A 144,179-nucleotide genomic window follows, 5' to 3' on the forward strand; every position below is an offset into this window, starting at 1 on the left:
CCCCTTTCCTTCTTTTCTTCCTTCCATTTTTCCTTCCTTTACTTTTTCAAAAAAATAAAGTTAAATTTAAAAAATTTTTTAAAAGAGAGAGAATAAGATTTCAGCTTACTTTGAGGTCAATTATTACAGGAGGTAGAATTTGAGTTCTTTCAGTTTCAAGAACTATAAAAGGCCAAAAGTTTAGCTGGTGTATGGATCAGGAATAATTTGTGGAGAGTTGAGCTCATAAAATGTACGGGCAAAGTTTAAAGGGAAGTCAAGGGATTTTTCTTCTAGGCCTGAAGGCGGGGTGGGGGCTGGGGATCAGGGTGCAGGAGGCATGTTTACAAGCAGTTCCCTAGAGACTAGATGTAGCTATAACAAAGTGTCAGTTACAGAAGTTGCAGCCATAAAGAGTGGAAATTAAACCCAGTAATCTGGGAGATGCAGAGACTTTCTTTCTCTGCCCAGAGACACCTGAATGGATGGGAGGAGCCAGCAAGGAGGATGTAGGCACAAGTAGCCCGGTCCAGAAAGTCTCCTTGTCCTCATGACCTGTTAGTAGAGGGATCCTTCCTTATTCCCTGACCTCCCTCTGAGAAAAGCCAGGTTGCTTGGCCTGTGAAAACCTCTTTCAGTCCAGCAGGGACCAGGGGCAGCCCAAGCCACATCAGATAAACAAGGAAAACCAAAATAACGCCTCCAAGGCTCTGAAAATTAAACTACCATGAGAACCACAGCCTGCAAAAATAGACCAAGACCTATATGCTAAACCTAAACAGTGTGATTAACTGCTAAAATGAAAGATTTAAGTAGGGTCCAGTATCTCCTAATATAGACAAAATATCCAGAGTATGATTTTAAAAAAACAGCCAACATACCAAGAATGAAGAAAAATCACAAGTTGAAGGACAAAAGACAATTAGTTGACAGTAATCCTGAGATGAGTCAGATACTGGAATTATCTGAGAAATATTTTAAAAACATCAACTATAACAATGTTTCAACAATGAATTGCAAATTCTCTTGAAACAAATTAAAAACCAGAAAATCACTGCAAAGAAATAGATTATATAAGAAGAAAATCAGTGGAATTATAGAACTGAAAAATACAATAACAGAAATAAAAAAGTCAATAGATGGGTTCAACAGTAGAGTGAAGATGATGAAGGAGAAAATCAGTGAACTTAAGCAGAGAACAATACAATTCACCCAATCTGAACAACAGACAGAAAAAAGATTGTAAAAAAAAAAAAAAAAAAAAAAAAGAACAGAGCCTCAGGGACCTGTGAGACAATAACAAAAGAGCCATCCTTCATGTCGTTACTATCGCAGAAGGAAAGGAGAAAAAGGCGAGGCTGAAAAATTGTTTAAAGAAGTATTGGCTGAAGATGCCATAAATTTGGTTAAAGACAGAAATCTACAGTTCCAAGAAGCTGAGTAGATGCCAAACAGGATAAACACAAAGAAATCCATGCCAAAGCTCTACCCAATTAAAAAATTTGAAAACTAAAAATTAAAAATTATTGAAAGCAGCTGTAAGGAGATGACATTTTACCTACAGTGGAATGAATACCAATGCAAATGACAATGGATTTCTTCTGTGAGGTTATGGAAGCCAGAAATGGCACAATATTCTTCAGGCAAAAAACTGTCAACCACAAATTCTATATCCTATGAATTTATCCTTCAGGAATGAAAGAGAAATAAAAACATTCTCAGAGGAAGAAAAGCTAGAAGAATTTGTTACTAGCAGACATAGTCTTTCTAAAAATTTAGTAATATATTCTGTTTAACTCAATATATCAAAACGCTATCATTTCAACTTGCAATAAATATATATTAAAAATAAAAATATTAAAGAGAAATAAACTCTCTTACTTTTAAAGATTGGCTAAGGAAAATTCTTCAAACAGAAAATAATTGATAAAAGAAGGAATGATGGAGCGTCAGGAAGAAAGAAGAAGTAAAGCAAAGAGCAGAAATATGGACTCATACAACGGACTGTTCTTTTCCTTATGAGTTTTAAAACCATATTTGATGACTGGAACAAAAATTGTAGTGCCTTCTGATTCCCAAGACAATAATATTTTCAAACGGGGAAGACAAAGAGACAAATGAGAGTGAGGTTTCCACGCTTCACTAAAAGTGTTAAAACGCTTTATATTAGACTGTATAATTTGTAGATTGATAGATATATAGATAAGTAGATATAGTAACACTCAGAACAAGCACTACCAAAAATATACAAAGAGGTATATTTAAAAGCACTATGAATAAATCCAGATGGAATCCTAAAATATGTTCAGAATTGTGCAGGAAGGTAAGAAAAGAGAACCAGAAACATGAGACTGGAGGAAACAAATAGAAAACAAATAATAAATGACAACCTTAAATGTTAACATATCAATAATTACCTTAAATGTAATTGATCTAAATATACCAGTAAAAAGTAGATTAAAAAATGTGACCCAGCCATATAATGATTATAAGAAACCCACTTCAAATTCAGGGACATATGTCTATTGGAAGTAAAAGAATGAAAACAAGGAAGATTTCCCTCACCAATGGGCAGGCATCATCCAGTTCATTTAAGGTCCAAATAGAACAAAAAGATGGAGGAAGGATGAATTCTCTCTCTCTCTGTTCTTGAGCTGGGACATCTATATTCTCCTGCTCTTGGACACTGGAGCTCCTGGTTCCAGGGCCTTTAGATTCAGATTTTGGGACTTACACCATTGTCCCTCCCCAGTTCTTAGGCCTTTGGCCTTGGACTGGGAGCTACCCCATGGCTTCCCTGGTTCTCAGGCCTTTGGATGTGGACAGAACTGTACTGCCATCTTTCCTGGTTCTCAAGCTTGCACATGGCATATCTCAGATTCTATAATTGTGTGAGCCAATTCCCATAATAATAAATCTCCTCTTATATATCTCTATGTATCTAATAAATCTCCTCATATATCTCTATGTATCCTATTAGTTCTGTTTCTCTGGAGAAGCTTGACTAATACCTTTTTAAGGATAAAGACAACTTTATCTCTAAATTACTGTGCCTAGGAGATGCTCAACAGTTTTTTATGAAAGATAGTAAGAAGAAAAGAAGGGAAGAATGGTGATGAAATTTTATATGAATGGGGACCCTGAACTTATGGGTCATTTGAAGATGTTACCTTCGTTTGGTCTAGACTAGAATCCAGGAGTAAGGGTGTTGTGCCACCTGGATGGTTAATAGAGTAGATAGCTGGAGTTGAGAGAAAATCCTGTGAGCTAATTTGTAATTCTGAAGTCAGTGAAGATAAGAGGTTCACTTACAGATGAGGAGAAGAGTAGGTGTCTGACCCTGACAGTTTTAGGTTACCTAACATAAAGATGAAAATCCCCACCGGTAGAGTGAAGCCTCAGTCATCCACTGGGGCATGTTATTGAGTGTTAGAGTTGAGAATGTGGACCTGGAATTTATTGAAAGGAGCAGTTAAAGGAGGAGAGGGTTCAAGAACCAAAGGGCAAAATAAAGCATGTCTGGGAAGGCATTCAGAGTGCCCAGAGTAATTGTGCTCCAGTTTCTATTCCATCTCTGCTGTGAAAATTTTATCCTATTGTTGATTCCTCTCTCTCTCTTTATTGTCTAGCTTGAATAACTAGTAGCTGGAACCTTAGGTCTCATCTCCATGATGAACTCCTCTCCTTAAAATTGTCTCTGTGTTGAATACAGTTACCTTTTTCTCTAATTGATAAAATCTTTCGTTTTCTTCAGGGGCGCATTTTATTAACATCACCTGTAATTTCTAATGTAGAATCCATCATTCCTTCCTGTATATATATATTACAGGTTATATGAAATAGTATAAAAATTACCATATATTATATATCCAGCTGAATAGTTATGTTTCCCCTGGTAGCCAGTAAATTCTTTAGTCTCATATTTATCTTTGTATGCATCTATGTGTATATGTATGTATATCTATCCAGGCTCTGGGTTTATCTCTAGTATCTAGCATTCAATAAATGTTGAATGAAAAAAACTTCTGTAGTTTTATCCCTTGTGCCTTTCCTTTTTCCAGAAGTGGTCATAACTTTTAAAATTCCTTCCGCAGGGGTGGGGTGTGGGCAGTGGTGGTGGAGGGGGCTGGAGGTTGGGGAGAGAAGGAGAGAGGGAGAAAGGGAAAGAGAGAGGGAGAGAGAGGGGTGGGGGAGAGGGCAAGAGGAGAGGGGGGGAAGAAGATTCCTTATCTCTGCACAAAAATATAATTTATCTTAAACTTCCTTTGTCTTTACCCAGGTCATTTATTACTAGACAGTTGTCATACAGAGTGGTTAGCTATTCAGGCTCTGAAACTAGCCCTGGTTTGCATTCCTGGCCGTGTTAATTACAAGTTCTGTGTCATATAAAAGCCCTTATAACCCTTCTAAGCCTGAGTATTTTCATCTATAAAATGAGAATTATCATTGCTTCATGAGTTGTGAATGCTGAGTTCATGCATGATAAATACTTAGCACAAGGCTGGGCTTAACAGTCTGCTCAATAAATGGTAGCTATTTCCAACATTTGAAAAACCATTTTAAAGTGAATTATATTTATTAAAGAAGCAGAAATAAAAATTTTAAAGAAGCAGGTATTGATAAATATTAGCATACCAATAAATTTAATTTCAGCATTATCTTCCATATAGCAACTTCTAAAAATATGGAGATATATCTAGTAAACTTCGGATTTTGCTAAGAGGAGTGCTTTTTACATTTTGTCAGTTTGTAAGGGTCTCTGGCAAGCTTACTAATATTTATTTTACAAAATTAACTTAATCCAAAGGAAGCAAAAATATTTCCAGTTTTGAACTTTGAACCTGAATGAATAAGCTTTAATATAAGGCTCATTTTAAAAAGTTCTTATTACACAAAGTTGCCAACCTAATTTACGAAAGAAAAAAACCAAAGCTTACCTTGGTTAACAAGTTGTATTTACTATTTTCTTTAGTATCTAAAAAGTAAAATATATTGTAATATTTGCTAAAAATAATTCTTTACATAGTTTTTGGAAGGTTAGTGGCAAACATGATTTACAATTAAAAGATATCATTTTTGAACTAAAATCAGTTCATAGTCTTTATGGAATTTACAGAAGCAAGCTTAGATTCAGTTTAAATATTTGAAGCAGTTTTCACATTAAAGCATTTCCAAGAAATAGAAAATTGAGAAGCTTAAATAAAGCACCAGCTGTCACCATGTCACCAAATTAACACTGATTCCTCACTGGTCCCCATCACATGATGGAGAACAGGAGGAGAGAGGGAAGGAACACTTACAGTAAGAAACAACCCTGAAATTACATTTGCTTAGGGGATCCCCCAAAGGCATCTTGGTCAGGTTAATACATTTCTGAGGAGCAGAAATAGATTATAATAGTTAAGGCTCAATCAAGATCATGCATTCATAATAAAATACGATTACTGATATTTAAGTGATATTGAATGTCATACAACATATTTAAAGCTTGTCATTAAGTCATCAGTATACATATTTTCTTTCTGAATCCTTTAGGACTTTGTAGGCACACTGAAATCAATCTTCATACAAATAGAATAAATATCTGAATCTCAAATTACAGGGATGCAAGAGACTGCATTTTATGATTACATCAAAACAACTATCTGTGCCTATCTTTTAAAAATAATTTTACTAGTGAAAATTAATGCTTAGGATTTTAAAGTTTTTCAAACATAAAACATTTTAGATAGTAATTATGTATGTGATGAAATAAACATGAAACAAAACAGAAAACTTGGAAAGATAAATGAGAAAGTGGAAACTAACTTGCATACACTAATGTTATAAAACACCATGAGCAACAAACTCACACTTTGATCTCCTAGTTCAGAGTCCACACAGTTTTAGTGGTCATTTTCTTTCTCAAAGTTATAAAAATCCATGAAGTGCAGTGGAAAGTACTACAAAGTGGCCACTGTTTCCCAATGAGAAATGAGAAAAATTAGAAAATGTAGGCTGTAACTGTAGTTCCCTTTATGCTGATTGTTCTAGGAACCCATTCTCTTAAAGAGAGAATGGTCTTAGCTGGAACTAGCCAGAAAGATGAGAAACCAGGAATCCAAGAACAATGAAACATTAATTCACAAACCAAAAATAAATAAAACCAAAACAATCAAAAACAAAACCTAGGCTCTAATCAATCTTTTTCAAAAGTGGTTTGAATCAGCCCAAGAGTCTCTTTGATTAATCTCAAAGACACTTTCTAAGAACTACCTTTCCTCTTCCCCTGATTGGCATCGATCTAGGCAAGTTTATCATTTAATGGCCTGTAGCATTGTACTATTTTTTAAAATACCATCCCACTTTAAGAAAGTACTTGTTTATTTGTAATTAAGTCCCATTAGTAGTGACTTGAATCCCATCAAGTTAAAGTAGACATAAAATGTATAAGTAAGCTCCTTTGGCTACTAATTTCTGCTACTACCTCCCCCAACCCTCCAGAAGAAGCACACACCATATAAGCCATATAGAGAAAACAAGTATTGGATTATTAAACAACAGTTTTAACCCAATTTAACTCTGCAGTAATATCAAGGGGTTGTCTTGGTCAGACTGAATATACAGGGGTAAAAGTGAATTGGACATGGGATCTTGTGAGCACAAGCTTATCTTCCATGGGTTGTAAACAATTCATTTTTAAGTGAAATCTTTAGTTTCTCTGATCTTTGCTTTTATTTCTGATCTAAACTTTTAACATTTGGGGAATATGTAAAGAAGGTGAAAAGGTAGTAAGTGGGATTAGATCTGGCTTTAAATAGTTGACTTTCCCTCAGTTTTGTCAAAATATGAATCTTCTTTGATAGCCTGAACTTCCACGTCCCCATCTATCATACGAATATCTGATGTTTTTTTGTCATTTTGCCTTAAACGGTAACTTTTATAAGCACGCTGAATGATGGTTGCTGAGACTACCTCTTGTTTTCGTTTCAGAGTAGTTGTAATTGGCTCATATGTGATCTTAAAAGGGTTGGCTAACGTAAATCCAGATTCCATCTCTGAAAGAACTTTCTCCATGCTCACATCTTTACTCATAACTCTCTTTGTTAAAGCGAGTAAGATGTCAAGGCAATGAATTCTGTCCCCAACAGCCATGGGAAGATCCATAGCAACGATCTGGCCCTTGTTTGGTTTTGCCATTAGAAGAGGAGGATCAAGAGCAGCTGCGAAGTCTGAAAGCTTGCTAGAGTCTATATACTGGGTTCTATCAGGATCAAACCTCTTCCATACCTGAAAAAATTTCCTAAAATCATCTTTACTCAATGTCTTGGCTTTTTTTTTAGAAGCAATATTTAAAAACTCCATGACAACAACAATGTACATGTTTACAATGATCAGCCATGATATGAGGATGTAACTGACAAAATAAACAATCCCAACAAAGGGGTTACCACAGTCTCCTCTAACCTGAGTCCCAGGGTTAATTTTATCAGGATCACAGTCAGACCATTTACTGTTGAAAATTGCATTGAGCATCTCGTCCCAACCAGCAAAGACTGTAACTTGGAAAAGACAGAGCATACTGCTGCCAAAGGTTTCAAAGTTGGACATGTCATTAATTCCAGCTTCCTTTTTAACATAGGCAAAATTGTACATTCCAAAGATGGCGTAGACAAACATGATCAGGAAGATAAGGAGACTGATGTTCAACAATGCGGGGAGGGACAGCATCAAAGGAAGCAGCAGATCATGGAACACCTTTGGTCCTTTCTCAGGACGCAGGATGTGGATGATCCGTGAGAGAAGTATCAGTTGCACAAGGGAAGGAGGTACAAGGTAATATCCCACCATCAGAGGCAGAAATAGTCCTTGGTGTAGAAAAAGATAAATCAGGCAATACAATTATTTAGAGGAATATAAATTATTTTACACTTCTTTGGTTTTCTTCTTTATGTTAAGGTAATTAATCCTTCCCGTATAACATTTAGCACATACTGAAAGTCTGGGTTAGCCAAATACTAATTGTGGCAATGCTCAGAGTGTCTAACAAAATTTGGAAGAGAATTATTTCTACCATCATTTTCAGAGTATTACAGATCAAGCACTTTTGGAGTCACAGATGGCATGAATTCATAATATACGACAGTAGTCATATTTTTTTTTCCTGATTGCAGTTAGATCAATAAATTTAATTCAACCCAACCTTTATTGGATACCTAATAAAGGTGTCAAGAAAATATGTGAAGATGAGTGACATGACTCCTATCCTCAAAGACCATATAACCTAGGGAGTAGAGGTAGACATTTAAACTAACTATAATGCAAGGCAGAAAGACCTACTGGATAAACATAGTTTAAAAAAGATTTCATATTCAGTGATCACAGATTATAATTTGATTTATTGACTTCATAAATAGTATCTGGGACCTTAGGAGCTTTAAATGTGAATTGAATAAATGAGTCTTCGCTAAGAACTTTTCTTTCTGGCAATGGTGGGAGGATGAGGGCACTATGAGAGGGAGATATATAACTATAAAGCAAGGTGAAATTATAATTACCATAAAAAACATAAGGGATGCTCTCTGAAAGTACTGGAGAGGGTGTGGTTCATTCTGAGTTGAGAAGGTGGAGAAGGGGAAAATCCCATGAAACTTCTAAATGAGATGGTATGTTTGCTGAATCTGGAAGGATCATGTCTCACATTTCTGTTAATTTGGTCACTGTCAATGATGGCATTCTCCCTGACGTTCTATCTTACATATACCCTCATTTCCACAGTGCTTTAGTGAACTTTCTACTCTGACTCAAATGTTCATTTCTCCTCAATCTCTCAAACCCTTCCATTATGCAGGAGGTTTTCCTACTTAACTATAAACACATTTTTACTTCTTCATCACTAAATTTTCTTCACTTCCTTTCTTATCTAAAATCTGACTCTATCTTGAGGACACTATTTCCCTTGCAACACTCTCAAGCACAGATAACTCACTCTTTCCCATTCCACATTTCACAGGGTAGAAAGATGGAACAAGCAAGCATCTTTCCCTCTTTCCAATGTGATTTCCAGATACTTTTCCTTCACATTAATTTTATAAACAAAAAAGAAATTTTTCACAGTTTGTGGACCATGACATTCAACTATACCATCTCCTACCATTCCTTGGTTCTATGATTTATTCATTCCCCCTCGTTCATATTCATTGGAGACTTTGGTACATGGCTCACTGTCACCCTTTCCACCCCAGCACCTACCATCAACAACCCATTGAAAGGCTAGCCCTCCAGTATTTGGCTTTCTTAAATTTTAATAATCTCCATCATTTTACTGTAGACACACCCATCTATGGCCACATTCTGCACCCAGGATACCTGACCTTCTGAGATCTCAAATTCGAACATCTGTATCTCGGACTGCAATCTCCTCTCCTTCTAGATGTCTGATTCAGTAACTCTCATTTCAGTCTCATGGGGCTCTTTAATTCTGTTTTCCTCTGTTTTCTTCCTATCAGCCCTTTCCTGACTTTACATACTTTTCTAGCAAGCTTCTTGTACTTGTCTATCAATATTAGCTGCACTGCCTCTACTACCAGCTGATGAATGAAATTTCTGGGAGCACAACTGAGCAGTTTATCTACATTTTTCACTACTGACTGCATAGAATAGTACTTGACAATAACATTAAATATTGTTTCTACTCTTATGGAGATAACATTCTAGTATGTGTCTTATGGGAGGCAGACAATAAACAAACTTTTCTCTGCCTAAAACACTTTTATCCTAGATTCTTGGCTACCTCCTTATCCAATAGGTCTCTATTTAGATTTTTGCTTCTTCCATGAAGTTTTCTCTGATCTCTACTTACTGATTAGGTGCTCCTCGCTCTGTTGTGCTGCTGTGGCACCCCATGCTTCTTCCCTTATCATAACCTTAATAGCACAACATTAAAATGTACTGTTTAATTGTCTGCATCCCTTGATAGATTATAAACTATGTATATACAGGAATTATGCCTACTTTGTTTGTAACTGAATTCTTTGCACACAGCATAATACATATTCACAAAGAGGGTAATCAAGTATATTTGTTAAATATAGGACTGGGATCTCCAGAGTAAGAGAAAACTTGTAACAAATTCATTAAACCCTAAAACTCTAGTGTTGTGAAAGTAGCAAACAGTTTTAGAGATTAGAGGAAAGGGAACAATAATGAGTTTGAAAGGTTATATCATGCTAAGACATAAAGGTCCGTCTAGTGTCATCTTAGAAAAATAATGTATGTGATATACTGAAGGGGTAATTAAGCATTTATCTGGTGGTCTGTGAAGTCAAGTCTATGTATTAATTCAGAAAGTATTTTAAATATCTTATATCTGTCAGGCATGTGTACATGTATGAATGTAAAAATGTAAGGCATTCCTGCTGGAAATAAAAAGGATCCCTACCTGTTTTGCTTATTAAGAGACTATATCTCAGGAGATGTTTACTCTAAGAGCTTGCCTGAATTAGTATTATTACAAATGAAAATCTGACTAAACAAAATCTTACCTGTAATAGAGAAAACAACCACCATAAAATCAAAAAGGTTCCATCCATTGGTGAAATAGTTGTAATGGAAAACGACGAGCTTTAGTACACATTCTCCAGTGTACAGTATAACAAAAACTGAGTTAATCCAGTAGAGAGCAATGTCAATTTTTGGGTTCTGTTCATCACTTTGTATCATAATGGTTATTGCTTGGAAAAATATAAGAACCATGATGATGACATCGAAAACTTGATTTGTTACCAAGTCAAAGACAAATCCTTGGAACTTGTTCTGTGTGTAAAGAAAAAAGGTGTAATATTTTTATTAATAAGATATTTATACAGACGTATTGTCTTTAGATTTACAGCTTCCCTCCCAGCATAAATAGGAGAATAACTGAAGACTAAGTTTTTACCAAGCTATGACTATAGCACAGAGTAAAAGCAAACAAACAGAAAGACCATCAAAAGCTCTTTCAAAGACTATATTTTAAAAATTTTGTCAAAAGCATTTGTTGTTAAGAATTTTAAAAACACATCTTCATTTGTAAGAGAGACTATATAAAGGAAACTTTTTCAGAACTTAAAACAAAAATCTAGATATTTCCTTACTTCTGGGCGAGGTACTGGTTTTTGAGAGACTTCGCACATCAGCTTCTTCAGTGCATGGTATTGTTTCTTCTGTTTTACTGTTATAAAGATATTTGAGCCTCCCAGGTAAAGAAATGAAAGAAAAAGATGTTAAAATCATATTTAATCCAAATTTCATCTTACATTAATATGTGTTTTCGAAAGCTTGGCAATTATTGATTTAATACTTTAAAAAAGGCTTAACTGCAATGAACTAAATCATGTTTAAACATGTCTGACCTTCTGCACAAAAATTCATACAAAACACAGAGTATACACTGGAACTGATTGATAATCAATTATCTTTTGATGAACTTTCCGATGGGTAGTCAACCTTATTTTAACTTTTTAGTTACTGAGGCCTACCTCTTGTTAGAGACAAAGGAGAAACAGCAGAGGATATCTGGAAAGGTTACTAAGAAAAGTTGAACTAAAAAGCTAAAGGTAAAGCTGGTTTGTACCTTTTAATAATCAGGAAAAAAATAATTGGTCATATATGTGTTTTTATATGTTCATACATTACTTAATTTTCCAAATACTATTAGAATATACTTTTCAGTATTATTCAAAAAGCACCAGTGCTTACCTCTTCATAGAAAATTGTAGGGATTATTCGTCTTTGTGTTTCTAGTGTTAATTTCAGTATCTTATACAGAATATGCAAAGTGAATAAGAGGTGAACATTTAATGTGTTAATCTAGGAATTAGGAATTGTTACTGCCCATGTCAGGACTTGCTCACTTAAAATTGACAGGGGTCATCAGTCTGAAGTCCAGAAGCAAATCCTAGGATATTATCCCATTAGGTTGAAATCGTTAGGAAGATGAAGCATCCAATTCAATGAATATTTCATTTGACCACTGATCTCTCTAATCCCATCTAATTAGTGCAGACTCAGAGTGGTTTGTTTACCAGATTCTACATGTGGTTAAACTTTGATGACATGGCCAAAGATGGAATTTCAAGATTAAACTCTTCTTTTCTTTGATTTACCATAAGTCATTCCTACACCTAATAGGAAGTACGGCCCTGAGGTTAAAATAAGTGAACTTATATGACTTTTGAGGCATTTGTATTAACAGAAGCCCTGAAGGGAGTCTTTGTGTGGAGATGGCACCAAACATGGGTTGTTAAATTCTGCCTCTGAATTCTCTCTTATGTGTTTCAAGCGCTCCTATTTAGGTCATGTAATTAGGATTTATGACTCCCTCTACTTCTAGCAGAAAAAGCTATTTCAACCAGCAAATATGTCTCTGCTGGTTATGACTCTGAAAGCTTTGAGTATATCAGAGAGTAAAAAAGTGTGGCTTATTTTTCTTGAACATCTTCAGATATTTGTGCAGATGCGTAACAATGTTATTTTTCAGCATGTCATTATTTACAAACCTATATACAGAAACATTTGTAATTTTTAACGTTTAAACTTGTCTGTGCTTATTTGAATATAGAAAACAATGTAAAGATGAACATTTCAGCAATATCCATCAATCTGCAGGAACATCAATCATTTTTTTAAAGATAAGTACCAAATAAAAACAATATTAAGCTGAATCCAAAACCAATTATTTGAAGCAGGACATATTTTTTCCCTCGGGCATTGATGAACAAAGAATATTTATACTTATCTTTACTTTATGTTTGTTGAAATTAGCAATAATAGCACCAATCAACATACTCAGAGGAAGAAATAATCCAATGATAATAAAGTCAATAAAGTAACAACACATGTAGATATTGTCTTCAAAATTAGGCTGCATATCTACCTAAAAGTTAAATTAAAAAATAAGCAAAATAAGGCAGAGCACAGAGGATTTTTAGGGCAGTGAAAATACCCTGTATGATATTATAATGAAGGGTATATGTTATTATACATTTGTCCAAACCCATAGAATGTACAACACTGAGTGAACCCTATGAACTATGAACATTGGGTGATTATGATGTGTCAATGTAGGTTCGTCTTTGGTAAAAAATGTAGCACTGTGGTGAGGAATGTCAATAATGGGGAGGTGTGCATGTGTGAGGGCAGAGGTATATGGGAAATCTCTGTACCTCCCTCTCAATTTTGCTGTAGATCTAAAATTTCTCTGAAAAAATTGTTTTTAAAAATAAAATAAAAAGTGAGAAAATAAGCAAAATATTTATACTGACCTTTTAAGACTTAGAAAATAATTTATGACAAAAAAAATACAACAGTGATACTTGAGGCAATATTTCCTCCTTGTTCTTTGGTGAAGAGATAGGATGGCTTTTATTTGAATTTTAAAGTTTATTGCATTGGTTTAATCATTTTTATGATAATCCTTCAAATGGGTCTATTTGGCCTCAACCATTGTATATAATCCTGGAAGGAGTTCATTGTTCATGAAATATTCAATCTGAAATGTATTTAATTTCTATCTAGCATAAGCATTTGCTTTTACCATGTTAATTACTCAATTATTGCTTGTGTCCTGTCCTTGAATTGCAAAAATGACTTTGTGTGAACCTTAACAGTGGCTCTAGGATTATATTGTACTTACACCAACAGAATCAACTGCTGAATTCATAATAGTGATCCATCCATTAAATGTGGCCTGTAAAAATGGCATGTATTTAATTTTTATGGAAATCTTATGTTTTGTGGCAAGTAAAAATTAAAACTCAATCTGTTATTATTATAGTAAAGCATTTGATTAGTAAGGCTGACCACACTTCAATATACTGTGTAATTGAGATCTTTACCACTTTCAGTTTTACATTTGTATTGTCTATTAACAACTATTTAAAACTACTTAGCTTAATTGTAGTTAATAACTTAAAATATTTTAAGATAGTATTAATAAAAAGAGAGAGAGAGAGCACTGGTTAGATAGATAGATAAATGGTAAGTAAATACACGCTGCCCAAGTGTCATAGTTAGTTGTAACTGCTGTATATGTTCTTTACTATGACGGAGGTAAGACAGGAATTATTCACCACCTTATATCTGCTAGATATTGGGGGACCAAGTAGCCATTCCTCAAAGCACTAAGTAGAAACAAAATAGCAGTAATCTGAGTTAGATCAAAAATTGTGAACCTATTATCTCATCAGTGGTGGAGGAAATAGCTTTGGCCAGTACCTGTCATTTCCTCCGTTAGTCCTACCTTTATTTCCACTTCCTTCTCCCAACAGAGCAAGGACTATATTTCACTTTTGTCTTTCTAAATGAGCTTACTATAGTATGTCCCATAACATGTATCTGCTAACTAATAATTGCTAAAATAATTTAAAACCAACTTTATTAAGCATCCACATTTTGTCCTTTATGTTCACATACAATATGAATGAACATGTAATTCACAAATTCAAACATGTACTTACTACTTGAAGCAGTGAAAGAAAACTGATTCCAACATTATCAAAGTTCAGTTTTGCATTCTCCCATGGCATGGATTCATTAAACACAAGGCTTTCACATTGACTTCTATTCATGACTTCAGATACAGGAAACCTTTCTCCACTTGTTGGGTCAATGCATTCATAGAATGTGCCAGCAAATAAGTGTACTCCTATGATGCTAAAAGCCAGCCAGATCATAAGGCAGACCAGAAACACATTCAATGTGGGTAAAGTTGTTTTTACCAAAGCTCTCACTACCACCTGGCATATAAAAAACAAACATGTAAACTTTAGGTAAGAAATGTGAAAGTGTTTTAATTAAATTGGAAATATTTATTAATGTAAGGTCATATTGAAATAACAACAAAAAGGCCATCTTGAAAGATTTAATAGATCACATCTGGTATTTGAATAACCTAAAAAACAAATTTCAGTTAAAAATATATATTAAAGGCCATGAGCCTGTGCTCTAGTGTCAGACTCAGTGCACCCCGTTACCTCACCACCCACACCTGCCCGGACGGTCCCGTTGCCTCCTGCCTGAGCAACTTCAGTGCTGGCTAATCAGACGGGACCAGCCCCAGGTTGCTGATCTTTCTGGAAAGTTTTAACTGTGGAGGAGAAAGGAAATGTCTTAGCTTTAGAAGATAGGCCTGCCTTGAGGGAGTGGCAGACAGGTTGAGGGGGCTGGATTTCTAATAAGTAGAGAGAGGGTGGAAGAACATAATAGGTCCTGAGGGCTTCTGAACCCCAACCAGGTCAGCCCAGCACAGCTTCACCCAACATGACCCTTGGAAGGGAAGAAGCGAGGCCCTGGTTTATTAAATGTGAGGAATAAAATGCCTGCAGTAGAACTAAAACAATCAGAGTGGTTGATGAAAGAAAGAGAGAGAGAGAAGAGAAGAGAAGAGAAGAAATGAAACGAAAAGAAAAGAAAAGAAGGATTGAGATGTTCGAGTTTTAACAAGCTGCCACACGATGCCCATGTGCTGGTCTTAAGATCACATTTTGGATACTGCGTGGCTGACAGGGTCTTGGTGCTCCGGCCAGGTATCAGGCCTGAGCCTTGGAGGTGGGAGAGCCGAGCTCAGGACATTGGGCCACCAGAGACCTCCTGACCCATGTAATATCAAACGGTGAGAGCTCTCCCAGAGATCTCCATCTCAACGCTAAGACCCAGCTCCACTCAACAACCAGCAAGCTCCAGTCCTGGACACTACATGCCAAACAACTAGCAAGACAGGAACACAACCCCACCCATTAGCAGAGAGGCTGCCTAAAATCATAATAAGTTCACAGACACCCCAAAACAAAACAACAGACGTGTTTCTGCCCACCAGAAAGACAAGATCCAGCCTCATCCACCAAAACACGGGCACCAGTCCCCTCCACCAGGAAGCCTACACAACCCACTGAACCAACCTCACCCACTGGGGGCAGACATCAAAAACAACAGGACCTATGAACCTGCAGCCTGTAAAAAGGAGACCCCAAACACAGTAAGTTAAGCAAAATGAGAAGACAGAGAAATACTCAGCAGACAAAGGAGCAAAGTAAAAACCCACCAGACAAAACAAATGCAGAGGAAATAGGCAGTCTACCTGAAAAAGAATTCAGAGTAATGATAGTAAAGATTATCCAAAATCTTGGAAATAGAATGGAGAAAATACAAGAAACATTTCACAAGGACCTAGAAGAACTAAAGAGCAAAGAAACAATGATAAACAACACAATAAATGAAATTAAAAATTCTCTAGAAGGAATCAATAGCAGAATCACTGAGGCAGAAGAATGGATAAGTAACCTGGAATATAAAATACTGGAAATAGTTACAGAGCAGAATAAAGAAAAAAGAATGAAAAGAATTGAGGACAGTCACAGAGACTTCTGGGACAAAATTAAATGCACCAACATTTGAATTATATGGGCCCTAGAGGAAGAACAGAAAAAGAAAGGGACTGAGAAAATATTTGAAGAGATTATAGTTGAAAACTTCCCTAATACAGGGGAGGAAATAGTCATTCAAGTCCAGGAAGTGCAGAGAGTACCATACAGGATAAATCCAAGGAGAAACAGGCCAAGACACATATTAATCAAACTATCAAAAATTAAATACAAAGAAAAATATATTAAAAACAGCAATGGAAAAGCAACAAATAACATACAAGGGAATCCCCATAAGGTTAACAGCTGATCTTTCAGCAGAAACTCTGCAAGCCAGAAGGAAGTGGCAGGACATATTTCAAGTGATGAAAGGGAAAAACCTACAACCAAGATTACTCTACCGAGAAAGGATCTCATTCAGATTCAACAGAGAAGTTAAAACCTTTACAGATAAGCAAAAGCTAAGAGAATTCAGCATCACCAAACCAGCTTTACAACAAATGCTAAAGGAACTTCCCTAGGCAGGAAACACAGGAGAAGGAAAAGACCTACAAAAACAAACCTAAAACAATTAAGAAAATGGGAATAGGAACATACATATCAATAATTACCTTAAATGTAAATGGATTAACTGCTCCAACTAGAAGACATAGGCTGACTGAATGGATACAAACACAAGACTTGTACATATGCTGTCTACAAGAGACCCACTTCAGACCTAGGGACACATACAGACTGAAAGTGAGGGGTTGGAAAAAGATATTCCATTCAAATGGAAATCAAAAGAAAGCTGGAGTAGTAATTCTCATATCAGACAAAATAGACTTTAAAATAAAGACTATTATAAGAGACAAAGAAGGACACTACATAACGATCAAGGGATCAATCCAAGAAGAAGATATAACAATTGTAAATATTTATGCACCCAACATAGGAGCACCTCAATACGCAAGGCAAATGTTAACAGCCATAAAAGGGGAAATCGACAGTAACACAATCATAGTAGGGGACTTTAACACCCCACTTTCACCAATGGACAGATCATCCAAAATGAAGATAAATAAGGAAACACAAGCTTTAAATGACACATTAAACAACATGGACTTAATTGATATTTATAGGACATTCCATCCAAAAACAATAGAATACACTTTCTTCTCAAGTGCTCATGGAACATTCTCCAGGATAGATCATATCTTGGGTCACAAATCAAGCCTTGGTACATTTAAGAAAATTGAAATCATATCAAGTATCTTTTCCAACCACAATGCTATGAGACTAGATATCAATTACAGGGAAAAAAATTGTAAAAAATACAAAAACATGGAGGCTAAACAATAGACTACTAAATAACCAAGAGATCAGTGAAGAAATTAAGAGGAAATAAAAAAATACCTAGAAACAAATTACAATGAAAACACAACAGCCCAAAACCTATGGGATGCAGCAAAAGCAGTTCTAAGAGGGAAGTTTATAGCAATATAATCCTATCTCAAGAAACAAGAAAAATGTCAAATAAACAACTTAACCTTACACCTAAAGCAATTAGAGAAAGAAGAACAAAAAGAATCCAAAGTTAGCAGAAGGAAAGAAATCATAAAGATCAGATCAGAAATAAATGAAAAAGAAATGAAGGAAATGATAGCAAAGATCAATAAAACTAAAAACTGGTTCTTTGAGAAGATAAACAAAATTGATAAACCATTAGCCAGACTCATCAAGAAAAAAGGGAAAAGACTCAAATCAACAGAATTAGAAATGAAAAAGGACAAGTAACAACAGAAATACAAAGGATCATGAGAGATTACTACAAGCAACTATATGTCAATAAAATGAACCACCTGGAAGAAATGGACAAATTCTTTGAAAAGCACAACCTTCCGAGACTCAACCAGGGAGAAATAGAAAATATAAACAGACCAATCACAAGCACTGAAATTGAAACTGTGATTAAAAATCTTCCAATAACCAAAGCCCAGGACCAGATGGTTTCACAGGCAACTTCCATCAAACATTTAGAGAAGAGCAACACCTATCCTTCTGAAACTATTCCAAAATACAGCAGAGGGAGGAACACTCCCAAACTCATTCTACAAGCCCACCATCACCCTGATACCAAAACCAGACAAAGAAGTCACAAAAAAAGAAAACTATAGGCCAGTATCACTGATGAATATAGATGCAAAAATCCTCAACAAAATATCAGCAAACAGAATCCAACAGCACATTAAAAGGATCATACACCATGATCCAGTTGGGTTTATCCCAAGAATGCAAGGATTCTTCAATCTATGCAAATCAATCAATGTGATACACCATATTAACAAATTGAAGGAGAAAAACCATATGATAATCTCAGTGGATGCAGAAAAAATTTTTGACAAAATTCAACACCCATTTATGATGAAAACCCTCCAGAAAGCAGGCATAGAGGGAACTTACCTCAACATAATAAAGGCCATTATATGACCAACCCACAGCAAACATTGTTCACAATGGTGAAAAACTGGAACCATTTCCTCTAAGTTCAGGAACAAGACAAGGTTGCCCACTCTCACCACTATTATTCAACGTAGTTTTGGAAGTTTTAGCCACAGCAATCAGAGAAGGAAAAGAAGTAAAAGGAATCCAAATCGGAAAAGAAGAAGTAAAGCTGTCACTGTTTGCAGATGACAAGATACTATACATAGAGAATCCTAAAGATGCTACCGGAAAACTACTAGAGCTAATCAATGAATTTGGTAAAGTAGCAGGATACCAAATTAATGCACAGAAATCTCTTTCATTCCTATACACTAATGATGAAAAATATGAAAGAGAAATTAAGGAAACACTCCCATTTACCATTGCAAGAAAAATATAAAATACCTAGGAATAAACCTACTTAAAGAGATAAAAGACCTGTATGCAGAAAACTATAGACGCCAATGAAAGAAATTAAAGATGGTACAAACAGATGGAGAGACATACCATGTTCTTGAATTGGAAGAATCAACATTGTGAAAATGACTATACTACCCAAAGCAATCTACAGATTCAATGCAAACACTATCAAACTACCAATGGCATTTTTCACAGAATGATAACAAAAAAACTTCACAATTTGTATGGAAACACAAAAGACCCCGAATAGCCAAAGCAATCTTGAGAAAGAAAAATGGAGCTGGAGGAATCAGGCTCCCAGACTTCAGACTATACTACAAAGCTACTGTAATCAAGAAAGTATTGTACTGACTCAAAAACAGAAATATAGATCAATGGAACAGGGTAGAAAGCCCAGAGATAAACCCACGCACATAGGGTCACCTTATCTTTGATAAAGGAGTCAAGAATATACGATGGAGAAAAGACAGCCTCTTCAATAAGTGGTGCTGAGAAAACTGGATAGCTACATGTAAAATAATGAAATTAGAACACTCCCTAACACCATACACAAAAATAAACTCAAAATGGATTAAAGACCTAAATGTAAGGCCGGACACTAAAACTCTTAGAGGAAAACATAGGCAGAACACTCTATGACATAAATCACAGCAAGATCCTTTTTGACCCACCTCCTAGAGAAACGGAAATAAAAACAAAAATAAACAAATGGGACCTAATGAAACAAAAGATTTTGCACAGCAAAGGAAACCATAAACAAGACAAAAAGCAACCCTCAGAATGGGAGAAAATATTTGCAAACGAAGCAACTGACAAAGGATTAATCTCCAAAATATACAAGCAGCTTATGCAGCTCAGTATCAAAAAAACAAACAACCCAATCCAAAAATGGGCAGAAGGTCTAAATAGACATTTCTGCAAAGAAGATCCACAGATTGCCAACAAACACATGAAAGGATGCTCAACATCACTAATCATTAGAGAAATGCAAATCAAAACTACAATGAGGTATCACCTCACACCAATCAGAATGGCCATCATCAAAAATCTACAAACAATAAAGGCTGGAGAGGGTGTGGAGAAAAGGGCAACCTCTTGCATTATTGGTGGGAATGTAAATTGATACAGCCACTATGGAGAACAGTATGGAGGTTCCTTAAAAAACTACAAATAGAACTACCATAGGACCCAGCAATCCCACTACTGGGCATATACCCTGAGTAAACCACAATTCAAAAAAGAGTCATGTACCACAATGTTCATTGCAGCATTATTTACAACAGCCAGGACATGGAAGCAACCTAAGTGTCCATCGACAGATGAATGGATAAAGAAGATGTGGCACATATATACAATGGAATATTACTCAGTCATAAAAAGAAACAAAATTGAGTTATTTGTAGTGAGCTGGATGGACCTAGAGTCTGTCATACAGAGTGATGTAAGTCAGAAGGAGAAAAACTACTCCAGAGTGGGAAGTTTGGGAAATGAATCTACCACCTAAAATTAAATAATAGCAATAATCTATGATCACTGTCTCCATTTCCTCAGTTCCCTTCATTCTTTAAATATTATTGATACATTCAGAATTTTATTCTTATCACTCCACTAAAGCTGTTATGGTGAATGTAAACCAGCGGCTATACCCAATAAAATATTTTCAATCTTTGCTACCTCTTTATCTTTCCTTTATCATTTATACTTTGACTCCTTTTCCCCAACCTCACTTCTTTCTCTCTCTCTCTCTTTTTTTCCCTGAGGGACCCTTCTCTTTTCTACCATTCTAACCTTTCCTTCCCTCAGCCATTACTGGATACGTAGCCTTTTGCCTATACTTTCTTTCTTATATTCCTTAGATTTCTGTCCTTGAATTAATATTTTGATTTTTAATTATGCTTTTAATTACATTTAGTTTTATTTCTAAAACTAAGTCACAGATTCTTTGTTGACCTTTAGATATTTTGAAAGGCCCACTGATGCTTCTGATGAAAAAAATGCTATGTCTATTAGAAAATACACACAAATGTAAGAATAAAAGCAATAGATATGGTTGAAACAAATATTTAAATAGTAAGAGCACCTGAAGACCTGAAGCTTATTAAATACATAAAACATTAATTTTGTAATCACTTCGCTTCCTTATATACTCAGTTAATTCAGCTACAGAACTTCCAGAGGATGAGATGAAGATTAAGATCTGAATCTGACCTTGACCTAAACATAATTATTTACCTGACGTCGAATTGTCCATGGCTACTGTCTCATTGCCGTTCTAATTAATGAATGGCATCAAATAGTACAGCACTTGATTTCTGACAGAGGCAGCTTCCCTAGCAAATCGCTTCCTACTTTTCTGTGAATCAAGGGCAGAAAATTTGCTGATTTTGACACTTTTTTTTCGTCTTTGTATCTAAATTTATTAGGAAAAAGAAACCCTGATATTATGCCAGAATGTTTTTTAAAATAAGGAAAAGTAGTCTAGTTACATTTATTATCTAATTTTTGTGTGTTAGTGTATATCTGTACATGTGTTTTGCTTTATTTAGGTATAATTTACAAAAATTGTGTAAATTTAAGATGTACAAGGTGATGTCCTGATATATGTATAAATTGTGAAATGATTCCCACAATCAAGCTAATTAACACATCCATCACTTCACATAATTATCTTTTTGGGTATGTGGTGAGAAACATTTAAGATCTACTCTCTTAGAAAATTTCGAGTATACAGTGCAGTATTACTAACTGTAGTCACCATACTGTACACTAGATCCCCAGAACTTATTCATCTTATAAATGAAAGTTTGGACCCTTTGATCAACATTTCTCCATTTCCCTTACCCACAGCCCCTATGTTTTAATAGGCCATGTGTAGTTTATAACTCTAGAATATACTATGAAATTATCTTATCACTAAACTGAATTTATGCTAGAAATTTGGCTGTATTGTCATTCCTGAATCTTACAGATCTTTTCAATCATTTTCTCCTTTTCAGCTTATTTTCCTCCTTATTTTGGTTTAAAAGCACTGGGGAATATCACCACCTGTGGACTTCCATCATGTTGTTAATAAAGTGTTTTGTAAGTCATAATGTAAATTACAATTAATATTCAAAATTTGTGTTTCCTAGGTGTATGATAACTGGAATTTTTCTGTATTTGCTACATGATCAAATGTTTCTTTCCCAACACCAGCACATCAAATGTATTTGGAGAATAGGTTGACCAGTCACAGATTCGTATTAATTACAAAAATATTGTCAATCATGCATTTGCATATATATTAAAATATAATTAACATACTTAAAACATATACACATATATACACACAACTGTGTATCACATAATCATATTCTATTGAATCATATAAAGATGGTACTATTAAAATTTTGGCAGTATGTTTTTGGTAAAATACATTTTTAAAATTACTTATATTTCTGTTTGGATTTATAATAATTACTCAAATTTTGAAATAAAAATATCTATTTTTTAACCAAGTGGAAAGAATTTAAGTATTGAGTTTCTTAATGAATGGCAGTTTAAATGTAACATACAATGTATCAACTATAAAAACAATACAGCTTAAACATAAATAAATTTCTTATTGTTTCCACCTACATTGAATATATGACATTCCATAGTATTAGTCAAATAGGCAGGCTAATGTTAAATAATCCATGTAAATGACAAATGGAAGGAAATATAAATGTATGATTACAAAATAAAAGGTAAAATACGACTCTCCCATTTCTGCATATAATTGATCACTGTATAGCTACATAATTATACTACTTGTGGTGGTCATAGACTCTGTTTTTTCTTCTAGGTTGAGTCACATGGGACTTCCATTATAGGCCCAAAGATTGAACATTGGCCATTTTATATGGTGCAACCTATTAGTTTCCCTTACATTGTTCAGAAGAAGCTTTAACATGGGAGTGAGAGAGAGAAGACTGGCAAGAATTCATAATTTGTGACATGTGACTTAAAAGCGAATTTATTTTAAAATTCAAACTGTTATTTCATTTGGTAAATTAATAAGTGTGTATAATGTCCTTATAATTTAAATAAGTTAGCTAACTGATCAACATTTCATTTTCTATCAGTTATATTTTTAACATGGACATAATTTCATTAATACTTCTATGTATCAGTGGGTTAGAATGGTATTACTTTTTTCTCTCTCAACTATTAGATTTTTTTGCTTATCTTTATTACTTTTCATATCTTATGAGCAATAAAGGCCCAAAATGTTAATAAGCATAACTAATAAACCTTTCTTCTATATTTTTAATTAGTAATATGTAAGACTTTTGTATTAATATTGTTAAAGATACAAATGTGAAGACAACAATGATTGTTAATTTATGGAGCTTTATTAATCCTAAATAAAAGCCTATAGATTAGAAACTTTTGTCTTACCTTCATTCTTTCAAATTGAGATAGAACTCTGAGTGCTCGAAGGAATTTAATGGAAATAAGCGGTTTTAGTTCTTCCCGAGATTTGCCTATTAAGCTAGTACAAAACACCTGGGTATATCAAAAAAAAGTGAATAGAATTTAATTTTAACTTTAATCAAAACAATGTGTAAAAAATCTTTTATTATGGAAAAGATACACAAAGCCTACTAAGAAATTTATGAAAAATTTTAATATACATTTCAATATATCTTAATGATGACCTACAGAAAGATACAAGAAAATCATTCTGTGTTAAAATCACTTAAAGAAAGATAAAACAAAACTATTTTCTGGTAACAGGAATATATGCTATCGAGATAAACAAAAGTTTGTATACTTGAGATTCTTTATGGTCAAGGCTTAATATTTATATCCATTTTTTATTTTTAAATTAAATTAAGAATCAGTTACATGATTATTTGCAATATAGTAATAGTACACAATGTATTCATTAAAACAAAATTCGGAATATATTTACATATGAATCTAAATATGAAGACGGTTAAGATGATATAAAATATAGGATTTCAGAGAAGAGGCATAAAGAAGGAAATGAATACTGTTAAGACCAAGTACTAATTACCAAAAAAGATAGCAAGATTCTAAGGCGATTTTTTAAACTAAACATATATGTATAAATATGATTCAAATTTTAAAACATTAATGGAGATTGAGCAAGGTGGCATAGTTATGATTAACTTTTGTTGTATCTTCATATTTTCTGTATTTTCAAGGCAATATAAATGAAAAAAATTACTCTCTTTTACCCTACTCTAAAGAGATTATCTTGAAGTGGACTTTGAAGTAAGGGTATCATTTATATAAGCATGGAGGGATGTGGACTCAAAAGAACAATAATCAGAAAACAGGAAGGTGGGTTGCAGGTGTAGTATGGTTTGGTTGAAGTAGAAGGTTAATTACAAGAATTAATTTAGAAGACAAAGGTCAGATATTGGAAGTCATTATTTAAAGACTGAGAAGCTTCAATCATTGTTTATAGAATAGGGAGACATTTGTGCATTCGACAAAAATTATTGAGCACCTAATATGTGACATGAATTGCTCTAGGCATATAGGATAAGGAGAGAACCAAACTGAGAAAATATTTTGCCTTAATGGAGCTTATCTTTCAGTAAGCAAAATCAATGAGTAAATTATATTGGGCTGGCTAAAAGGTTTGTTTGGTTTTTTTCTGTAAGATGGCTCTAGTAGCACTTAGTTGTCTTTAACTTCATTTGAAACAATTTTGTTAGATTGTATTGTGACAGCTGTCATATCTGTGTGCATTTTTAAAAAACTTATCAAAATTGGTGAATTTTTGTGTAACCATTTTAATATTGAAGATGGAAGAAAAAAGCAACATTTTCAGCATATTATGCTTTATTATTTCAAGAAAGGTAAAAACGCAACTGAAATGCAAAAAAAGATTTAGTAGTTTTTGAAGAAGGTGCTGTGACTGGTCAAACGTGTCAAAAGTGGTTTACGAAGTTTTGTGCTGGAGATTTCTTGCTGGATGATGCTCTATGGTTGGGTAGACCAGTTGAAGTTGATAGCGATCAAATCGAGACATTAATTGAGAACAATCACCGTTATACCATGTGGGAGATAGCTGGCATACTCAAAATATCCAAATCAAACGCTGAAAATCATTTGCACCAGCTTGGTTATGTGAATCACTTTGATGTTTGGGTTCCACATAAGTTAAGCGAAAAAAACCTTCTTGACCGTATTTCTGCATGCGATTCTCTACTTAAGTGTAATGAAGATGTTCTGTTTTTAAAGAAATTTGTGACGGGCGATGAAAAGTGGCTACTGTACAATAATGTGGAATGGAGGAGATGGTGGGGCAAGCGAAATGAACCACCACCAACCACACCAAAGGCCAGTCTTCATCCAAAGAAGGTGATGTTGTGTATATGGTGGGATTGGAAAGAGAGTCCTCTATTATGAGCTCCTTCTGGGAAACCAAACTATTAATTCCAACAAGTACTCCTCCCAATTAGACCAACTGAAAGCAGCACTCAACGAAAAGCATCCGGAATTAGTCAACAAAAAACGCATAATCTTCCATGAGTTTAATGCAAGACCACATGTTTCTTTGATGACCAGACAAAAACTATTATGGTTTGGCTGGGAAGTTCTGACTCACCCGCTATATTCACCAGACATTGCACCTTTGGATTTCCATTTATTTTGGTCTTTACAAATTTCTCTTAATGGAAAATAATTCAATTCCCTGGAAGACTGTAAAAGGCACCTAGAACAGTTCTTTGCTCAAAAAGATAAAAAGTTTTGGGAAGATGGAATTATGAAGTTGCCTGAAAAATGGCAGAAAGCAGTGGAACAGAAGGGTGAATATGTTGTTCAATAAAGTTCTTGGTGAAAATGAAAAATGTGTCTTTTATTTTTACTTAAAAACCGAAGGAACTTTTTGGCCAATCCAATATAATATTAATAGGAAATGAAGAAAGCAGAGAAAGCACAAAGGAGTATTGTAGTGGTTGCAGTTTTAAATATGGTAGTGCAGAAAGACCTAACTTCAAGTTTCTTTTCAGCAGACATAAATGAGGTGAGCCAGCAAAAGTTTCAGGTGGAAGGAAGAATAAGTGCAAAGGCACTAAGATAGAAGTAATTTTGGCATGGTTTTTGAACTTCAAGAATTCCGGTGCTGGTGGAGCAGTATATAGACCAGGATGGGGGAAAGGGAGAGTAGCAGGAAATAAGACTGGATCATGTAGACACTTGTAGGCCTTTGATTGCAAAGACTGTAGCTTTTACTACGTGTGAGGGGTGTTTATTGGAGGATTTTAAGAAAAGTGACTTGAACTGAGTTTCATTTTACAACAGTACAACATACGTGGTTGCTATGTGGAGAGGAGGACAAAGGTGTGCAGTGGTGGAAGCAAGGATCTCAGCTTGGAATCTACTGCAGTGATACAAATGGGCAGTCCTGGTAGCTTGGATCAGTGTGTACTGGTGAAGGTAATGATAAGTAGTCTAATTTTAAATGTATGATTTAAAGGTAGAGCCAATCTAAATATTTTAGAATGCTGATATTTTCAAGATATTCTGCAGTAAGCCTATTCTAATTAGCAGCAGGTTTATAGGCAATGATTAGAAGAATCCAGGAGTTAAGTAATGAACTGTTCAAATTTTAGAATGAAAATAAAAGGATGGATGTGAAGCATTACATATGAAGAAATATGGGATGTTGGTGACTGAAAATGTATAGAGAGAGGGAAAAGAAAGATATAAGTAAATGGAAGAGTAAGTCAGAGTAAAGAAGGAAGAGTAAATCAAATAGCCTTTAAATTTTTTCTTTAAAATACGTACAATAACAACCATGAAGTCTAGTTGATACCAGCCATTAGTGAAATAGGCTTTAAAACCATATGCCATCCACTTTAGAAGCATTTCCAGAATAAAGATGTAAGTGAAGATCATGTCAGCATATTCTAATAAGATTTTAATAGTCTTCCTCTGATCAATATATATATCTTCAAAAGCCTGTGGGTAAAAAATTTAAGGATTAGTGTACATGTAATTTCTACAAGCTCTTTTGGCATAGAGGGGAATGAAATCCCATCTCTAGATGGTGAGCATTGTCATAGGTTGTAGTCTCAAGGGCTTGTTCACTTGGTTTGGATTTATTCACACAATCCACATCCGTTTTCTGATCCCATGCCTGTAGCAGACATCATTCATTGATTCCAGAACCTCCAAATTGTGTTCTAATTAGTGATCTGAAAAGCCTCTCTCAAATCAGTTAATCAAACTTAAGAGGTGGAATCTTTAGTCACATCTGACCTGGTTCTTGTCTCTAATTCCACATAGCCATCTCATAGATATATGCTATTGAGAATAAAGGAGCAGAGATAAACAAACAAAGAAACAAAACCCCCCAAACCTGTGTTTTCAGAAATCCATGCTGCTATTACATGAAAAAGTCACAAAGCTTGTCAGATAAACCATTGGAAACACATGAATATGAAATAAAACTATATTGTTTTTCTAAAGTTTCTCAGTTTTAATAGATCAACCTCAATTTTACCGTGAAGGAAGCAAATTCTGATAATGTCATTCAAAGCAATTTCACAGTATTTTTTTAGCACTGAAAAAAAGGCAATAAAGTATCAATAACCTCAGGCAGACTTGTTTCAAAGTGCATTTGAGGTCAAAGATTAAACAAGGATGAAAATAATCTTCGGTAAAGAATGGTGTGATTCTTAAAAATAAAAGTAAATATAAAATAAGAGAATTGCCGACTTGAACGAATTATGGAGTAAAAGTGTTTATAAAAGCAGATTATAAATATCATCCAAAGTTATTTTAAAGGACTTTATTCATTACATGTATTTACTTACTGAATAGGTATATAATGTGAAATAATATAAAAAGATGTACAGAAGCCTCTATTTCAATTAAAACATTAAAAAATAGGCAAAACCAATCTGTGACAGTTGAAGTCCACATACTGGCTATCCACATGGAATGAAGAAATAACTGTTAGGGGTCAGAGTATGGTTCTGGAGCCCTGGGAGCATTCTATTTCTCAAGCCAGGTGATGGTTACATAGGTACATTCACTTGGTGAAAATCTTTTATGCTATACACTTATGATTTGCATGCTTTTCAGTATGTGTGCTAAATGTCAGTATAAAGTTTACTTTAAAAATATTTGCAGGGCTTCCCTGGTGGTGCAGTGGTTGAGAGTCTGCCTGTCAATGCAGGGGACACGGGTTCGAGGCCTGGTCTGGGAAGATCCCACATGCCGCGGAGCAACTGAGCCCGTGAGCCACAATTACTGAGCCTGCGCGTCTGGAGCCTGTGCTCCTTAGCAAGAGAGGCCGCGATAGTGAGAGGTCCGCGCACCGCGATGAAGAGTGGCCCCCGCTCGCCGCAACTAGAGAAAGCCCTGGCACAGAAACGAAGACCGAACACAGCCAAAAAATATATATATATATATATTTGCAGTACAAAGTCTGGTTCCCAACCATGACTCCATCTTCTCTGTTTTGTGCATCTCATGATTAACTATTTCTTGTGTATCATTCTTTGATCTTCTTCAATCAAACACAAGCAAATATCAATATACATTCTATTTTTCTCCCTTTCTTACATAAAATGTAGCATGCTGTGCACTTTATTCTTTCTTTTTTTCACTTATTACCATATCCTGGGGAATTGCAATATCAGCATGCAGACAGCTCTTGTATTTTCTAGGTAACTGCACAGTATCCCATTGGATGACTGTACCATAGCATATTTAAACAGTCACCTAATATGGTTTCTTTTTGTTTTTCAATCTTTTGCTATTACAAAAAATTCTTCAGTGCATAGCCTTGTAAATGCATTTAATACGTGTGAAGATTTTAAGATAATTTTCCTGAATTAAGCTTCTTGGGTCAATGGGTAAATATATTTGTAGTTCAGAGGTTCTTAAAAGTATGTGCAGGGACTTTCCTGGTGGCACAGTGGTTAAGAATCCGCCTGCCGATGCAGGGGACACGGGTTTGGGCCCTGGTCCAGAAAGATCCCACATGCTGCGGAGCGACTAAGCCCGTCCGTCACAACTACTGAGCCTGTGCTCTAGAGCCCTCGAGACACAACTCCTGAGCCCATGCGCCTAGAGCCCACAACAAAGAGAAGCCACTGCAATCAGAAGCCCGCGCTCTGCAATGAAGAGTAGCCCCTGCTTGCCTCAACTAGAGGGAAAGCCCGCGTGCAGCAACGAAGACCCAAAGCAGCCAAAAATTGGTTAATTAATTAATTAATTATTTTAAAAAGTAAATGCAATATTTCTCTTTCCAATGGAACAGGTAACAAAGTACTAGTCCAATACGTGTATTTTATTAAACTTTATTAAAATAAGAAAAATTGGGTATTTATTAACATTCTTTTTTCCTGCTATCATTCATATATTTTGAAATTATATTATTTATTTAATATTGAATGAGGCATATACAGACTCTCTAAGAAACTGTAATGTATGTCTTCCAAAACTAAAATCCTAGAATATGAAATTTGGTGCTATAATAAGTATTCTGGGGAAAAATGATTTGGCATGGTGACTTCATGAATGTAGACTCATGATGCATTTTTTTTCCATAAAAATATGAACTCTCACTTACCAGAGCACCTGTGCTGAGCAGAGTGACAAGGCCAATGAAACACTTAAAACAACTGTTTTCTACTATTTTGCAGCAAGTTTTCCTTATGTTCTGCCACATCTTTCCTTTCTTGGAGTCTCTGCTGATTTGAGCAGATGAAGATCTTCGTCCATAACCTGTCAAGAATGAAACTATTAAGAACAGAAATCTAGAAAACTCATGAAAAAGTAAACATTCCAAATATCTTAGCAAGTATTTATTTACAGAGTCTAATATAGGTGGTTTCTGACATAAATATTTGATTTTTACCTCTATTGTAGTGACCACTGCAATCACTGAGGAAAAAAAGAAAAACTTAACTTGTGAGTTTGGTAACAGTAGGAGGAAATAAATTGTGAAAGGAAGAGATGATGTAGAACATCCTCTTACCCTGCTGGGTAGAGTCTGAGAATAGAACTCACCTCCACTCCTACAAAACACACACACACATACACACAAGACACACACACACCATCTTCTGATTACTACATTTTTGTATAATGCCTGAAAAGTCATTCTCTGAAGACTCACATGGCATAACAAGCATTTCCATTTAAATATACAAATATTTATGACATAGTAAGAGGTATAATATCAGTTAAATAAATTAAATTGATCCCAGCTCTTAGGTGGCATGGGAATGGAAATTTTGCTTGAGACTATTTAAGGAGCTAAGCTTGGATTATGGAGTAATTTGTGGGTGGGTTACTGGTGTATGAGGTTGAATTCTACCTTCTCGTCAAGAGAGTTAGCATAAGGAAAACGTGAGGCTTGAGAAGGGTATGATTAACAGGTAAGAGAATGAAGAATGGAGGTGGGTGGAGTTTAAAGTCAACACATTTTAGAATTTTATAGAATTTTACCTAGAGTCAATTTATACATCTTTGGTCAGAAAAATATAGAAAATGTTTCCTCCCTGGTCTTGTATGATACAAGTGCTATATCTCAAGCTACCGAGAGCGGATTCTTATTTTTGAATATAGGAATTTGAACATTTAGCAATTACCATTTTGATGATTTCCAGTGATATCAAATGTTCAGAACCTACAGTTATTTGTTAATCTTGTTAGGAAACTAATTTGAATTATAAGTCATTGAGGGGTGCATGCTACATATCTAGTGAGTCAGTCAACTGACAGAAGCCCTGCACATTTCTTAATATTCATGTGGAATATATAAATACATGACCATTACGTGATTTGTTTTCCTATGAGTATTTTAAATAATGACCCCACTCCACGAGTTATAAAAACACACACATGTACACTAATTTAATCTTTTTAATAATCCCATGAAGTCTTATTATTATTCTCATTTCACATGTTAGGAAATGAGCCAGAGAGAGGGTAAGTAAAAGCTAGTAAATGGTGGGCTGGCATATGAACTCAGGCTGTCTGATTTCAGAACCAACACTCTTAACTACTTCATTAGACTCCCTAGGAAGTAGGCCCTTTCTCTCTTTTCCAAATACTGACTTTTTCTTTGATATTCATTGTAAGTTTCTATCAGGATTCATATGGGCATGTGCACATGTGCATGCACACAAACATGTTCATGTGTGTGTATTCCTTAGTCAAATTAATAAACTCTTTAAAATTAAAAGTGTATTCAATAGCATTATTTAGGTTAAGAGAAATTTAGTCTAATTTCAATACAATTTTCAAAGGAATTAATTTTTTTCTTACCGTTTTTAAGACGCTTTGGCTTTCCACGTTCATAGACCATTTCTTCTTCTTCAGAGATAGCAATATCAACCGTACTGCATTCAGATGAGCTAAATTGCTTTACCTTCTGAAAAGTAAAATCCCACCAAGAAAGCTGTGATTAAAGTTTCATTTACTCACTGTAGTTAAAGTTTATTTTATTTTCAGAAAAAAGAAAAATTATGTACAGAAAGACTACTGTCAGGCGTAAAAGACTTCAGGCCAATTTCATAATTGATATTAAAATGCATACATATCTCTGGGACTTGAAGTTTTTGTTTGTTTTTTTTTTTTTTAAAGAGTAACTTTTTTTTTTTTTTTTTTAATTTTATAGCTACTTTATTTATTTATTTATTTATTTTTGGCTGTGTTGGGTCTTCGGTTCGTGCGAGGGCTTTCTCTAGTTGCGGCAAGTGGGGGCCACTCTTCATCGCGGTGTGGGGACCGCTCTTCATCGCGGTGCGCGGGCCTTTCACTATTGCGGCCCCTCCCGTTGCGGGGCACAGGCTCCAGACGCGCAGGCTCAGTAGTTGTGGCTCACGGGCCCAGCTGCTCCGTGGCATGTGGGATCTTCCCAGACCAGGGCTCGAACCCGTGTCCCCTGCATTAGCAGGCAGATTCTCAACCACTGCGCCACCAGGGAAGCCCGGGACTTGAAGTTTTAAAAAAATATTTAAAAAATTAATTTAAGATAAAATAATTTTTAGATTAAAATTAACATATAGTTAATAACACTGTTCTCCTAAAAGATGTGCAGGCTATCTCAAATTTCTGAAAGGAAAGATCTAGGTAGAATATATAAAAAAGAAAATTATAAATATTTTGTTCTACCTCTTTGTCTTTTGCACAGTAAGTGTCAAGGACATAAAATTAGAAGTTTTGTTTGCTTTAAACCATATACAGTCAATTGTAAGACATCATGGTGCTCAATTAAAAAAATAAAATATCCAGCAGGATATTACTCTTAAATAAGCAAATCTTTTGAAAAATTATTTCATTTCCCTTTGTATTCTCTTTATTATTGATAAAATAAGGGTATAGCAACACACTGATTTGTGAGTAGACAATAAATAAATTAATATTATATAATGTTTGAGCATTCAATAATTGAAAATTATACATTTTATATTTAAATGCTTTATTAGAGTTTTTAAAACCCTTGCACATAAATTATTTGATGACATTTTCCCAAAACTGTGTGAGTACTTATTATTCTAAATTTATAAATAAATCAATTAAGATTCAAAATTATAAATCATTTTAGTAAAAGATTATTTAATGGCCAATATATATTGCTACATTATGAAAAAAACAAGTTTCAAAATCTGATTTAAATTTTGTTATTTTTATGAAATTTATATAGTTATATATTTGTAATAAAATATGAAAGTTTAAATACCAAAGAAAGAAGAGTACGAATCTCTGAATTATCAGATCACATGTAATTTTTATATTTCATCTTTGGCTTTTGGTAGATCAACATCCTAAGTACTCTTGGGCTACATAATCTGGAAAGCGTTATAAATATATAACGAAATACATAAATGAATAAATCTTCTTTGAGTAGTTAACCAATCACCAAGACCAAATAATTATGCAGCTTAAATGACAACTTCTGAAACTTCAACATTTACAGTTATATTAATTTCCATCTTTCCTATGTATTTTCATATCTCCAACTTTCTAATGAGATTGGCAAGAAGTTTCCCATTTCCACATGATGTGCTGTGATAAATAGTAATTTTACTGAGAAATGGATGGTAGTACATGCCTTATAGTGTTGTTATAATTTAAATAAAATCAGCTAGCACTCTATAAATATTCATAAATATTTAAGTGAAGATATAGAAGTGTGCTGGAGAAGAATACTTTTCATTTTCTAATAATGGTATTAATTAAAGGAAAATGAACCCGAGAATATGGGGTGTAATAAGAAGTGAAAATGATTCTCGGAAACAAAGATGCCTGCACTAGAAACTAGAAGGACTTTGAATAATTGAAACTTAATTCCTTTTAGAAGGCCAATTTGATAATTTATTGTAGAGAGCAGCTGCCAAGCCAGAAGAGGTCTGGGAGATAAGATGGTGGCAGAGACTTTGGGGACCTGGAAAAAGATATTCTCTGCCCTTCTCCATGCCAGTGAATGAACTAAAACGATTCTCCAGTGAAGTCCAATGCAAGTGGCTCACAGTGCAGATGTGATCTCTATAGATGTAGCTTTGTATTAAATGATAGCTCCTACTAACACATTATGCTGCTTGCAAATGAAGACAGACTGTATCCCGTAGGTTATACATTTTAAAAGCTAAGTGAATAGCAGTATCTGCCCTTCTTTGAATATGACCCTTCTCCCCCACCACCCCGCGTTTATAAAGTTGCAAAATGTTCACAATTCAAACTGGTGGTTTTTTCCTTTGTTCTTTTAGTCCAACTCAATTATATATGTTATAATATGTTGCAGAAATGAACTGACAAGAATCTTAAAATTTTAGCAAGCAAGAAAGTAACTTTTAGCACTCTTCTAGTCCCATCTTATATTTTAAACATGATAAAGCCCAGGAGAGTTTGGTGATTTCTCCAATAATACACATAGATTTTAAAAATGTAGGTTTCTTCAATATGCTTTTCATCACCCCATGCTGCTTGCTTATTAACAGACAGACTATTATAATTATATTATCTGATGTTTACTAAGTGCTTACTATATATGGGCATTATTCTATGCACTATTGAACTATTTTTCTTAATCTTTCTATCTCCTCTAAGAAATAGATACAAGTTTATCCTCATTTACAGACGAGGAAACTGAAGCTTAGAAAGTTTAAGAAACTTGATCAGCAGCAGAAAATCAGGAATCATTGAATTGAATGGGTAATCTAACTCTGGAACTTCAGCACTGCTTCACTTCCTTATCAACAATGCCATCAATCAAAAATAAGAAATCATGATATTAAAACAACTTACCTCTTTGCTGCTTCCATCACCTGACTTGCTCTGAATCTCCTTATTGTCCAGATTTTCTATATCAGATTCTTCTGACGCAATCGGTACAGTTTCTGAGACACTGGGACTGGGGATAAGTGACTGACTCCCATTTTCGGTCATTGTGTTTTTCTCTGTGCCACTGCTTTTATCCTTATCCTTGAGGAAATCTTGGGTGTTGCTCAATTCAGAGAGAGTATGGTCAGAAATATTCTCTTTAACATAAACATATATATCACTTACATTGTCCATTGTTTCCTCTAGAACATTTTGGTTTTTGCATAATATTTTAGAAAGCACATAATTTATTCCTTTTTTAATCCTTGCCATTGCACGCTGGAGATTTTTTGCTTCATCATTCTCTTCAGTTGTTGTAGCCTTGTATGAACTAAATGAGCTGACCAATGCCAGAAACAGGTAAAGTATCTGAATGAGGAAGTAAATGAGGTTAAATGCATCTCATTTTTTTGTTTCCTTTCAAACAACAGCAACAAAATAATCTTTTAAAAAAGCTGACCTGAGATTTGAAAACAGCATACACACTACCATGCTATTTAGGCTATTCAGTTTTTGTTCATCTACAGTAGGCCAGGTGCTGTGTTAGTGGTTTGTATAGCCAGAACTCATCTCAAGGTCACAATATTCTATGAATTATCATTTGTTTCTCTTTTACAGGTGAAAACCACAAAGCTTACAGATGCTAAGTATCAAAGATCACACAGGTTGAACATAAGTCTGTCTTATTCCAAAGTTTGTTTTTTTTCACTAAGCCAGGTTAACTTTCCCAAGGTGAGAAAATGAATTGCTACTCCAGGTGGCTGACTTCACTTTAGCCCTAGCCCAGGAAGATGTGTAATGACATCGTCACGGGTTCTGCAAACCCATGAGGAATCTCATGGGGAGAGAGCTATCCCTGGTTCTGAAGCCCACATCTAACTTTCCTTGTGATGTGCAAGCACAGGGATTGGGTAGGTTAATTGATTCTCTGTGATAATAAATTTGGTCAAATAAGAAAGAGATGAGTGATGGAAGAATCATTCCTAATATTTGCAAGTTATTTTGAATTCGAGGATAGTGTGTATTTCGACTTTTACTATCACTGAGAAATAAGATCAAGGCATGTACATTTTCCAGAGAATCAGATTTTTATTTTGTTTGTTGTTGTAGGGTATAGATTATAATTTTAGATTCTAGTGTTGGAGATTTATATTGATTATTCTCTTAGACTTAAAGTAGTAATTTGAGCATTTTGTCTATTCTGGCAGTTTTCTCTCTTCTCTTCAGATATTTGAGCTTTTGAAGATTTAATTTACTTTATGCTTTACATATTATTTTTAAAGGGAAAGGTTCAAATGTTATACATTATGTGTAATAACATGTATTTAACTTACATAACATTTTCCTGCTTGTATTTCTGATTTCTTCATATATTAAGATCTACTCTTAAAAATAATACTTATACTGACAATTTATGTGTACATAAAATAAAATAGCTAAGTATATGAAGATCTGCAGCATTCATTTGTTAAAATATCTTTCAGAATTTTGGATCTATGTGAAGAGGTGAATACTCAAGCACTCTGATAATTACTGTTTCTCATGCACATATACACCTAAAATATTATGAATTACCCACCAAATCGTGTTCATGTCTAATGAATTACTTTTACTTCTCAATACCCAGATCTTTTTAACACTTAGGAATAGAGAAAGCTCAAATGAGACTCACTCATGGAAAAATCAAAATATTTTTGCAGATAATAAAGTCATCAAATAAATCATCATAATCGTAATCATAGTTTTGGTGTAGCAATAAAACAGAGGGTATAAGATGGCTCAGCATTGGAAATTTCTTGCAGGTAAGATCATCTGAACAACTAACATATATTTTCTATAACCTACAATGACAGAATCTCAATGGAAAAAAAAAAAAAACTAAAAAGACAGTAATTGAATGCCAATACCCCCAGAATAGTTTGATTGTTCTCCCACTAGTGTCCCATTTTGACATTAAGGCTTATTTACAGATAATCTGGGCAGGGGCTCCATGGCCCTTGTAGGAACTAGACTATTAGCATCTCTATCATTCTCAAAGGACAAAGGAAAAGACCAAGTATAATTTAAGGTAGTTGGTTGTTTCTTTTTCCTTTGTTTGGTTAAGTATTGTCCACGGTGAGAAAAATGAAAAGGGTGTATAGTAAGAATTTCATGACTATAAGCTTCATATGAGTAGAAACCATGTTTTCTCTTAAATAGACAACCAGCACAATGCTAGGCACAAAGTACATGATAAAAAAATATTTTTTGAAAAATTAGTTAATTATGGAATGAATGAAAGAATAGATTTTTGTGCCAGGATTTGAAGAAGGAAAAATTATGCTACAGCAACTGTATATTTAAGAGCTTACAATGTAAGATTTCTTATATCTTAGACACACACACTTCCCCCCTATATATATATATATATGCATATATATATATATGCATATATACATATACAATAAGAGCGTTAAAAGGCTGAAAATTAAGTTCAAAATGCTCTGGAACCGTGAATAAAGAAAGAACTTTATAACACTGTAAAATGCTACTGCTTTCTTTAAGTGCGCTCTGAATTAAAAATAGCCTAGTCTCTTAAAAGATTAATAGGAGGACTCATGATCCTTTCCTTCATGGAGCTTACAGTTTAATAAGGAAGATAGACAAGTACATGAACAATTAAACATAATGCCAATGTGTGCATATGACAGGAGTATGCCCAGGGTAAATAGAAGCAATGAGGAAATGTGCTGATACAATGGAGTCTAACCTGTGATTTTTTTTCCCCACCTTTTGGGAGATGTGCTTGACCTCTATGACTTAGGAATAAAAAGTAAATATTGAGTCTCTTTTTTTTCCTGTTTTTTTTCCCAAAAGAACAATTTTGTCTTATAAGCCATTTTTTTCTTAGAAGAAGTAAAAGGTAATATCACTCCAATTACTGGAAATTTAAAAGTGAAAGCATTTCCTTTTAGTGAATGCATAACAGTTTTATAGATCAGGGGTTTTCCAACTTTGCTGCACAATTTAATCAAATGAGGATTTAAAAAGAAAAATCCTGATGACCAGGCTATGTCCACATACCAGTAAAATCAGAATCTCTGGGAATGAATCCAAGACATTAGTTTATTTTTATTAGTTCCCCAGGTAATTCCAATGTGCAGTCAAATTTGACAACCAGTGCTACATTTAAGTGCTTCTTAAAATTTAATGTGCATACAGATCACTTGGGGATATTGTTAAAATATAGATTCTGATTCCACAGGTCTGGGATGGGATCTGAGAGTCGTCATTAATAACTATCTCCCATAAAGCCAAAGCTACTTTGAGTAGCAGGTTATAAGCAGTGCTATCCAATGGAGAGATGATGCATATCACATTTGCAATTTTCCAGTAGGCACACTAAAAGTGTAAACAAAAACAGGTGAAATTAATTTTACTAATATATTTTATTCAACTAAATGTATCAAAAATATTATAATTAAAATGCATTCGATATAAAAATTATTAATGAAATCATTTACGTTCTTTTTTGGGAGGTAAGACTTCAAATTCAGTGGGTATTTTACACTTATGACACACCTCAAAGTGGACCACTCATATTTTAACTGATCAATGGCCACATGTGGCTAGAGGCCACCATATCAGACAGCACAGTTATAGACCACTGGCTTCCATAAGTCCACATTGTGAAAATGCCAGACTACAATACATCAGTTTTTCAAGGAAAATTTTAAAGCATGGATTACTTACCAATAAGTTTCCAACTAAAATCACCATCATGTAAAAAGGAATACAACTGAATTGGCCTGCTACCTTAAAGCAATCCCATAAAGTCTCTATCCACTCTCCACAGAGAATCCGGAATACATTCAGGAAGGAGTGGAGGAAATCATGCATGTGCCAGCGTGGAAGTTGACAGTCTTCATCTATGTTGCAGACGTATATTTTGTAATTTGAACCAAACAGCTTCAGGCCAAGCACAGCAGAAAAGAATATGAATGTGAACAACAGCAGGACCAAGTCTTTCAGGGCCATCATTGAGTTACCAAGAGTCAGCATCAAAATCTTGAAAGTTGGCCAATATCTCCCCAATTTGAAAATTCGCAACTGATAGAGCAATGTAAAAACCAGAATAAGAAAAAACCAACAAAAAATCTGGTCACTATTCATTACAATGTACATTAAAAATTTTTATCAGCATTATACACATATACATATATAGTCTTTAATGTAATATTCAGTTTTGAGAATTATTAATACTAAGCACTGAAAATTCAGTTTATATACAATTGTTAATACATCTTACATATTCTATAGTTTTTTACTGTAAATCCATGTATATTTTCTTCTATTGATCTGTCAATTCCCATTCAATATTACACTATTATAATTATTCTAGTTTTATGTTTTAATATCTGGTAAAGCAAGTATCCATTCTTTGTTTTGTTTTTCACAGTGTATTGAATATTTTCCCACATTTTGACATACAGATGATGCTGGAAAAGTCTTCAGTTTCCACTGAATTCCATTGACAGTTCTATTGTGTATTTACCTTTAAAAATAACATGGAAGACCAAACATAACATTCTAGGTTTAGTCCGAATATTTCACTTTTCACCAGGTTAAAAAATTTTTATTTATATGGCACAAAATCACCTTAATATTTGGGTCATCTAAAATCCATATATTATTTTTATATGTGCTATACCTTCCTCAACTTTTTCTGGTATATAGTTGGCTTTCTGGACTCAGGTGTAGGACTTAACATTTATCCATGTAAAACTTAATCATCTTAGATTCAGTCCGTTACTAGTCTTTCAGATATTTTGATACTACCTTTTATTACATTGTCTGTATTTCCCAGTCTTGTTTCATCCATAGATTTGAAAAATACAGCTTTTATATTTTTCTCTTACTCATTAGACAAGCCTATGGATAAAGATTTAAGATAGGATTCTGAAGAATTATTTGGATAAGATCAAATCTACTTAATTGTTCTTGATATCTGCTACATTCCTTCAACTTGTTACCAAGAATGAGACAATATATTATTTATCAAATGCCCAACATTTCTATAAATATCATTCTAATAACATTATTTCTTTGCCTAGTTTTCTGATGCTTTTACCACCACCTACATTGCAGGCATATAGTGATTCTGACTTGATAATTTTCTAATAACATTTTATTGGCCTGACCATTCTTCTTTTACAAAGTTTTCTACCCTACATTTAGAAATACTCACCTGATTCTTTAGTTACACACTGGCTTACATTCAGCTCTGGGACTCCTTATTATCCTGCTTCTCAAAACTGACCCAGTATCCCTGACTCTGCTTTCTAAAACAGTATCTCAAATTTGCTGTATATATGGCATATTTCCTTTAATGCCTGGGCCAAACAACAGCATTGGAGACTACTTACTCTTTTCTGGGTTACTTTCTAAGCTTGTTACATATGAATTAATTCATTTATTACCTCCAATATACCAAAAGGATAGGTATTACTATTCTTCCCACTTCATGTCTGAGGAAACTGAGATGAATTTTTATAAAATAAAATTTAGGTCTTGGATTCTACTTACCACCCTGAATGATCGAAAAACAGCCAGTCCATGAAAATGTGTTACATAAAGTTCTACTAAACCATGGAACACAATTAGGCTATCATAAATGTTCCAGCCTACTTGGAAATACCCATACGGATGCATGGCAATTATTTTAAAAATCATTTCTGCTGTGAAAATTCCAATAAACACCTAAATAAAACAAAACATAGAGATGAGAATATGATTCCAGTAGCTCTATCAGAACCCTCACACGCAGAAACTGTAAATTTTCACTGCCACCTTCTTCACATATCCTCTGTCAAGATCTGATTAGTTTCAGAGTCTGTATTACAAGTACAGGCTCATAGGTTTTGTTTGACAATCTAATGTCAAACATTGTGTAATCTTCAATTACTTTAATAAGAGTCATCCTAGAAGAAAACAAAAGAATATTTGAGAGTGAAAATCTTTTCATTTTGAATAGTTCCTTTTGGGATAAAGAGTACACATTAAGATATTTAATTTTTAAAACTGTAAAAGAAATTTTTCAAAAGTATATATGATCCAGAAAAAAAGCAAACCTATGGAAATTGTCCTTTGAAAACTACACTGGCAGAAATAACTAAATTACTGTTTTGGTATCAAGTAAATGTACAGTTCAAAATTGGTAGCAGTTGGCTGTTTGTATCAGTATCAAGCAACTAAACAACAATAAAAGCAAACGAAATTAAACAATGTATATTTGCTTGAATGTGACTTGTTTTTAAACTCATAGAAATCTTTGTCTTTTGTATCGTACGTGGAAAAAAAAGATGGGTGAATCTCAAAAATACCTTGCCAAAAGGATAAGCTCCAGTCTAAGATTAGGTGCAGTTGTAACAGAATTCAAAATTCAGGTGTCAGTGAAGCACTTGTGTCTGTTATTTCACCTCTGCCCTACCTTGATCTAGGGGTTACCATACCAAAAGATGGGATATTTGAGAAGGGAGAGGAAATAAATAATTTCTACTTAACCTGACTGCCATGCAGTTAGCTAGAAGTATTAAATTTAAATGGACTCTAGCTATAAATCTATTCAATGATAAGAATATTTACAAAGCAGGGCTGGGGGAGGTGATGTGAGAAAGCATGAACACAGTACTTCATTTAATACTCATATAAAGCATTTGCAACATTTTGGAGTTATAAAATAAAATAACGGGGATAATGATGACTAAAGAAAAGTTGAAATTGCAAAAGAAAATAATGTACAATGAGATTCTTACCTGATTTTCAATGTTGAGAATGTTGTTGGTTTCTAAACTCATTGGGTAGTGTTCTAAGGCCAAAAAATGTATGTTTAGAATTATGCATATGGTAAGGAAAAGATCGGTAAATGGGTCCATTATAATCATATGGACAAACTCTTTCAACTTTAACCAACAGGGAGAACAATTCCAGATCAAGAAAGTTTTAGCAAATCTATACCAACAAAATGGGCATCTCTTCCTGGATTTTCTAAGTTCTGAAATGAAAGAATAGAAAAGTTATGCATTAGCTAATTGTTTATTTAAGCTCTAACTAGTAGAAATTTTTGACTTTTGCATGCAAAGGGAGGTTTGAAACTAGACTTCTGATTTTGAATTAGCATATAGAAATATTTTGTATTAATAAAAATCAGAGTAAAGTAAATTTCTTCTATTTTGTTCATGCTTGCGAGTTAGACAAATGAAAATGAGACAAATTATGTATTAGAATCAAAACATAGGAGTACCTCTCAAGAAAAACAAATATGGAATATAACTGAGAGGATATTTATAATTTTAGATTTACATGCTTTACAAAATAATGTCTTTCAATATTGTCTATTGTCTATGATTATATTATAGTATGTAATATATAATAGTATTAATATAATAATACTATATAATATAATAATATTATATATTATAGTATGTAATATATAATAGTATATATTATAGTATCATATTATAATATGATTATATGTCATATTGTCTATGATTACTAGTTATATATATTTAAAAAGCAGAGACAAGTATAAAAAGGACCTTAATAGGTTAATGTTATATACACCAAACTGTATTTTTAGTTACAAGGTAATACTTCATGTTGTTTTCAGTGTTAAACAAAGAAAATTCCTTGGCACTCTTTGGTTCCTTTTCCAGTGTTTAAAACACTATGCTTATGAAATTTTTTTTTTTTAATGAAATTTTAAAGTATTGTTTATCCTAATAGTCTCATGCTATTCCTTAAATTTTAGTTATCATCATCTAAAATTCTGAAGAAATTGGAGGATTTCCTTAAAAGTGAAAGATATGGGGACTTCCCTGGTGGCGCAGTGGTTAAGAATCCACCTACCAATGCAGGGACACGGGTTTGAGCCCTGGTCTGGGAAGATCCCACATGCCGCGGAGCAACTAAGCCCGTGTGCCAAAACTACTGAAGCCTGCGCACCTAGAGCCCATGAGCCACAACTACTGAGCCCGTGTGCCACAACTACTGAGCCCGCGTGCCACAACTACTGAAGCCCACGCACCTAGGGCCCATGCTCCACAACAAAGAGAAGCCACCACAATGAGAAGCTCACACACCACAACGAAGAGTAGCCCCCACTCGCTGCAACTAGAGAAAGCCCGCGGGCAGCAACAAAGAACCAACACAGCCAATAAATAAATAAGTTAATTAATTAATTATTTAAAAAGTGAATCATATGAATGGTACCTTCCATAGTGTCTAAATATTTTTTACTTTACCTTCTTTATGTCTGATAGTAGTATCATCCAACATATCCAAAGAAGTAATCATAGAAGTTGATGATCTTTTCTTCATTTCTATTTCTGTAGTCTTGGTCTAAAAAGAAATTTGATGAGTCTAATACTGGCTTCTCCCCTTTGTAGATCTAAGACTATAACTATAAGAAGGCTTATAGCCTTCTTTAAAATGCTGATTCTTACTTCCAAAAGCCTTTCTGTGTTCCATAATTTGGCACTCTTTACACTATAGGTATTATTAAACTGACTTAGGATTATTTGCAAAATGAATGCCTATTACTTGCAACTCAACAAAATCACTTTATATTATGAGGTCAACTATAAAAGGAGAAAACCAGAGAATGATAGTGGTATTACCCATATTTGACAAAGAATTCAGTGTACAGTTTAGAATTATTGTGGAATATCCAGTTGGCAAACATGCTACTGAACAATAACACCTTACATTTCTCTAACACCTTACATTTTTTACTTGGGGATATGTTAACTATGACTTTGTAAACTCTCTTGATAAAATCAACTATTTGGTGTTGAGATGATGAAATATGTCCCATGGAATATCAGGTAATAGAATGAATTTTAAAGGATATTTTTGGTTCGAACATATTTGATAATTCCCAAAAGGAATCACATCTTTCCGTCCCTCATGACTCTTGAGTAATGGTTTTAAGACATCCTCTGTTTTGCTGATGTGGCTACAGAGTTAAAAAGAACCCTTGCAGGGCTTTCCTGGTCGCGCAGTGGTTGGGAGTCTGCCTGCCAATGCAGGGGACGCGGGTTCGAGCCCTGGTCTGGGAAGATCCCACATGCCGCGGAGCAGCTGGGCCCGTGAGCCACGATTGCTGAGCCTGCGCGTCTGGAGCTTGTGCTCCGCAAGAAGAGAGGCCGCGATGGTGGGAGGCCCGCGCACCGCGATGAAGAGTGGCCCCCACTTGCCGCAACTGGAGAAAGCCCTCGCACAGAAACGGGGACCCAACACAGCCATAAATAAATAAAAAAAAAAAAAAAAAAAAAAAAGAACCCTTGCAGTGGAAAGGCACTCAAAACTCCTCGGCTTCGATGCAGATGTTACAAGTTCTACACATTCATGATTATCACAAGTATGGCCCCAGATGTTTCTAGTGACCATGTATAAATTTTGTATTTGAATTTAAACTGTAAGAAACTGGCAATGGGTAGATGATATTGCACCATAGAGCTCCCGACAGTTTTTACACTTGGCACACACAGAGAATAATAATATTTGTATGCTTGTTAATTTGGTAAATAGGTGAGCCTAATAGGTGAAATAAATAGTAAATAAATTTTAATAGGTGAGGCAGCTTTTGAATAGAGATAACTGGCATGGGCCTGCTGCTGCCCTAACACTGAGGGGATTCATGGTTGAGGCTCACTGATAACCCATACCCAGAGCACCCTGGTTGGCAGGTTCTGCTGAGGTCTATCTGAAGTCCCAGAGTAGATATCAAGGGAATCATCACATTCATCTCACTCCGTAGGAGTCAAGTCCTTCTAATTTAAATACTAGAGCTAGAGGAGGTAAAAACCAACTGTACTACATACTGAGTTCCATCAGGAAAATGACAGATTCTTTTTATCTACAGATCTCTGTTGCCTCACTTTTTTTTTTTAACTGAAAAAGTAAGCAAAAGCTCAGGATGTGAAGCTAATTTATTTATTTAAACCAATGCTTATTCCAAAAAGTATTTTCTTGGCTGACTTACAAGGCTACATAAAATATGTGATAATTTATATGATTCCAAATTTCCAAGAGTTAAAAACCAACAGAACTATAATTTTTCTGTTATTAAAGTCTGATAGGAATTTCCCAGGTGTTTCTTCATAAAGGTGATACTTTGTCATATCGTGAACAATATCCTCCACTATATTCTTAATACCGAGGAATTACTTCTCATAGAGCTGCTTCTGGTAGTGACGGTGACAATGTTTGATGAATTTACAACAAAGAGCAATCCAGTAAAGTTCATTATCTGTGATGGGGGGAGCAGTGGAGCGGGGAGAGTAATAACGTTATTGTTGAGACAGTCAGTGCTCATTAGTGATTTGGCTTGAACTATGGATATGTTTTAGGATACAAAATGAACAAACCACATATCAGTCTAGTAATATATTTCTCTCAATTGAACTTCTCAATAAGTGCCCATACGTTGGCCAACTCCTAAGGATATAGTTAGTTTACAATGTAAATTGAAAGGATTATGACTCAAAAATCTCCTTTTTGGACGTTTAAGAGCTAATAAGGACATATGCCTGAATTTTAGACAATCCAGCATTAAAATTAAACTGGAAGAAGGGGCTAGGATTCTTTTCACCGCTGGTTTCAATTTTCTCTGGAGGGGAGATATGAAAAAGGAAGAACCCAGTCATACTTCTGGCATTTAGCAATGAACACCTGAAGTGTTCGTCTTGGACCCAGACTTCCTCTCTCTACTGCAACCCCACTGGCCTTTTTAATCCTCTGACTCATCCTGTTCCCTCCTGCCAGAGAGAATGGACTCATTCTTCAGATCTCAGTTCAAGTGCCAAGTCCTCAATAAAAACCTTTCTGACTCAGAGAAATCCTTTATTACAGGCTTTCAAAGCACTATGTTTCTCACTTTTTTAACACTTCCCGTATTTTCATTTAATTTTTTTATTGGAGAATAATACTCACCAGGTACCCAATAGGTTGCTTCAACCATTAATGACGTTATACTTTCCATTTTTCATGTATTACTCACCCTACTTTTTTCCTGAAGTATTTTAAATCAAATTTCAGATATCATAAAATTTCAGAATAAGCTTTTTTAAAAAGATAGTCACAACACCATTATCACAATCAGCAAAATTAGTAATTCCTTAATATTATCCAAGACCCAGACCATGCTCAATTTTCTTTCATTGCTCAGAAACATTCTATTATAGTTGACTTGTTCCAATCAAAATACAAAATGATATGCATTTTTTTTGGTTTGCAGTTCTACTGATTATCATGATTTTAAATTTATTTAGTCTATGTGATTTGTTAAAGACACTGAATCACTTATATTGTAGAACTTTCCACATTCTTAATTTGGCAGATTATGTGTTTTTAGTTTAATTTAATGCATTCTTCTCTTTCCTATAGTCTCTGGAAAAAGATGGTTAGATCTAGAGGCATATTAGACTTAGCGTGGATTTTGGCAAGAATATATTGTGGTGTTTTATGTTTCCTATTTCCTAACATCAGGAAACATAATGTCTGGTGGTCCTAAAGTTACAATTTATTTTTATAGTAATTTTATAGTTTATCTCCCCATTAGACCGTTAGCTTCATGATGATAGATACTGTATTTGTATTTATCAATTTTAAAATCTCCAATGCTTAATACAATGCCTAACATACAGAATATTGTCAATAATATTTAATTATACAGGTGAACTATAAGGATGTCAGTTTAGATGGGCAAATTTTTTTTTAATATTTATGTTCCTACAGTTGTATAAATCATTCTTTTCTAAGGTTTTGCCAATAACTGACAATTCATAGGAAAGTTTCACCTACAAACTGTGTAACTGATGAAATAATATTGTTTCAGTGTTGATTCTCCAGAACAATGATGGTAAAGTGATGAAAAATGGGTTCTCTTTCTCAGTGTTGAGAAATCAATTACCAATAAATATAGATCAAACTTTGTAACTGGAACTTCTCAATAAAGATTAAATTTGAGAATTTGTGAAGACACTAATTATGTGTCTGGCACATAGTTGACACTCAATAAACATTATATACTATTATTATCATCATTATTACTTTAATTATCCCTAAAAGGGAGACATAGTCAAAGACTTAAAGAATTTTATATTGACAAGTATTCTCCATATGGACGGCAGTGCCTTCTTGCAGTTGTGTTCTTGTCTTTCCTATAATTAGACATTACCATTTTTTCAGTTGCTTAGTATATTCTAAGCAGTGCTAAGTGCTTTATAAACGTTTATTTAATTTGAATCTCACAACAACCTATGACACAGATATTATAATACACACCTTACAGATGAAGAAGCTGAAGTTTAGAAAGGTTAACAGACTTGGCAAATATCATACATCTATTAAGTGGCTAAAATGGACTTAAATCTATATTTATCTGACTGCAAAACTCTGATTTTAGCCAATATGATGTACTGTTTTCTTATAATGTGAGAATATGAAATACATATGTAATTTCCCAGTAATTCCAACATTGGAATTAGAATCTGTCTAGGGTTAAATCAGGTTGGTCACCTAGAGGTGACCTAGAGCACATTTAATTAAAATGTTCCATTTTAAATTCTTCACTGTCCAGTGTTTTCTTATGTATAAATAAAAAAGGAAAAGAAAATACATCTTGTGAAAATAACTTTTAATCTCATTTTCCCAGAAAACTTTTGCATGACAAAATGTTCTAGTACTCTTCCAGGAACAGAAATCTTTTATAATTGAAAGATTTTAATTAAAACCAGAAAGGCTTTATGTGATCCAAATAGCCAAATGAATGGAGATATTGGGAAATTAGGAAATAATCTAAGTTCTTCATAAGCAGAGCTAATAGGGCATCTCATCTGGAATAAGAGAAGTATTGTGCTCTTGAATGCATTTGTGTGTAGCTCTTGACATTTGAAATGCCACTTGAAAACAAATTACACATTCAACATATCATTCAGACTACAATCATTCAATATGAAGGACCTCAGACTCATTTCTAGAGACAGAAAGCTTTTGTAATTTGTTTTTCTGTGACTTCCTCATGGGTGATATGATGGCTATATTTGATAGCTTCTTTTTATACATGTTTTCTTCATACGGTCTATAATTGCTTCATTTTTCAATTGCATGCATTGAAACCTCATAGATACACATATCTATCAATAACTTGTCATTTGGTATGATCCTATATCATATCATTCAGGCCCCACTTTTTAGTGGAATGACTTTTCTAGAGCTTCTCTACTGATGACAACTTAATGAAAGGGTTATATAAAAGGGAAGTTAACATTTTCCCCTTTTTGGCCCAGCAGGGGCCTTCGGTATTAATGAACTTCTTAGCCAGCCATACTACGCGTGCCAGAGTGAATCTTTTGCCCTTTACTTTTCCTCAGCTCTTTTTATCTTTTTTATATGAGAGGATCCTGGATATAGCTCCTTTCTATCTTTTGTTTGCTCCCTCAATCTGTCCTTTTTACATCTACTAGAAAATATAGTTCGAGTATTTTTCCCGTGTAGACAATCTTTATTAGCAAGTGTTAAGAGTGCAAAAATAAATATTCCAGAAGGACGGAAAAGAGGGCAGGGCATGGTTCCCCTCCCACAAGTGAGGGTCCTGTAACTAGGCCAGTGGGGTGGGAGCACTGGACTTGCTTGTGATCACTTTGGGCCAAGCACCCTCCAAAGAACAAGCTCCTTGGCAGGGGGGCTCCTCCCAACACAGAGGAAGGGAGCAACACCTCAGAAGAGGCATGGGTTCCGTCCCCCTTAGGCTGCTTTGGCTTCTGCCCACTGCACACCTTGACAGCTTCTGGGTAGGGGTATTAGGACACTGAGCTAAACCTATCCCTCTCTAAACCTAAGAGGAGGTGTGAGATAGCTAGGACCTGTGGAATATAAGAAAGTTACTTCTGGTTGCTTTTCTAGGTCCTGTTCTTCTTTTCTGCACACTTATGGCACAATTTAGATTTTTAAAGATAATTTTCTACAACTTCTTTAATGTTACTTCTGTCAATACTTTTAGATTCATGGGCCAAATCTTTTGCTATGAGGCTAAACATCTGAAAATATATTCAAACACAACACTAAGGTCATTGAAAATTAGAGTAAAACTGTATTAAGTTTTACTGATCATGGATTTAATTATTCCACAGGTAAAATAACTCCTTAGGTCAGGATGCACAGTGCATTTCCTCTTGAACGAGTAAGAAAGTCAATAAAGTAAAATTTTTTCCTGTTTTTACAACTTCAGTACTATACTTCGATCCATGCTTTTAGTACTTGCTGATTTGTAAATTATGGAAGGCACTGTCACTTTTGAGTTGAACACCGAAATTTTCCAAAGCTAATTCTTATGTGCTATCTGAAGCAAGTTTAAATTAATAAATTATACCTGCATTAAGAGAAGTCAAGTTCAAAAAAATATATAATATATCCATAGTTTATCAGCAGTAGTAATATGCATTTTGGAGCAAAAGCAAAATCGTAAACATGTTGGTCACTCTTACCACACCACACTCGGGAAAGAATGTTATGTAGCAAAAATGAGCCCTCCTATCAAAATCACTTATGATCTTATGTACCACACACAGATATTGAGCATCTATTAGAAGACAATATGCTCCAAGAAGATAAACTCTGACTCCAAAAAAGCATTTAAAAAATCTATACCTCTGCTGCTTTATTTCCTTCTTGAAGTTCCGTTAAAGCCTGCTGAAGTTCCGGCTCAATCTTCTTAGCACTTTCAGCAGCTCTCTGCTTTTCTTCTTCACAGGAGATAGCAAGTATGCCTAAGAACAAACTTGCCATATAAAAGGCAAACCAAAAACTTATCACAACAAAAAATATCATGTAGACCTTCCCAGAAGCATAAAGGATCTAAGGAGAGGTGGAAAACAAGACAGAGAGGAAACGTTATTTGTCTTCCTGCAATCTGTTATTTTAAAATGAAAAATGAAATTTTGTTATGAAAATAATTTAGTTATAAGTGGAATGTAATCACAAGACAGTTTAAGTACTGGCTCTACCTGGAGAAGTAAATGAAAGCTCTTCAATTTAGACATATATGTAAGGTACAAAATATATGGTACAAAACCAGGGAAGAACTTAGTAATTTAATTAATTCAGGCTGAACACCTGACTTTTATGTCTTCATTAACAGAGTAAACATGTTGAAAGGAAAAAACTGTCATCTTTCACTAAAGAAAGCTGGACAGTCTGAATATGAAAGATTATTTACTTTGCAGTAGAATCTGTAACTACACGAAGTGTAATAAAGTCAAAGAATGACTGTTTGGAGATTACTTTCCTCTGAACTTTACTTTATGGAAACATCGCAACGAGGTACAAAATCAGGTCTATTCAAAGGGGTGAGGAACAGGAATATGTCTATATCTGTCAGAATACCTGCTTTGTTGATGAACCTCTAGACAAATCACAAAGGAAAGTCATATCATTCACTTATATGAAGTCCTTTGTGGATAGAAAAATACAAAACTGTAGATTTCCAAACTGCGCATTGACTAGCTTTTATTTCATAATAATTACCTAAGATATATCAGAAAAATTTTAAATTTATAAGTAGATATTACAAATCCAAAATATAGTCCACTGATTTATCTTCATTAATTAAAAGTACATGAACAAATTTCAAGAAAACAAATGGGAATAGTTTTAATTTTTAAGTATTCATTTGAACCAATAGACAGGTATTTACAGAAAATACTGTGTTGATATAACAGAGTTAAGAATGTTTACAAATTAATACGAACTTCTAACATTTAGTCAGAAATAATTTCTTATTAATCTATAGTATGTTTTTCTTTAAAGGTATTTTTAATAAACTCGATTATCCCAGTGAGTCAGCTATTTAGGATGTGGTTAAATATTTTTCCTACTAAATGGCTGTCATTTACAGTATATTCAGGAGTTAGTAATAGATATCATGGAGTACACTGCAGGACATGTACATTAATAAATACTTTATGGTTATTATTTTATTAATTCTGGGCAAAACATTCATGTGGTATTTACCATAGAAAAGAGATGAAAATTAGATAGACAAAGATCTCACAACTGTGGGGGAATGCCTGAATTCAAAACTTTTGCTCTTTCCCCTATATGAAGCTGATGGAGAATAAAAGTATACAATCTTATTAGAATGGAAAAGTATACAAATTCTAGTTCTATTATATTTTAGCAGGAAATAGGGGCTAATTATACCCCTTTGTCATAGATTTGTTGTGAAAATCAAATGAAACAATGTATGAGAAGATCTTAGCTCATGACAAGTATGCAGTAAACGTTAACCATTGCTAAACATAACTCCATTCCATGAGGATTGACAATCTGCTTTGTTCATTTCCGTACTGATGCTGTATCAAAGAGTACTTGGGTCAAATAAATATTTGTTGAATTAACGGGGAATGATATTCTCTAAAACATGAGCTGTACTCTTTGGGAATAATTGCCAAATTTCCCTAGCCATAGTCAGTTTAATTCCGTAGGGCAATGCTCAGAGTAAAAATCCAGTCCAAATCAAAGCAAACCTTATCTACACTAGTCAATAAAAATTTAGTGTACAATAATGATGAAGGTCCTGTAAGACTCCAGCACCAGGGCACTCCCAGACTGATTTCTCATTTCACTGGTTGTATGAGAGGATTTCCTTTAGACCAATGTTACCAAGAAAATTAGCTAACGTACTTTGAAAGCTGTAAAAAAAAGGCAAGACATTCACTATTATATAAAGTAACATAACCCATAAATATTCACTTATATTTTTGTTTATTAAAATTTCATCAAGCATTTCTATGTGTTAGATGCTGAGAATACAAAAATTAAAATAAGACAAATTACTTCTTCTTAGGTAGTGTATCTCCTAGTGGGAGGAAATGCTGAACAAGCAATTAAAATAACCACTACCTGAGGCAATTACAGGGTACCATGGAATTCTGATGTAGAATATGTCCAGCTCTAAAAGAAGAGGTTGGGGAAAAGCTCAAACAAGAAATATAGCTTGGAGGCATAAATCTGAGGCATGAGACTGAAGATGGAAGAAACTTGAATTTGCACACACTGAAACAAGAAATTATGGGAAAAGGTCATTTAGGAAACAGCAAGTCTTTCTGACTCAAATAAAGCAGAGAGTATATATTGGGATATTGTTGGGAAATTAATCTGGCAACAAATGCAGAGACTAGATTTTAAAGGGCACTATGGACAATGCATATGGACTTTGAACTTCATCCCATAGAAATTTGGAAATCACTGAAGGATTGTTAGAAGGAGAATAACATGATGAGATTATTTTAGAAATAAGAAGTTTATAGTGTTGTGGAGGAGGCATTGATGCTTGTCAAAATTTTGGGAAATAACAATATAACTACTCTTACAAAATTAGAAAAATATAGTTTGCATAAAGAAAAAATCACTTGTAATATTTTTATGTACTTCTACCAGAAACATAATTATACTATAAGCATGTTTGGTTTACTTGATTTTAATTTAATAATATATTATGAACCTTTGTGCCAAAAGTATATTATATTACCCTTATCATTATTAATGGCCTGTAAACACACATACACACACACCATAATTTATTCAATCATAAAAAGTATGGTGTAAAAAAAAAAAAAGTATGGTGTGTGTGTGTTTAAAAAGAGTGTTCTTCTTCAACTGTAAATACTTCTGGAATTTAAAGTAATTTATTTATTTTATCTAATATCTTTCGATATTAACTATGCTGCTGAAATGACACTGCGTATTCCACTGTGCTGGAACTTTTCTTAAAAGGAAAATTGAGGGCTTCCCTGGTGGCGCAGTGGTTGAGAATCTGCCTGCCAATGCAGGGCACACGGGTTCGAGCCCTGGTCTGGGAAGATCCCACATGCCGCGGAGCAACTAGGCCCGTGAGCCACAACTACTGAGCCTGCGCGTCTGGAGCCTGTGCTCTGCAACAAGAGAGGCCGCGATAGTGAGAGGCCCGCGCACCGCGATGAAGAGTAGCCCCCACTTGCCGCAACTAGAGAAAGCCCTCGCACAGAAACGAAGACCCAACACAGCCATAAATAAATAAAAAATAAATAAATAAATAAATAAAAATTTAAAAAAATAAAAGGAAAATTGAATCTCTATTTTAGTGAGCACGTATTATATCCTTCTGAGACACTATGGCACACAAATCATCAGTTATAAAGGAGGACTCTCAGCATTTTGATTTCAAGTCTCATAACAGCAGGCTTTCTGCTATTACAACTGGAGCCTGATTGAACATTAAAGGAGAATGAGAAGAAATAGAGAATTAAAGAGAAAGAGTACATTGTGGGCATTCAACAAATAATTTCTTAATACATGGTAATCTCATAGGTTCAATTTTTTTGTCTAAAGAATTAGTACTTAGAAATGCTCTTTGCTTAGCTAATGTCAAATGTCTGAGACCACAGAGCAGTATAGTGATCTCTGGCAGATACATGTGTTTTAACTTTGGAGAGATTACCTAAATGCTCTGATCTTAGGGTCTTCATAAAAAAGTACATATACATATTTATATCCTTGTAGGATTGTTTCAAAGATTAAATAAGATATCAATACCATACATAAGAACACAGACTTGGGCTCAGTTTTAACATACAGTTTGACATTAGGTAATTCTCGTCCTCTTTTCTTCTGTCCTCAAATTCTTCTTCACATAAAAATTTAATACAGTGTATTATATTTGATCATTATTTCAGAAAGGAGGAGCGTAGCACCATTTTTCCGTGCAGTGCAGATTCTCTGTGTTCTTACCTGGTGATAAAGTGCTTCAGGGTAATCCTGCATCATTAACCGAAATAGGGCTAATAAGGTCCAGCCAAAACTGTCAAAGTTTGTGTAGCCATAATCAGGATTTACACCAGCTTTTACACACACATATCCTTCAGGACACTGACTAATTAAGACACAGAAAAGAAAAACTGCTTACTCTTAGGTGACTTTCAGATTATGGTCAAATCATAAATATAGAACATCTGCCCATGAATAATAAAGGGCTCCCTCTTCCACAGGGAGTAGTCTTCTCCCAAACAATTCCCAGTGGAAAAAGCTGAATATGAGTTAGACTTTAAGTTGATATAAGTGAACAGTGTTAATTAAATGAAAAGACAACAGGGCCTCACAAATGGTTTTTGCCAAGCCTTTTGTTAAAGATTTCTTTACAACCCAGTATCAAAGTGAAAGTATAACTGATGGAAAATAACACTGATAAAAATAAAACTGTAGTAGTTTAGGGTTTAATTTTTAAATTAAATAAATTTTTAAATTAAATATTTATTTCATTTCCTTTCATGGAGTCTTCATACTTTTACCTACTGGGGCTTGGGTGTTGTGGTCCATTATGACAGTAGTGGCCCAATAAATCATGCTTCCTCCATCCACACCTTTCTGTAGTTCCTCCTACATTATTGGAACTTTGGCCATGTGACTTGTTTTGCATACTTGTTAATGGTTAACAATTATGATGCAAACAGAGGTTTAAAAAGTACTTGTATGTTGAGGCTTGTTAAATTGCTGACCTACAGAATCTGAACAAATGAATTTTTGTTCTTGTCTTAAAGCACCAACTTTTGGCATAGTTTACCATGCAGCAAAGTATGATGGTTGCAGGTGAAACGCTGTATGACTTTCTCTTCTGGCCTTGACATACTATATCATTGTGATTCTGTCTATCCATGACCAGATATCTTCAACATGCATTTCAGGTCAAATTTAATTTGGAATGTCCATTGAAAGGGTTAGCTCGAGTGGGATGGGGCAGACACGATGAGATGAAATCACAATCTGGACTTGAAAACAGAAAGGAAGCCCAGCAGTAGGGTGGCAAAAGAGTTGAGTAAGCAACAATATGTCTAAATCACCTTAATACAACTAAACTGCATAACTCATGTTCCCCTCTCCCATGTGCTTTCTTGTCAGTCTGTGCCCAGAGCTTCTAAGAAAGAGCTGAGTTTACACATGGATGTCAAGTCATCCCGGCTTAGGGAAGTAACATAAGGAACTGAGTCGTAGTACTGCTGAGAAGCACTCTATTTCTACCTTCTTATCTCTTTATCTGAAATTATAGGACAATAAAACTTGAGAGTTTTGTCATCTCACTGAAGAATTATTTATAAGTACTGTTTTTAAGAGCAATCAGCTTGTTATTAATGTAAATTATATTCATTAAAGACATACAAGCCATAAAATAAGTGAAATAACACCATATCTTTAATTTTTTTTTCTTCAAAATCTTCTGGCTGAAGAACAGATTATATTGTCTTTCTTGATAAGTCCTATTAGCTCTGGGGCACACTGAAAACAGAAAATCAGATTCTTATTTAAGTCCCAGCTCTTCCATTTACTAACTTCTTGACCTGAATAAATAATTTAGCTAGTCTATCCATTATACTTTTTACTGTAAAATCAGATTAATAGTATTCCATATTTTACACTTCTCAGCATGGTTTTGATGGTAAAATGAGATTATGTAATCAAATGGGAACCATTAATAAAAGCAATAATCATTAAATAAATACTATTGATCAGGGATACTGAAATGGAGCAGGACGCTATGGTCCTTGCTCTCCCATGTCCTCAGCCTGCCTTTTGTCTGTGGAAAAACTTTAACCAAAGAATAAGTTTAATCAGAGAAGTGAGAAAAAGTAGAAACAGAGGAAAACAGTCAAAGGAGACCAAATAATAATAGTTTAGTCATTAAACATAGTCAAGGACCTTTAGTTCCTTCTCAAGGGCTACAGATAATATTCTGAGCCATATCTTGTGAGCTGTCTATAGATACTGAAATCCCCACCAGGTGGAAGGTTTGTTTTCGATAAAATAAAGTATCTTAGTAAAGCAGGATTAGCAAACTTCTCCCATGGCAAATGCAGATGCCATTGAAATCAATAGCTTTGTGTTTTATAATTTAATTCACCATTATCTAGGTCCAATGACTAAAATGAATAAAACCCTTAACTTTGAGGTTTCTGTATTATTGCTAATTTATTACACCTGGCAATAATTTAGACATAATTTAGTATTTTTAAATTAGTTATTTGTTTGTTTCTCTTTACTACATAAAGAACAGGCCTTCTCTCTTGGCTATTGCTGTTCATACTAATCACCATTATTTATAAGCACAGGTAAAGGCGTAGAGTTAAAAATCAACATGGGTTGCAAATGTTGTTGAAACAAGAAATAGTTTGGAATAGCAGTATTCTATACATTCTTTCATTAACTTTTTTTTTAACATCTTTATTGGAGTAAATTGCTTTACAATTGTGTGTTAGTTTCTGCTTTATAACAAAGTGAATCAGTTATTCATATACATATATACATATGTTCCCATATCTCTTCCCTCTTGTGTTTCCCTCCCTCCCACCCTCCCTATCCCACCCCTCTAGGTGGTCACAAAGCACCGAGCTGATCTCCCTGTGCTATGCGGCTGCTTCCCACTAGCTATCTATTTTACATTTGGTAGTGTATATATGTCCATGCCACTCTCTCACTTTGTCACAGCTTCCCCTTCCCCTTCCCCGTATCCTCAAGTCCATTCTCTAGTAGGTCTGCGTCTTTATTCCCATCTTGCCCCTAGGTTCTTCACGACCTTTTTTTTTTTTTTTTTAGATTCCATATATATGTGTTAGCATGTGGTATTTGTTTTTCTCTTTCTGACTTACTTGACTCCGTATGACAGACTCTAGGTCCATCCACCTCACTACAAATAACTCAATTTCGTTTCTTTTTATGGCTGAGTAATATTCCATTGTATATGAAGACCAGACTGTAGCCCTGACATAAGCTGCCATAATTCCGAGAATTGGCCTCAAGGAAATGGGAACAAACCGACCCTGGAACTGAAGATTAACCGTACTTAAAACAATCGAGATGATGCTGGTCAGACCACCGATGACCAATATCAAGATGACTGTCAGAGCTGACTGCGCTGTTTCTGCCTGTAGCCCCCTCCCTCTGTCTATAAAAGCTCTTGCCCCCTGATTGTCAGGGCGGTGGGGTCAGAGTCGGCCTTTGGACACAGGCTTCTGCCCTCTCCCCACCCACCCCCCTGCTCCCGGTTGCCGGCACCCAAAATAAAGCAAACTTTCCTTTCCACCAACCTGGCCTCTTTACCGGCTTTTGAGCGTTGAACTGCCAGACCTCACTTTTGGTTACAATAGAAGAAAACATTAATATCACTTACCCAGCATCTGTTCTGTTGCCACAAAGAAGAGCATATCTTTCTCCTTCCAAATAATAAAAGTTTTCTGTTTCTGAAAAATAAGAAAGAAATGATATTCCATATCTAATCTTGAGTGAACAGCATATCTGAAACCCAATTAAATCTGTACAGCATCCTTCTGTACAGTGAGAAGGAAGGAGCATAGAGCCTGCCTCTCCCCCTTTTTTTTTAAATCTAGGAGGCTGTCCTAGCATCCAGTGTACAGGCCAAAAGACCTCTGGCAATCCACCTTCTCCAGCCAGGTATGACCAGACCCTGAAAGAAAAATTCCCAAGACTAATCTATTTGAAAATTGAGGATTAGTCCTTCCAGGGTTTATTCCTGATGATCTTCCTGAACAGAAGACCAGAGTTTTCTGTCTCTGGGTTTAATTTCCATTCTATTCCCACTTCACAGCTTATTTTTCTACAATGAGTGTCCAGTGCCGCCTAATTACTTGTCCTGATATCACCTAGTTTCAATCATAATCTGAGCTAATCTGAGTCATAGCCCATAGAATTCATACAGGTATTTTTATCTGCTATCAATCAAAATGTAAATTGTGTATTTATAGATATCAGTTACCAGGGTTGGGAACATACATGCTTAGTAGCATTGCTTTTTAGGTTCTGAATTCAAATCACAAAAATCAAACCCATGAGATCAGTCCTGGCGAGTGTGTGTGTGTGTGTGTGTGTGTGTGTGTGTGTGTGTATACAAAATTGAATTACACCAATCTCAGAAAATGTCACTTTAATTTGTCACCTAAAATAATTTTAGAAGAATTTAAAAATCGTAGTTAGGAACCATTAATCAAAACTTTTGAGTGACAGTCAAAAACCAAATGAAATTTGACATTAGAACTGGGCAGTCCCAAGTGCTCTTCTAAATACAAGGACTATGACATGGAAATTAGGTTAAATAATATTTTGCAAATATATTTCCAGTAATTCCTAACATGTTATTTGAGAAAATGGAATGACTAGAATTGGACAAATATTAAAGTGATAATCTTTAAAATGATTTTATTATAATATACACATTTTAACAAAAAAAAGAACTTGGACTCTGTTTTCTTAGCAATAACCAGTGAAGTAGCAAAATTTGTTTATTTTTTAGTAATTAGCATATTTTTATTACAACACCAAAGAAACTAAAGGGGATTTCAATTGGAATCTAAGATTTAACATCCATCTCCTATTGCTCTTATCACTAGAATTAAGACCATGAAATAGACCTACATAATAAGGAAACATTTCACATATATACTAATAATTTTGCATTACTTGCATCATAATCATATTATGGGGTAAACCAAAGAGTAAAATTTATTAAGATTTGTTTTAGAACTTATTAAATCCAAAATATAAATAAAATTAAGGTAGAAGGACTACTTAAAGTTTATCAATATTTTATTTTTATTAGTTGAACAATATGCTTTTGGTTTTTTCTAAATACTGTCAGAAAGGAGCTGATGATTTTAATATGAGGGAAAAATCTAATAAGAGAGTATGGCCTGGTGAAAAGGGAATGGGTTTTAAAGCCAGATGGAGCTTGGCTAGAATCCTAGTTTTGCCACCGAGTGGTTATAGCATGCTAGAACATTCACAGAATTTCTCTTTACTTCTGTTTCCCTGTTGGTAACAGGGGTTATTCATATCTTCTCTGCAGGATTATGGTGAAGATATGTGATCAGGCATGTGAATTACTTATGTATAAGGGCTAAGCAATACTTGTTTGACATTATTTCTGTTAGCCTAAAATATTTTCATTATTCATCAAAGTATAACTCAAATCATTTAAAATGAGCAGCAGCAATTGAAATATAACAATAGTAAGAATTTCTATATTGTAGGTCATTTTTTGATTTATATGATCATCCCAAAGTTTCTAATGTGTACACTTATATTTAAATTTTAAACAACTTTATCGAAGAAAGGTAGTATCATGAGGATTGTACTCTGATAAAATTGCAATTAAGACTTTGGTCATATTTATTTATTTTTGAAAAGATAAAATTTGCAACTTTTAGCAATTCCAAACTTAGGCCTCCCTGATTAAACTGTCTGAAGACTTGGAACTTTATTATCCTGATAAAGGAAACTGATCCAAATTAGTACTTGAGCATAGTTATGGCATTTACATGAAGGTTGTTCTGAAGTCGAATTTGTTCTGAATATGAATGTTCAACATTTCTGTGAAGAATGTTTTGCCAGTAAGAAAAGTTTTAATTTTTTTGATATAGATGCAAGGGATTCTTACCTCGAATATAATATGGGTTTTCAGTTCTGTTGTGCAGCGTTTCAGTTTCATTTTCTTGGGGCCATCGCAAACATTTATGCTTCAGGTTGCCCATGAAGAGCCCCATCCCAATTAGAGAAAATATGCTCAGAAAGAAGAGAGTTAGGATAATGACCCCAGTGAGTTTCTTCAAACAATGCATCAGGATCCCTACAAAAGACTTCAGACCTGAAAAGAGAAAGGTTTATTTTTGATAAAATAAAATATCTTAGTAAAGCAGGATTAGCAAACTTCTCCCATGGCAAATGCAGATGCCATCGAAATCAATAGCTTTTGTGTTTTATGATTTAATTCACCATTATCTAGGTCCAATGACTAAAATGAATAAAACCCTTAACTTTGAGGTTTCTGTATTATTGCTAATTTATTACACCTGGCAATAATTTAGACATAACAGTATTTTTAAATTAGTTGTTTGTTTCTCTTTACTACATAAAGAACAGGGCTTCTCTCTTGGCTATTGCTTTTCATACTAATCACCATTATTTATAAGCATAGGTAAAGGCGTAGAGTTAAAAATCAACATGGGTTGCAAATGTTGAAACAACAAATAGTTTGAAATAGCAGTATTCTATACACTCTTTCATTAACTTTTTAAGAACTCAATATTTGGAGCTGATTAAGGAAAACACAAAAAACTTTTATTGATTAGAAATGAGAATAACACATAACTGTGATTATATGTGGCTGTATTTATATCAGAATAATTACTAATCGAGAATTCAACTTTAAAGCTAGATTTATTTAAGGGCATTCATTTTTCTAATTATTAAATAATACATGCTCAATTTTGAAAACATAGAAAACAAGAAGATACAACAACAAAAACCCCATAATTAAATTTCATAGATGAAACTACTATAAGCCTTCCTTCCTCCCTTGCTTCCTTCCTTCTTTCCATCCTTCCTTCGTTAGTTCCCTCCTTTCTTCCTTCTTCTCTTTTTCCCTTGCTCCTTTTTAATTTGTTGGTCTGTTTAAATTTATGGTCCTAATAACTGCTCAGCTCAACAATGGATGAGAATATACTAGCTCTGTGACGTTGAGCAAGTTACCAACATTTCTATGCTTGTTTTATTATTTTTTAAATGGGTATAATGATACCTATTTCATATATCATTGTGAGAATTGAAAATCTATTTTTTAAATGATCTCCTCAGATGATGAGATTTCTTGAGTGTAATAGAATAGGGTTGAAATAAAGTTATTCCTGTGGTTAAAGAAATGTGATATCCAGAGTAAATATACAATTTTAATTGCTATCATACCGAAATACATATTTATAGCTACTTTTGCCACCTGGAATAATACTATTAATTTTTTTTTGCTATATGCAAGTCTTTTTAAAGTATTACATTAGAAATGGAATTTCTGTGTCAAAATATATGACCATATTTAAGTATCGATTCATACGTTCAAATTGTTGAGATGTTGAACCGATGCATAAACCAAAGACTATAAATATATAGTCAGGCCTTCACTAAAGCTAGGACATTTTAAAAAATATCATTGCCAATGTATTAGAAGAAAAATAGGATCATTTTACTTTGATGTAATTTCCATGATCACCATAAAAAACTTTTAAAATACCTATAGTTGCACTATGTATTTTTGTTTGATAACTGTCATGAGTCCTCTGTATATTTTTTACTGAAAAAATTTTTTCATATTGTTTTGTTGAAATTATCTTTAAGAATAGAAATTCTTAAATAAGAATATATATGTGTATAAATTCATGCAAATATGTTTTATTAATGATAGTAAGATTATATAAAATATTTTTACAAATATATAAATTAAAATATATTTATAAATATATGAATATAAAATATTAATACTAACATAATTTATAAATATATTATATATAAAGCCAAGTCTCTTGTGGAGCTTTTTTTTTTTTTTTTTAAGGATTTTCTTTTTAATTTATTTATTTATTTATTTTTGTCTGTATTGGGTCTTCGGTTCGTGCGAGGGCTTTCTCCAGTTGCGGCAAGCGGGGGCCACTCTTCATCGCGGTGCGGGGACCGCTCTTCATCGCGGTGCGGGGACCGCTCTTCATCGCGGTGCGCGGGCCTTTCTCCATCGCGGCCCCTCCCGTTGCGGGGCACAGGCTCCAGACGCGCAGGCTCAGCAATTGTGGCTCACGGGCCCAGCTGCTCCGTGGCATGTGGGATCTTCCCAGACCAGGGCTCGAACCCGTGTCCCCTGCATTAGCAGGCAGATTCTCAACCACTGCGCCACCAGGGAAGCCCTCTTGTGGAGCTTTAATTTTAGTGGTGACATTTTGATTAAAGGTAAAAAAAGTCAGCATCAAATTTTACAGGATCAAATTTATTAGTAATTTTTATTGTTATCTGCAATTCATTGTTATCTACCATTCAAAGTTCTGAGCCATATGCCAATTATGATTTTGATTTCCTGGTATAACTTTTTCCTTTTTTTTACTTTCAAACTTTCATTTTGTTTTAGTTTAGGTATATCTCTTGTGGAATTTAACTTATTTTTAATTTAATTTTAAAGTCTCTACATCTTGACAGACAATTTTTACCCAATTAAATTCATTTTTATAAATTGGCTTTATTGTTGGATTGGCCTTTATCATTACTTTTTTTGATTTTTATATTCCCCTTATGATTTACTATGTGTCCCATCCTTTCTGAATAAACTTTAATTTCTTTTTTCCCTCTAGTATTTTAGATAAAGTATATCTATTTTTAGAACCTGATCAAACTTCGGTTCTTATTTTGAAGAAGCATGTACTCTCTACATCAAAAATAAAACTGTATCTACTATAGTCTCACTGTATAAGATAAGGAAATAACCATATTTACTTTCTCACATTTCTCTATTCTTACTTCTCAGTTTTTGTTTATTTATATAATTTAGGACTTTTAACCTAGTTATAATGGTTGAATTTTATGTATTTTGCATTATATCTTATCCTTCATGATTTATAGGAAAGGTAACATTCAAATCATTACAAAGACTTGTCAGGAAACATAAATTCATGCAAATAGGGAGTGGAGGATACTTGAATGAATATGCCTGACTTAAAGAGGCAGCTGCTCCTCAACTACAGCTGGTAGTTGCCACGCAAGAATGCTGATAATTCATCCAAGTTAATTTAGAATTTAATGTTAAAATCATCAGATTTTTATAATCTATTTCAAATTTTTCTTATAAAAGCAAAATACGTCTCTAGTTGAAGAATAAACCACAGACGTCCATGTTATAACTTCTGATTTATAATATTTGCGTTCTGTTTTGCAGCCCACTAACAACAGTAATTTGGAATTCATTCTCTGTTGAAACGATTTCAGAGTTCATTCCATTCCTTTGGTACTAAATCTTCCCATTGTTGAATATTTTATTTTCATAGTTTCGATTTTCAGCAGATACTCAGGAACGATCTGTGTAAAATTTCAGAATTCTTGGATGGCTGAGGATATTATTGTGTAGATTTCCCATATGAATGGCAGACAGGTATAGAATTCTGGTGTCACAACCTCCCCATCTATACTTCCCCTAAGCTCTGAAACTCCACTGCCTACTCATGTTTAATATTATCAAGAGGTGTGCATAACCTTTCCACAGGCTTTTTCTTCGCTCTTTTGCTTGTAGGTTTTATAATGCTTTTTCTCTTTAATACTTTAAATTTACAAAATTTTATAATATGTCTAAGTGTATCTGTTACTTTTTTTTAATCTAGTATAAGATGAGCCTTTTCCATTGTGACTAAGGTCTTTCTCAGGTTAAGGGACTTGAAAATTTCTAATGTATTTTTGAATAATTTGTCTTTTATATTTAATCTGGTCTCTTTTTTTAGGATCACCAATTATCCATATAATGGAACTTGGTTTTGTCTTCCTTCATTAACCCGTCCCATTTTTGGTTCTACTGGGTCTCTAGTTTTTCTTCACACGAATGGTTTATTTACTACACCATAATATCATACAGATAATGCTATATATTTTACTACTTCTATTACCATCAAAAGGTCGCCAAGGATATTATAATTTTTACTATTTTTTTGTCTTAAAGTTATTTTTATTTGTCTATTTTATGATCTCATTTTCATCTTCTACTTGAGAGTCTAGGTTTTTTTCTGTTGGGACTACAAAACTACAAAACAGATGATTTCTTATGCTTGCTTCTATTCCTTAGAGCATATTTTTAAAAGAAAAAAAAGGATTATTTTCATTCTGTTGAATAGTATGTTTTTCCTTCTGTATTGCAAAATATTTTCATACACTCTATATTGCTGGTATGTGCCTTGATTATTTTCTCCTTTGAAACAAACAGCAGTTCCTATCAGCCTGTGTGCTCCCAATTCTAGTTACTGTATTCTTCTTGTATTAACTTGGATTTACCTGAATTCTTCTACAATCTTTACCTCTGATTCTAAGATGAAGATGAAAGTGATACAGTTTTATGTTCTAGTAATTTATGGAGAGTAGTAAAAGAGCTAGGACTGTGAAAATTCCTGCCAAGGCAGTTCTCACTGCTGGTTTCTTCACTGTGTTGGTGAAGCTGCCATGCCACAGACCATTTTTATCAAACAGCTTTACTGAGATATAATTTATAAACCATACAATTCACCTGTTTAATGTGTACTATTTAATGTTTCAGTATATCCACAAGGTTAGGCATCCATTACCATATTTTCCAATCTTTTTTTGCTATTTTGCCCAGCCTGTTCTCCAAGTACAGAGTATGCAATATATCTGGCCTTTTTCATGATGTTCCAGTGGATGAAAGTTGCCTATAGATCTTATTTTTGGTATTATCACACTTGCCTGTGGGTTTATTCATTCAAATATTTCATAATACTTCTGACTCATAGCAGCCAAAAAAAACTCTGGGTCAAGTTTTCCTAGCTGATTGTTTTTATTCATTCAGAACAACAAATCAGAAGGTATTGGTAGGCTTCTCTAAGACACTTTCAGAAATGGGAGGTGTAAATTAGTTGTCACCTTCTTCCATCAGTGTGGTCACAGCTCTACCCTATTTAGCAGAACCTTCTTAAACTTTGTGGCATGTGGAATGCATCCTATCCAAGCACTGACAGCAAAAGGGAATTTATCTTATTTTATATTGCTTTGTTCATTTCAACTGGTTTTTAGACACAATGAGGAAAAGAAGAGGATAGATTAGATATCTGTCTAAACTGCTATGTCTCTCAGAAGTCTAAGGACAATTTTATAAGTTCATATTCAAGACATAAGAATAAGTAAAAAAGAAAAAAATAGAAAAATAATATATTTTGATTGAGCTCTATATTTTATTATCAAAAGCATTGAACCCACTTCAAATAAGTAAAAAATGTGATATTTCTTTCTTGCCGTTCCAGGAGTGACTGAAATAAATCTGAAAATCAGATAATTCATTTATTCCAAAGCTGAAACACTGTTCAATCTAACATTTCTTCAAGCAATAATAGGGGTGTTCAGATGAATACACGGAAGTACATAAAAAAAATGAAGAACTCAATGCCTTTTCTTACCTTGGTTTAAAGGAATAATTTTCAAAATTCTCAAATTTCTTGTAATTCGAAATATTGAAATGAAGTTTGGAGGTGAATATCTTGATATATGCCTGTGGGATTAAATTGGAGTCATTTAGAAGTCATATTGAGTTTATATTACTTATCTTTGGCTCTTTATACTATTTGAAACTTATTTTTAAAACCATATATCCAAATGTTTCACTTGCTTTCATTATTGCATTTTGCAAATAGTTTTATTATTGATTGGAAGGGAAAGACTGCTATAGTGCAAGGTATCCAAGTAAATACTAATCTACAAACAAATTATGAGAGTTTATAAAAGCTTGACACTCTGAGTAGTCATAATTCCATATCAAACACTCTATATTATGTTCATAAATATTTTGAATCTAATTGGTGAAGAGATAGTTAAAAATAAGGAAATCCATAGTTTTTTAAAGGAATAAAATTTAAGTATTTGAACTTCTGGTGATGATGGTGATGGTGATGAGGTGGTGATGATGATGACAATGGTGATGGTGATGACAGCAGAAGTAAAGGTGTATAGTGGTTAAGCACACAGACTCTGTAGCCAGACTGACCATGTAGAAATGCAGGCTCCACTATTTAAATTACTTAATCTTTCTTGCCTTAGTTTCCTCAAACGTAAAGTAAGGATAATAATACTTCCTAATTCTGAGGATTTGGGGGGGATTAAATAAGTTAATATATGTAAAGTTCATAACAAAGCACCTGGCACATACTAAGGGCTAAATGTTAGCTGTGTTACCTAAGTGTTAGCTAATAGCAATGGCAAGAGCAGAAATAATAATAGTAATAGTAGAAGTAGTAGTGATAATAATTTCAATGATATTAGCTACTATTTTTTGACTGCTTACAACATGGCAGAAACTAATTATGTTCTTTATAAAGGTTATTGCTTTTTTTAAAAAATTGACCCCAAGTCCACAAATAGAGTATTATTTTAAATTATTTTTAACAGAAGTTTGATGCCAGTGACAATTTCTTTAGCCATAAAATAGAGTACACGAAGTAGAAGGATTAAAAAAATCAATACACATGTAAATTATTAGAATTTAATGTATCATTCTAGAAAAATGTGTGCGCATAAAATATCTTATTCTGATAACTAGAATATTTACTGGTTTTAAGCAATGTAGATTAGAGAAGAATCAAATACGCCAGGATGCTCTCTTAAGCTCTCAGGAAATTTTCTGCTCACTGAAAATAATCACTTCAAATGCAAAAATTCAATCTCTATTGTTTTTGCTTCAGGTAGATTACAGAGATAATATCCCATTCCTTTCATTCTGAATGCATATTCTGAGGACTAGTTCACTTGGAGCTGCCTGAGAGAACTCATTATGGCTATGATTTATGAATTATTCTTTACTCACAGAATTTTTACAGGCAGAAAACTTTATCATCCTCAATGTTTCTTTATGAAAAGCATTTTCTTAGCAAGGTATTAAGATGTTTGCAACTTAAATACTCACTCAAACAAAGTTACACTGAAATCGAGCCAGTTCCATGGATCACCAAAGAAATAAAAAGATCCTGCCCAGATGCCTCTTGCAATGAGTTTTACAAGTACTTCAAATGTATAAATTCCAAGCAAAGTATTCCTGCAGAAAAGTTTTCATATAATAACTTTTCATATTAAAAGTGAGACTAATACATCATCATCTCTGAAGTACTATGTTGAGGATAATTATCTGGCAACCAAGCAACCAACCAACCAATCAACCAGACAACCATGGGATAGGGCTTTAGTTAGGGCTTCTAAAGTGGGCTATGTCTTACAGCATTAACCATGAAATTTGACTATCAATTAATTGTGGAATGTGTATAAATATTATATTACATACAATGTATATTATACATTAAAAATATTAATTTGTTATAATATGTAATATATAATGTACTGTAACAGAATGTATTAAATATAAAATATAATCATATATGCAATTATACATAATAAGATTATATAACTTACTGTAATGCTGGCCCCCATTTTGGCAAATCAGTCATGGACATAAATATGCAGTCAATCAGGATGCTAATTAAAATTAACAGTCGGAAAAAGGTAAGTTATCGTCAAGGAATAATGGTAATAAAAATAATATTGGAAATACATGTTTCTATAATCTGTTTATATGTATTTACACATATGAGATCACATAGTTTCTTAAATGTCAAAAAAATATACTGCTCATATTGAAAACAATGAGGATTACTAAGATTTGTTAACATTTACTACTGTTGTGTGTACTAGAAAAGAAAAAAATATATATATATATTTTTGGTCACGAGGCACGTGGGATCTTAGTTCCCCGAGCAGGGATCGAACCTGAGCCCCCTGCAGTGGAAGTGTGGAGTCTTAACTGCTGGACCACCAGGGAAGTCCCTAGAAAATATATTTTAAATGTACTTTCAAATATGGAACACAGTGCAGTTATAATCAAGATTTCAGTATGACCTAAAATGAATATTAATTAAAAAGAGAAAAAGACTGCAGCAATATCTGAATAGAATAGTTGCATTTGATATTAGTGCAGTCTAAAACCAACAGAAAAGGATATGGATGTACCAAAATCTTAATGGTTGTCCTTCTAACTGAATTGAAAGGAGACAATGTACACCAGGTGGCATTGAATCTGAATATTGTTCTCTTTTTATTTAATACTATGAAAGTCTGTAAGAGGAAAAAAAGAACATCAAGTGAAATGAAAAAAAAGAACATCAAGTGAAATTAGAACTGATAATTATGATCTCATCAATTATGAAGCATATTGCCAATGATCATTTCAGTCATGAAGTCTAAGAGTTATACTTCTTACATTTTGATATCATTTTACAGACTAAATCAAATGGAAAGGTTTTTTAAAACTATTTTTACTTATATTTAGCCTTATCTACCAGTTTTTCTTTTACCAGTGTTCTACCTAAGAAAACTGTGTGCCACACACCAATCCTCAAGTCTTCCTGCAGAACTAGTGTGATAGAAAGAAATCTATATCCAGATGGCTCATGGGTATGCATTTAAGCATACTAAAATTCAATGAATGTAAAATAAGTTAATTTTATTTTGAAGCAAATAAGGTATGGGATTATAGTAGTAAAAGTGACCGAATGCACTCAAACATTACATTAATCATTAGTAATTACCTATGGTATAAAACCTCACTTGTATGTTATCAACGACATTAACATATTTAAAACAGAAGTTTATATCATGTAAAACTAATATGTTGGCATATAGAAGCATTAAACCAAAAAAGGGAAAAATCAGAAACGTTTTAAAAAGGACTTATGTATATGTGTGTATATGTATACGTGTGTAAAATATGGATACACAGTAAAAGTGTATATGTATGTGTGTATGTCTGTATATATATATACACACACATAAGTATATACACACATACATATGTGCACTTTTATTATATATACATACCCATTTGGAAAATTCATTTGTTGTGGTGTGTGCACAACTATATTACACATAGTAAACATTATATAGAGTATAATGTAACAGTATATAATGTATAGTGTATAATGCAATGTGATAAAATATAATATACTAAAATATATATTATATTTAATATATAATTATACAGAGGTGTATATGTGACTATACATTGGTATTTATATTTGTCTATATATACAAATATAAATTCATTGATATTTTATGAATACCTATTCTAAATGGAAAACAAACCGTGCTCTGATTCTCCTCAATGGAACACTTTTCCAACATACAATTTGTGTGTATTTTGGCCTGATTGTAGTTATTGTCCCTCTTTCCATTTTAAAAGCAAAAAGAAAATAAAAAGGGCCAAATAAAATAAATCTGATTGTTTAAAATGTGCTTTCCATGTATTTTCCAAAACAATTTCAAACTTCACACAGGATTAGCCAACCAGCTTATGTCTTTGTGAAGGAATGAGTAGTTCCAGATAGAATAATTTTCTAGTTAATGTTTAAGTGCTGAAATTGTTCATTTAATTTTAGAATTATTTATTTGTATGCCATCTTTAACAGAGTAAACTAAATATAATTCAAATTTTTAACATCTTTGTGTTATCACTAATAACAATACTTTTTATACTAAGGTATCCTTACCGTTTTTGGGTTTTTTTCAAAATCTTTGATTTTGTCTTCAGTAACACACCTAGATTTGTCTGCCATGTCTGTAAATACTACAAAGAACCCAGAACTCTGCTATAATAGAGTTACCTCTAAGGTTACTGTGTTATATCAACTGTTAATGACTTAAGCATAGCAAAAGTGAAAGCGGAGATAATTGAGATGAGGACTTACATTTTCACTAAAATGTTCTTAAGGTTTTATAGGTGTTTTATAGCGAATGATGCATAATGCCCATGGAGGCTACCAGAGATACTGGACTCTTTTGTTAATATATACATTTATACTGTAAATTGTCAATACGCTGCCACCATGCAAAGTGTTCAAAAGAGTTGTGATTATACATAATGCTCACTTTGCCTTCTGTCCAGAAAGTGATTCATTTCCATTTCACCCATTGGGTAAAATCACTGAACACTCTACAAGAATATCAAATTACATTTGTCTACAACGGGACTAATCCTCATATCTCCCAAATTTGATCTTTCTTTATAGTTACTTCATTTTTGTCAGAAGCACTTCTATTCTTTCAAGCTGGAAACCTTGGCATTATTAATCAGTCTTCAAATCCTGCTATTTCATCTCGGGTGTGTTACCTCTCTCTCCAAGACACTCCTATAATCCAGACCTCTTGACTTCAGGCCTCAATTGTTTTCTCTCTAATTTCATCTTTCTGACCCTATCTCTTCCATGCAACAATAATTTAGAAATCTCTAGATTAATCGTAAACACTGCATTCATTACACCAGTACTTTGGCCACCACATTAAAGCCATGTTGTCATCTCTGTTTTATCATCTTATTTCCCACAATTTGCAACACATCTACAGGGTTCTAGTTCTATCATCAGCCTGTCTCTTCCCTATTCCAGAATTAATATCTGCTATTGACTGACTGTTCATTGAAGATCTTCCCTTTGCCTTGTAAAAATTTGAAGTGTTCTCCAAGCTATAACTCAAATTCTATTTCCTTAGTAGAGACTCTTCCAGCTTTGTCAGTCTACACAGATCTCTGTCTTTTCTAAGCATAATTATTTTTATTTTTATCATTTTGTGCTTCTTTTTGGATTGTTCAAATATTTAGTAAGTTCCTCAAATCATTCTCTGGATAGATAGGCTGTGACTGTATGAATGAATAAAATTTATGAATGAAATATAGATTGGCTTTATTTTCCTAACTACTGAGTAAGCTCATCAAGCTGAACAGTTGAAATTGCTGTACATAGCATGGAAATTTTATATGATAGTTATTTTAAAATCAATAATCTTAAGTAGCCAATCATTATGCTCACATAAAAGAAATCATTTACATTAAGGCATTACAGTATAGCCTGTTACATACAAAGTAAAGTAACCCTAAACAAACTAACCTACCAGGCAAATATTCAGTTTTGATAAAAATCTCAAATATGTGTGAAATTTCTTATCCAGTTTTCTATAACTTAAAATTACCTCTTCATTTATTCTTCCATCTTCTTTCATCCTATCTCAATTACATTTTTCACATGTCTGGAAAATGAATAAAAATATAGTCATAATAAGTTTAATTAATCCTTACCATTTTATTCTTGTAGTATGGGTCCACATCTTCCAATGGCTCAGACACCATTGCTCTAGGAAGATTTCCATAAACAAATGGCAGCTCTTTTCCAACTTCCAAGTCAGTGTTCGGCTTTAAATCTTCTTTGTGTTCCTCACTGTGTTTTTTAGCATTATGCTGTTCCATAACTTCAAGAGACTCTCTGGTGAAGGGGACAAGGCCCTTAGGTTCTGGGGAAGCCATTTCCAATTTTGCACCTGAAAAGTATTTTCTTCAGTTCTAGATAAGATTTGTGTATATAAAGAAAATTTTTAAATTATAAAAGTCTAGGATATGAATAAAAGAGAATAGCAAACTGAATAAAAGCATTCAAAGAAAATTCCTGAGTTTTAGAGAAATCTGAGTCATTAAACTTGGTTTTGTTTCACTTAATATTAGACTTAATTTGTAATTTCTTGAATAACTCATTCTATTTCATTTATTCATCCATTGAATCCTCTTTTACTGAAATCTGCCTTTCAGTTTCTCCCTTATAATGAAAGAGTTCTAAAGTGGCTAGAGATTGTTGGAAGGCCAAATCTAATTATTTCACTCTCAGCTGTGTTTAACCACTGACTAGACTTTCCTTCTCTAAACTCAGTTTTCATTGGCTCTGGGGCCCCCCTCTTCTTTATCTCTTCCTATAGCTCTGATTAATTCCTTTGACTTAGTTTTTCCTCCAAAATTTTGACTTTGATATCCTTTAAAGTTCTGCTTTTCCCCTAGTTATATCCATCTTTTTGGTAAATACTTAGGCAAACACAGAGTTTTAACTACCATACAAGGGTATTTACCAAGTACATTTCCCAAAACACTCCCTTCCCTCAGTCATCTATGTGGCAATCCACCAATAACAGCAACTTAACAAGTAAAAACAAAGTTTGTTGTTTTCCCCCCAAGACTAGAATCACTCTTTTACCTTCTAGCCATTGTAAGAACAAAAACACACATATAAACTTATTACCTTGAAAATTACTCATGAAATGTTTTTCTTCATCATTAATTCCTCTGAAAAAAATAATTTTCTTACAATTATTTTCCATCAGGTATTTAAATATTATCCACTGTTCATATACCTACATCAAGATAGTCATCTTTGTAATTCTATCTCTGGATTGCTCTAGTAGTCTTTACAGGTCTCTCTCAATTCCAGTCTTTATCTACTTCAAGTCGTCCTACGGGTCACTTAAATTAGTCTTCATTAAATATAATTTCATGTATCAATTCTCCATTTATGAACCTGGTTCTTTCCTCTCATATAAAATTATGTTCTTTTGCTGATTTTTTCCAGCCCAATTTCTGTCAAAACCTACCCTTCAAATGATCCTGCTCAGTGACAACTGACTGATTATTCTTTATACATTCTCCTTAACCCCCTCTGTAATTTTATTATTGCAATTAAGGATAAGAAATTTTGTACTTGATACTGTAGCATTTTCTATATGTATATTTTGTCTGTAATAGTGCTGGCCTTAGCTGAATTTCTTCTATAATATTTTCCTAAGACAGAAATCACACACATATGTACACACACATATATGCTAATCCAGAATTTTCCACTACTGGGTAAAATTGAGTTGTTTAATAGTTGAATCCATTACTTGCTATTAATGGAAAGTAAGAAAAAATATGTTAGTTAATCATAATGGAGTACCAATCATTGTGAGAATCAGACTCCTACTAGGTTAAATAAGAGGTGTGTGAGAGATATTTAAAATACACAAATGGCAATCTCATAGACATCCAAGGAGAGGACACATAGTCCATTTCTGTACCCTGAAAAATAAAAATGGAAAGTAATTACTGGGATAACTCCTTATGCCATTCATGGCATCACAGTTTTCTCGGCTTTTCTTTTCTTTTAATTTCTACTGCATTCTATCTAAAGAATGGCTTCCTATGCTGACTTCTAAGAATGCACGTAGAACAAAACGCCATCGCCTGCCTCAGCTTTGATTTTTCAGTTTAAGTTCCCACCATATGCCTATAACCTCTACCTCCAAAAATGTAAATTAAAAGATACTCTAATTGACTAGCCCAGCCTATGGATTTATTTCCTCTTGGTTCAGTTATTTGTGACCAGAGAGAGGGACATTTTCACAACAGCAATGGCAGCTTATGCCCAAGACCCTCAAGAGATGTTGCAAGGATAGGTGTGAAGCAGTTTTAAAGAGAGAAATATGGAATAGGAATGTCAGCATATATCTACTTGGAACCCTCTTTCCAGACTAATAAAAACTAACAATTGCTCATCATAAAATTTACTTATTTTTCAAATATCTTGCTTCAATATCATCATTTATCATCAGACTTATTTATTTTTTTCCACTCTCTAAAACAGGATAGTTTATTGAAATTGAATAATATTAAAATCATTACTGCAATAATTACAGTGAAACCCACCTTTGCATTGCCTCAATTTTTGTCCCACACATCCACCTTGATTCCCGGGAAAAAAAAATTTTACATGTACCCAGTATATTGATTCCTTATAATTTACAATGTCATATCAGAGATATTTGGTAAGGACTGCAGTGATTGCCATGAAACTTGCTGAGAAGAGTATGCAGAGGCCTGATGCTTTGAGAAAATGCCTGGCATAGTTTTCTCATGGGCACAAGAGTCCTGGACAGGCACTGCAGGACCCAGGGATCTTCTGAGCCAAAGTGCAAGTTCATTCCACAAAGGGATCTATAAAGATTCCCCCCTTGAGAAGCTTTTGTTGATTGTCACATTTGTAAAATGTCCATGATATCATCAGACTTTTAGATTTTATTTGTACTGCTTTCAAGTTGCTTGCTTCTATCTGCTTCTTCTTCCAACAACTGCCTCTAACTTGCTAAGTGTAAACACTATAATAATACGCCACGAGTGGCAGTCCAAGACCTCCAATGAAAAAAAATATCAATCATTATTTTCTTGTCCTGAGATATACCTTAAAGGGTTGAGATTGATGAATGATGACTCCCGGGTTAATAGGCAGAATGTACTTCTCTTAGATTCCAAGATTCCTGTCAGGTTTAGAAGAAGCTGATGATATTTCTCTTTATTATAAGTATAATCCAAAACAAGTCACATTTATCGCCTGACAATTTAAAGTCCCACAGGTAGAAATATTTCTACGTGGAAGGACTGATTGAAAGGCAGCTATCGGGACAGATCAAACATCTGATGAAAATAGCCATCGTACTCCTGTGGGTATATAAGTTCTAGCCTCCAAAAACTGGCTCAGGCTTCACTCCATTTACTACATAACTAATTTATATTCTTGGATTCTTCTTGTATTTGCATCTCTTTACTCCAGTGTGCTAACATTTTCTTTATTCCAACTCTTTTTCTTGCCCCTGAGATTGTTTTACTCTTTCCTGACTTAAATGACTTTTGATTTTTGGCTCTTGTCTTTACATTCTCTGCAATTGTATTCTGCCCAGGGTTTAGCCAGTTTTGGCTAACGCTCCTCACTATGTGTGCCTAATTTAGGATTGACCTACTTTGGGTCCCTGTTCTGGACTTTCTGGTGGCTTCAGATTTCCTGATTGCTCAACTCTATCCTTCCTAAGATGTCCTAACCCATCTGAGACCCCATGGAACACATTACTGGAATATGTTATCTTGCAGAAAGTGGTTATAAAATAAGTGAGTCTCTCAAAAATCTATTTATAATCATATATACTTATTTTTATTTATAATTCTATATTTTAGCATTTTAATTTCAGATATATTTTTAAAATATATATAAATATTGCAGTCTGATATATAATATAGGGCAATAAGTTTAACCATGGTTTTTGCTTTTGACATTCATTTATTTAGCAATCATTTGTGGAGCATATATTAAGTGCCAAGCACTGTGCTAGGTATCAGTGCTGGAAATATTAATAAAATATACTCACTGGATTTAAGGACAATGGAAGACAGACTTGTAAACAAATAAGAACCAAGTTATCTTGGTCATCTCTGAAAATTATTAAGTTTCAAGAGCAACAGAGACTGAAATTAAAATCATTTCCAACACTGGTGGGCCTGGATTCTACAGTGTTAGTCAAATTTTCCCTCCTCTTCTTGAGGGAGGGAGCAGTCTAGGACATTAAGATTCAGAATGACACAGTCAACATACACAATAGGATTAGAAGATCATAACCAGTGTCAGATAACAAAGTCTATCTGCATCTGATTGCAAATTTTCTAAGAACAATGAACAGGAAGCTTAGTGGCAGTTGAAATATCAAGAAGGGATGCAGATCACTGGGGATAGGATCCCAATGAGGGTCTCCCGCCTCACTAACAAATGCCACTATGACAGTGATAAAGGCAGCAGAAAGCCAGGTTGCCAGGAACACAAAAGGTAAAGCTGATCCTGCCTTAAATAGTCCTACTTGAATCTTCTAAGACAACAAATGTGTTGATTCCCTACTGGTGAGTCTGGGAAATTGGTCTAACTCAACATTCCAAACTTCTCAATGTTCCCAGTTTCTCTAGATGTTCTCAAAACTTCTACTGCTTTGTGAAATTGGCCTCTAGGATTTCTGAATTATCCCTGTTACTCCGAAAAACATGAACAAGTTTTAAAGGCGCAAGGATCTTCCTAGAACTGTATTTCTCGTGAACCCATCGTTGGCCAAAAATTTCTGGCCAGGGGCCTCATTCGGCGTTAACAAGTGAAAGAAAAGTACTCTTTGCCACTTCCCAGAGGAATGCAAAGGGGCTCTGTCACACAATGAGATTCTACAAGTTATCTTCAGTCCTAATGTCCTTGATGCAACTGGTTCCCCTGAGATGTAAGACCTGATCTCAACATCTGTTTAAAAAGTCCAGAACTGGAACTATATCTTGCAGCTCTTGGGGACCATTCACAACCAGGTGACCTCCTTAAGCATCCTCTTAATCTGCAGAGAGACTGTGGATTTTCTCAGACCTTCACTGTTGCCCAGCTTCTGAGCAGTGGAACTAAGCTCATAGAACCACAAACCATTTCCTAAATCTGCAGTCAGATGGAAGAGCTCTGAACCAGTTGTCATAAAAGACCAACCATTAGCACCTACTCTGGCTCTGGGTTAGCTTGAGATGGGCACAAAACCTTCAACATTGTACTAGACCTTGGGCAGCTGACTAGATGTGATATTGTCAAATCAGCAGTTTATGATTTGCTGGGGCCTCTGAGAGGAGGGAGAAGGGAAGAGGATGGTGGCCCCTGATCAATATCCTGGTACTGAGAGTTGTAGGGAAAGAAAACCCTCTCAGTACACCTGATTTGAATTATACCAGCTTTTGACTGCATATTAGAAATCTCCTGGCACTAATGTTGAATATCTAGGAGTCAGCAGCCCAACCCAGACAGACAATTTCAGAGTATGTTCGGCTGGGGTCCCTTGGGATAAATCTAATGCAGCCTGCTAGACAGAAAGATTCCTTTGGCTGATAGCCATGTTTCATTCAACCATCTTCAAAAAGCAAGCAAAGACATCATTACATTTTCTTTGGTTGTTTTTCTTATCTGATATCCTAAGTATGAGAGACGAAGCTTATACCGGAATTGCTGAGGCAAATACTCGCTTTAGAATATCACTTCTCCAAAAGATCACATGCTTTTCACCTCTCTGGGCACCTTATCTCCCTCAGCTCTAGAATTTTCCTTATTCTGTGGGTGCCTTGACCTTACCAGATGTTGCCATTCTGCCACAGAGGTTCTGGTGCAAAACAGGTCTAAAGTTTGAAATGAAAAATGCAACTGGGATATGCACCTTATCTTGTTGCTCCCAGTTCCCTCAAGATAATGAATCTAGCTTTTTCCTTCCACTCTTACCTTTTGTTTCCAATCCACTCAGTCTCATCGTTAAGTAGCAGGACCATAAGTCACAGCATTCTGGGGACAGTTTGGGTTTATGTCTGTTGCTGAGAATTAATTATTAACGGCATTCTCTTTCCTTTTCAAAAGTCTCTGAGTTAGATGATGAATGACACAGCCACTCAATCAGTGGGCCAGCGCTTGGCCTCTCTGTAGTTTAGTTCCCGGGAAGAGGCTGTGTGTATAGATAGCATTCTCTATCAGCAACTGCAGCTGCATTTCTTAGAGATAACGAAGGGCAGGGAAGAAAGGGGATGCCGGAAGTCGATGTTTTTCCTCTCCCTCCTTCTCCCATTCCTTATTGCTTCCCTTGTCCCTCAGTTTGATTCCCAGAGCACAGCCTGCCAGTAATGCAGTCAAGCTGTGCAGATAGATTCTGCACATGTAGGAGGTGACTGCCCAGAGCAGTCACAGCCTTCTCACTTTCATTTTTCCCACCTTAGGGAATTAAAACTACAGCATCTAAATAATCAACCTATATGCTTTCTGGGAAGCTGGAGTTGATCTTAGGTGTGAGGAACAGATGCTAGAGTAGCTTTGCCAAAGAGAATTATGAAATGTTCACTTATTATAACAGATAATAAATATTTATTTATTCTCTTAATATATTTACCAAAAGATTTAGGGTTGTTTACAAAGGTGTAGGCCATAGAGCAAGATAATATAAATTAAGAAAAATGAAGCAAAAATTAGGACAGTAGATCCATAGAGTAAGGATAACTTAGCAAATGTCAATTTCACTCTGACAGGAAATAGGAAATAATGGGTAAAATGACTTCTCACTTAGTTTCCAAGCTATTTTGAAACAATTATGCTCTCTGTCGGACATGGACAATGCAACAAGCCTCTTGTACCAATTACATTCAGATAATTGTAAAAAAAAAAAAAAAGTAATGATAGTAATAACAAGGCTGATAAACATTTGGAGACTAGAAGGTACTGCATGTATAACTGACAGAGACAGAGTTAATGTGATGATTAACTGGAATCTATATTGTTGAGAATGTAGGAACCATACCTGCTTTAGTGAAGTAACCAATTTAGATTATATTTTTGTTCATTGGAGCCTCTTGACTGCACTACATAGATATATTATGGCTTATATTTCATCTTTCCCAATTCTGTAATGACTCACAGCTAAATTCTCTGATGCAAAGCCTTTTCACCAAGAGTTCTCTATAATTTTTTCTTCTCCAGGGGTTAGAACTCAAATGATATTACATGTATCGCTTTTTTCTTATGAAGGATACAAAAATATTATCATTTTCTTTTAGGAAGCATAAGGAAAGATGTCTCACGAAATTTTGAAAGATATAAATAAGTTTAAAACAATCAATAATCTTAACAGTAAATCTCTAGAGACATACTTCAGACTCTTCTCAGTGGGTGCAATCTTTGGCAGGCTAGGATATGGAAGTAATGGGCCCTCTCTCATAGTTCAGGAAAGAGTGTAAATAAGTGCATTTTTTCTGAAGGACTGCTTGGCAATACTTCCTAAAATAAAGTTTCATGACCTCTTTTGCCCAGTAATTAAATTGCCCTATGAATATTTTGCTAAAGTTTGAGTTCTGTGTTCATATGGAATGATTCTCCAAATAAATTATTTAGTGAAAAACAAAATGTTGAGAACAGCTTGCATTGCATTCAAAGAACGGCTTTGAATAAAATGTTTTATGAAGATTATACACACAGTGGCCTATATGCTAGCACATGCATGGTGTTTTCCCTCTGAAAGGAAGTAAACTGCTATATCTAGGCAGAGGGACTGAAAAGGTGTCAGAGGACTCTGCTGCTTTCTGCTTAGTATTTCTATACCACTTGAACATAATTTACCATGTACATGTATTACTAAAATCCAAAAATGGAAAATTTACATACTGAAGGCTTGGGAATAAAGGACAGATTAACCAGAATAATGCCAATCCACCTGGAATTTTGCAGCTGTCTGCTCCCCTTGACTTCAACCTACCTGGTTTTCTGCTTTGGGATTATTTTTTCACTTCAACGGTTTACTTCCTGTTTAGCTTTGATTATCTGACTACTACACTTCTACTTCTCTCTGGTATACAGTTTATCTCACCTGGCTTAATTGACTTTTTCTCCTTTGTCCCTGGACCTGGATTCTGCCTGCAGCTGTGTTCTGCAACCAGGTCAGCCAATTTTGGCTTCAATATATCCACTTAATTCTGGACTCAACTCCCTCACTGTGACAATTTCAGCCAACACGTTCCTAGAATATGTCATTCTGCAGAAGAAAACTGTACATAAGTAATTTTCTCAAAAACATAAGTATACATTGCCATTTTACTTTGATTTTATTTCTTAATAATTTTTTTATTCCAGGCATTCTTCTATATTCAAAAACTCAGAAAGCAGCCTTCGAAATAAACAAGTACCAGCAAAAATCCAAAGGGACAGGTGCTGTCTTTCCCCAAGTAAAAAGTTGTCTTTTGAGAACTGAACTCCCCCCAAATCTGGTGAACTTGAATTCTAGTGATGGTTCATTAACATAATTAGGATCTGAGGTCTTTGTGTCATATTTCTAGGGAGGAGGAGCTCAGGTCACACATTCAGAGTAGTATGACTTATACTGAGGAGAATAAATCTGGACAAGAGTGTCATGTGACAAAGTCTTACCACCTGGTCTCTTTTCACATTCATTTCGAAGAATGAGCCCAAGGAAAGGTCAGTGCATGTTTGAATGCCTTGACAGGATGCAGGACGGTAAGTGTCTATGGGAGATGGAGTCTCACTAGGGTGAACCATTATGACTGGCAATGGAGGCAGAGAAGGGTTCTAGAACATGAAGGAAAGTTGCCTGGGTTTTAAGTGTGCCCACTTGAGCTTCTCTATGGCAACCTCATGGTTCACAAGCAGGGTCCCTTGTTTCTATGGATAGGATAATAACTTCCAAGCTGTGCCTGTCCAGCCCACCAAAATAAGCATGTTGGGGAAAGGCCAGAATCTTCCCAGAACTAACTATTCTTGTGACCCTAGTCAGTCAGACCCTTGACCAGAGGAATCTGGCCAGAAGCCATGTAAGAGCTCAAGAGGGAGGAATGTATTCTTGCCTCTGCTAGAATAATACAAAAGGGAGCTTGTTATGCATGTAACTTCTATACTCATCAGTAACCCTGAGACCTTCTGTCCTATGGCTTTAGACACCACTGAATCTGTGGAATGCTAAATTTTAAAAAAATTCCAGGACTGGCATATTCACTGGAACCCTAGACGCCTCTTAGAATTGGCTATTTACCTCTGCTCCTGATCATCTGAAACAGGTGGTCTGTTTTTCCAGGATCTACTTGTACCACCCCCAAAACTACTCTAGCTTTTCAAATGTGGAACTAAATACATAGACACCAAGTTTTTCTCAAATTGGAGAGTAACAGCAACTAGAGAGGAGCCTTTAAACATATTAGGGTGAGGCAGGATATGGAAGTGCCAAAATTATAGCCTATAATTAGGTTCTTAGACCATGCAGCCTCTGGGAGAACTCAGAGAATGAGAAGCTGGTGGATGGGGAGCCTCACTCTGGCATTTAAAGCAGAAGGGAAGGAATATTCCATCCAACACTATATATTCAACCAGGGACTATGGCCCTCAAATCAACATCCTCTTATGTTCCAGTTTAAAACCAAGTGCCCTGGACTAATCTCTGACTTTTAAAATCAGAATTTCCTTGGGTGGGGTTTCAACATTTTCGTCAAGCTCCTGTTTGATGCTGATACAGTCAGTCTGGCACCTGGCTGTCACCACAATCAAAACTGTCAACAAAGTTGGCTATCCTCAGTCAGCAAAAGCTGAGTCAATCCACTCAGAAATGCTGTGTATACAACAGGGATATCTGTTAGCCAGACATGGGGGTTCCCCTATCAGCATAGAGCATAACCAGAATAAGCCTGGTTTATAAATAACAATAAATGAACAAACACATGGAAATCATGATCCCAGCTGGGCAAAGAGATACAGACCAGCTAAAGAAACATCTCTAGAAGCTCTCCAATGAAAACTTTCTCTTCAGCCTTAAAGGTTCCCTTTTTCAGTGTTGCAGAGGTGAGACCTTGCTTGCATGGCCTTGGTTAGCCCACATTAATAGAAGAGAAGGGGACCAACTCAGGGAAAAATGAGATCTGTCCGTACAAGTTAGTGTCATATGATGGTGGGTGACTGTGCATTGCTGACAGCTAGTCAGGGTGGGCAGAGTTTACAGATGTCCTCTCACAATGGACCAATCGCGACATGGGTTAGTGGAAATAATGGGACCAGACTTCCAGGTATCAAGACTGTCTCTCTTATGCTAATGCCTCTACCATAAGCTTTCAAGAAAGAGTCTATGGTGGTAGGTTTAGGGTTGTGGGTCAGTCTCTGAATACCCCAGTTGTGTTACAGGTACTGTCATAATGAGATCTAGGCCTGGGGCATACTGGGATACTTCTTCCCTAAGTGAGGGATTGAGCAAAATACTGTTGTTTCCATTTTCAGTGTGCTTTAGACCTGTATTCATCCTACCTGGGCAAAATTAGTGGGAGTGTAAATCAACTACCCTCCCAGAGGCTTTCCCACAGGAGGCTGTGAGACAGAATGCCCAGTTCCTAGGGGCTTAGCTCTTCGGCCCCCTCTGCAGTAGAGACTGACACACAGCAACATGTGTATCATGTTTGGAATCTGTTGGTTCCTTTTCCTGAGCCTACGTCCAATTTTAGGTTCTTCTCTTGTTGTTTTATATACATTGATGGTAAAAAGGGAGCTCACAGTACCTCTCCTCTCAGTGCAGAATTTTCATAAATCCCAGCAGTCAAGAGTAGTGTATTTATGCCTAAACTTTGATTTCTCCTATGTTAACTAGTGGATCAAATAAATTCAGCAATACCCAATATACTGATGGTTTCATCCCAAGGAAGTAAGAGCATATACCTAAAACAAAATTTAAAACTAAAAAGAGAAAGAGAGTACAGTATATTTTGAGAATATTCAAAAGGTTTAAATATGAATTGTTAGCCAAAGTACACAATTTTGTGAGGATGGAGGCTCACAGGTTAGAATATACTTTAAACTGTACTGGTGGCAGTAGATCGTGACCTGGATTTGAATTTCACTTCCTCTAGTGCATTCTAGTGAGATCTGTCAAAACCTCTTTTATTCTTATAATGAACTGGACTTTAAATGAGAGCTAGAGAGTGAAGTGGATAAAAATGCAGAACAATTCCTTATATAAGCAATAGTTACACATGGTATTACCTTTACAAAACCCTTCATGTAATCTCTGTCATTTGGTCCTTGTCAGGATCTGTAAGTTTTTTTATGTCATTTACAGATAAGAAAAATAAAGCTTAATCAAAAGTTAAATAACTTCAATTTCACAAAAACAGAAATCATTTTATCATATAAAATTCAAAGTTTTCTTCATTGGAATTCCAGCTCATCATTGATTAGCCAGGTAACATCATCAAATTATTCCTCGTGGGCCTTATCTTCTTTACTTGTAAAACTAGAGGCTGGATTATAGAAACTTTAATTAGGGCTGGTTATAGCAGGTATGGTGCTCAGGACTCTGTTTATTATAGGGCCCAGCTTCCTTACATTTTGCTATAGAGTACCCGATAGCCAGGAAGAAAAATATCCACAAAAAGCACCACCCAAACTCCTCCTCATTTCAAGAGATTTTTCTGGCCAATATCCAAACTTGACTCCACCACTTCCATTAATGAAAGGAACCCATCAGTGTGTCATTCCACATGTGTTCATCATTTGTCCTTCTTAGACCGATATCCTAAGTATTGGAAGCAACATATAACCACAGTCACAATGAACACATCATCATCACTTTTAAAAGAAAACCTTCAGAGGGTATGCATATTACAGAACTAAACAATGGAAAAACAAAAACAAAAACAAAAACCTGCTGATCCAAACAATTCCAAAATGCCCAACTGTTTAAACTGGCACACCATTTCCCATCACATCCGTGCTGCTAATTTTATCTGTTGATTCTTACATGAAAAGCATCAATCGTGAAATCACTAAGTTACTTGGCGTAGAAGATAAGATTCCTTAGAAGAAGTATACTCCACCTTGCACAAGCTTTTATTCCTTCTGTTCTATCATTGTGTCATGTAACCTAAAAGTCATTGCCATGTAGAGTTTTTAGAAATTTTACACTAACAGAGCATCCTGGTTTCAGAAGCTTACCTGGTGGGATGAGAAAACCGACCACACATACATACAGTGCAGAGCAAACATGCACAGACAGCTGCTGTTCTTGAAGTAGCTCTCTTAATTCAAGTCCAGAATCTCCTACTGGGGACCCTAAGGGTGTGTATGGGGTGGGGCAGGCAGGGTGGGTGGGAAAGGCTGGCAGCAGATGGCAGCTATCACTATCCCGGGACTGGGCACTCAGCAAGAGAAAGGCACTTACTTGCTACCAGGTGACGGGTCTCCACCAGCACCTAAAGGGAACTCTGAGAAGTTGGGCTCCTTGGAGCCCCTTTCTCCTCCTGGGCTTCTCTTTCCTCCAGGATCTCTGGTTTCCTGAGCTCTGGTTGCTCAGGAGGTGTTGCTAGGCTGGCGTCGGCCCTCACCAGCGGATGCCACCCAGGCCACGACAGCTCAGCAGTAAACGGACCCCACCGAACTGTCGGCTGCAAAGAGTTTCTGGGGCGGCTGCCCAGCCGCTGACCCGAAGACCCCTCCCGCCCAGATGCGCAGTGGAGCTCCGCCCGCCGCCTGGAAGCTGTTTTTGAGTCCTTCTCACTCCTCCCTCCCCTCTCCCAGCCACGCCACCCTGGCCCCCGCCCGCATCCCCAGGATGGTGCGCGACTTCGGCCTCCAGACCGGGCGAGGGCGGGGTGATGTTGACAGAGACAGCGGCGGCTGCGGTGTCTCCTCTACCAGCTGCCTGGGAAGGGAGGGGGCGAGAGGAGCGGGATGGGTGAGGAGGGAGAGCGGGGAGAGGACTGCAAGAGCGGGAAGGAATGGAGAATAGAGGAAGAGCGGGGATGCAGCTGGGATGCAGCTGAGGGTGGGGGAAGAGTCGTAAACAGGAGGGACAGGAGGGGGAGGGGAAGAGAAGGCGGCAAACTCAGGTCTTTAGGTCTAGGAGCTTGCTCTCTCTCCTTGCCTAGTTGCCCCCATGGAGGCCGTGAGAGGCAATTATTAGCCTGCAGCATTCAAATCTGGACAGTGCCGTAGTGTGTGTGTGTGTGTGTGTGTGTGTGTGTGTGTGTGTGTGTGTGTGTGTGTGTGTGTGTGTGTGTGTGTGTGTGTGTGTGTGTGTGTGTGTGCAGATGTTTAGGAAAGAACGGATTGGAGCCACTATACCTTCTCACTCGAGATTTCTTGCCCACTCTGGCGATTTGAGACACAAAGACAGAGGAACAGTTATGCATATCTTGGAAAACTAGTGCACGACAGGGTGGTTTGGGGGGTGAAAGAAGGAAGTGTTTGACCTTCTTTCCCAAAGGGAGTTTGGAAAATTTTGTTACATCATAGAACATTCATTTTATAACCCGATCTTGTTCAAAATAGTGACTTTTCCTTTAAAAAAAAAAAGGATCCCTACAACACATGTCAGAAAGACAATAAAAATGAGGAAAAGGGAAAAGAAATCATGTATATTTATAAGAGGCTCAAATTTTACATTCCAAGGCATCGGACAGAAGAATAAAATAGAACTAAGCTAACATTAGTTCTGTGCAAACCATGTCAGAAACAGCATGTTTCATCCATGATTCACAGAAAAGGTCTTGTTACATGTATTTTGTTTGTTTGTTTAAATCATAACATTTGTTATGAAAAATTTCAAAAATATACAAAAATACAAAGAAACTATAATAAACTCCTGTGTACTCATCACTCAGCCTCAACTATTGTCAACATGTAGCCAATTTTATTTTGTCTATACCCACCCTCTCACCTTAGATTAATTTAAAAGTAGTCCAGATATCATATCATTTTAACCAAAAAAAATCAGCATATGTGTCTCTGAATGATAAGAACTTCTAAAAAATACAACCCAATACAATTATCATACCTAAAAATTAATCGCTATTTTGTAGTCAGACATCCATTTGATCTATTTTTTTAATAAATGTATTTATTTTTATTTTTGGCTGTGTTGTGTCTTCATTGCTGTGTGCAGGCTTTCTCTAGTTGTGGTGAGCAGGGGCTACTCTGTTGTGATGTGCGGGCTTCTCATTGCAGTGGCTTCTCTTTGTTGCGGAGCATGGGCTCTAGGCGCACGGGCTTCAGTAGTTGTGGCATGCGGGCTCAGTAGTTGTGGCTTGCAGGCTCTAGAGCACAGGCTCAGTAGCTGTGGTGCACGGGCTTAGTTGCTCCACAGCATGTGGGATCTTCCCGGACCAGGGCTCGAACCTGTGTCCCCTGCATTGGCAAGCAGATTCTTAACTACTGCACTATCAGAGAAGCCCCTCCTTGATCTATTTTTAATAGACAATGTGTGGATTTCCAGCTTCTCTTGCTCAAACTTTGAGGTAACCCTACAAGTGGATTGTCTAGTGCATTGGACTTTTCTTGGAGCATTCCTTCACACCCAGTAAAATTCTATGCATCTTTCTGTACAAACATAATATAAATAACATAATATAAAGTTAACAAACTTAAAAATATCAAATATTTTAAAGTTTAAATAAGATATCTGACATAAATAAAGAGAAATTCTGCTTTGTATAATGAACAACTATAACAGGCAACTAATCCCAAGACATTGTGCAAACCAAAAATAGAAACAGAGGCAAATGGAAGGGAAACCAATGATATTGGACTTACCTTCTGAGTTAGACAATAATTTTTTGTTGTTTTTATTCTGGAGCAAATATTTTGTCACTACTATTAGATAATATTACTAAATTAATCTGACAAATTTTAGCAATTATTATGATCCTAATAAGAGCTTATGAGGGGCCTCCCTGGTGGCGCAGTGGTTAAGAATCCGCCTGCCAATGCAGGGGACACGGGTTAGAGCCCTGGTCCGGGAAGATCCCACATGCCACGGAGCAACTAAGCCCGTGCACCACAATTACTGAGCCTGTGCTCTAGAGCCCACTAGCCACAACTACTGAGCCCGTGTGCCACAACTACTGAAGCCTGTGCGCCTAGAGCCTGTGCTCCGCAACAAGAGAAGCCACCGCAATGAGAAGTCTACACACCGCAACGAAGAGTAGCCCCCGCTCGTCACAACTAGAGAAAGCCCGCGTGCAGCAATGAAGACCCAACGCAGCCAAAAATAAATAAAATAAATAAATTTATTTTTAAAAAAATAAAGAGCTTATGAGACCCCTTTGGGTTGCCCGGCTGGGGAAGTGTGTGGGTAGGAGGGGTCACTTGCTGTTTGTTTTCCACGCTTCTGCCTGAAGAACCTTATAATCATATATTTTAAGCTGTGTTTCCTAAGTATGTACCCAGCAGGTAGAAGCTCTAGACCTGCTTGCCCTACCTCGTCAAGAGAAACCTTTTCTATCATACTACACTTGAACCAGATAAGCCCCTGGAGGAATTATTTCCCTTGAAGCCTGCTTAAGTGGAGGCTGTTCATTTCTAACCTCAAATATATCAGTGTCAGGCACGTGGACGGGTCTGGTGTTTTGATTCTGACTCCATATCACCACATCCGAGGTCGGTAAAACCTTAAAACAATTCTTCCAAAATACAAACAAATCAAAACATACCTTCCTTTGAACGTATGTCCACTAGCTGTATCATCCTTTTCTTCTACTGGTCTAGCATTCATCTTCTGACTTTATAAATATTCTTATTTATTAAGGATTTATTTTCTGGTTGACAGTCTTCCCTTCCATCTGGACTCTTACAACTTTCTACTTTCTACTCTTAACAACTTTCTCATCCATTTGGATGCCGATAGCCATTTCAGTAGCCTAGTTTCTACTTTCCTCCCTAATAGATGATTTTTTTCCACTCTACCTCAGCTACTAATTCCCACACTCACATTTTGAATCTTGTCATAGCTAGCAACTGCTTGTTTTTCTCTGTAACGTTTATCTGACTTGCTAAATGTCAGTTGCTTATTTTTATTTTTTCTGTCTTGTACCACGAGAATGCATGCTACATGACAAGGGAGACTTGTTTATCCCCTGTTATAAGGTGCTTAGAACAGAGGTTGTAATATAGTAGGTACCCGGTAAATCTGTTAAAGGAATGAACACCAAGCATGCCCCCAGTCCACTGTGTGCTTCTTGGAAGAATGTGGTGATTCACCGTAGAAAGAGATCATAGGGCACATGTAATATGAAGAACTTGAAAATTGTTTCTTTATCTGCTTTTATTCTGCTTCATCTATGATACTTATATACTTTAATGCTTCTGTATACACAGATGTGAAAATTTCCCCTGGCTGCAGAATCTTGATACAAAGCACAGGTCTGTCTGAAAAGAAGTGGTACAAATAAGAAAGTCCAATTTTGTCTATGGGGAATGCCAAGGCACTCAGAGAAATAAAACACTCAGCATTAAAACAAAACAAAAACAACCAAAAAACTATACCCTTATTCTAACATACTAAGGAATAGACATTGGTGTGGGATTGTTGTCAAAATCCAGGCCTAGATATTTTTAAGGATGAATATAAAATAAAATGTATTGTAGAAACATGTTTCTGAATCACTTGAATTTTATGATTTTTAAGACTTCATATTGGGACCTGGTGGTGCAGTGGTTGAGAATCCGCCTGCTAATGCAGGGGACACAGGTTCGAGCCCTGGTCCGGGAAGATCTCACATGCTGTGGAGAAACTAAGCCCGTGCGCCGCAACTACTGAGCCTGCACTCTGGAGCCCGTGAGCCACACTACTGAGCCTGCATGCCACAACTACTGAAGCCCGTGCCCCTAGAGCCCATGCTCTGCAACAAGAGAAGCCACTGCAGTGAGAAGCCTGTACACCACAACGAAGAGTAGCCCCTGCTCGCTGCAACTAGAGAAAGCCCACGCGCAGCAACGAAGACCCAACACAGCCAAAACTAAATAAACAAATAAATTTTAAAGAGTAAATCCTAAGAGCTCTCATCACAAGGAAAAAAAAATTTAAGAAAAAGAGCATATTTTCTTTAGCAAATGCTAGTTAACTTTCTACATGTCATGTATAATATCACAAGCAAATGCCTATGATCCTTTTTGTCTTAGTCAGTTAGGGCTGCTAACTGGTGGCTTATAAATAACAGAAACTTGGTGACTTATAAATAACAGAAAATTATTTCTCACAATTTTGGCAGCTGGAAGGTGACAGCATAGTCAGGTTGTGGTGAGAGCCCTCTTCTGGATTGCAGATTGCAGGTTTATCATTGTATCTTCCCATGGTGAAGAACTGAGAGAAGAAGAAAGCTCTCTTATGATTCTTATAAAGGCACTAAACCCATTCATGAGGGCTCCACCCTTGTGACCTCATCTAATCTTAATCACTTCCCAAAGGCCCTGTCTCCTAATGCCATCACACTGGGGAGTAGGGTTTCAACATATGATTTTGGGTTTTTTTTGGAGGAGGACACGAACATTCCATCAATAATACTTTCTTTTCAGTTTTTATCATCCTCACCTACCTACATCAAAACAGTGCTGCAGGGACTTCCCTGGTGGCGCAGTGGTTAAGAACCCACCTGCCAATGCAGGGGACATGGGTTCGATCCCTGGTCTGGGAAGATCCCACATGCCGCAGAGCAACTAAGCCTGTGTGCCACAACTACTGAGCCTGTGCTCTAGAGCCCGTGAGCCACAACTACAGAGCCTGCACGCCACAACTACTGAAGCGAGCATGCCCTAGAGCCCATGTGCTGTAACTACTGAGCCCATGTGCTGCAACTACTGAAGCCCGTGAGCCTAGAGCCCACGCTCTGCAACAAGAGAAGCCACCGCAATGAGAAGCCCGTGCGCTGCAAAGAAGAGCAGCCCCGCTCGCCGCAACTAGAGAAAGCCCATGAGCAGCAAGGAAGACCAATGGAGCCAGAAAAAAAAAAAAAAGACAGTGCTGCAAAGCCAAAATCAGTTTCTTATCATTATTTTTATTTGTATAGTGTTCTACTTATGGTTCTGACTATATGTTTGAATTACTTAGAACTGTTCCAAGAAAACCTTGCCACAGTCTTCAATTCTGTCCCAAGTTCCAGAACTATAAGAATCTGAACATGAATAAAACTGTAAAAAGTTGTTTAAACAGTTGCAGAGGAACCAAATAAATGTCTTGATTCTTAAGGATTCTCAGAATTGAAGGAACAGGCCATAGATGGTGAGAGTCAATTGGGGTTCTCTATAAAAAAGTGGACAAAAATTCTTTTAGAGCTTTAATTATCAGTTGATAAATTACTAAACCAGTTCCAATTTCTCAGATTCTTTGGAATATATGCATATGTACACAATGTCCCAGTTTGACTCTTCCCCAAAATGTTCCAAAGGTAGGCATAGTCAACAAAGACTCTCAGTGAAAAGCCAAATTAAATATAGGAAATCAGCAAGGAGACATATGTCAAACTTCTCATTTGGAAAACACATTCATATAGTATAAGGTGGACACTTTTGTGCCTATATTTATTTCATAGTTTTCTGTGGTACCAAGAATCAGATTAGACAAATCATAGACACATCTGGAGTTTGTGTTTGAAATGTTCCTGATCACAATGCATTCCATTTTGCACTTTTGAATCCAACATTCATCTGTCAAGTAATTTCTAATCAGTCTTGGCAGAAATCCAGAATATTTTCAAGTGAAATAATAAAACACAAAACAGAGATAAATACAAAATCACAATTTGTTGTCATTTATCTGAATGTTCCATTATAATTTGTGTGCCCATATGTGAAACAGTTGAATATATGCACGCCATATGTAAAAGTAGGATTTGACTGCTGTAACAAAAAGCTAAAAAAATTGTGGCTTAAACATGGTAGAAATTTATTTCTCTCAAACCTAATAACCTAGGCATAAGGAGTTCAGGGCTACAAAATATCACCAAATCAGGCTCTTTCAATTTTGTTGATCTGCCATCTCTACTGTATTATACAATTGTTTCCATGATTCAAGATGGCTCACCAACACATTTGTATTCCAGATAGCAGGAAAAGGGAATAGAGAAAATGGAGTTCATGCCCATTCCACTAAAGGTTACAATCCAAAAGTTTTACTTTACACATTCTTGAGTTCATATCATGTTGGCCAAAACTTAACCCCATAGACACAACTGGCTGCAAGGAAGGCTTGGGAATGTCAAGTTTATTCTGATGGCTATTCGGTGAGCCAAAAGTTGAGGTTTCTACTAATGTAGAAAAGTAAGAATAAATATTGGGGGATGATCAGCAACTTCTGCCATGCCATGTCTGCATCTGCAATTGACATTCTAATTAGATTGGATGCCCTCACCACACAGCAAATTAGAAAAAAATGTGTAACTTCTAAAAGTTTAAGAACTTACAAAAGCAAAACTAAATTTATCAATAAACATTTCTCTCCACCTAAATTAGAATTATCAGGCAAGAAATTCAGATTGAAGAACAACCATTTGAACAGTTACAGTATTAGATTCTAATTTGTTTCCTCAAATGCATTAGATTTGTTGCCTATCAAGAGTAATACTGGTGAAAGTCGAGATAATCATCTCTGCAGACAGCTAGGAAAATCTCAGGAATTAGGGAGACCTGGTTATCTTGCAACTGGGCTAGGTTGTGTGCTGAAAACAGGAAGTTGTTTGAAAATCTGTAGGCCACCAGAGGTCTAACTCTAGCCCACCCTGCTAACTGCCCCTTCCTCAACTCGTGGTAGGAAATACATTCTCTAAAAATTTGGATTGTAAAGTCTTGAAATCTGGAATATTAAACACAGAGAAGAATACAGAGAGGTGCTAGACTGAAAAGAAGACCTTTAATAAAAGTTTGTGCTCTAGGGGCTTCCCTGGTGGCGCAGTGGTTGAGAATCTGTCTGCTAATGCACGGGACACGGGTTCGAGCCCTGGTCTGGGAGGATCCCACATGCCGCGGAGCAATTGGGCCCGTGAGCCACAGCTGCTGAGCCTGTGCGTCTGGAGCCTGTGCTCCGCAACAAGAGAGGCCGCGATGGTGAGAGGCCCGCGCACTGCGATAGGAGTGGCCCCCGCTTGCCGCAACTAGAGAAAGCCCTTGCACAGAAACGAAGACCCAACACAGCCAAAAATAAATAAATAAATAAATAAAATTAAAAAAAAAAAGTTTGTGTTCTAAATGATGAGACTCTCTCCCTTTTGCTCCTGGTAATTTCCCTTAATCAACAACCAGTATTCTGGTAGTCAGATTTTATATTTCAGAAGGGAGATTCTAGGATCTTCTCCTGGAAAATCTGACCTATCCCAGGACAGACCCATTGATACTGGTATATTCATGTCTTCAACAAAATACTTAACTGATTACTGGATCATCCTAGAATAAAGTCTTCTAGTCCACAAGATTTACTTCTCCAACCCTCAAACACATGTATAAATGTATAATGTATCTGGTTATTTACTTAGTGATCACTAAACAAGAATCACTGGACATTTGAGCAATGATTTCATCATGGCAGAGAGGAAATGAAACAAGTCTATTGAACAGAGTAACTTTGTGAAGGTAGAAACAGAGTAAGGCACAGAGGAAATTCAAAGAAAATATAATTAACGTGGGAAATAAGAGTGAGTGATATATCCATGGAACAAAGATAGGATGTACTATTTTAAAGGAACAATATATGAAAGAGCTCTTGGAATCTTAATCTATGATAGATGATGATGATGATAATGGAAGAGTCTGTATAATAAAATTGTGGAAATGACCAAGTATACACAAAGAAAGAGACAACAGCATATTAAAGATAAAATAAGAGACTAAATTCCAAAGGTCCAACCTTCAGTTTCCAGAAAGAGAGAACAGAGAGCAAGTGAGAGTAAATCATCAAATAAATAATACAAGAAAATTTCTGAGAATTGAAGGACCCAAGTCTCCCAAGTGAATGGGCCCAGAAAGGGCCAATCAGTTTAAGTGGAAATAGTTCCTCGACAAAGAGAATCACCATGAAATATTAGAATTTTTAGATAAAGATAAGATTTTAAAGCTCCCAGAAAGAAAAAAATTGAGTTACATACCTTTTGCCCAAATCTTGGGTGTAATATCATTCTCCAATAAAATCAACCAGGACTCCTTTGAGAGATGGTTGATTGTAGGTCTGGGGCAGGAAAAATATAACATGAGTCTGGAGCATCTTGCAGTATCAGAAAGTAAGAAAGCTCAAAAAAACTTCACAGTAATGGGGGTATGTCAAAACAAAGGGACATGAGAGCCAACTGAAAGCTACTAATGACCGAAGCTGGAACAATTTGAGCAACACAATAAGTAAAGTAGTGTTGGATTATAACCCAAAGTATAAAATATCCATGAGTCCATACTGGTATAAATAAATGATTGAATAAATTAATAAATGTGGGAGAAGAGACAAATGTCCCATGCAGAAGAATTTTAAATAATTTATATAGATTCTCCACACTGAAGGAGAGGAAGCATAATTCCTTACCCCTTAAGTGTGGGTTACACATGGATACTTCCTTCCAAAGTGTACAGTATGGAAAAGGGGAAAAAGAGTAACTTTACAGTGTAGAAACCTGACAATCTTACCTCAGCCAGGTGATCAAGGTCAACATCAACAGTCATAAATCATGCTGATAGTAAGCACTCTTGAAATGACTTGATGGAAATAGCACTTTATCTCTGTGATCTTCCTCCCAAATCTCATACCTGCAGACTAAGAGAAAAACATCAGACAAATTCCAATAGAGGAACAACCTACAATTTACCTGACCAGTACTCCTCAAAACTGTTTAGGACATCAAAACAAGGAAAAGTCTAAGAAACTGTCACATCCAAAAGAAGCCTAAGGATATGACAACTAAACGTAAATATGGTAAGCTGGATGAGATCCTGGAACAGAAAAAAAGGACATTAAGTTAAAAACTAAAGACATTTGAATTAACTATGGACTTTAGTTAATAATTATATCAACATTGGTTCATTAATGGTAACAAATGTGCCATACTAATGTAAGATGTAAATAGTAGGGGCAACTGTGTGTGGGTATGTTTGTGGGGCTGGGGGAAGGTATATAGGACTCTCTGTATTATCTTTTCAAAAAATTGTTCATAAATCCCAAAGTGCTGTATAAGAAATAAAGTATTATTAGGATGAAAGTATAATGAGAAATAGGATATTCCCATATTCTCAAAGAATCTAGTCACAAAATAGGCATTAATTACAAAAGAAAAACTAGCAACTTTACAGTGGAGTATCCTGACAGAGGCCAACATAATGAAATGATCAAAATTAACATCACCAATAATAAGACATGCAATATTTTGCCCCCAATTCATAAATTCAATTTAGTCAGGAGAACACACAAAACTCAAATAGAGGGATAATCTACAAGATAACTGGTCCATACTAATCAAAGGTGTCAAAGTCACTAAAGGCAAAGAAAGACCAAGGGATTGTCATAGAATATAGAGACCAAGGAGGCTTGACAAGTATGTATAATGTGGAATTCTGGATTGTATCCTGAATCAGAAATGTGACATTGGTGGAAAAACTAGTGAAATTCTAATAAAATCTGTAGATTAAAACCACAACACAACAAAGAATTGGGCTATAGATTATATAGGATTTATCAGTTGCTGCATTGGAATCCAGAAGGCAATGGGTGGTAAGTTTCAAATGTCTAGAGAAGAATGAACTCCAATCTAGTATTTTAGACACAGCTAAGCCATCAGTAAATATAAGAGAAGGATATAAATAATTTTCAGACATGGGAGTTCTCAAAACTTTATTTTCCATGTACTTTTCCATCTATGTATTCTTACTTAAGAAATTACTGAAAAACGTGAGTTTTCCAAGGAGAGAACAATTCAGAAATGTCCCTGGGATCTAATAAACAGGATTTCAAAATAGAACAAAGTGCCAGAATGAGATACACCGCAGGCCCCAAGAGAACCAGTTCAGACTGGAGATGGAGGTACATGTGGTAGTTTACATAAATTTTTAAGAGTACGAGAACATTTAGTCAACAGTTAAAAAAATAAGAAAATTTAAAAGTTATTTAAATATTAACCTGAGAAAAAACAAAATCACATATATATAAGGAAATATGATTATGGTACTCTCCTTGACTTAGCATAATCTTATTATCAAAGCAACCAATGTGGGTTTAATCAGTGTCATATAGCAACATTGGCAGGATGTTTGCATGGGCAGGGGGTGAAAGAGAGGGAAAATGCTTATTTCCCATAGTAGAAATGTGATACATAATATCTAAAATTGATGAATCATAAAAAAGCAGTATCCACATACTATTTGTAAATTTGGAAGAAGATTATAGATGAAACAGCTAAAACGATTTAAAGGGTTGCCTGACTAAAGTCAAGAAAATAAGAGAGTTTTGATACATGCCTTTTAGGAATATTTAACTTTTTAATCCATGTTCATGTTTTACTTTAATAAAACATAAAATTAATTGAAAATAAAGTTAATACATAATTTCCCAGGAAGTCATCACACCAATATGAAGATATAAATAATGTCCCACCTCTCCCCCTGACTGCTGCTTTATCTCTTTATCCCATCTGAAGAAAAGACAGACTTGGAGCGAGAGATTTCACAAAACAGCTATTCAAGAGATGACTCTGCAAAGAGATGGCTGGCTTCCCTATCTTTTCACATCACCTGAAAAGAGAGAAATTTCCGCATAGTCACCCAATATTCAATTGGCTCTTCTCTTAAGTGAATATTGCATTTATAGCCATAGTCTGAGAAATTCACCTACACATCCTTCCAAACTCCATTCTCACATTCAAGGAAGTCTACCTGCAGGCTCCATCTTGTAAACCCCTGTAAACAAAGAAAAACAAAGTGTGTTGTTCACCACCAGGTTCTACAAGGATTAAGTTGTTAGCCACTGCAGTCTCTGACCAACAACATACCCTGAGAGGAATTCAGGGTGAAAAACAGGACGAGGCACCCTGTGCTTTGGGTAAACAGGTCCCACAGATGGTTAGATGTATATCTCAGGAAGAATTTTAATGAACCCAGACTCTTGCATCTTCCCATACATCGAAAAGCACTAAAATCATTAACTTGAGATATCTGGTCTTTGTGACTAGCAGTAGTCTTTTACCAAAATGTGTGCTTGACTGCATGTATTCCCTAGCCAAAAATCATATGTAAACTGGCTTCTCCTCTACCTCTTGGGAGCAATTTCCTCAGAGCTACTGAGTAGTTGTCTCCTGGGCTATCATCCTTCTTAAGATCCCTGAATAAAACTTAAACTCACAACTCTCAAGTTGTGTGTTTTACTTTGAGTCAACATCCCTTCTGCCAGCAACTCTCTTCCAGAAGTAACTGCATCCCTTCCAGAAACAGAATGTAATTGTCCTTCAGGACCCCTACCTCCCCATGCCCCCAGTATTACAGGTGATGGAGGGAGCAAACCTTGAATGAACCAATAGTACAGGAGGGTTCATATCTTGCCAACACCATCTCTTCTAATGCATAACAAACATCAGCTAAGGTAAATAGCTAATCATCTAAATCCAACATTCTGAAATGTTCATGAATGGCAAATAAATCAGGTTTTTTTTCCTTCAACCATGTTACAGAAAACTGAAAGAATTAACTATTGTTTCATTCTTCTTTCTGAGTCAGATTCTTCTCCAATGTTTGTCAAGCCATTTTGCCTCTTGCTTTATTTTCCCTTCAACGGTGTATCCCTCATTTTAAAAATCCTTAGGAAACCCTCTGCCGCCTTCTACCAGATCAAGTTAATTACCCCAGCTATGGGGTTTCATATTACTTATTGTAATTTAGTTATTAATTATGTCACTACTTGTTTAATTTACATCTTCTTCTCAGAATGTAACACCCAAGGGGTCAGTGAATGTATTGTTCTTACCACGGTGTCTCAGTATGAGCTCTGGAGATTCAAGAACTGTTGTATATGTTATCTGTAAAACAAAATAATAATGTACCAACGTCTAAAGTCATTGGGGTGATTAAATGACACAATGTATATAAAGCTCGTTGACTTATAGTTACTACTTAATAAATGTTATGTTTTATTGTTATTAGATTTTTTATTACAGATTATTAAGGAACAATCAGAACAATAACAACAAGAACGTAATTTCCAGACACCTACTTTAGAATAGAATAAATATAGAGAGGTTAAAGGAAATAGTATCACATTGTAATTAGACAGGCTTCCTAGGAACTGTGGCTACTTAATGTAAAGTGTAATGAGGATTTTGGACACGCTAGAGAAAGGCAGAAAATAAATTATGCAAGATGAGTAGGAAAGAAAGGTAAGTTTCCCAAGTGTACTAAATGTATAAATTATTAAAGTCATACTGCATGTGGTCTTTCTTTGCATAGTTCTGGCCTTGGTACAAGTAAACATATGTAAGAAATTAAAACATAGTACTGAGTATACATATATATATATATATATATGTACATATATATATATATCAGCTTATGTTAAGTGCTTAATTAGTATTTGTTGATAAATTAGTTTACACTTAGTGTTTTTAGACATTTGCCATGAAATGTAATATATTGTTTAACAGAAACATTTCTCTATGTAGAGGCAAAAATATTTGGAGAATCCCTAGGTGAAACCAAGAAGAAATTTAAAGCGCTGTAAACAGTTTTGCAGGACTTCTCAATATGATTATTCAAGACTGTCTCTGCATATACAGCCTTTCTTCCCTAAGATGACCAAATTGAGGCTTTTTTACTCTTCCTTAGGATCTACTTTTCCCCTCTCTTCCTGATTCCTTTTGTTACCTCCTTCCTCAGGGACTTTGTTCAGTTTTTTGCTTTTTCTTTATCCTCAAATTCTCTCATTAGACTAAACTGTAGATACGCTACACACTCAATTTACAGAAAAAAGTACATATGCACAAACCTAGAAAGTTTTGCACTTAGTTTCATAAGATTTGTGAACCAGTCTGAAGGTCATTTGTTAATCTTAAAGTAGACAGTGCAGGGAAACAAACTCCTAGTCTTCCGTAGGCTACCGTTCTTTCTTTCTTTTCTCTACCACCTTAAAAGTACAGCTTATACGTGACGTCTCGCTTCCTCCCCATTCGTTTTTTCATTCTACTCTGGAATTTCCCACTGAAATACCCTTGCCAGAGTCACTATAAGAGTATCTTATATGAATAAAGTACTGTGCAAAGGACACACAGGCTGCAGTGGCTGTCTCCATGAGTTGCTCTATTAGTTTACCTTTCTTTCAGTGTATATTTTCACAAGCATTTTGCAAAGTTTACACTACAAAAATTAAAATTGTACCTTTCAGTGCTGATTAACTGAAATTATGTGTTATCATGTCTTATAATTCAGTAATTTCATTTTGTTACAATTGTCTTCCCTCTCTGGAAAATCATGTTACGTTAGGATTCTGGGAAGTGAGCAAGCACTGTATAAAACTGTGAAAAATGATTTGCTAAATGTCAGAATTAATGGACCCTTTTCAGTTTCCATCTGCCTAACACCTCTGTTATATTATTTTCTTCTTGAAACTGTAGTTTTCTTTGTGTTTGCTCACCCCACACTTTTCTAATTCAATTTCTCTGGCCCATCATCTCAAGAGAACTGGTTTTATTCCAGCTCTTTCTCTAATCCAGGGCTCTCCAAAAGAATTCCCTGCAGTGATAGAAATGTTCCATATCTGCCTAATACAGTAGTCATCAGCTATATGGAGCTACTGAGCATTTGAAATATGGCTAGTGAAATTGAGGAATGGCTTTACAAATTTTTATTCTCTTAAAATTGATTTAAATTCAAAAAATGATGTGTGGCTAGTGGCTACCAAACCGGGCAGTACAGCGCTAGAAAATAGTGTGATCTTGGAGAAGACTTTTTTCTTCTCAGTTGCTTCATTTGAAAAAAGGGGGTCAGAACAGCTGGTTTCAATGATTCTTTCTACTTCCCGGTCTAAATTTTGATTGTGCTCCTCCACACGAAAAAAATCACGATTTCCTGAAAACATAAACCCCAAAGATTTTCCTTTTTATGATTTGAAGCAGAAGCAGTTTGAATACTGGAGAAGAGAATTAGCCCTCAGTTAGTTACTGGCATTTATTTAGAGAGCATTTGCACAAAGGAGGTAGAATGCCACTTAAGGAATTATAGTTTAGTTGCTAAGAGAGTAGATCATGAAAGTTCTCATGAAGAAAAAAAAATTGTAACTGTGTGGGGTGATGGATGTTAACTAGATTTATTGTGGTGAACATTTCACAATATATACATATATTGAATCATTGTTGTACATCTGAAACTAACATAATGTTATATGTCAATGATATCTCAATTTGAAAAAAAGAAATTATGGATTGCTGTTATAAGAGGCATTCATATTGATTTAAATTGAATTAGGAGTCATTGACTTAAATGAGGTAACACAGAACTGATGATGGATTTAATAATTATTCCAATTTAAATGCCTATGAACTGTGTACATTATTTCTTAAGGAATTTTCTCAACATATTTTTCAAGGGTCTGCACACAGTGGGCATTAAATAAAAGTGACTGATTGAAAAACAATTTTAAATTAAGTTTTTCCTTTAGCTACATTATATTTTAAATAAGAAAATACCCTATTGCCCCCTGGTGGTCAAATTAAGCCTTATACGCTACACAGTCTACCTCCTACCCAACTTTCCCATTGTTTTATTCAAGCTTTTTCTTATCAGAGGTAGGGTGTTGGTTCAGATCTATTTTCATTACAGCTGTGATTTTTGTGAGATTAATAATTATACCTGGCATGTCTGAGCTGATTCAATTGCTATATATGAAATAATTCCTGCCCCAAATCTAAATTTCAGAGTCTGTGTCTGCTCTCTCTTCTTGCTTCCCCTGCTCCTTTCCTCCTCCCTTCCTCTCATTAATAATACATCCATGCACATTTGCAAGCCTGCACACTCATTTAGCTTGCCTTTGCCCCTCCTGTTCAAATTAACTGTAAGGAACAGTAAAATTATTATTAGACATTCAGAGCTGACAATGATCTCTAGTTCAAATCTCTCATTGTAGAAGTTAAGATGTATTTCACAAGGGACATTTAAGATAATAGTGTAAATAATGATGTTAAATGTCCTGCCCACCACTCAGGACTTTTCCTTCTGTTTCCTTCTTCGTTTCCTTCTTAATTTCCTTCTCAATTGCCTTAAAGTCAAGCAGACAGGGATTTTCCATTGTTAATTTTATACACAAATATTGGTAAATTTTGTGCCAGATTTTGTGCTAAGCACAAGGCAGACCCTTCTTTCCCTTATGAAAATTATAGCCTAATAGAGAATACAGATAAATAGTTAGGATTTACAGTACAATGTGATACAACTGCATTAAAAGAACAAATACAAGGTACTATGGAGGATCAAGAAAACTTGTTCCGAATCTAGATGGCAAGGATCAAAAACACTTCCCATCAGAAGTGGTGGCTAAGCTTTGACCAATGTTGCAATTCCAATAACCCCATAGTAGTCAATGTGTCAATTCTATAAGAAATTTGGCGATGAGGTGTAAGAGCAAGGAGCTTATCTTTCTACAGGCTAAGTTTGTTTAGAAATAGGGATTGATTTATAAAGAGAAAACAAAAACAAACTCAGAACCCATTCTCTTCCTGATTAAATACCTGAGTCTCCCTTAACCCAGGCGAAGGGAAAGGTAAGGAAAGAAGAGAGAGAAACAAGTAAGCTGGCAGGAAGGCCATTAGAAGATTATACAATCAATTCAGTAAAACATAATAGCACCAAAGTGCTTCAGAAGAGAACCACATTTGAAATTCTAGGTAGACCATAGGGAGTTTATATGAAATTAGTGCTCAAACTTTATTTTAATAAGATAATTTGTTTCAAGGACTCAGAATGCAAGGAAATTTTTGCTACATTTGGGGGGAGGGTAGTTGCTAAACGGTGACCATTTACATTGGGATCTAGGAAAAAAGAACAACATTTTGAGGGCCAGAATTAGTTGCAAGTTCCAGATCTTGTTTTAGAAAAACATTTGTTTTAGGAAATTATTTGTATTTTAATGATAATTGAGAATTTGTCTTTTGAGACACCCACAATTACGGATTTTAAAATTTACACAAATACCATAATTGTGACTAAAAGAACTTTCTGTGTATAATCTATTGCAATTGCTTTTTGGCTTCCACCCTTGTAGTCATTAAGAATAAATGTCAGTATTTGTAATGGCACAAAAATTAGTTTTGCTGCAATGGTAATGATTTTCAATAGTTCAAGAGCAGAGAAGGAAAACAAAATGCATTTAGAGAGTGAAGATAAGTAAGAAATATATTACTGCTTAGGCAATTCTTGGAGTCTTGGGGACCTTGAGACTAAGAATATTGTGATTATCTGAGAACTCACAATTGCATCTAAAACACCATGGTTTCATTTTACTTTAAATCAGTTAAAATCATTTAGAGTTGAAAATTTTATTGAGAACATTATATACAATACATTCTTCAGCTCACACTGAAACTTATGGTAGGTATTTTACGGAGGGTTAATTATTTATTGAAGTCAGAGGCATAATGGAGTGTGTGAATAATGTAGTCTATTGTACTCTCCAACAATTTGTTTGCTTGAAAATAGCCCAGATTCTCTTTTTAGTAGGGCTCCTCATTCCTCACTCAGTTTCCTTCCACCCAAGTTATTCTTCACTTGTTTTGAAACTTCAAAGAATCCTGAATTGCTTACTGAGTCCCAGTTATTTGGGGGCAACTCAGCCTATGTTCCTCTGACATTTAACAGAGCTGAACAATGATGTTTCTATTTAAGTAATTCTATGCTTTCCCATGTGTAGAGATGTAACTAGACCGTAATAAATAGGCCCTTGACTCCAGAAAAATGCAGAATACTAATTTTTTTCAATTAAAAACACTCCCAATTCTGCAGGTTTGAAATTCATTTAAAATGGTCATTCAGGGTATTATTAAAGTGGAAACAAATTTATTAAAAGGTAGCACACAAGGAGCAAAGGCATTGACACACAGTATGGAGCTATGCTTTGACAATTGTCGTTACAGCCAGCATCATTCAGCATACATTATATGCTGAGCTAAAGGCTCATAAAGGAAGTAAGATTATCATCCAACATACATAATGAGTCCAGGTAGACTTAATCCAGGGTCCATGTTCTTAACCCCTAGGGGATAACCTCTTAACCTCTATATTCTAAGCCAATTTATAGTCCCCAAACTTTGGTTTACATGAAAAAAAATAGCTTAAAGAAATTATTGCAAATTTAATAGATATGGAGTGAGGTTCAGGGATCAACATTTTAACTGCAGCCCAGATTACAAGTGTAGATATACTAAAGTACTGGGATATACTAGTTTGGCAGGGATCATGAATATAACAATGGAGTTATTTTGTACATGTGAGCAACAGGTATTTGGTTTGTACAAGTTGGAGGAGCCAGCTTCTTTACTCAGTACCCTTCACTCACCATCAGCTGCCCGCACACATCACTGCCCAGCACCAGGCAAGCTCCCTTCTAGGGATGCTCTGTTTACCCAAGAAAAGTGGCACTGGCTTCTTTCAAACATTCACTTTTCCTAATGTAACTGTTTTGACTAAGCATTGGCATCTTCTTAGAATATTATGTCAAGAGTTGGAAGAACATAATACTCTTCACAGGCCCACTGGGACTGCTGCATGGAAAGTGTTAAAAAGCAACTCTTTCCCAGCCTTACTAAGAGCCATCAGTGACAAGTTAAATTCTAATCCATTTTCTAAACACAGTTAATGCAGAGGCTAAAAGGAACAGAAGTAGCCATCTCTTAGGTAATAACATAATTTCCAGTTCCATTGTAACTTGTCTGTAAAAGAGAAGTGTTAAACAACATGAAAACCAACTAGCATATTGGTCATTTTTATTCCTTACTTCTAACCACCGATTTTCTGCTTCCACTCTTTTTTTTTTTTTTGGTTGCTTCCACTCTTTTTTAAAGGTATTTCATTTTACAGAGACTATTATTTATAATCATATAAACTTTATCCAGTTTTAGTCACCACACCAAGTTTTACAGTGTCTGAGAAGTGCATAGGGCACTCAAGATAGGTTAACACAACTAGCCAGTGTACTCTAAGAAGTGTTATAAAATATGAAACAAAATGTGTTGCGGTAGAATTTCTGGTTTTGATAAATCTTGCTATTAGCATTGGTCTTATTAATATATTCTGAATTTCAATGTGTGATTTATTTTTTGAATGATAAATTACTTGGGGATATTAACTTGAAGGTGCTCTGCTAGGAGGTATGTCCCAGATTTAAAAAATGTAGTAGTATGGAATAGGCAAAAAAACAGAGAGTCTATCTAACAGTGTTCTTGAGCATCAAATTATACACCAGCAAATAATTTTGTTCATTAGAAAGGCAACACTGGAAGCATGGAATGTACTTCTGGAGTTCAACAGGCAGAGTCAGGCTATATGAATATATGGGGCACCACTTACTGTCACCACAGATCTCAAGCTCACCTACGGTTCCTAGACCAATTCTTTGGTCCCAGCTACTGTAAATCCACTGACTTTAGGTGGACCTTGTCCCAACTATCGCAGAACAATCTAATGCTAAATTTTGTGATGCTTAATCATCCCACTACCTCTGACTCAAAAAAAGTTCCATGCAACAGGTGGAGGAATTTGGCTTCCTGATGGGAGCCGAGACAGTCAGGTGGGACACCTAGAAGTGAAGGCAAATTAATCCCCCACGGGGAAAACTTTGACCAATGAGAGATAAGGGGTCAGAGGGAACCAGAATAAATTCGCTCTCAATGTCCTCCGGTTTGGACTATTTGAGATGCAGCAGCTCCATACTGCTTCTATGAAAACGTCCAGCAAGCCAAAGCAAAAACTTATCCTTGTTACAAAGCTGTGGTTGCCTCACTCCTGTATATCTGTTCTCCCCCTTTAAAAAATCAGAACCTGAAGCAAAAGCTATTTGCTTATGCTTTTTTAAAAAAAAAATTTTTATCGGAGTATAGTTGCTTTAGGGTGACTGTGGACCCTCAGACCTCAGCTCCTGTGGTGTTGCAATCACCAATAAGAAGCAGGCACATAAGCTTTTACTTCAGATTCTGTTTTCTATGTAACCCTATTGAAGACAGTGTAGCTGGCTGGGCAGTGTTTATAACATAATTTCAGTCCTAATGCAAGTTTCAAAAGGTTTATGAGTTTGTTCAGCTCCAGTTGGAGGGAACATAGGAAGCCATACAGAAATATACTTCACTAGAACAGGCTGAGTTAGGGAACTCAGAAATTGCTCCAATAGGGAGAGTTGTTTGCCCGAAACGGTTTACTCAAGGCTGCCTGAGTATTGCTAAAGGAGATTTGGAATTGTGGTTGGTAGGCACAATTACAGACTTTAAGATTAAGAAGACTTCTGAAAGGCAAGGGAAAGGAAATATGATAATATAAAAAAAGGAAATTGGAAAAATCAAGAAGCAAAAGAGTCAAATCATTCAGAATTCAGCTGAGAAGGAGCCCTGGCTTGGAAAAGGGAGTCTAGAATAAAATGCTTTACCTAATGTCCCACCAGCTTTCCATTCTTGAAGATACATCAATATGATCATGGTATATTAATTATCCTTTTTACTTATTATTGGATTTGATACGCTAATATTTTGTTTAGGGTTTTTGCATCTATGATCATGAGAGACGTTAGTATACAATTTGTCCATCTTATAATATCCTTGTCAGATATTGGATCCATGGTTATGCTGACCTCATACCAGCAATCACTTTTCTATTTTCTGAAAGAATTTATGTATACGTCTAGAAAAGTTCACATGTGAAACCATGGCTTTAAAGCCTTATTCAATTTTTTAAATAAGTATAGAATTATTCACATTTTCCATTTCTTCCCAAGACAAATTTGGAAAATTACATTTTTAAGAAATTTGTCTACTTCATCTAAATGTTTAACTTACTGGAATAGAGTTGTCCATGATATTCTCTCTTATCTTTGTATACTAGAATATGTAATGATGTTCCATTTAAAAAATTCTTGATTTGGTAATTTCATTTTTTCTTGATCAGTTTTGTTATTTAAAAAAATTTTTTTCTTAGTCTTTTTAAAGAACTAAATTTAGTTCTGTTGAGTCCTCTATTGTTAATTTGTTTTCTATTTCATTGTTTGTGCATCTTATCTTTATTATTTTCTTCTCTTGTATTTTGGTTTGATTTGTTGTTATTTCCAAGCTTCTTTAGATGGATTCTCCAATTATTAATGTTTACGCTTTCTTCTTTCCACAATATGCATTTAAGTCTATAAATTTCACATAGCACCACTTTAGCTGCATTCTATAAATTTGTTTGTTTTCATTTTCATTTAGCTCAGAATATTACCTGATTTCCTTCACAATTTGTCCAATGGGCTATTTAGAAGTGTGTTATTTAATCACTAAAGAGTTAGAGATCTCTTTTTGTTGTTGTTGTGTTGTTGTTATTTATTATTTTCTACTTGCTTAATTTCATTGTGGTCAGATAAATATTCTGTATGATATTTAAACCTTGGGCTTTATGATTCAAGACATGGTCTATTTTGTTAAATGTTTCACGTGCGCTTGGGGGAAAAGTGTATTCTATTGTTAATAGGTAGAATGTTCTATATGTCAGTCATTTTTGTTAATAGTGTTGTTCAAATATATTATATGCTTCCTGATTTTTGTGGCTTTCTTTTATGAGTTAGTGAAAGAGGTATGGCAAAATATCCTATTATGATTGTGGATTTGTGTATTTTTCATATAATGTTGTCAATATTTGCTCTCTATATTTTAAAGCTATATTTTGGGTATACAAAGATATAATATTGTGATATCTCCTCAGTATGTTCAACCTTTTATCATTATGAAATATCATCTTTATTTCCAGTGATGCTTTTTGCTTTAAAGTATTTTTGTATTACCTTAGTAAAACTACACATTCTTTCTTTTGGTTGATATTGCATGGCATAATCTTTTATATCATTTTACTTTCAACCTTTCTTATATTTAAAGTATGTTTATTGTAATCAGAAAATAGTTAGATCTATTTTCATCCAGACTGAACATCTTCATCTTTTAATGGTATCACTGGTATATTTGGATCTAGATCTATCAGCTTACTCCTTTTTTCCATTTTCCCCTTTTGTTCATTTCCTTTTTCTTCTTTCTTGACTTATTATGAATTAATCAAATGCATTTTTAATATTTCTATTTTCCCTTTTATTAACTATAGATTGTGTTATTATTTTGGGAGGAAGAAGGATGAATTTCCTAGAGGTTACACAGTGGATCCTTGATTTATTGAGTCTCTACCTTAAATTAATACTTTATCAAGGTAGTACAAATGGATACATATTATGGTATATTCAAATCACTGCTGTATACAGCAATTTGGATGAATCTCAAAATCATAATATTCAGCTAAAGAAGATATATACAAAAGAGTACATGCTTTAGGATTCTATTGCTATAAAATACTGCAATCTGCCAAAATAATTTATGGTGATAAAAGTCAGGATAATGGTTTCTTTGGGGGAAAGTGGCAGAGATGGGGCACAGAGGGAATTTCTTAGGTGCTGGTATTTTCTATATTTTTATCTATGTGTTGATTGTATGGTTGTACTATAACCATGTTATGAAAATTCACTGAGGTATACACTTACATATGTACTCTTCTATAGATATATTAATATATGTGCAATATTAATATATATACTAACCTTTAATAAATGTAAAATAAAAATCTAGTTTTAAAAACACTCCTTGGAGAAATTGGAATCCTTTTGCACTGTCGGTGAGATTGTAAAGTGGTTCAACTGCTATGGAAAACAGTATGGTGGTTTCTCAAAAAATTAAAAATAGAAATGCCATATGATCCAGCAATCCCATTTCTGGGTATGTATCCAGAAGAATCTAAAGCACGATCTTGAAAAGATATTTGCACTCCTGTGTTCACTGCAGTGCTATTCACAATAGCCAAGAAGTGGAAGCAACCCAAATGTTCATCAACAGATAAAAGGATAAACAAAATGTTGTACATATATACTATGGAATATTATTCAGCCTTAAAAAGGAAGAAAATCCTTAAGCACGCTACAACATGGATGAACCTTAAGGACATTATGCTAAGTGAAATAAGCCAGTCACAAAAAGACAGATACTGTATGATTCCACTTATATGAGTACCTAACGTAATTAAATTCATAAAAACAGAAAGTAGAATAGTGGTTGCCAGGGGCTGAGGGAAGGGGGAAATGGAGAGTTGTTGTTTAATGAGTTATAGAGCTTGAGTTTTGCAAGATGAAAAAATCTGTGCAACAGTGTGAATATACTTAACACTACTGACCTATAAACTTAAAAATTATTAAGATAGTAAATTTTATGTTTTTTTACCACAATTAAAAATTTTTTTAATTTTAAAAATTAAAAAAAATAAAATTTTATGTTTTTTTTTACCACAATTAAAAAAATTTTTAATAAAAGTTAGCCTTGGGTCTATCTTGTACAAGTTGTCCAGACAGGGTGAATCAATCCTTTGTGCTCATAACACATTACTCATATGTTTTTGAACACTCATATAGCTACCAAATTGAAATGTGCAAGTGTACTCAGCATATTAATAATAAAATCATTCATTTTTCAAGGAGGGTTCTGGGAAATGTAAGGGCATGGGTCTTTAAGTGGTCACAGTAAACCATTTTGTAATCAACCTTGATTTCAGAAACAAATATTGTAAGTAATGTTTTCTTCAGCTCTGCCTTAGGCTTGCTCTGGTGATCCCAGAGGGGACTGGCAAAACAGCCCATGAGGGGCTTGGGATGTCTTTCTTCAAGAAGCTAAGGCTCACCTGCATGACATCTAGTTCCTCAAATCTGCCTGCTTCTTTTTTCCAAGTCCTAGAATCCTGCCACAATTATCTTCCTTTTTTTCTTCATTCTTCACTGACTTTACCAAGTAATCAAGACATGTGCTAGATGTGTGATTAAGACAGACCTCTTCTTGAAGAAAGATTCCTTCATATCTTGTTCAACTTGTAGCGATCTTCCAAATACTGGCTCCTTGACTTGTCACTCAGAGTAGAACTTCTTCTCTTTAAACCCATAGGCAGATTATTTCTACCCTTCTTGTTAAAAGAGTTGTTATAAATTTTGCATATGAATCCAAGTTACTGCACTACCTCTAGTGTAATGAGGTCATCCTCTGCTGAAATATTGTCTACTAGTGCCTGACCCTGCAGACCTTCACACAATTGACAGCATTTTTGTGTTTCTTCAATGGTTTCCATCTCTCATCTGTAACAAGAGCTTATTGTTCTTTTAAACAAGGTCATATTCTCCTCTTCTTTGCACAGAATTTCTTCAGTTTCTGGTAGAAAACAACCCTTACTATTTTCAAATTTTATAGCAGTAGCCAAAGTCTTCAGCCTCAGCCAGAAAGGCAGTGCAAGGGATTTAAATTCATTCAGGCATGTATAATAATGACCCTCACCTTCCAGCCAAGAAAAGTCCTACTGTTTAGAAATTGGGTTTCCATGCAGGTTGGGTTGAAAATATTGTTTAGTTTGCAATCTTACAGAGAAGTTTCCCTGGATTTCTCTGTGAAATGAAAACAAACAAACCAAAAAAAGAAAAAAAACCATTGTGAAGAACATTTTATATCTTCTGATTGGATAAACAACTTTTTCCTCCAAATCACAACTCTAGTCTGGTCAACTTGCATGCTTTTCAACAGTAAATTTCAATACCATATGTTCGTAGTTAATCAGTACTCTTGACTCATCTCTAGGGTGATGATTTTAATTCTAGATAAACTCTGCTTTCATTTTGAGGAGAGAGTTTTCAATGAGTCAAAAATAAATCTGACACAGTTTCTAGTCCCCTCCAGTCTTCCCAGGAAACAGCTGCTGTCTGTCCAACTAGTTACTCAAGCCAGATATTAGGAGTCATCTGTGGCACTTTCTTATTGATCCTCCACCCACTCCATCATTATTAGTGAAACCTGTTGATACACTTTTAAACAGCTTTTAAATCCATATACTCTCCACATTTACGACATCACTACGCTGTTCCTAGCCACTATCAGCTCTCACCAGTACTAATGCAATAGCCACCTACTGGTCCATTTACATATCCTCTTCTATTCCAAGCAGTCTCTGAAGAAAAACCCTCTCACAATGTAAAAGTGATTATATCAACCCATTTCTCCTAAAGACAAGATCAAAATCATTATTAAGCTCCTCAGGACACCACATGGTTTGACATCTTTCTGACCCATTCAGTCTCCTTTCACTCCAAGCACCACCTCACTGAATGCACCTCAGCCACACTTCTTCCTTTAGTTCCTAGAAAAGGCTATACTACTTCACTTACTCATCCTTCAGATTCCAGGGAAAGCTTTGTTGACAATCCTGAGTATATTAAACTCCTCTACTTTTACAATTGTAGCAATTACAACATTAATAATTTAACATCTGCATGTCTGATTATACAATCAATGTTTGTCATCCTGCTTCTACAAAAACTAAATGCAGACAGAAACCTAGTTTGTTTTTTCTCTTCATGACTATCATGACCATCTAGCACAGGATATGACACATAGTGTTGGCTCATTAATAATTTGTTGAATGAAAAAATGATCTGGCAACCTTAAATAAAAGCAATTTTAGCTTCTACTATATTCTCTTAAAAATTCTCAAGTCTCAGTATCTTACTAAGGCATGTTCTTAAAAATCATTTCCCGGGCTTCCCTGGTGGCGCAGTGGTTGAGAGTCTGCCTGCCAATGCAGGGGACACGGGTTCGAGCCCTGGTCTGGGAAGATCCCACATGCCGCGGAGCAACTAGGCCCGTGAGCCACAACTACTGAGCCTGCGCGTCTAGAGCCTGTGCTCTGCAACAACAGAGGCCACGATAGTGAGAGGCCCGCGCATCGCGATGAAGAGTGGCCCCCGCTTGCCACAACTAGAGAAAGCCCTCGCACAGAAACGAAGACCCACACAGCCAAAAATAAATAAATAAATAAATTAAAAAAAAATCATTTCCCTATTTTTTTTCACTTTCAATATTTCTTATACCTCCTAGTCATCTCTGTTTCTTTTCTCTTTCCTGTTTTCTCTCCCAAGAGAAATCCTGTGATTTAGCCAAAGCAAACCCCACTAGCCTCTCTTCTTCTCCAGCTTTCCCTTTTACTCACTATTAGGATAAGTATGGGGATCTCTGGTTAGTAGGAAATCCTTAAAGAAATAAGTGAGGACTGGGAAATATTAATGGTTAACATCTACTAAGGGCTTCTTAATGTGTCAGGCGCTGATTTCAGTACTTTACATGGATTGGCTCAAACTTCAAAAACCCCATTATGTAAAGGCTAAAACAATTCTTATTTTATTGAGGAAAGATATGAGGCACAAAGGAGTTAGTAATCTATCAAGATCAGAGGGATGATAAATGGTTGAACCCTGTCTGAACTTAGAAAATCTGAGTTCACTGTCTATCAGTAAGCAGTAAGCTACTGTCTCCCTCAAGTAACAAAATAATTCTCAGTGGTGGTGAGCTTGGAAAAGGCTGTAAAAACTCACGCATTTATATTGTTTTGCGCTTGTCACACACACACACCCCCATCCAGTGTCTAGCATAAACTCTAGAAAATGGCCAATAAAATATCAGTAGAATGAACTAATGAATGAAAGAATGATTAACCAATGAATCAGTCTATCAAGTGGTATGACTTAAGGTGTTGAAGCAACAAAATGATGTACAAGCAGCTTGTGTTAAGAAGAATAATCTGTAGGATTGTAGGAAACAGCCTTGAAAAAACACCAGTAACTAGACACTTATAATAATTTACATAGGAAGTGGTAGGACTTGGACTAGAATATAATCATGAAGCTGGTCAGATAGATACTTTTTATAAAATTTCTTGAATGTGAAGTTTTTTCTATTTTTTCTCTGACTTCCATTTACGTATCTGTAGAAGGACAGATAAGGCAGATAATGGGGAAGGGAAGGCAATTCACATCTATAAATTGTTTAAATACATTACGGTCCAAATTTTAAAAATTACTCTCCAAAAAATGACCAGCTTCTGCCTTAACAGAACTTATTTCCTACTTAATATCCCATAGGGATTATATTAACCTCTTTCATTGTATTATAGTTTTAGTGATAAGGAAGGAACTTAAACTGTTTCCAAAGAGGTCTTTTTCTTTTTTCATCTGTATTACTTTCTTTCTCTTCCCTAGACCACATTAAATTTAGACTCAGGTTTGTAGATGCTACTGAAGTAGACAGAACACTATCTTCCTCCTCTCCTGCCAAAGATGCCCGTATCCCAATCCTCAGAATATCAATGTTACCTTACCCAGCAAAAGAGACTTTGAAAATGTGATTAAGTTTAGGATCCTGTGATTAGGGAGACTATCCTGGATTACCTGAGTGGGTCCAATGTAATCACAAGGGTCCTTATAAGAGGGCAGCAGGGATATCAGAGTCAGAGATAGTTTTGAAGATGGAGTGAGGGGCCATGAGCCAAAGAGTGCAGGAGGGCTCTGGAAGCTGGAAAAGGCAAGGAAACAGATTCCCTCTTAGTGCCTCCAGAAAGAATGGAGCCCCTATGACACCTGGATTTTAAGGTTTCTGACCTTCCATACTATAAGGTAATGAATTTGTGTTATTTTAAGCCACTATGTTTGTGATAATTTGCTACAACAGCAATAGGAATGTAATACCCCTACAGTATACCCATAACTTATTATTTTTTTTTTATTTCAAGGTTGGCAAAGGAGCAAAAGGACTAGTATTGATTCACCTCAAAGAGTCAATTGTTTTGCTATTGCTGGGGACAGAGACAATTGAAGTAATTCTTGGAACATTATAAAGTTAACATCATTCAGTTTTGTTTTGTTTTCAGAGATGCTTTAAGTGGCTTCAATATAGTATCTTAGTTTTTCAAAACTGGATTACCCCTGGAGGAGTAAAAGATTGATAGTGAGAGAAGGGAGAAAGGCAATGTAGATGTAAAAACATGTAAACATTGATTTAGATATGTGCTTAATCTATAAAGTACCAATTTTTTTATTCCATTGTTTAAGATTATCAGAGGAAAAAAAAACAATAGCTCCTGAGAGCTAATGATATAAATCCAAGCATATATCATTTTGATATATAAACTTTATTACATAAAGGGCATTCTGGAATTATATTGTTTGAAACAAACTTTTCTAGAAGCAATGTTTACATTTTCCTCTGTGTTAATTACTCCCTTCATCCATATCCTAAACTATAATTTACATTTCAAGTAGTATATTTTCCACTATAGTACAGTCTTTCATTAACTTACCCATAATCCAAAACTCAATTTCTTCATTGTTTCCAATTAATACATGTTTATCTTTTCCCATTTGTTGTACATCTATGCTATCTATCTGCTGGTCAGAAGCTTTCCAAGGCTGATTGAATTTATATTTAAATAACAGTGGAAAGAATTCATATCTTGGTATAATCTTATACTCAAACACAACAGACTGGGGAAAAAAACCTATATTCTTTATATATTATTATATATATATATATATATTATTATATATTATATTATTACTGATGCTATGTAGATAAACCAGGAATAATTCCAAAGTATCTTCTGACTGTGCTTCTTAAATGATGTGTGATTAACGAGTTTTAGTCCTCAAAGTAATTTAAGAAAATACTTTCTACCTGCCAGACATCCCTCTCACCTCAGTTACACTTACTCAGGGAGAATTCTCACAACCCAAACAAAGTTTTGCTTTCCCAGTAGCTGCAGAGTGCACACTGACAGGCTGTGATCTCACTAAATATAGCCAAGAGAATCTGTTATATCTGTTTGATTGCATGAAAGCATAGTTCTGATGAGTGTCCTGAGTCATAGGCTTAGGTAATATCTCTAGAATCTAGAATCTAAAAGAAGAAGCCATTTAAAATGTCATAGACAAATGAGTTTCTTCCTCAGCTCAGTAACTTATTGGCCTTGCCACCGTTTTTTCAGTTAAAGACTTTATATTTGGGCCTGAATTAAATTCTTCTTACATTAAGGATGAACATTAAAACTCCATGAAAACAGAGACTGGTGACTATCCTTCCTTTTACATATTTGTTCTTGCATCAATTATCTCTTCACAGTTGAACTTCATCATGTCAAACAGTTCATTTAAGTAATGAGGACCACTAACCCTTGTAATTCATTCCACAGTCTTTTGCAATTTCATATTGTCTCATTAGGTTCAGTTCTAGCCCATTTCATGATCAGGCTGTAATTTGTTCGTTTTCCATTAACTTCATTATAGGCAATTATTTAAGAAACTCTCTTAAAGAGTTGTCAAATGGAGAGAAAATCAGCAGATTTTAGAGTTACTCTGCCTTTGGGTACACTCTAGGTAGATGACAACATTCCAGAAACAATCCGGACTTGTTCTTAAGTAGCCTCAGACATGTATTGTAATCTCTATGGTTCCTATTGTCAAGAGGTTTGAGAGAGCCTAATTAATCACTCTTCCCATCTTTGGGAACTTAACCAATTTAAGTCCGACAAAACGCCAGTAAGTATTAAAATAGGCTCAGAAGTTTTACCAGTAAAGCTGTAGTGAAGAGTATAGCAGGGTCTTTCTACCTTTATTTTGATCCTAGGACTTGAGACCCTCAGGTCTCTGACCTGTCTGTCTCATTGCAGGTGGATGAGCTGGGCCTAAAAGAAGCCCTGCTTCTTCTGCTTATTCCATGGAATTTACAAGAGCAAGCATTAGCTTTTCCTAGACACAGTTCTCTCCTAAAAGACAAGAGATAATTGGGTTCATGCTGCCTAAATCATAATGCCTGTGTCCTAACCTCATGATTATGTGATTCAGGGAAGGGCAGACTCAATCAGAATGCTCACTTCTTCTACCATGGGGAGAGCTCAACACTGGAATAAGGTGGGAAAGGAGGATGTGATGAAGTGTTCCTTCCTGAGAAATGGAGTGAAAGTTCCTTCATAGAAAAATGAACATGGAGAAATAGCTCCCTGCACCCAGGAAAAATACCCTGACTTGTCAGGTATATGACACCCTGACTTCCAAGTATTTCTGTGGAGCTGTTTAGAACTTGGACTCAGCAGAGCTGACTTTAAATCCCAAACTGCTACCTTTCAACTAGAACATTGGATAAATATATTAAGTGTCTAGACCCCTGTTTCTTCATCTGCCATAGGGCAATGATATCAGTACCTACTTCACAGGTTGATGTGGATATTAAGCGAGAAATTACATGTAAAACATTATATAAAGTGCCTGACCTATAGAAAGGCCCCACCAGAATGATAACTGTAACAGTAATTGTAATTATTATCACTATTATTATTCTCAACTGAATATCTTCTTCTTTGTGAATTGAACTTGCTTATATATTCACATGCATATAAATGGTTCTTGTTCACTTATTGAAATCAGTAACTCTAACCCAGAGTCAGCAAACACAGCCCATAGGCCAAATTCATCCCCAAATCCCTCTTTTTTTTTCTTGTAAACACATTTGTATTGGAACACAGCCACATTTTTTTCATTTATATATTGATTATGGCTGCTTTTGAGCAACAATGGCAGGTTGAGTGGTTGAGACAGATGCCAGAAACCAACCAGCTCACAAAGCCGAAGATATTTACTTTTGGGCCCTATACAAACAATGTTTGGCGATCACTCCTAACCTCTGTGCAGGAATATGTGAAACATCAAAATGGGCCCAACTTGGGTGGTAAGAAACACTTATGGCAATTCAAAATTAGAGCATCGATACATTTTGATAAAGGTAATGGTTAAAAATGTGAAAATGCCTCTGATTTGGGTTTATGAGGCAGTCAGACTTTGAAAACCTTGCTGTGATGACTTTGAAATAATACTGTGTTTGGCCGCTCCAACCAGACACAAATAGGCATGTTTTTGTTTTATATTATTGTTTCTTAATAAAATGTTTTTAAGCAAATTAGTCCTTTTCACCTTTACTAATTCTCTTCCTTATTTGAGATTGTCATTCTTTTTCTAATAGCTTAAGGTAAATACCAACTCCTCTATTTTTCATCTTTTTTTATTAATAACAAAGTATTGTGAGGGTACAATTTTTCCTCGATCCTGCTTTTTCTGTAACCCCTAGGCTCAGTTATAAAGTATTCTCCTTTTCATTGATTTTTAGTTTATAATTTTATTTTTCTGTTTCCTTTGATTCAAGAGATGGGTGTGCTTCTTAACTCCCCAATAACTATGATATTAAAATTCTTTCTAGTTTTATTATATTATGAGAATATGATATATAAACATTTTACTTTTTGGATTTAAGATATTCATTTTAGCTAAGTGCACGATTTTGTTTTAATTTCCAAAAGATTATTCTCGATTTGGTGAATTTAAGACCCCTCACATATATAGCCATAGTTATGTAATCAGATACACCAATTGCACTATTTATAGCCTGTATGTCTTTACCTGTTTTTTGTGTACTATCTCAATCCAACTCCAAAATGGGTGTATTGAAATCTTCCACTTGCACTAAAAGAAAGAAAGAAAAAAAGCCATACAATATGACCTCATTCACACATATGTAAAATTACCCTCAGATGTGTGTGAACTTTCTTATTCCCAGGTGTTACTGCCATCCTGACTGCCATCACCATCCATTCTTATTTCTACCAAATCAGGGTTTCTATCATCTCAAACCTTCCTATTTTTTAAAGTTGCTATATCAGTGAGTACTTGTATAGATTGGCCCTGTAAATATTTGGCAAATTCCTTAGATCTAAGAATAGCTTCTTTAGCATGGTTGTTTTTCAGGATAGTAACGAAGAAACACCAAGAAACATCCCTTTGACTGTACCTGCTTTGAGTCAGTGCCCAGCCTCATGCTAGCTGCCTAGTCTTTGAGTCTTGCCCATGACATATAAGATTTTATTTCCAAGACGTGATTCCATGTTTAGGACACTAGGTGGGACTAACACCTCAATGCTTCTCATAAGGAACACTGATCTGGGTTTTCTCCCAGATAAACTCTAATTTAGATTGTTTCTTACTGAGCCACTTTCTTGATCCTCATATACAGACCACAATCCAGAGTATTTGGTTTTTGTACACAGTCTTTAATATTTCTTTAAAAAATTAGAAAAGAAAGAAATGCAAGGCATTTAAATGTGTTGACTACATTATAGCATCTGGTATATAAACCAAAAGATTAAAAAAAAAACCAACTGTGTGCCTATAGAGAAAACAATGTTAAAGGAAAGAAAAATTTCATTGTCATGGAAAGCACTAGCCCAAAAGCTGGTTTCTCAATGTTTCTCAGAAAACAGAATGTAAACCAGAACAACTGCTTTGTTCAGATTGGTTATAAAACCAAGCAAAATAAATCTGACACTTCAAAATCTATCACACAAAATCAAACATGGAAGAAACAAAACCTTTAAAATTCAATTTAAGTATCTAGATATATGGAAAATCCAAGCGTTTTGACAAATACACCAGGTTTTATGTCGGTGAAACGAAGTTGGTTATTTTTTCTAAGCTGCTTCTTTAAGGTAGACTAATCCAATTGTTCTCTGAGGGAAGAAGTTAGGAGTTACAATTGCAATAGCTGTGAAAAATACTCTACTGGACCCTAATATTGTAATCTAGTAACTCATATCTTTTGAAGTTTTGGTAGGTTTAGATGTCTAGTTCAAAATAATTTTTAAAAGATGGTTAGTGGGGTATGCTCTGACCAATAAAAATATTAGTGAGCAAAATTAGGAAGTGACACGCTCCACATACAATTAACTTAAGTGTCTAAGACTTAAGGACAAAGCCCTCATTCACCTAGAACATCCACTCCAGAAATATGGAGGGGGTATCCAGTGAACTGAGATTAAAGTTTTAGACATATTACTGCTCACTTACCTCTGTATATGGCAACCAGGAAAACTGTGTATTCATATCAGAAATCTTAGAATTATCTTTGTACAATATTAAATTTTACAAATTTATCTGCAATCCACTTATTCTTCCCATTATGGCTCCTTCCAGGAAACTTGACACTCTCCTTTGGTGGTCTCAGGAATCTTTTCAACATAATTATTTCTTAAGAAAAAAAGATTGCTTTGAGCATAAAATGCATACGTGGTTCTGCCATATTTATTAAATGGCTCTTAAAGTATTTGATTCTTGGTTGACGGTAGAAGATATCCACACTGGTTTGAAGGGAGTTGTTATCTTCAGAAGTGTTTTTGTAAATCACTCTTCTCAATAACTTTTGGAAATAAATTTTGGAAGCTTTGTTGATGTTCATCATGAATTGTTTCAGAAACAAGGCCTACAATCTTATTCCAGCTTTATTTTCAAGAATATGTTGATCAAGACATATTCGTCAATGTTTTTTTTTTATTATGTTTATAGATTTTCTGAAAAAAGGGTGAATTTTTTCACTTAGGTGAACTTTCTTTGTAACGTCTTGGCCACCCTTAACAAGCCTCAAATACGCAACTACCCCAGAAAGTACTTCAGAGGGCAATTTTCTGATTCATCCCAGACACAGCAATGAACACCTCTCCTTCCAGAATATATCCAGAGACGATGCTTAAATCCCAAATCCTCCTTCAGGGCTCTGTTGATGGTGCATATGACCGATGTCATGAGAGCCCAGCACTTAAACATTTGTCTACGTCCTCTTTTCGAGATCACTCTTCGTTGTTGAAGGACTGGTCGTGAACGTAAATATCCTTCCAACGTAAATGAATATTCACGGTGCCGAAAGTAATTCAGTAATTCTTTATCACTCCACCATAGTTGAGCCAGCGACAGTACCGGGCATATGGAAAGAGCCTCTGGTCATAAAGCTTAAGCAGCTTGGGCAGCTGGGCGGCGTCCAATGCCTCCACAGAGCGCGGAACTCGTCCCAGGCCGGACGGCCCAGAGAACTGGCGGGAACCTCAAACCTTAGTCTCGGCCACTGCGCAGGCGCGTCGCGGCCTCAGAGGCCGTCTGTAGCCGCCACCGGAAGCTGTAGTTCCCGCTTGGGAGATGACTGGCGCCCGGAGGCTCTGCAGCATCTCTGCCCATCCGCTCTGACAGTGGGTCCAACGCTCAGATGGAGAGAAGGAGGCCATGCCTATTCCAAAAAGAATTTCTTCTACGGGAAGGTGAGCCCTTGAGCATATTGAGAATCAGCAGCCCGGTGAAGAGATACGTGAGGCAGGGCGAGGTGTGTGGGAAGGGGCGGGATGTCCCAGGTACTCCCCAGGCACGCCCCTCTTCCCGAATCTCCGCTCTGTTCACCAACCCGGAAGCTCCCAGAGTGATTTTTAGTACACGACAACTTGCCTGCTGCAAAAACCCAAAAACCCGTGTATGCCTGAGGACGAGGAGGTTGAAATAGCGGGGGAAGGGTAAGCTTATTTGCTCTCTCTGCTCAGGTGGAACTGCTGCCAGGAGTCTGAGCTCCACGGAGTGTGAATTAACTTGAGATGGAGTTCAGAATTTGCTTATTAGTCTCCAAAACTTCATGGCCAAAATGGTTTAGAAATTGGCCAAAATAAGACATGGTTTCTGTCTGAATAAAGCTTCAGTTGATTCTTTCAGACCTGGTTATCTAAATTTCAAAACAGTGAGAAAAAGAAACCACTCAATTGGTACTTGACTCTGGTTCATTGCCTATCTAAAATAATGCAAAAAGTTAGCATTACTCACATTTTGGGGAGAGGATCTGGCTTAAGAGTATTTTTCCCTATCCTAAGACCATAAATATATGCTCCTATATTTTCTTTAAGAATAGTTCTTTATTAGTCTGTTATGCATCTTTTTTTTTTAAGTCTAATGAAAAAAAAGAACTTGCTGGGGGAGAAGGCCATGGAAGGGCTTGGGTACCATGGAAGATAGAATATATTTAAGTATCTATTCTGTATTTCAGGAAGATAGAGATATTGTTAAATTTTTAAAAAATGAAAGGAGAGGCAGCAACCAGAAAAAAATTGAAGGCTGTATGAATTTAAACCCATCAAAGGAAATCTGATCTGTCAAGTGCAGGGCAGGAAAGGAAAAATGGAAAAAATATAAATAAAAGAAATACAAAGAAACTTGGACAAAATAAAGAAAGAAATACAAACAAATAAAGAAGGAAATACAAAGAAACTTGGACAAAACTTGTATTAATGAGCACTGGCTGTCATAACAAAATACCATAGACTGAATGGCTTAAACAACAGGCTTTTATTTCTCACATTTCTGGAGGTTGGGAAGTCCACTCTGAAGATTCAGTTCCCTGGTAAGGGCTCTCTTCCTGGGTTGCAGAAGGCTACTTTCTCACTGTTCTCACATGGTGGAGAGAGAGGAAGCAAGCTCTCTGATGTCTCTTCTTATAAGGGCCCTAATCATAAGGGTCACACCTCCATGACCTCATTGAAATCTAACTCTCTCCACCTCCAGCTGCCATCACATCTGTGGTTAGGGCTTCAACATGTGAATTTTGGAAAGACACGATCCAGTCCATACTGTTCCACTCCTGGCTCCACAAAATTCATGCCATTCTCACATGCAAAATATATTCATGCCATTCCAGTAGCCCCAGGCCTTAAATCTTTTGAGAATTGAATTCTAAATTCAAAGTCCAAAGTCTCATCTAAATAGAAAATCAGATATGAGTGTTAATCGAGGTATGATTTATCTGAGGCAAAAATTCCTCTCCAGCTGTAAAGTTGTGAAACCAGACAAGCTCTGTGCTTCCAAAATACAATTGTGGGAAGAGCATAGTATAGACACCCCCATTCCAAAAGGGAGAAGTAGGAAAGAAGGAAGCGGTGATGAGTCACAAGCAGGTCAAAAACTAGCATGGTGAATTCCATCAGATTGTAAGTCTCAGAATAATCCTGTTTTGTTTGATGCTTTGCCTTCTGGAACCATTGAGGCAACAGTTCTTCTCCTGTAGCTGTGCAGGGCAGGGGTCATGCCCCCAAAACTCTGTCAGGTGGAGGTCATTTCCCCAAGGCTCTTCCAGGTGAGAATCTAGCCTTGAAGGTTCTGGGTGACCCAAGCCCCACAGCTTCAGTCGGGAGCCATATGGCCTGTTGAAACTGAAGTGGTGGCCTTAATGATCTCTGAATTGTATGCAGGGCCATGCTTTCCTTTTTTTTAAATTGAGGTATAACTGATATACAAGATAATATTAGTTTCAGGTGTACAACATGATTTGATATTTGTATATATAGTGAAATGATCACCACAATAAGTCTAGTTAAGATCCTTCAGCATCTGCAATTACAAAATATTTTTATTGTGATGAAAAATTTTAAGATCTACTCTCTTCGCCACTTTCAAGTATGCAATACAGTGTTGTTAACTATAGTTACCATGCTGTACGTTACACCATCATGACTTATTTATTTTATTTTTAAAATTTATTTATTTTTGGCTGCATTGGGTCTTTGTTGCTGCGTGCGGGCTTTCTCTAGTTGTGGCGAGCGGGGGCTACTGTTTGTTGCGGTGCGCTGGCCCCTCACCATGGTGGCCCCTCCCACTGTGGAGCACGGGCTCCAAGCACGCGGGCCTCAGTAGCTGTGGTCCATGGGCCCAGTAGCTGTGGCTCAGGGGCTCCAGAGCACAGGCTCAGCAGCCATGGCGCATGGGCCTAGCCGCTCTGCGGCACACGGGATCCTCCTGGATCAGGGCCTGAACCTGCACCGCCAGCATTGGCAGGCGGACTCTCCACCACTGCGCCACCAGGGAAGCCCATACTGGAAGTTTGTACATTTTGACCCCATTCACCCATTCTGTCCACCATCACCCACCCCCTACCCCCAGCCTCTGGCAACCACCAATCTGTTCTTCTCTGTATCTATAAGCTTGTTTTCTTTCACTGTCATTCTTCTCTTTTCTTGAAGAATAGTGCATATTTGCAGCCAAAAATCTTTATTGTCCTGTCCTGTAGAATCTAAGAAGTCCAGTAACCTTTCTTTATTTCATCCTGTCTTGATCCCCTTCAATTCAGACTGGCAGTGTTTCTGCTTATATAATCTCATAATCTCTTTATCAAGTGATGGTCCAACCATATCCTTGGTGTTATCTTCTGAATACACTTTCTCATTTTTTGAAATATGGACAGGCTGAGAATTTTCCAAATCTTTAAAGTTTGTTTCCTTTTTGCTTAACAATTCCTTCTTCAATTCATCTCTTCTTGAATTTTACTGTAAGGAGGCAAGAGGAAACAAGCTGCTCCTTCAATGTTTTGCTTAGCAATGTCCTCAGCTAAATATCCAGTTTCCTCACTTGAAAGTTATACCTTCTACAAAACAGTAGCACACAAACACATTCAGCCAAGTTCTTTGCTGCTTTATAACAAGGATTACCTTTCCTCTGGTTTCTAATAACATGTTCCTCATTTCCATCTGAGACCTCAAAATGGCCTTTAACATCCATATTTTTGCCAGTATTCTGCTTATGATTATCTATGTATTTTCTAACAAAATGGAAGTTTTCTCTCCAGCTCTCTTCTTTTTTTTTTTTCCTGAGTTCCTCAGAATCACTCTTAATGTCCATATTTCTAGCATATAGCTCAGAACTCATCAGGCAGGTCTTTACCCATTACCCAGTTCCAAAGCTGCTTCCACATTTATAGATATTTGTTGTAGCAGCACCTTACTTCTTGGTATCAAATTTATATTAGTCAGCTCAGGCTACTGTAACCATAGACTTAAACAGCAGGAATTTATTTCTCACAGTTCTGGACACTGGGAAGTCCAAGATCAAGGTGCCATCCCATTCGGTTCTCCATTGAGGGTTCTCTTCTGGCTTGCAGATAACTGCCTTCTTGCTGGGGCCTCGTATGGCAGAGTGAGAGCAAACAAGCTCCCTGGTGTCTCTTCCTAGAAGAACACTAATTCCATGGTGAAGCCTTCCACCTCATATATGGTATATATGATACATATATATATGTATATAAATGTATGATATATTTATATAGTGCATAAATATGTGTTATATTTAATATATGTTTAAATCCAGCAATACTTACTAAATCAACTAAAAGTCAAAAAAAGCTATAAAACAGGAGCTAACTTGGCAAGAATATATCATTTTATTAAGAAAACAGTTGTATTAAATTTATTAAACAAATTTGCATAAATAAAACTCAGGACTTGTTGGGACAAGATAAGCAGATTGGAGTGAACAGAGTTTAGAGCACATGGCTGTGTAGATAAATGGATGCAAAACTATAAAGATATACTGGAGCCAAACTGTAAACATTATTACTTTAAATTTTAGCCTGCTATTGTTGGGGCGTATGGAAGGCTTTCACAAAAGTTAAATGGCATGACCAGAATTATATTTTAAAAATATAATTATGGCAATGGAATCAAAGCTGAATTGAAACAGAGAGCAAGAGGACATTAGAGAAAATGTAATCAGCCAGGAGGTTTCCTCAGCTAAAGAAAAGAAGGTCCTATACCAATGGTAAGCTAATTTCCTTTCAGTCAGTTAAAGTTACTCCCATGTTCAGGAATCTATCATGGCTCATTTTCCACTGCTGAAAGCCTCAAATCTACCTGGCATTAATGACACCCACATTTTAACCTCACTCTTCGAATATAATCATTTCCTAAACTAATTGTTTGTATAAAAGTGCTCCTAAAACTTGTAGTAAAGTGATTTAAAGAAGACATGAAATCTAGCATGGCTCCTGTCACTCTGCTTGTGTGACCTCAGATAAGTATTTTAATCCCTCACTGGGACTTTTTTCCTTACCTGTAAGTTCCATGAGGGCCTGGACCATGTCTGTCTTGTCCATTATTATGTTTCAGCCCAGAGTGTAAAACATAATAAGTGCTTAATAAACACCCATTTATTAAGTGGTGTGATAATAATTTTTGCCTTATGTACCAGATAAGAGTCCTGTGAGGATCAACCCAAAGAATGCAGGGGATAAGCATTTTACAGTTTAGCCATGTTAAAAATCTTAGTTCGATTATGACTTGGTTATAAACAAACAAACAAATAAATAAATGTGTGTGTGTGTGTATGTCTGGTCTACTTACAGAAATAATACATGTTTACTGTAGAAAATTTTTAAATTTAGTAAATCACACACAAAAATAACAACAGATATTATTATGCTATGCAGAGATAATCAGCAAGATGAGCTTACACTTAGGCTTTTTCTAATGAAATATACATCTTTAAAAAAGACCGTATGTCATAGGATGTTTTATACTCTATTCTTCTCTCAGTAATTGTTGGAGGAAGTTACTGAGAGGGCATGAATGCCTCTTGACCCACAAGCTCCTTACCACCTCCCCCCACCCCCCACCCCCTGCCTTGGAATAAATGTTCCATCTTCTGTTCTCATACTAGAAGCCAGTTCAAGGATGCAGCTTTGACAGAGTAATGTGTTATTGAGGCCATCTGGGCTGTATATGTGACTGAGGCTTGTTAAGGCCTCTAAATTCTTAAGATTCTGGCAGGTGGGGGCAGAAATCTACGTGCCTTGTGGTTGCCCAAGACAAGCCTCATGTGTAAGCTCCCTTGCTTATTAAAACTGCTGCCACCCACAGAAAAAAAATAAAAGGAAAAGTAAAAGGTGTTTGTATTAAGTTTATTAAACAACTTTGAATAAATAAAAAGGTATATCATATTCATGGAATGACATAACATACTAAATGTGTCAAATATTACCAATTTTCTCCAAATTACTTTACAAATCCAATGTAATCTCAAAAATCATTATGCTGGATCTGTGGTATAACTGAACAGATTCATTCAAAAATTTATGTTGGAGACTAAATAAACACCTAGAGATTGCTAGGTTCACTTTAAGAAGGTAAATGAGAATACTGACCATATTTAAGACATTCTGCAAAGCTATAGTTATAAAACCAATATTATCTTTATGCCAGAAGAGACAAATAGATAAGTCAAACAGAATAGAAACTTTAGAAATAGATACATGCATTTATGGAAACATGATATATTATGAAATGGCACTAAAATCAATGGTTAAAAGATATGAGGGAAAACAGCTTCTCTAATTGGAGAAAAATAAATCATGGGTGCCCCTTATCTCTGATACAAAGGCAGATTTCAAATATGTTATAGATAAATGATGTGGAATTTGCACCATAAGCATCATAGACCACAAGGTTATTCTTCTACCGTTCTTCTATGTAGAAGAAAATTATTTCTTATATTTAGAAGAAAATTAGTAGAATAATTTGTGGACCATAGGTAGGAAAAGATTTTTGCAAGACCTTCAAAGCACAAACTATGAGATGAAAAAGCCAGTTGTTATGATGTTATCAACAGTAAGATTTTCTGTCAATGAAAGATACCATTGATAAATGGGTAAGCTATTGGCTAAATTTAAACAGAAAGGGGACTTCCCTGGTGGTCCAGTGGTTAAGGCTCCACGCTTCCAATGCAGGGGATGTGGGTTTGATCCCTGATCGGGGAACTAAGATCCCGTGAGCCACATGGAGTGGCCAAAAACCAAAAAAAAATGAAAAACAAACAAAAAGAAAACAACAGCAACAAAAATAAAACTAACAAGGGATTGTTATCTGTTATATAGAAATAACTTCTGTTAATCAAGGAAAAGACTAAAAATCCATTGGAAAAAATTGGACTAATGAAAGAGACAGACTACCATAGATCAGACTTCTGCACAACTAAACAGTACACAAGGAAACTCTCATACTTATAATCATATAAATACAAATTAAAGCAGTGACAGATCACTTTGCTCATGTCAGAAAGATTATATTTCAAAAGGATGGAAATATAAAGTGTTGGTGAATGTGTATTGAGTGCTAACTTTCACTCACAGTGGAAAGTAATCTGGAAAGTAATTTTTTCTAAATTAAATATTAATAATATTTAATGATCACATGATCTATATGATATATATCATACAGAAATTCTCAGAAGCATCCATACATAAAGACAAGGATATTGATCGTGGTATTGTTTGTGGTGATAGAATTGGTGGCAACCTCAGTGTCCATCAGTAAGAGATATGATGGATGTTTAAATGCAGTGGATGTCTACTAAAATTCACTATGAAATATTAAGAATAAATGAACATGTTCCAGCAACACAAAAAGACCTCTAATCAGAGATTTGGATAAGAGAAGTAGAAAATAGAGATTTATACCATATAAGTAAACTGGAAATATCCACAAAGCATACCACATATTTTATAAAGTTATATTTAAGGGCATAGATCAATCACATTAGTTATTGGATGAGGGGAATAAGAATAGTGATCTTGAAAGAATGGAAAAAATAAAAGAAAGATTACTGGCAGGATGGATGGTGGTAATGTACTTTTTAATTTAAAAGTATGATCAATTCTTTCAAACTGAGCTCCATTAGAAAGACAAAAAAGGAGTGGGGGGGAGAAAGGAAGGAAAAAAGCCCCTAATATTTGGTGTTTGCTACTTGGAGCTCTGACTGTTTTATTTAATAAAACATTTCAAAAAGGAACACATTGAACATTTTAATTTATTGGGCCTGGTAGAAGAGAGTCTGCCCTGATACATTTCTAAATGTGAAGTTCTTTTTTCATTACTTATTATTTCACTAATATTTTTATTGTTACTATTGCTTATTACTGCACTACAACTGTTATGTCACTACAGTGCATTGGTATGGTGATTAATTCTTGTTTACCCTGCTTGTCGTTCCTTGTGTACTTTCCAATTGAAGATTCATGTTTTCTAACTGTACTAGAATAGTCTCAGCCTTACATCTTTGGGTATTGTTTCTCCAGTACTTCCTCAGTGTCTTTCTTGTGTATTCCTATGATAGGTATATTAGAACCTGTCAATAAATCTGTCATTTGACATCTGTCTCTGAACTTCTTTTTTGTATTTTTACTCTCTATTTTACTGGCTTTTCTATGTTCTATGTGCATTCTTTACAATAATAAGGAAATACTCTAGTCCTTTTTTTGACTATGTCCTTTTCAACCTAAACAATCTCTAATTTTTAAAATTTCAGTCACTACATTTTTAATACCTGATATTTGGAACTAGTTGTTTTCATATTGTCCTGCTCCTGTGTTTCATGGTTTCCTTTCTCGTATGCCTTTGAGAATCTGCAACATACGTATTTTAAGGTCATCTTAGATATATTATTTTGTGCTGTATCTGAAGTGACAGATCTCTTGAATTTTGATGTTTTAAAGCTGTTGCTATTAGCATTTTTTCCTCATTTGTTTTAGAATTTGGTTTGTAGGCCTGTCTATGATGGCATTTGCTTCCTCCCATCCCCTTTCTGTGCAGTTTTCCTTATCTGTAGTTTTGTGTTTCTTAATTTGGCCATTATAGTCCTGTGTATATAACCAGATCTTATGTTATCGATTTAGCACTTTAATCTTCTGGGGATATTGGGAAACCTCAGATTGAGTCATGGCCTAGCAAGGAGCTGGGTTCCTCTTCTCAGTGGGAAGATTTTTCAATTTCTTCCCCATGTCTTTAGGTATGCCTCTTTATATGTCATTTCCTTGGGAAGAGGTACCACTTTTCTTTGTCCTGCTTTGTAGGCTTGGGTTCAAATAGTGAATGCGGATTTAGTGTCTACTTCTATGAGACATTTTTAATCTCTTCTTCTCCCCATCGACTCTGCCTGCTGCTGGAGGTGAAGCCCAGGAGATCTGAAGCTTCAACTCTGCTTCCTGCTTTTCACATCTGATTCCACTTTTGGTTCCATAGATGTTTATCTTATTTTTGAAGATTGCTGCACTTAGAAAACCATTTTTTTTCCAGGTTTTCTCTGTAATTGAAATTTGTTTAATATACACAGGTTGTCTCGAAGAGTGAACTGGTCTTTCAGTCTCCTTTTTCATTAAAAACAAAACAAAAAATAACTGCAAGAAAAGGGATTCTTTTAAAGTCATTTAAAAGAGATTATTTTCTCAAAGGCTTAAAGTATATAATTATATTCTAGTCTCTATTTTAAAATCTTTCAGAAGTGATGTGTTAAAAATTACTTTCCTCAATTTGTGCAAATTATTTTTAATTTTCTAGTTGCTAGTCAAGACTTTTAAAGTTTTAAATGACATAATTGCAAATAATATTGTGTAGTAGACTTATTTTAGTAGCTTAGTCGAACTTATTTTCATACATTTATTTTGTAAAAATCAAATTTAGGGATCGAATGTACTTTATCTGAGTCATTAATTTGGGCCAGTCTCTTCATTGAAAGTGAAATTTCACACCAATCCTTGTTAAAAAATAAAATTTTGAAAGTGCATTAAAAATAATGAAGTACTTGTAATTTTGCATGAATATTTTGGTGACAGAGAGATAAACCTATTTTAATATTAGTAAGAAACATCTACTCAAATGTGTAGTAGCGACTTGAGTGTGGAGTTTTTCAATAATGCTGTAAAAACATTCATTTCTATGAATCATCTTTTTCAGATATTTATTTGTCATAAAAGTATTTATCCATTCATTTGTGCCTGATATGTTTAGAAAATACTAAGTACATATTTTTTTCAACAAGTAAGTTGCTAACTTTATCTTCATAAAAGGTAATAGTGTTGAAATTAAAGATATTGAAAATATGTCATTTTACTCCCTATGAGGCACAATCAAAATAGATTCCTGTATTAAATTATGGCATTTGAGTGATTTTAGTTCTCATACTCTTGAGCAGTTAGCTAGTTTTGACGTCATATGTCCTTTAATCCAAACTTCATTCCTTTATTAATTTAACAGGTTTAGAATTACAAATATTCTAAGCCATCTTCAGTAGTTTTTAGCTTAGTGTTTTAATCTACCATTACACTGGAAGAACAGCCTAGTCAAAAACTGGGTACATATAAACAAAGTTGACCAGCTTTACATAAATAAAATATGAAAAGAACATGGGTTCTGTAGTTGGAGACCTGAATTTGTATTCTGGCTTCACCACTTAGTGCCTCTATGACCTTAGGAAAGTTATTTAAGTCTCAGTTTCATCATCTGTAAAATGCTGGAAATAGCACATAACTCGCAGGTTTGTTGGAGGATAAAATAAGGTAACGTAAAACCATTGGCCCAACACATACCCCGTATCAGGGACTCTGTCAGTGATGATTCTCTGAGCTATGAGAATCCTAAATTATCTATTGGATTCCTCGGAACCAAAACATCTAAACAAACTAATGTCTTTAAAAATATATATATTATATATAGTTTTTAAAATCAATAACCATTTTTTGAGTACTCACTATGAGGCCTGTGTAGTCCTAGTTGTTGGCAGTGCAAACATGAGCTTGAATTCTACTCTGGTGAGGAAGAACAATTATAATTATCCTAACTTTCCTAATTCCTAATGGCATTTAGTCAGGGGAACAAGAACCAAGAACTGTAAAATAGACACTAAGAAAGCTATTACCCTTATTTCTTGCTCTCTGTCTCTCTTTCTGGGTTCATATTTCATTTCATCCCTGCTTCTCTTTGTGAGTCAGCTTCTTTCATCTTTCTTCTGGCACATCAGATTTCTTTGTTCAAGTTCTTCCTCATAGCTCAGTGATAGTCACATAAGAGTCTCTCAGAGCAGAGACTGCATCTTCTAATCTCTCTGCGTAATGACTCCACATTCCTTGGAGACACATTCCAACTGGGCCAGTTTTGGTTGAGTGTCCACCTAGTCCAGTTGGCGGTGGCAGGTGGCAAGGTCATGGAGTAGGCTGCTTACTGAAAAGAAGCTGAGAAGATCCAGGATTTAAGGTTGTGGTCTGTACAGACTGGAATAGGTTCATTTCTAGCTATTGGTAAATATTCTTAAGAAGAGAAAATACTCCGAGAAAAGGAGCTTTACAAAAGAAAGCTAGCATAGGCTGATTGAAATAAGATCACCATGTCATAGCTGATTTCATCTAAATTTTTCCACATCAAAATATCTTATTACAATGCAGTGACCAAAAGAGAAATATTTATGAGAGTTGAAGAAACTGTTACATGAAACCAAGCATTCCCTGGTGAGGACTTTTGGTATCCTGATAAAATGTTAGAATTGTATGATAAAATGTTAGAATTGTACAAAACCTTCATAGACACCTTTATAAACCACAATTATTCGTGAACTCATTTTCTTCAGTCACCTTGCTGATGTGACCAGGGACACAAAACATTTGGCTTCATTCTACTGCATTGATACAAATTGTCCACCAAACCCCATCCAAATAGAATCTATTGATCTGAATGATGAACAGGTGAAACTCTGTATGTATGTATATTTAAATATATATGTTTACACAACAATATCTGAGAAAGGATTTATGGTAGCTCATTCAATATTGCATCAAAAAATATTACTTTACTAGAAAAGTATTTCAAACGGCATGCCCTACTAAAAATGGATAAAGGGTGCCTCTCTACATTATACACACAAAAAATTCAATAGTATTATCTGGAATTTAGATCTAGAGAAAAGGAAGTTGTGATATACAAGGACAAAGTGTAAGTCAGACAGAAGTAGAGACATAATTTGGATTCTTAACACAAATTCTTAACACCAATTCTGTAGTGAGGACAGTGAAATTTAAAACATGGCAACCAACTTAGGAGAGCTTATTTAAATTAAAAAAAAATTTCTCAGTGTGTTGATAAGGAACATTAATAATATAAGATTTACGTGGCTGAAAATCACTTTTTTTCTTGAACAAAATTACCTTTAGTAAAGTTCAGGTCAACCATTACTGAATGCCCACCATACATAAGATTCCATACAAGATTTTGAGGATCAAGAATTAATAAAAGTTATGATGCTTTCCTTTAGGGATTTTAAATGAGGGTATCAGATGGGGAAGACATGAATACACACAATTATTAATTCACTGTTACTTTCAAAATGATGGAAGCATGTATACAGTACAAAAATAATATGAAGAAAGGTATGTTGAAACTACTAGTGTATAAACCAGAGAGTGGTTCACTCATAGGTTCCAGATGTATGAAGACTGGAGGTTAACCATAAATCCTAACATCACCTTGATGAGATGAAAAGAATTGACAACAGATTTCTTTTCTATAGAGGTTCAAAACTTTAAGCCAAATGATTGAGGTGTTAAATATTATTTCAACAATCAATGAATGAGTCTTTTTTTTTTCTTTTTGTTTTATATAGTATAGGACCTTCCTATGTATCTGAAATTAAGCTTGGTAGATAATTACCTACTTTATACCTTGTACATGGAATGGGTTCCCTTTCAACATGCTCCCACTGAGACCCCTTTTTTTGTGACAGATCTCAATGTTTCTGGCTTTCATGTTTCTATATTTCATTCCATAGCCCCAATTTATTCTTGCCTATGACATTGTATGGTCTTCTTTTGACCTTCTACTCTAGAAGGCTGTCCTTCATTTGCCTACTCAGACTTGGCATCCATGATATTCCCTTTGTTTTGTCCTAATGACCTTAGTTCTGCTTAAAATTTTTCCAGTAGATTCATGTTATGTATCAACTGTGACATATAATTTCTCATGCCTTGATTACCTGACCAAGATTCTGTTCTTTTCTCCTTGCATCTTGCTATAAAAACTTTGGGATTTCTCTTTCTGACTTACTTCACTCTGTATGACAGACTCTAGGTCCATCCACCTCACTACAAATAACTCAATTTTGTTCCTTTTTATGGCGGAGTAATATTCCATTGTATATATGTGCCACATCTTCTTTATCTATTCATCTATATATGGAATCTAAAAAAAAAAAAAGGTCGTGAAGAACCTAGGGGCAAGATGGGAATAAAGACGCAGACCTACTAGAAAATGGACTTGAGGACACGGGGAGGGGGAAGGGTAAGCTGGGACAAAGTGAGAGAGTGGTAGTGTATATATGGATATATATACACTACCAAATGTAAAACAGATAGCTAGTGGGAAGCAGTCGCATAGCACAGGGAGATCAGCTCGGTGCTTTGTGACCAGCTAGAAGGATGGGATAGGGAGGGTGGGAGGGAGGGAGACGCAAGAGGGAAGAGATACGGGGATATATGTATATGTATAACTGATTCACTCCTTTATAAAGCAGAAACTAACACACCATTGTAAAGCAATTATACTCCAATAAAAACGTTAAAAAAAAAAACCTTTGGGATTGTATTAGGGATATATAATAGTTCTCCTGTATTGCTCAAAATCTGATATGTATTTGGTTATTACATCAAAGTTTGCAAATTTTCAGCAAAGACTTTATTTATTTTTATTCTCACTGTATCTGTAGAGCCCATCAAATCTACTCCCCTCCTTCACCCAGTGCCAGTGTGAAGCATCTTGACTAAGTCTGTAATTAGATGATTAACATGGAGCATGCTCAGAAAATACTTCCAACAGTAGTGCAAGTGAATGGTTTGGTAGAGGATGGAAGACATAGGGTGGGTTTCTTAGTACTAGGCTCTCCTCTCATTGCAGTGTGGTCTTCTGTGCTTAGATATTTGACTTTAATAAGCTCCATTAAAAATACATGTATTATTTAGGAGAATAATTCTTTAAGAATTATTGACATAACCTCAATTGTTATTATATACATTAATAATATTTTATTGCCATTGCCATTGAGGGCACACTTGGAATACAGGACAAAGACATGGAAAGATGGGAGGCCCTGTTAGAGGGACATGAATGAAAGGATTTTACTGATACCACATATACGAATACTGGGACTGGCAATTAGGAGATCTCTGTCCTAATCTTAGATTCACCTCTGATTATAATTGGCAAACAATTGAATCTCCATGTTTTCAACATTTTCTTTTGAAAATAAGAAAAATTAGGTTTGACACATGAAGGTGCCTTTGCTCACCTTATGCAAATATTGGCATGGGTGTTAGAGCTTCATTCTTTGCTTTAGATTATTTTTATTGAAAGTACGAATATATTTATTGCTTAAAAGATTCCTCTGAAATGGTAGCAATTTGTAAACTGTAAAGTGGAAAAAGTAAGGTACAGAACATCAAAAACATTGTAAACACTTTTGAAGTGTGGGGGTTACTTGTATTTAAATACCTTTTTTTTTTTTAAGGTAAATATTTTTTTTTTAAACATCTTTATTGAAGTATAATTGCCTTACAATAGTGTGTTAGCTTCTGCTTTATAACAAAGTGAATCAGTTATACATATACAATATGTTCCCATTTCTCTTCCCTCTTGCATCTCCCTCCCTCCCACCCTCCCCATCCCACCCCTCTAGGTGGTCACAAAGCACCGAGCTGATCTCCCTGTGCTATGCGGCTGCTTCCCACTAGTTATCTATTTTACATTTGGTAGTGTATATATGTCCATGACACTCTCTTACCCTGTCACATCTCACCCCACCCCCTCCCCATATCCTCAAGTCCATTCTCTAGTAGGTCTGTGTCTTTATTCCCGTCTTGCCACTAGGTTCTTCATGGCCTTTTTTTTTTTTTTTCCCCCTTAGATTCCGTATATATGTGTTAGCATACTGTATTTGTTTTTCTCTTTCTGACTTACTTCACTCTGTATGACAGACTCTAACTCCATCCACCTCATTACAAATACCTCCATTTCATTTCTTTTTATGGCTGAGTAATATTCCATTGTATATATGTGCCACATCTTCTTTATCCATTCATCTGTCGATGGACATTTAGGTTGCTTCCATGTCCTGGCTATTGTAAATAGAGCTGCAATGAACATTTTGGTACATGACTCTTTTTGACCTATGGTTTTCTCAGGGTATATGCCCAGTAGTGGGATTGCTGGGTCGTATGGTAGTTCTATTTGTAGTTTTTTAAGGAACCTCCATACTGTTCTCCATAGTGGCTGTATCAATTTACATTCCCACCAACAGTGCAAGAGTGTTCCCTTTCCTCCACACCCTCTCCAGCATTTATTGTTTCTAGATTTTTTGATGATGGCCATTCTGACCGGTGTGAGATGATATCTCATTGTAGTTTTGATTTGCATTTCTCTAATGATTAATGATGTTGAGCATTCTTTCATGTGTCTGTAGGCCATCTGTATATCTTCTTTGGAGAAATGTCTATTTAGATCTTCTGCCCATTTTTGGATTGGGTTGTTCGTTTTTTTGTTATTGAGCTGCATGAGCTGCTTGTAAATCTTGGAGATTAATCCTTTGTCAGTTGCTTCATTTGCAAATATTTTCTCCCATTCTGAGGGTTGTCTTTTGGTCTTGTTTATGGTTTCCTTTGCTGTGCAAAAGCTTTTCAGTTTCATTAGGTCCCATTTGTTTATTTGTGTTCTTATTTCCATTTCTCTGGGAGCTGGGTCAAAAAGAATCTTGCTGTGATGTATGTCATAGAGTGTTCTGCCTATGTTTTCCTCTAAGAGTTTGATAGTGTCTGCCCTTACACTTAGGTCTTTAATCCATTTTGAGTTTATTTTTGTGCATGGTGTCAGGGAGTGTTCTAATTTCATACTTTTACATGTTCCTGTCCAATTTTCCCAGCACCACTTATTGAAGAGGCTGTCTTTTCTCCACTGTATATGCTTGCCTCCTTTATCAAAGATAAGTTGACCATATGTGTGTGGGTTTATCTCTGGGCTTTCTATCCTGTTCCATTGATCTATATTTCTGTTTTTGTGCCAGTACCAAACTGTCTTGATTACTGAAGCTTTGTAATATAGTCTGAAGTCAGGGAGCCTGATTCCCCCAGCTCCATTTTTCGTTCTCAAGATTGCTTTGGTTATTCGGGGTCTTTTGTGTTTCCATACAAATTGTGAAATTTTTTGTTCTAGTTCCGTGAAAAATGCCAGTGGTAGTTTGATAGGGATTGCATTGAATCTGTAGATTGCTTTGGGTAGTAGAGTCATTTTCACAATGTTGATTCTTCCAATCCAGGAACATGGTATATCTCTCCATCTATTTGTATCATCTTTAATTTCTTTCATCAGTGTCTTATAATTTTCTGCATACAGGTCTTTTGTCTCCTTAGGTAGGTTTATTCCTAGATATTTTATTCTTTTTGTTGCAATGGTAAATGGGAGTGTTTTCTTAATTTCACTTTCAGATTTTTTGTCATTAGTGTATAGAAATGCAAGAGATTTCTGTGCATTAATTTTGTATCCTGCTACTTTACCAAATTCATTGATTAGCTCTAGGAGTTTTCTGGTAGCATCTTTAGGATTCTCTATGTATAGTATCATGTCATCTGCAAATAGTGACAGCTTTACTTCTTCTTTTCCGATTTGGATTCCTTTTATTTCTTTGTCTTCTCTGATTGCTGTGGCTAGGACTTCCAGAACTATGTTGAATAATAGTGGTGAGAGTGGGCAACCTTGTCTTGTTCCTGATCTTAGTGGAAATGGTTTCAGTTTTTCACCATTGAGGACAATGTTGGCTGTGGGTTTGTCATATATGGCCTTTATTATGTTGAGGAAAGTTCCCTCTATGCCTACTTTCTGCAGGGCTTTTATCATAAATGGGTGTTGAATTTTGTCGAAAGCTTTCTCTGCATCTATTGAGATGATCATATGGTTTTTCTCCTTCAATTTGTTAGTATGGTGTATCACATTGATTGATTTGCGTATATTGAAGAATCCTTGCATTCCTGGGATAAACCCCACTTGATCATGGTGTATGATCCTTTTAATGTGCTGTTGGATTCTGTTTGCTAGTATTTTGTTGAGGATTTTTGCATCTATGTTCATCAGTGATATTGGCCTGTAGTTTTCTTTCTTTGTGACATCTTTGTCTGGTTTTGGTATCAGGGTGATGGTGGCCTCGTAGAATGAGTTTGGGAGTGTTCCTCCCTCTGCAATATTTTGGAAGAGTTTGAGAAGGATAGGTGTTAGCTTTTCTCTAAATGTTTGATAGAATTCACCTGTGAAGCCATCTGGTCCTGGGCTTTTGTTTGTTGGAAGGTTTTTAATCACAGTTTCAATTTCAGTGCTTGTGATTGGTCTGTTCATATTTTCTATTTCTTCCTGGTTCAGTCTCGGCAGTTTGTGCATTTCTAAGAATCTGTCCATTTCTTCCAGGTTGTCCCATTTTATTGGCATATAGTTGCTTGTAGTAATCTCTTATGATCTTTTGTATTTCTGCAGTGTCAGTGGTTACTTCTCCTTTTTCATTTCTAATTCTATTGATCTGAGTCTTCTCCCTTTTTTTCTTGATGAGTCTGGCTAATGGTTTATCAATTTTGTTTATCTTCTCAAAGAACCAGCTTATAGTTTCATTGATTTTTGCTATTGTTTCCTTCATTTCTTTTTCATTTATTTCTGACCTGATCTTTATAATTTCTTTCTTTCTGCTGGCTTTGGGGTTTTTTTGTTCTTCTTTCTCTAATTGCTTTAGGTGCAAGGTTAGGTTGTTTATTTGAGATGTTTCCTGTTTCTTGAGGTAGGCTTGTATTGCTATAAACTTTCCTCTTAGCACTGCTATTGCTGCGTCCCATAGGTTTTGGGTTGTCGTGTCTCCATTGTCATTTGTTTCTAGGTATTTTTTGATTTCCCCTTTGATTTCTTCAGTAATCACTTCGTTATTAAGTAATGTATTGTGTAGCCTCCATGTGTTTGTATTTTTTACAGATCTTTTCCTGTAATTGATATCTAGTCTCATAGCATTGTGGTCGGAAAAGATACTTGATACGATTTCAATTTTCTTAAATTTACCAAGGCTTGATTTGTGACCCAAGATATGATCTATCCTGGAGAATGTTCCATGAGCACTTGAGAAAAATGTGTATTCTGTTGTTTTTGGGTGGAATGTCCTATAAATATCAATTAAGTCCATATTGTTTAATGTATCATTTAAAGCTTGTGTTTCCTTATTTATTTTCATTTTGGATGATCTGTCCATTGGTGAAAGTGGGGTGTTAAAGTCCCCTACTATGATTGTGTTGCTGTCAATTTCCCCTTTTATGGCTGTTAGTATTTGCCTTATGTATTGAGGTGCTCCTATGTTGGGTGCATAAATATTTACAATTGTTATACCTTCCTCTTGGATCGATCCCTTGATCATTATATAGTGTCCTTCTTTGTCTCTTGTAATAGTCTTTATTTTAAAGTCTATTTTGTCTGATATGAGAATTGCTACTCCAGCTTTCTTTTGATTTCCATTTGCATGGAATATCTTTTTCCATCCCCTCACTTTCAGTCTGTATGTGTCTCTAGGTCTGAAGTGGGTCTCTTGTAGACAGCATATATATGGGTCTTGTTTTTGTATCTATTCAGCCAGCCTGTGTCTTTTGGTGGGAGCATTTAATCCATTTACATTCAAGGTAATTATCGATATGTATGTTCCTATTCCCATTTTCTTAAATGTATTGGGTTTGTTATTGTAGGTGTTTTCCTTCTCTTGTGTTTCTTGCCTAGAGAATTTCCTTTAGCATTTGTTGTAAAGCTGGTTTGGTGGTGCTGAACTCTCTCAGCTTTTGCTTGTCTGTAAAGGTTTTAATTTCTCCATCGAATCTGAATGAGATCCTTGCTGGGTAGAGTAATCTTGGTTGTAGGTTTTTCTCCTTCATCACTTTAAGTATATCCTGCCACTCCCTTCTGGCTTGCAGAGTTTCTGCTGAGAGATCAGATGTTAACCTTATCGGGATTCCCTTGTGTGTTATTTGTTTTTTTTCCCTTGCTGCCTTTAATATGTTTTCCTTATATTTAATTTTTGACAGTTTGATTAATATGTGTCTTGGCGTGTTCCTCCTTGGGTTTATCCTGTATGGGACTCTCTGTGCTTCCAGGACTTGATTAACTATTTCCTTTCCCATATTAGGGAAGTTTTCAACTATAATCTCTTCAAAAATTTTCTCAGTCCCTTTCTTTTTCTCTTCTTCTTCTGGTACCCCTATAATTCGAATGTTGGCGCATTTAATGTTGTCCCAGAGGTCCCTGAGACTGTCCTCAGTTCTTTTCATTCTTTTTTCTTTATCGTGCTCTGTAGTAGTTATTTCCACCATTTTATCTTCCAGGTCACTTATCCTTTCTTCTGCCTCAGTTATTCTACTATTGATCCCATCTAGAGTATTTTTAATTTCATTTATTGTGTTTTTCATCATTGCTTGGTTCCTCTTTAGTTCTTCTACATCCTTGTTAAATGTTTCTTGCATTTTGTCTATTCTATTTCCAAGATTTTGGATCATCCTTACTATCATTATTCTGAATTCTTTTTCAGGTAGACTACCTATTTCCTCTTCATTTGTTAAGTCCAGTGTGTTTTGAGCCTGCTCCTTCATCTGCTGTGTGTTTTTCTGTCGTCTCATTTTGCCTATCTTACTGTGTTTGGGGTCTCCTTTTCACAGGCTGCAGGTTCGTAGTTCCCGTTGTTTTTGGTATCTGTCCCCAGTGGCTAAGGTTGGTTCAGTGGGTTGTGTAGGCTTCCTGGTGGAGGGAACTAGTGCCTGAGTTCTGGTGGATGAGGCTAGATCTTGTCTTTCTGGTGGGCACGTCCACGTCTGGTGGTGTATTTTGGGGTGTCTGTGGCCTTATTATGATTTTAGGCAGCCTCTCTGCTAATGGATGGGGTTGTGTTCCTGTCTAGCTAGTTGTTTGGCATAGGGTGTCCAGCACTGTAGCTTGCTGGTCGTTGAGTGAAGCTGGGTCTTGATGTTGAGATGGAGATCTCTGGGAGATTTTTGCCATTTGGTATTACGTGGAGCTGGGAGGTCTCTTGTGGACCAGTGTTCTGAAGTTGGCTCTCCCACCTCAGAGGCACGGCCCTGATGCCTGGGTGGAGCACCAAGAGCCTTTCGTCCACACGGCTCAGAGTAAAAGGGAGAAAAAATAGAAAGAAAGAAAGAAAGAGGCTATAATATAGTGAAGTAAAATAAAGCTATTGTAAGGCAAAGCTATACAGACAAAATCTCACCCAGAAGCATATACATATACACTCACAAAAAAAAGGAAAAGGGGAAAAATTAATATCTCCTGCTCCCAGAGTCCACCTCCTGAATTTGGGATGATTCGTTGTCTATTCAGGTATTCAACAGATGCATCACATCAAGTTGTTTGTGGAGTTTTAATCCGCTGCTTCTGAGGCTGCTGGGAGAGATTTCCCCTTCTCTTCCCTGTTCGCACAGCTCCTGGGGTTCAGCTTTGGATTTGGACCTGCCTCTGCGTGTAGGTCGCCTGAGTGCGTCTGTTCCCCGCCCAGACAGGATGGGGTTAAAGGAGCAGCTGCTTCGGGGGCTCTGGCTCACCCAGGCCGCGGGGAGGCAGGGGTACGGAGGAGGCGGGGCGAGCCTGCGGCGGCCGAGGCCGGCGTGACGTTGCACTAGCCCGAGGCGCGCAGTGCGTTCTCCCGGGGATGTTGTCCCCGGATCCCGGGACCCTGGCAGTGGCGGGCTGCACAGGCTACCGGGAGGGGCGGTGTGGAGAGTGACCTGTGCTCACACACAGGCTTTTTGGAGGCGGCAGCAGCAGCCCCAGCATCTCACGCCCGTCTCTGGGGTCCGCGCTGATCGCCGCGGCTCGCGCCCTTCTCTGGAGTTCGTTTAGGCGGCGCTCTGAATCCCCTCTCCTTGCGCGCAGCGAAACAAAGAGGCAAGAAAAAGTCTCTTGCCTCTTCGGCAGCTGCAGACCTTTTCCCGGTCTCCCTCCCGGCCAGCTGTGGTGCGCCAACCCCTTCAGGCTGTGTTCACGCCACCAGCCCCAGTCCTCTCCCTGCGATCCGACCGAAGCCGAGCCTCAGCTCCCAGCCCCGCCCGCCCCGGCGGGTGAGCAGACAAGCCTCTGGGGCTGGTGAGCGCTGCTCGGCGCCGAGCCTCTGTGCGGGAATCTCTCCGTTTTTTCCTCTGCGCCCCTGTTGCTGTGGGGTCCGCGCTGATAGCTGCGGCTCGCGCCAGTCTCTGGAGTTCGTTTAGGCAGCGCTCTGAATCCCCTCTCCTCGCGCACCAGGAAACACAGAGGGAAGAAAAAGTCTCTTGCCTCTTCGGCAGCTGCACACTTTTTCCCCGGACTCCCTCCCGGCTAGCTGTGGTGCGCTAACCCCTTCAGGCTGTGTTCACGCTGCCAACCCCAGTCCTCTCCCTGCAATCCGACCGAAGCCCGAGCCTCAGCTCCCAGCCCCGCCCGCCCCGGCGGGTGAGCAGACAAGCCTCTCGGGCTGGTGAGTGCTGGTCGGCACTGCTCCTCCGTGCGGGAACCTCTCCGCTTTGCCCTCCGCACCCCTGTGGCTGCGCTCTCCTCCGTGGCTCCAAAGCTTCCCCCCTCCGCCACCCGCAGTCTCCGCCCGCGAAGGGGCTTCCTAGTGCGTGGAAACCTTTCCTCCTTCACAGCTCCCTCCCACTGGTGCAGGTGCCGTCCCTATTCTTTTGTCTCTGTTATTTCTTTTTTCTTTTGCCCTACCCAAGTACGGGGGTAGTTTCTTGCCTTTTTGGAGGTCGGACGTTTTCTGCCAGCGTTCAGTGGGTGTTCTGTAGGAGCAGTTCCACGTGTAGATGTATTTCTACTGTATCTGTGGGAAGGAAGGTGATCTCCGCGTCTTACTCTTCCGCCATCTTCTCCAATGACCTAAATACCTTTTTTTAATATGGGATATTAGTAAGAAACATTCAGTGCAAAAATACAGAATTGGCAAATGTATACTTTAGTGGTATTGAATACTTTCAGTTCTTGCATTTCATAATCTTTCCATTCTGAGAGATATTCTCTCTTCAAATTTTCAGTCAACAGTGCTCTCAAATTCTGAACTTCCCTTCTAGTCAAGTATTTACAAATCATGTATAATAAGGCATAAATACATGATAGGAGTTGTATTTCTTACTCTTCTCAAGAACATTTGCATTTAAGCAGGGTCAAGTTTAAGCCAAATGACTGGTAGTAAATGTGGGCATACCAAGAAACAGCCCAAGATTAAAGGAGTTTTTTTTTTTTTTTTCCTTTTCTGTTAAACAGCAGAACCTTCCAGTGCATCTGGAATAAAACATGGTAGGCAATTAATGGTCAAGCATGCCAGGACAGTGCTACTCTTAAATTCATTATTTCTTCTCTTATATTTCAGAAAAATTTATATGTGAATTATTCATAATTCAGAATTTGTTTAAATGTATTTTTCACATCTTAGTTACAAGGACATTTTTTAAATGGGACAAAATACAAAATGCACAAAAATTGAAGTAAATTGAATTTTATTTATCTGTGCTATCCGAACCCAAGGCATGTTAGACAAATCGATTTTTCTACGTATGTGCATTTGCATGCTAAATGGGATGGAAGAACCATTACTTTAAATCTAGGGAGTTAGAGTATATTACACTGTTGAGCTTAGAGGGTTGGACTGCTTCTAGGGCCATGTCATGTTTGTGATTTTCAAAGGTGGTATGGAAATCTGGGCCTGAGAAAATGGTATTGCTGAATTGGTGTAGACACTCTCTAGAAAGGCAGAAAGTGATGGAGAATAACAGAGCAGTGGATGCTGACCATTTTTAATACCTTCATTATAGATTTGTTGGTCTTAGTTTCTATGACTTAGGAAAATTAATTTTATTGGTGTTCCCTGTTAACGTTTTTCTACTATTTTTACACATTATTTATACAAAACACCATGAGATAACAGTTTGCTAATAGGGTATTAAAAAGCATAGAAAACTTAATTTGATTTACTTTTGAGGTTTATTACCTTGAAAAAAGAGGCATTTTTTTACATCAAGAACTTTATTGTACAACAAATTGAATGAGTCTGAGAGCTGAGCTGTTAGAACATAAATTAATTGATTAATATGTAATCTTGTAAACAAATATTATGATGCTATCTATGTTCATCTTCCTAAAAAATAGATAATTTCTGCTTGAGAACTATGCCTACAAATTTAAAATACAGTAAAAGCATTGTTCTATCTTTCCACAAAAATGCATAAACTTTGTTCCTAATATTTAAAAGAATATTTCACTTACAAGGGCTGAACTGAGACTCTCACAGGCAGTCAAATTAAACTCACATCATCAACACAGAATAATCGTCCCATCCATTCATAATTATAACATCCAATATTATTACTCGCTGTTTAAAAGTGTGGGCTTCTAATTTAGCTTTCTAGAAAGCTGAATTTAACAATATTTATGTTGGTTTATATGTGACTTTTTATATTTGTTTAAAAATGTATAAAGTTACTATTATCCCATACTCAAAATCTTAGACACAATTCACAAGTTAAAACTTAAAATGATGTACACAAAGAGCAATGCAAGTGATTTTTAAGTTATTTTTCAGTTAGTTTTAAGCTAAAGCTCTTTGACCACACTTCAACTGGTGCTATAATGTTATTTTTAAAGCATCACTGGCATTTCTTCTGTTTGAAAATATGAAGACTTTCTGCTAAAATTTGAAACCATTGAAAATAGCAAAGGCCATGCACAAAAACGGTCTTTCTACTGCTGTACTGCTATACACTTAAGGACTATTAATTTTAAATGGTTATAAAGCAGTGTGAAAACTATTTATATTTATAAAACATTAAGCCTGATTCCTTTCCCAAAAAAGTCTCAACAGCTGCCTGTTTCTGAGATTTTAAAGATAAATTATTCAATAGCTAGTTCTTTTTTGTGTTTTTAAAGTGACTATGCACTATAAATATGGGATGGTTTCAAAATAAAAACAAACTCACAGGGGACTATGGCCTTCAGCCAAGATGGAGTGGAGTAACAGGGTTTATACTTTCATATGAAAACAATATGAAAAAATATATATTTATTTATTTCAATTATTGCATACCAGGCAATGCAGGACAGTGATCTCTGAACCCTGAGAGAGGGAGGGAAAAAAGGTTAGTCCTGTAATTGCCTTAACTTACTGCCCAAGACTTTCCAGGATTCAGCTCAGGGAGGGGGAACCCAGGGAGGATCCTAGTGAACTTCTTGTGTTGAGGATATGGAGTTTAGTGCCCACAAAGGCCAAGGTGTTGATATGTCCCAAGGCAGAGTTCTGGAGAGGCAAGAGCTATGCAGAGAGAGTACTCTGGAGAGTTTTAGAGGGTCACATTCATGTATTCAGCTAGGTAGAAACTACTTGAGGCCAGGAAAAGGACCATCTGAAAGGAGCAGAGGGAACAATCCAGAGAGCTCACACAAGGCCTGGAAAAGTTGGTCTTCCCACAATCCAAAAAACCTCATATTTTGTGGGTCATTGGGCATTGCCTTAGTAGCAGGATATTGCTTCAATAGTAGGGAAATATAACCCTAGATTAATGCTGCTTTGTTCCCAGATAATAAATCTTAAAAGTATACCTTGAAAAGATCAAAGTTCTTAAGAGTTTCCCAGAAAAAACTCAAGAATGTATAGGGGAATGCAAATATGTAAAGCACCCCAAAAGGTTAAATTCACAATGTCTGGCATCCAGTCAAAAATTACCAGACATGCCAAAGAAAAGAAAACTATGACTCACAACGAAGACAAAAACCAAAAGAAATATACCCAGAACGAATACATGATATAATCTGTAACAAACATATTAAAAATGTTATTATAACTGTATTCCACATGTTCAGGAACCTGGAAAAAAATCAAGCAAGTGAAGTAGTGATATGGAATCTATTTTAAAAAGTGCTAAGAAAACTTCTAGAAATGAAAAAAAGAAATCTTACATGTGGAAACTATCCAAAATGAAAATCAGAGAAAAAAAATAATTTTTAAAACATGAACAAAGGAGCAAATAGCTGTGGGACAAATTTAAGTGACTTAACATGTGCAATTTGATCTCAAAACAGAGGAAGTGAGTAGAAAAAAATAGTTGAAGAAATTATGGTCAAAATTTTTCCAAATTTGTTGATAATTTTAAACCAACAAATTCAAGAAGCTCAATGAACTCTAAGTACAAGAAAGCTTAAGAGAAATACACCAAGGCACATTACAATCAGTGTCCAATATTGCTCTGGATTATTAGGAAATCACCTATTGGGATAGTTCAGTGCCATCTTAATCAAGGAAAAAATAAATCTTTTGAATCATGCATGATTCCTATGTTAGTCCCTCAATTCAGTTCAGAAAGTTTTCAAGAAGACTGTTGGATAATTGGTAGTTCAAAAGTAAGGATCAGTGGGGAGTCCTCATTTTTGGGCATGCTGGATGTTGAATCTTTTCCAACTAACTCTGTAGCCCTCATAATAGAGAGACTTCTTTTCACTTTCTACTTCAGGAACTCTGATCGACAAATTACTTTCCCATCCTAATCTCTCCTACCTTTCTCTAGCTCTGTTTTTATCCTAAATTTTGAAATGGGAAGACAAATTCTGAAAGTACTTCATCAGTCAGTCTTTCATGGCTGATAGAGTTTCTTAGAGTGTATAAAGAGCACAAGAGTAAGGAATTATGGAGAAAATAAACGTTAATTATTTGAAATATAATTTTGCTCAAGTGATTAAGATGAAGGTGTCACACATAGGTTTGGATACTGGTTTGGATACTCTGCTTAGACCAGATCATATGGTCAAATGGTTATTGGGAGGTTTTTCTGAGCTTTCTCTCATTTGTTATCTCTTTCTCTGTTCTAAATCTGTCATCTCTTGGTAGTCTCTTTGAAAGTGTCAGTAGAAAGCAAAATTTATGTTTAGATAACAATATTTTATTTTGGCAACTGTGACTAGGATACCTATGCAGCAAAAAAAGAAGAGGTGAGTGAAATATTTTTAGTATAGTTGGCCAAGGTCTGAGTGAGCTACTTCATTTACCTAAGAAAATTGTGCTTAATAAAGAGCTGTTGCAAATTAAACTTAGTTAAGCCTCATTAACCGAGGCTTAGTGTTTTTAGCTCTCTTAACCAAACTGGGAATAACTAAACTTTAAAAAATTCTTGTTATGCTCTTAGGCTTAAAAAACTAGATAAGACTGGTTAAGCATCAAAAGCTAATTAATGTGGGATCATGTAACATCTTTTTTTCATGGTTGACAGAACACTTAGGTTGTTAAATCAAATTGGATTACATTAGTTTTAAATATTTTTAAAATTTGTTAAGTATCATTAATCCAATTAATCATCATAAAAACAGCAAACACAAACTTTTGCTCAATTTTTAAGAAAAAATCTTGTTTAGTTTGTAAGAAATTCATTAAATTTATGAGTAACTAACATTAATATTTCTTATCTTCCTTTAGAATTATTAACTTAAGCTACCTCTATTTAGAGATGAAGACACTAAATCAGTGAAATTATAAGCATTTCCTTTACCAACCTATATATCCAGTGTCGTAAAGACCTACTGTACTGTTTATGATTCAGACTTTATCTATATCTGTATCTGTATCTGTATCTATCTATATCAATGGATAATGAATGAACATAAAAAATTGCAGCTATTATAATTGTATGTATGCAGTTTGTTACTAAAGGGAAGAGAATGGATTGCTAAGGGCACTTGAAGTAACACAGTTAACTTTTTGTACCACCATCTGCTATTTGGTGGGTTGTTAGACTATTTTTTTGTTTCAGTACCATATTAATATTTAAGAATGTCTCTACACCCTTCAGAAAGTTAAATATCCTTAATGATGTCCTTTTGCTTTATATCCTTTCAATTGAAGAACTATCAATCAGAACAAGGTATGTAAAAGGGAAATAAAATGTTCAAAAATGATAAAAAGTAACATTTATTCATTCTTTTAACAAATATTTTTATATAAGCATGAGGTGTTGCTGCTTATGTACAGCTTTGTTATTCAGTAATCAGATAATATGCAGGTCATGAAGGACAGTTAACTTGTATTAATCACAATGTCCAGGGCCAGTCTCTACCAGGTTGCTGTAGCAATCCGAGAGCTGTGCAGAAGAGGGCATGTCCCAAACCCTACATTCTGATTCCATTATAACTTGCCAGATGCTTCATTTAGCATTTTTTCCCTGACACTTCCATTGCTCTTGGGCATGGCAGGTAATAAGGCCGAAATGGCAGGGGCAACTTGTCTGAGTGTGCTGTGGAGTCCTTTCTCCATCCAGACCCCATGCTAAACTGGCTGGTAAATGAGTCAGAAGAGCAGGCCCCAAAATGGTCTGTGTTTTCTCCAATTATCCTAAGAATCCAAACAAATATTGTGCTTCTTTCCTCATGGGATATGGTGTAAATTGCCTTTCACTTTAGAAGAAATATTCCTATATACTCGTTTGTCCTAGAACTGCACAGATTTGTCAGACTCCTTAACTTTTACAGGGTTCATCTCCTATCTTCTTGCATGCTGTTCCTTACTAAGGCAGCTAGAGAGTTTGTCATATCCTGCCACCAGGTTGAATTAGTATACTGTCATCAGTATAATGAACCAGCCTGAAAGTCTGAGGAAAAACAGGATAGTCAAGGTTACTTGGGACTATGATGGCCGGGAGCAGAAGAATTGACATATCTCGCGGTAAGACAGTCAAGGTGTTCTGTTGTTTCTGAGCATGATTATCTTTATTGATAGGAAGTGCAAAGAAAGCATCATAAGTGTGTCAGGATATATTGGTTTTACCTACTAAAATTTCTACTTCTTCACCACAGTTGTGATTGGGAAAATGATTTGATTAAATTTGCAATAATATATAATAATTCATTTTGCAAGGCCTATCTGGCTTTTGTGTCAGCCAAAAGGTAAATTAATAGGGATGCAATAGGAATCATCACCACTAAATTTTCTAGGTATTTGATAATAGCATTGATTTCTGCCAATCTTCTGGGACAGAGTATTGCTTTTAATTTACTGTCTAGATGTAGGTATGTTATAATGGCTTCTACTTGACACAGCTACCATAATGACCCTCACTTCACAGAACAAATCTAGGGATTCTTCGAGTACTAAGTATATATATTCTAAGACCAAGGAAATTACCACAACATGTGGCCATGATTCCACTGGATGCCTTGTGAGTTGACTCAGACTCTATCTTCAGCTTTTAACTGACCTCCAATGCCACTAATTCTGACCAGTGAATCATAGTGGAGTTTTTAAGAATTAGCTTCAGTTCAGAGCCGACCTCTAATAATTCCTAGAAAGTCTGTTATTTCTTTTTCCCCAAGCATCTTT

The 144,179-nt window shown here is 35.7% G+C and overlaps 1 protein-coding gene across 2 annotated transcripts; it reads right to left on the minus strand.

Moving 5' to 3' along the window:
• Positions 1-4,912: 4,912 nt before the first annotated feature.
• SCN7A (sodium voltage-gated channel alpha subunit 7) lies at positions 4,913-82,905 on the minus strand. 2 transcript variants are annotated; one of them, XM_057551916.1, is made up of 25 exons: positions 82,641-82,905; positions 70,357-70,595; positions 67,234-67,346; positions 66,648-66,737; positions 66,148-66,276; positions 64,649-64,740; positions 59,110-59,316; positions 56,830-56,899; positions 53,403-53,544; positions 49,284-49,490; positions 42,875-42,971; positions 41,387-41,625; positions 40,158-40,331; positions 38,325-38,681; positions 34,518-34,961; positions 31,536-31,641; positions 29,833-29,987; positions 27,036-27,209; positions 23,664-23,771; positions 14,457-14,735; positions 13,634-13,687; positions 12,737-12,874; positions 11,094-11,198; positions 10,503-10,773; positions 4,913-7,826 (listed from the first exon to the last, which is right to left on the minus strand). In XM_057551916.1, the coding sequence occupies exons 2-25, from the start codon at positions 70,579-70,581 to the stop codon at positions 6,772-6,774; spliced, it is 5,031 nt and encodes a 1,676-aa protein (XP_057407899.1). In that variant the 5' UTR covers positions 70,582-70,595; positions 82,641-82,905; the 3' UTR covers positions 4,913-6,771. The 2 variants fall into 2 exon arrangements, with proteins under 2 accessions (XP_057407899.1, XP_007183279.3); XM_007183217.2 differs by lacking the exon at positions 82,641-82,905 and adding an exon at positions 71,342-71,378.
• Between the last annotated feature and the right edge of the window lie 61,274 nt (positions 82,906-144,179).

Source organism: Balaenoptera acutorostrata, chromosome 8, assembly GCF_949987535.1.
Source record: "Balaenoptera acutorostrata chromosome 8, mBalAcu1.1, whole genome shotgun sequence".
Classification (NCBI taxonomy): domain Eukaryota; kingdom Metazoa; phylum Chordata; class Mammalia; order Artiodactyla; family Balaenopteridae; genus Balaenoptera; species Balaenoptera acutorostrata.

Excerpts from the sequence above, each read along its gene's own strand:
- SCN7A (XM_007183217.2), bottom strand. Across the intron at positions 64,741-66,147 it reads TTCAGTGTAACTTTGTTTGA|GCATATATCAAGATATTCAC; the intron begins GTGAGTATTTAA and ends TTAATCCCACAG. Across the intron at positions 14,736-23,663 it reads CTCAATTTGAAAGAATGAAG|GTGGTAGTGAGAGCTTTGGT; the intron begins GTAAGACAAAAG and ends TTTATATGCCAG.